At 39.4% G+C, this 124,941-nt stretch overlaps 1 protein-coding gene across 2 annotated transcripts; it reads left to right on the forward strand.

Annotated features, from left to right (window-relative positions):
• The first annotated feature begins 33,784 nt into the window (after window positions 1–33,784).
• Window positions 33,785–102,910, forward strand: GPRIN3 (GPRIN family member 3). Of its 2 annotated transcripts, none has more exons than XM_072755661.1 (2): window positions 33,785–33,981; window positions 93,057–99,755. In XM_072755661.1, exon 2 carries the CDS (start codon window positions 93,173–93,175, stop codon window positions 95,513–95,515), a length of 2,343 nt encoding a protein of 780 aa, XP_072611762.1. In that variant the 5' UTR covers window positions 33,785–33,981; window positions 93,057–93,172; the 3' UTR covers window positions 95,516–99,755. The 2 variants fall into 2 exon arrangements, with proteins under 2 accessions (XP_072611762.1, XP_072611763.1); XM_072755662.1 differs by lacking the exon at window positions 33,785–33,981 and adding an exon at window positions 34,063–34,233 and having other exon boundaries at window positions 93,057–102,910.
• The last annotated feature ends 22,031 nt before the right edge of the window (window positions 102,911–124,941 follow it).

Raw genomic sequence — 124,941 nt, forward strand, 5'->3', positions numbered from 1 at the left:
GTTCGTTTTGTCAATTTTTCCAGAAAAACCTTGAAAATATATGTGTTAACTATATTTCAGTCAAAACAAAATAAAATAAAAACCTTGAAAACATTTGTAAAGTTGTTGATTTTTCAATCTCGTTTGAATTTTCATTAGAATTATTTTTGCATTTGTAACTGAAAGAAAATATCATCATGATACTCAATCCCCTTATAATTAGAGTAAGGCATGTGTCTCCAAATATTCCAAAGGCATATTATCTATCTGTTTATTTTTAAAAAATAGTTTACTTCACATAATTCCTGCAGTTCTTGATAAGGGTATTTCTAACTTAGTTTGTATATTTTGCTAATACCATTAATGAAAATTTCTTTCATTATATTTCCAAAATGAGAATTGCTGAACATCACAGTTATTGTTAAATGTTTTTCATATGTGCCTTTTTACTGAACTTTTTAACATTTGCAATACTTTTTTGAGTCTAGCCACATACATTTTCTAGGTATATCTTCACATATGCAAACAATTATGTTCCCTTCACTTTTCCAAAATGTATGTCCAATTTATTTCTAGTTCAATCTTATTACAATAACCAGAACTTACAGAACATTGTTAGATGATAATGTGATTGTGGGCAGAATTATCTATTTTTAAGCCCTTCCATGTGGCAAAATGGAAATAATTTAAACAGTTCCTAACTCACTTATAACTTAAATTGAAAACCAGAAGACAAATAACCCTAAGGAAAGAATGGAAGGTAGGAAGGAAACAAGCATTTTCATGAATCTCCATATGGGAAACTGAGAAGGAAGGTACGGGGGGGAAGTATGGTCTGGTAATGTCCGTATGAAATGAGTATGAAACCAGATCCTGAGAGACAGAAGCGAAAAATGAATGGGAACATTAGATATAGTGTTGTGAATGAGCTACAAAGGCAAGGCGGCAGGTGCCGAGAAAGGAGAGAGCAGATTATATAAAACAAATCTTGTCTTCCTCATGATTTCACCTGAGATCAAGCTTGAAACACAAAAGGCATATTGTTTGGTGCTAATTTTATTTTCTTTAATTTTTATTTATTTATTTATGATAGTCACAGAGAGAGTGAGAGAGAGAGGCAGAGACACAGGCAGAGGGAGAAGCAGGCTCCATGCACCGGGAGCCCGATGTGGGATTCGATCCCGGGTCTCCAGGATCGCGCCCTGGGCCAAAAGCAGGCGCTAAACCGCTGCGCCACCCAGGGATCCCTGTTTGGTGTTAATTTTAAATGTTAGCCAGAGTGATGAGTTCACATATTTGATCTCTCTATTCCTACTTTGAAGTAAGAGCAAAATTTTATTGTCACCACCTTAGACATGATCCGTACAATTCATTCTGGGAATGGGATGGAGAGTTTTTCTGAGGAATTTGTCACAAGAATAAAGATGATGCTTAGAGTCCAAGTGACAAATAATTGAGGGAGATGGAATGAGGTTTTTCCACAAGGACAGCTTGAATTTTTAAAATAGAATCAATGTATTGGCAGAATTTACTGGGAGAGGTGAGTCAATTAGAATTGAATGCACAATCACACTGAGATATACTTTCATAATAGATGTCAAGTTTGCAGATAGATAGATTTCTTGAAGATGTTACCCACAATTGACAAGCATCTGCTGATGATAGAGACCTATTCTTTACATAAAAATGTTCTTTTCTAGTCATGTTTTCATTTCAGAGAATTAAATTTTAGGGAACAGGGGATGGAGCGTCAAGAGCAATGATTGGAAAGAGTACGTCTTTGGAAGCAAAATGTCAGCTAGAATCATGGTCTACCCCTTATTATACTTAATAGTTTGGGTAAGTAACTTGAAATTCTACAAACCTCAGAAATAAAACTTTTGGGAAGGGAAGGAAAGGAAAGGGAAGAAGGGAAGGGAAGGGAAGGGAAGGGATGGGAAGGGAAGGGAGAAAGGAAGGAAGGATGGATTGTAGTAGCATGCAGGGCACCTCTGCTTCCCACATCCTAAATTCCCATGCATGTCAGGTGTTCCTGAAATTCAGAAACAGGAGGCGATGCATTGAAATATACATACTCAAGGAACACTGTTCTGGAAAGAGCTGGGGTCTGGGCAAGCAGAATACAGAGTTGCAGTCCTGGGTCCCCATCATGTCGGCATACAGCATTCAATGTTTACCACTCAAGGAACATAAGGACAGTCAGATGAGATTTATAGGGAACCCTGAAGCTTGTCAGATTTAGGGGGCCTATGAGGGAAAACAATCCAAGACAATAAATACAATGCTAAGAATGAAAGCAAAGATTTTTTTAAGTTTTAGGGAAACAAAACAAGTGTATGAAAGCAAACAAATACAAGTATCATAAAATCTTGATATAACAATTTTTAAAAATTATTTGTTAATACCTCAGCAAGATATTTCACATAAATTATGTGGTGCATACTCTTTGGTCACTTCTGCATATGATAATTATTTTACAATATTTTCTATAGAGAAAATGAAAAGGGAGACAATTCAGGCTTTCATCAAGGATAGTCAATTGAATTTTTTTAATAAGTGATAGTGGGAAAGCATAAATCCTGTGGCCTCACACACAGTTGTGCCTCCTGTTTGTGCCTGTACCTTACAAACACAGGAATTCTAAGTTCTAGTTTGCATTATTTTCATAATAAAACAAAATATATATATATGTCATATTTATCATTGTATATGCTGCATTACTGAGTGTATTTCTGAACTGGAAAATTTCTATGTCGAGTTGTCAAAGAGAATTAAATCCTCCGCTTACAATTTTACCCCTTCAGTTACCAGAAGAATCTTCCATAGGCTTTTTCCCAAGTCTTTTTTTCCTCCACTCCCCATACAATTCTAGTGCTGGGTACTGCGTGATACCACCTCAGCCCTGAGTGATTTTGAGCTGGTACAGCAGATGATAGGAATATTTCTAGAAGCCGTTTCTACCCAAGATTGACCAGCATATAATTTAACTATTCATGGAAGTGACTGTAAACCACATGAATATATTACACGAAATACAAACCAAATGTACCCTCATCTCAGCTTTCCCTTGGTCAGATTCACAAAGTTCCTATAGCCACTCCAAAGCTACTTTATCAGAGGGAAAGTTTGGTGGAGTGGAAATCAAGTGGCAAGCAACAGTGGACTTAAGTGCTATTAAAACATTTTACTTCTGCAAATGTTACAAAATCGATGACCATGCAAATCTATCCCTGTATCCTCTTCCAAGGGCTCAGAAGAAGCTCTGCAAATGAGAAACCCTAAAGTTCAAGCTTCATGAACACTGTATGATAAATCCAATGCCTCAAGCAACACCAAGGGATACAGGATATCAAAGCAGGAACCAGTGGCCTTCCCTGGGGATCTAGATCCCATCTAGGGGCAGAAAAGGGAGAAGTGACACTGACTTACCCTAGGAAAGAGGAAAATTTGAAGTGAAAGAGGCTAAGAAAACAAGAAGGGACAACTTAAAGTCTCATTTCCCGACCAGACTGGGAAGCTCATGGGCAAGTAGAGTTCCATCACAGAAAATGAAATTACATTTCTGCATTTCTAAGCAGTGACTTTAAATATAAACCCTAGGATGTAAGAGAAGAAAATGACTGAAATAGAGAAAAGCCAAAGAATTTAACCCCATGTCCTAAAAGGATTGTGAGTTAATATGAAATGCTAAAATAAGCAACACATAATAGCTTGGATAGCTTTAAATAACTTTCTGTGGTAACCTCTAAGTCCCCATGGTTTTGAATAATTCTGACAGAGACATGGACCCAGAATGGGTTTATCTTGTCTTGGTTTCAGTGTGATGCTAACTGGTAGGTTGATCCTGGTTGAAAATACCACTTAGTGACTGGCAAGGCCTGTTATTTCTAAATTTACCCTTCTTTCACCCGGAAGGGTGATGGACACAGCTGGAACAAATTACACCACCAAAAAATAATGTAAAAGAATAAATTCAGTCAGTCCCTATTATGGGCCTACTTGTATTCCTCCAAAATTTATAGTTTGAGGTCCTAACCACCAGTATATCAGAAGGTCACTGTATTTGGAGATGGAGCTTTTAAATAGGTAATTAGGTTAAAATGAGGACATAGGAGTAGGTCCTAATTCAATATGGCTGGTGTTCTTATAAAAAGAGGAGATTGACAGGAAACCATAGAGGGAAGACCATGTGAGGACACAGTGATAAGTCAGCTGTCTGTGAGCCAAGGAGAGAGGCCTCAGAAAAAACTAACCCTGGGATGCCTGGGTGGCTCAGTGGTTGAGCCTCCAGCTGGATCAGGCTTAGGCTCAGATCATGATCCCAAGGTCCTGGGATAGAGTCCCACATCAGGCACCCTGCAGGGAGCCTGCTTCTCCTCTGCCTATGTCTCTGCCTCTCTCTGTGTGTCTCTCATGAATAAATAAATAAAATTTTAAAAAAAGAAAAAGAAAAAATTAACCCTACCTGTAAGAAAATAAATTTTTGTTGCTTAAGCCACCCAGTGTGGCAGCACCAGCAAACTAACACAACCCCCCACTGGGGTCTGGATAGACTAGAGGGCACCCTTTATGCTTATAGATGACCATGATATTCACGAAAGTTTTTGAAAATAGTTTCATACCTCTACCTACCATCTCTACCAAATTTTTTTCTCATATCTACCAATCCCTCTGGGCACTGGTGAGCCATTTTAAGGGAAGAAAATGTCCTAAAAACTGATGTTGCAATAGGACCTATATTGGGTGTCTGCTGCTTTTAGGTATCTTAAACACACACTGTGGATCCCAGGGACTAGTGACTATTTCTATGAAAGTATCATCCTTTTTCCTTTCTGGGAATTTAATATCTTTATCTTTGAAGTAAATTTCTGAACCTATATTTGATGTGGGTTTTCTTCAATTTGTTAAAAAAAATGTATGGTATTGTGTGTTTTATGTAAAATATCAACACTTCATTTTATAGGCAAAAAGAGTTGTCAGCATTTGAGAATGGGCACATATTTTAAACATCCTAAATCCCATATGTTGCAAGCTTTTGCATAACACAACGTCTCCTTATCTAGTAGAAAGTTATAACTTAAGCACAGTTAGTAGGACCATGGTTCTACATGGCAACAATGAAGATTGTCACTGGAAAAAAGAAACTACAAGGCCAGAGCCTGCTGTATTTCCCTTGCATGAGCTTGTCCTGCTCCACAAAGCACGGAGGAATGCCCTCCCAAAGGGGCCCACATCCTCATCCCCAGGACCTGTGAATATGTTATTGAACATGGTAAAAGGAACTTTGTAGAGGTGATTAAGAATCTTGAGAGAGGGAAATTAGCCTGGATTATCAGGTAGTATGATGTGATCACAAGTGAAAGAGGGAGGCAGGAGACTAAGAGATATGACCAGGAAAACAGAGGTCAGAGAGAGAGAGACAGAGACTTGAAAATACTACATCATGAACTTTGAAAATGGAGGGAGAAGCTACAAGCCCAAGAACACAGTTGGAAATGGCAGAGATGGATTTTCACATAACGCGCTTGAAAGGAACACAGCCCTGCAGACTTATTTTAGACTTCTGACCTCCTGAACTGTAAACTAATAAATTTATCCTGTTTTCAGCTATAAATTTGTGGCAATTTGTTACAGCAGTAATAGAAAACTAATACTCGTATGCCGCAAGATCCCCCTGCAAGCCTAACCCCTTTCCTGGTCCTGAAAACGACATATAAAGGCCAGGAAAAGTACGAAGACTCTCAGTTCCACTCTCTGCTGGAACATGAATTAAATCGTGCCCCCACTGTGACTCATTAAAAGGCTCACTGGAGAGAAACCCTGTGATTTTATAGTCTTTAGATCCACAGCACTGCCCACCCACTCCTTCTTCCTCCCCTAAGCCACATGGCCCTCTTGTAAACACTGAGCTATCTTGACCTTCATTGGTCCTACCTTGACCAAGGCCCCCAGCTTCCAGAACCACGACCGCCATAAGTTGTGTAAACCTAGCCACAAAGCACACTGCAAAGGAGGGCCCCGTACTGGCGTAAAGTAGGCTCTGAATGAAGATGAACCAAGAAGCTAAACCCTTTTAGGAAAGATTCAACATCACAAGCCACAAAGTTGAACTTCTCACGGTTTGGTCTGGAGGAAGGACATAATTAATAGCTAACATTTCTTTGAGTGCTCAATTTAAGCAAGGAACTTTACCTGTATCATCTTATTTAAATTTCACAGCAATGTCAATGAGGGGTATTTTCTTAGCCTCATTTTACAAATGAGGAAACTGAGGATTCAGGAACATAATTACTTTGCCTAACATTACACAGCTGGGACTTGAGCCAGCTCAATCTAACCCAGAACATTGGCAGAGACTTCTATCCAGCAGTGCGGTGAGGTCTTGGGCAGTTTTGTTTCAATTCTACACAAGTTAACACCGTCAGCAGTTATCACTTCCTAGGGTAAGGAAGCTTTAAAAAGCTAAATGAAGAGAAGTTGAGAGTTTTAGGGCCCCAGCTAATGGGGAAAGAGTCCAGGACAGCAAAGAACAAAGGCAAAAGAGGAAGCAGCAGGGACACCATCTACAATAGGACCTGGAGCAAGGTGAGGCTGCAGCCCTATGCTTACCTGGGAACCCAGGTAAACTCAGTTCTTCCAATGTGACCCAGGGGAGGGGGATTGAGTGGGCAGGAAACTTTGTAAGATTTCAAGTACATGAAAGAAAGAAGTTCCCCTTGAACTTTCAGTGCTGTTTTCACTGACATGGAGCTCAAGAGGGGCTGAAGCTTTTAGTGCTTGGCCAGTTCGTGCTGGTCAAAAGAAAGGGCTAGAAGAGGACTGGGTGGATAAGGAAGTATATTGTGTAGTGGTGATGAGGGCAGGCAATGGAGCCCCTCTGCCTGGCTTCAAACTCTACTATGCTGCTTACTCACTGTGAGACTTTGAGCAAGTTATTTAATCTCTCTGGCCTCAGCTTCCTGACTGCAAAATATAGGGGTATTATAGAATCTACCTGACAAAGATTTGGAAGGATTAAATGAGAAAATACATATAAAATGTTTACAACTGTGTACAACACGTAATAAGCTTGCACCAAATGTTAGCTGTTATTATTACCCGCCCCTTAAAATGTTTGCTCTTACTTACCCACCCCTCCTTATGTCCATGTGGAGTATCTCTCACCAGCAAACTCCTCCTCCTAGGTGCAGCATATAGGATCAGGTTAGTAGTTCTCTCACTCTCTACCCTCATTAGATTCTGACTCAGCGAGGCCAGGCCCAGTTTCCATCTTTTCAACACCTGTGTTCACACCGGCCACCCACACATCACATTTATTTAGGTAGCATGCTTCTCCAGCTCCTCATTAACAAGGCTAGCCCCAGACAACAGAAGTGATATGAATTCCCAAATTTAAAACCTTTGAGCTAAGGATTTGACTGGCGAAGTGCAAACTCTTGACCTCATCACATTTTTTTATTATAGCAAGTGCTAGGACATCTCAACAAGCCTTAGGGAACAATGGATTTATCTATCAATTTAGGAATCCTCTAGGAGGAGGAGGGTTGTTGGTGTGCAGGAGAATTTCCTCTGTCCTTCAAGCCTTTAAAAAAAAAAAATCTGAAAAACAATATAAATCATTTGAAGTGCATTTGCTAAGATGATTCTATGACATAAGATCCTTGCACCCTGCCCAATAACACTGGATAAATTAAAAAAGAAAAGGAAAAAAAAAGAAGAAAAGCCGTCCTGGATAGCTTATCTGCTTATGAAAATCCTCTGCCAGAAGACACGCATACAAACATATGCTTGAAATTTTGCAGAGGATGTCAGAAGGTTCAACAGCACCCCTGAATCTGGCTTTGGACTCCAAGTTGATTTCTAATTGTTAATTTAAAATTGTTTTCCTTTTTATTATCATTCTCTACTTTTTTCTTCATTTTTCTCCCACTCCAATTCAGTTATACTTACCCCAACTTTGTAATCAAACCACATACAAACACATATGTGTATATTCCACAACCTTACTTCTAAACCAGTATCCAAAAATTCTTAGCAGATAATTGTAGACTCAGCACTGGACTGCAAAACAGTGCCAAAACAGAGAATGAGAAATACCTCATGCCGTTAAAAAAACTTACAGACAATCCTATTTATCAGTAGGAAATGTCCCTCTGTAAGAAAAAAAGGGTTTGGGAAGAGAGTCATGCAGGTTCAGGATCCTATCCATCCTGGCTAATAAAATGAAACGTGATTTAATGTAGAGAAGCAGTGAAAGGAATCTTAGAAGGGTGCAAACTTCATGTTGACAAAATTGCTAGTCTGACCTAACTTTGCCTTTGGTTTATGTTAAATTAAAATTTACTTCAACTAGCATCAATATATTTTAAACTATTGGGGTTTTCCTCAGAGCTGAATCAATAAGAAGGTCTAATGGCTTCAGAACAAATTGAACAAAATTTCATTTAAAGTCTGACATTTAAAGCAGAGCATTGCAAGTAGCTGACTTGCCCTCAAGGAAGACTTAAATGTAGAAGTGCTGTAACTTAAACCGTTCTTCTGACAGTGAGAAAGGCTGAGGTTTATTAAAATGATGATGACAGTAGGGACATCTGCCATTCATTGAACATCAACAAGATGCCGGACACTGTGGTGGGTCTTTCGCATGCTGAAAGGGGGAAACTATTTCTTTATTTTACATATGAGAAAGGAGATTGAGTAATTTGTATAGAATCACACAGATGATATATGGAAGGGTGCACATAAATATGCAATATTTACATGAAAGTTAAGCTTCTGATTTATTCACATGAATATTCTATAATGTACATTGTATAAAGACCACCTACTAAAAAAAAAAAGACCACCTACTCTGTTGTTTCTTTCTCCTGCAACTTCTATTTTAATCTTTAGATTTTAAATCTCTATGTAGTATTTCCCCAAAATTCCTAGAAAAAATGGTAGACATCTGTTGTTTTTGCCTGCCCAGCATTCACATGCCCTTTGAGCGTTAGTACCTTCATCCATTCTCAGTCCATGGGATTACAGTGGGCCTGACCCCATACTTAGCCAATAAAGCACTGCATCATCCTGACTACAGTGTAACTGGTTCCAATCTTGGACTGGTCATATGACCAAATAGAGTGAATGAAAATTATCTCCCAAAGTTTTGTCGGAACTCTTGAGAACTTTCCTTTCTACTACATTGGTAGAATGATAGAGCAAAAGCTTAGAGACAAAGAAACAACTTGCCTGAATTTGTAACTAGCAGAGGAATGATGTATCACATGATGAAGAAAAGCCAATCGCTGGATCTATCTGTATCTGAAGCCATTTGGCCTACTCCATTTAATAATCTAATGAGTATCTTTCTTTCCATTTATCTCAGTTTTTTAATTCAATCAAAAAGGCTTCTCGTACAGAGCATAATATGAGTCTATAACTTTCTATGAGACACTAATCAAGGTTTTGGAAACAACAAGACAATGAGAATCACTGAGAAGATTCTGTGGTGGTCACAATAATGACCTCCCCCAAAGATGTGCACATTTTAATCCCTAGAACCTGAGAATATGTTATTTTACATGAAAGAAAGATTCTTGCAGATGTGATTAAGGATAAAGACTTTCAGATTAGAAGGCCCCATCTAATCACATAAGTCCTTAAAAGTAGAAAAGGGAGGCAAAGAGGTCATGAAATGGAATGGAAGAAGAATGAGGAAAGATTCTAAGCATGAAGAAGAGTCACATCTGTTATTAGCTTGGAACATGGATGTAATAGGCTTTGATCTAAAAAATGTGGTGCCATCTAGAAGCTAGAAATGATCCACAGCAGGAAGCAAGAAAAGATGAAACTCATCCCTCCCACTACAAGGAACTGTGTTCTGCCGACAGTCTGAATAGAAAACATGTTCTCCCTGAGAGCCTCTGAAAAGAAATTTAACCTGCTGGCACCTTGATAAATATCCATTCCAGACTCCTGACCTATGAGCTATAAGGTAATAAATTTGTGTTGTCTTAAGTCACTACATTTGTGGTAATTTGTTACAACAGCAATAGGACTAATACAGATTCGATCACTCTTATTTGCCTTGGAGAATCTGGGAATCAGACCATACCACCAAAAGTTCTATTAGCAGGATCCCCTGGACATTAGGAGAGGAAACTGTGGGCCTCATCTTCAGGGTAATTATATTAGCACACCCACACAAAGAGGGAGGATAGGAGGAGAGAAATACAGCATAAGAGAAGGCAGAGATACCAGGCTGATAAAACATGTGCCTCATTTTGTGTCACTAAACCATCATTGACATGGAGCACATTTGCTGTGCTACCCTTGGGCTCTGGCAATCATGTTCAAAATTCCTAATTCAGCATTAGTAAGGAAAAAGCAACAAGGTTGAGCCTTGGAGACCTAGGAAGCAATAATCCATGATGGAGAAACTTCTCTCCATCATTGTTAGTACACATGGCGGAGGTTCTGACAGCAAGGGAGAGTGGTGACAGGAAGGGAAAGCAATAGGAATGCTGAATGAGAACCACAGGAGCAGTAACACTGACAGGCTCTAGAATGATCTGGGATTCTGTAGCAGCAAAGTTATAGCAGCCACTAGGGAAGAACATGAAATCCTCAGAACCCTTAAGTCAGGGTGGAAAGAAAGGAGAGAGTCAGAGTTCCACTGAGAATTCTGAAGAGGAGCAGTGAAATCAAGGAATAATAACTGAAATTATTATATAAGTCCTCAGTGTCCTCCAAACCCCCCAGCCCAGCTGTATATGGGTTTACACACACACTAGTTTATATTTACAGAATCTTCTCAGAATAATCTAAATGAGCTCATGCCCTTTTTGTTTTTCAATGATACCCTTGCCTTCAGGATGACGTCTTGGAGGACCTCTCAAGGTCCATCATTCAAGGCTCTGTTAATAATGGTTTTATGCTACAAGGTCAAGACAGGCAGCTTTCCAGCTTATGACACATTTGTGCTGAGTTGACACAATGAGAAGACCTAGCCACTTCTGACAGGATGTTTCTCTGCTCTTAGTTTACCTGGCTTCAGATGTCTTCTGTAGAGAATTTATCAGGGTGTTATTTAGTTCTAAATCTCTGAAGAAAGTACTGGCAAAAAAGACACAAAGTTTTTTTTTGTTTTGTTTTTTAATTTATTTATGATAGTCACAGAGAGAGAGAGAGAGGCAGAGACACAGGCGGAGGGAGAAGCAGGCTCCATGCACCGGGAACCTGATGTGGGACTTGATCCCAGGTCTCTAGGATCACGCCCTGGGCCAAAGGCAGGCGCCAAACCGCTGCGCCACCCAGGGATCCCACACACAAAGTTTTTAAAGTGGAGACCTTAAGCAATATTTTCTTCATTCAAGAAAAATAGCTTTTAATGCTAAAGCATCCAAGTCAGCTTTCTCTCTTAGGTAAATCACGATTTTATTTTGTTCCCTTTTTGTAATGTACTCCTAAAATGAATGGTTATGTTATATGAAAACTATGCTGTATTTGAAAAAATCCTAAGAATTTTGAATAATTCATTTAATTTTTTAAAAATATTAGGACCCCACTTAAAGACACTTCTAGCTATTTGGACTTTGATGTTAATGGGCCAAGAACAAAACAACAGAGAAATTAACAATGGTAATAGCAACAAGAATTCATTAGGCCAGTGCTTGCTATATGCTGATGAATCGTAAGGAACTCATAATGAATAAATACCATATTTTAAAAGGTCATAGCCTAGAGATTTTATGCATGTATTCTTTTGTTTATTTACTCATGTATAGATATGTCTTTGTCCATTAATGACTCAGTTGAGCTGATCCCAGATAATCTATAAAATGAGGGCTAGTGACCTCTTGATACACAATTTGGAAGAAAGCATTCCAGTTCATATTTCTTACAGTAGTTTGAGCTTGGGAAATTTTAAAGAAGGCAATTGGAAAGTGGTTGTTTTTTTGTTTTGTTTTGTATAAAGCTATATTTAGTTTTATTTGTTTATCTTCCTTGCTGCTTAATTTACCAATCTGCATCTACTAAACAGAAAACAATGGCATGTCCTTTCTAACCTCTAGGATTTTCTGTGTTGGGAAGGACAGTTAATTGCACTCATACAAATGACTCCATGGTAAAGAGCAATGCACTGCTTTTCCTGAATCATTAAGATTAATTTTTCTTTGCAATTCTCAGAAATAGCAATCTGTAAAATTAATAATATACAGTAACACAATGTGCATTTTTCTGTCCTTTATTGTTCTTAATAAGTAAGGGCAAGGATTTGAAGTAATATTAACTAAGTGTTGCTCATTAAACTCACACACTCAATACAGTTGAAAAAGAAAATAATTTTGTGGCTAAATCCTGTTTTCCTATAATCCACTTTGATTCCTGGGTTTATAAGAAATCCATATTATCAGGATACTGGATTTTTAAAATATTTTTAGGAATTGTGTTCTTCTTACTAGTCAATCTTTAAAAAAAAAAAAACTAACAAAACAAAAAACAGGAGTTGAGATTCCATAAAATCCTCTCATGTTAGCTTTGCTTAAGTAATGATAGACAAAATGTCTAAGATACCTCAAAGAATTTAAGAGATGTAAAGAATCTTGACATCATCTGCTCTATACTCCCTTCCCCACACCCTTCAGCCCTGTTCTGTGGACAAGAAAGATGCCTGCTTTGCTCTCCGCTGGACTCCATTTCAGAAAAGAAAGTTGAGGCCCAGAGAGTGGTGACCATTATCACTTCACTATCGGGTAAGCAAGCAGGACTCCTAACTTCCTGTCCAGTTTTCATTTCCTGCACCCAGAGTCCCTGGAGGATGTGAAGGGTCAGAACAAAAATTCAAATAATGATGTAGATCTAATGTTAGGGCTAAAAGGAATGTAGTCATCTAGTCCAACTCCCATATTTTCTAGATGAAAAATATGAGACCCAGATATATTTTGAATTGTCTGGGGTCATATGCATTGTCAGAGGAAAAGCAGAACCCAGTGGTGTTGCTCCCTCACCCCCACTGTCATCAGAAGTCAACAGGCTGTCTGTAATAGGACATGGGGAAGTAAGGCCAACCAGGAGCTCTATGGCTCTTTTATCTCTTTGTTTCTCACAGATGAGTTCTATGTAAATAACTTTCTCCAAATGTAGTGTGTATAACTATTTCAAAATGAAGATCCTCAAGACATTCCTAAATTCCTTGAGTAAATAATAGCCAAATAATTAATTGGCCTTTTAGAGAAAACACACTAACCTAACTCTCACTTCTCCCTTCTTGTGGTACATAAGGAACAGAGCCATATTCTGCCTTAATTTGTGGTTGAATGTCATAATTACATTCTAGATACTCCTACTGAAAATAGAGATTATCAGGTGCCATTGGCACATAGCTCTAATATTTCTTTTTTTAGCTAAAAAAGAAAATATGTCCTAGGGGAGAAGCAAGCAGTGCTTAATGGATCAAGAGAAATGAACCATTGCTTTTAGTTGTACTTTTTATTTAACCTATTTGGAATGGACTGAATGTTTGTTTCCCCTAAAATTCAAATACTGAAATCACACCCCCAATATAACGGTATTAAGAGATGGTACCCTTGGAAGACAATTGGGTCATGCAGGCATCTTGCAAATGGGATTAACGCCCTTATACAAGGGACCCCTAAGAATTTTCTTGCCTTCTCCACTGTGTCAGGATACAGCAGGAAGATAGCTGTCTGGGAACCAGGAAACAAGCCCTCATCAGACATTGAATCACCTGGCATCTTGATCTTGGATTTCCCAGCCTCCAGAACTGTAAGAAACAAATGTTTGTTGTTTAAGGCACCTAGTCTCTGGTATTTATTGTAGCAACCCAAACTAAGGTACATGAACTCTACGTTTTCAATAGAAAGAACTGTGAAATCTGTATTAGTAGACTCTCAGATGTGAGGGCATTTGGAGACGTTGGTGAGAAAAGCATTGAGTGGGTGTGATGGTGATGGCTTTCCAACTGTGTGCTGAAAACAAATCTTGTCACAGCCAAACCCTTAAAACTCCCCCTCACATTCACTTGATGCTCCAGGATAAAGATGTGTTTGCCACAGCATCTCTGAAAAATTTAACTCTTTCTTAATTCATTTATAACCTGGGATCTGATTTCTTTGAAGTAAAAACAAATTAACACAAACTGCCATTAAATAAGTTTCACTTGTGTGTTAAGTACTGTGCTATGTGCCTTAAATACATTATGCCCAGTGTCATACAAGATGGATCTCATGAGCTCCCTTTACAGATGATGAGTCTGAGAAGCTCAGAAATTGCCTAACAGGTCAGTTAAATAAGTAAGTCAACAACAGGTAACTTAACAGGTAAGTTAAGGACAGAGATTGCTTCCCCTTGCCTTTCAACAGAGCCAGGTGATCTCCACAGATTCCTCTTCTACTCTGATCCTACTCCACTTTACAACCCCATCCTCTTACTATAATACATCTAAATGAGGTTTGGAAATAATGCCAAACCTCAAAGAGGCTGTACTGCCCCTGCTCTGACAGTGGAGATGGTTTGCTCACTTCCCATTGTTAGAGCCTCAATAATAAAGAAGAATTGGAGAAGGTCAAGGTGAGACTTGTTTTTAGTTTTGCTTTTTACTTAACCTATAGTCTACATTTTCAAGAAAAATAGTGAAATCCACATTACTAGACTCTCAAACTCAACAGGGCATTTGGGGACCCTGGTGAGATAAGCATTTGAGTGGGTTTAAGGAGATGTTTGAGCAAAGGAAAATTTGGAGATTGAATCTTGACACTTCTTAATCAGAATAATATTCAAATCCAAAAAGTGGAGCAAAAATAAGTACTAACTATGGGATAGAGTGGGAGAAGGAAACAATAAGATTAAAAAGATTTTAGAAATACTAAGTAAGATAGAAGGAATGTAGGAGGTGATGAGGGTGATAGTGTGGTTGGCAGGGGTGGAGTTTTGGCATAATTTTAAGTGTATACCTAATAAGATTTAAACATGAGCTGTCAGAGGAATAGTTTCTAGGTTAAAACAAGGTATAGACAGAGACTTAAAAGATCAGAGATTTGTCACTGTTTCTTAACTTCTATAAAATATTACGTAATTATGTTGACTATTTCAGCAATAAAAAGTGACCTATCCTTCATATTAACATGGAAGTTAAATCTTGTCCATGATTGTTCGACAATCTTGTAACATTGAAATATCACCCAAAAGGAATTAGGCTTTATGTTTTGGGTAAGACTATTGATTGAGTTGGTGTGTATATGAAATTTGTGTAAAAATAGTCTTCCGAATCCAGTATCTTTCTCCTATTATAGTGACAAATTAAACACTCATCTTAACCCTAGTCAGAGTGGCACATTTATACTCAAAGGCTGTAGTGGGTCATGATGGGAAAAAAAAAAAAAAGATGAGGAGTCTATAAATTGTGATCTGTAAGTAAAAAATGCAGTATTTCTGTTTTCCAGGACTCAGCTATGAAGCGACATTTAAGAGAAAATATCATTACTATTCACCCTATCTTTTACAGACATCATTATTATTGTAATTGTATGTTAAAAACTATGCATTTTTGGCAACAACTGCTCTGGCCATTTGCTATAGAACAATACATAGGTAGGTAAGTAGATGATCAATATCTAGATAGAGAATATTGATAGATGTGGGCAAACATATGCATGTGTCTTTAAGTATCTCAGTGTGATGCATGTATACTCTATCATTTTTTTCAAATTTTGGTTAACTGAAATATTTCTAGACTTCAGAATTTTAAAATACCTATTCCCAGGCTCATATATGACTATTTGTGATCTTTGGGGCAGGTGGTATTAAAACATCTTATAAGTTACAAAATTAATCTGTGTTGCTACAATCGAAGAAAAAATAACCCTTTTCCAAAAGCCCCACGAAAACTATTACCTTTGCCCCCTGTCTCCCCAACAGACCATTCCCACCTTGAGGTAACTTTTGTTGTCTTCTTACCCCTTCATGTGGTTATTAGCTCAGGTTTGGGAGCAGCTCATTTTTCTAGATGCATCTGATAGTTTTTAATGCTGTTTTTTTTGCCAGTGGGTGACAGAAATGTGTGCCAAGGTTTTTTGCCCACATAAAGTTCTAAAATTAAACATCAAGAGTTGTCTTTCCACTTCAGGAAGTCCTGTGAAAGCTTAGATTGTTTTGTCATCAGGTCAGTAGAATATCTGAGGAAATAGGTTCATCGGTTTTCTGTCTTCATCCAATGACAATATAGAAGATGAGAAGACTAACCCTTCCAGTTAGAATCTGGGGAGGCTTCAAAAAGAGAAACATGTTAAACACTTTAATCTCATTCATCTTGACCTCTGTGGTTAGTAATACACTCAATGAGTCCAGAATAAGACATGTCTTTCTTACCATTACCAAGCAAGGTTTGCTGTTCTCATCGTTATATTTGCGGTTTATACATATTTTTTATATTTTAGATACAAGATGAAACATAAGGTACCACTTTATCCACTTTATGCTACATAGATTTTCCTTTCCTTTTTTTTTTTTCTTTTTTAAGATTTTACTTGTTTGAGGGGAGAAAGAGAGAAAGCCCGTGCACATGGGCAAGAGCATGGGGGGAGGGCAGGGAGGGGCAGAGGTAGAGGGAGAAACAGAGTTCTCACTGAGCAGGGAAGCCCAACTCCCAGGACCCTGAGATCATGACCTGAGCTGAAAGCAGAGCTTAACTGACTGAGCCATTTTGATGTCCCAGCTTTCTTTTTCTTATCATTGATTATTTTGTTGTTAGGCAATACACTTTAAAATCACTAAAAGCACAATAGAAAATCAGTAAACATTTTATTCTTACCCCTTTGCATAATTTTCTCTGTTTTCCCACAATGCCATATTGGGGCTTTTTGCCCATTTGGAGGCTCTCCTTTAATGAGCCCTGAAACATCTATTTGTGCAGAAGCTACAGTAAGATGCAGGTAAGTATTGTCCAAAGAACTTCACTCTCTACATGAAATACCTATAAGAAAGCCTAGAGAAGAGATGCCTGGATGGCTCAGTGGTTTAGCTTCTGCCTTCACCTCAGATCATGGTCCTGGGATCCTGGGATCAGGTCCCGCATTGGGCTCCCCCGAGGGCGCCTGCTTCTCCCTCTGCCTGTGTGTCTGCCTCTCTCTATGTGTCTCTCATGAATAAATAAATAAAATCTTAAAAAAAAAAAAGAAAGCCAAAGAAGATCATAAACAATAAGTCAGATACTTGGAGAAGAACACACTGCACATAACCAACAGTTACTGAGTACAGCTAAGGAAGAAAGACAACTATGATTCCTGCCCTCCCAAGATCACAGCTATTACTCTTGACTTATGAGCAGGTCAACAACAAGGTGGCAGTTAGTATAAGTGAGGATTGAGGATGAGTTGGGGAAGAATCAGTGAGAAGAGGTCATACTTAAGAAAGTGATGTGGATAAAAATTTTTCCCAACCCGGGTGATAACTTGTTGTGCATTAATTATCATGAAACTCAACAGTTAGCAAACATTTTTTGTGAAGGGCACACTAGTAAATATTTTAGGCTTTGCCATCCAATAGTCTTTGTCACAACTATTCAACTCAGCAATGTTCCAATTAAACTTCAGGAACAGGCATCAACTAGACTTGGCCTAAGGGCCATAGTTTGTTGACCCCTGATATAAATTATCACGGTTTCAAACTTGGATATGTGTTTAGAGAGAGATACAATTAATAGAGAAAGAAATAGAAGGAAATGTAGGTTTCATGGAAAAAAAAAGACTTTGGCATTAATAAATATTTGATTTAATATGACAAATATTTCCCAAACACTTACTGTATAATATTAGGCATAAGGTATAAGTAAATGGATAAAATATGAGCTCTGCTCTCAAGGAACTCACCATCTATCATACAATGGATAATCATGACATGGAATCACAGCTTTAGGGAAGTATTGTGTCCTGAAATAAGCAAGCCATATATGTGGGCTCAATAAAGTGCCTCATTCAAATCACAGTTTACAAATACACTCATGGTTCAGTGAGCTGGGCTGAGAGGGGCAAGCTGGAAAAGTTGCTAGTGCACAATGACAAAGGAAATAAGTTCTTTGGTTTTAAATACTGAGAAAGTGTTGTAGTCTGAAAAGTATGCCCCCTCTCAAAGATATCCACACCCTAATCCCTAGAGCCTATGGATTCTTGCATGGCAATGGAACTTTCTGATGTGATTAAATTAATGATCTTATGATGGTGAGATAATCCTGGTAGGCCCAATAAAATAACAAGGGTCTTTCTAAGAGGGACCTGGGGAGGTCATAACTAGAATAAGGTGCTGTGATGACAGAAACAGAAGTTGGGATGATTTGGCAGCCAAACTAGGAATGCTAGCAACCTCCAGAAGCTGAAAAAGACAAGGAACAGATTCTCTCCCAGGGCTCTGAAGGAACTAGCCTTGCCAGTGCCTTGATTTTAGCCCTCTAAGTCTCATTTTAGAATTCTAAGTTCCTAAACTATAAGATTAAATTTGTGTGGTTTTAAGTTAAATTTGTGAGAATTTCTTAACATAAAAACTATAGAAACTAATTAATACAAGAAGTAAAACCAACCTAAGTTATACTGTGATCAAATTTTATTTTTTCCCCCAAACTCCAGGAGAGAAATTTTATATTCCTAGCCCCTGGAATGCCAGAAGCAGAGTATATGCTCAATTCAAAAACAGAGAAACAATAAATGTCATAGTAGTATCATGATACTTCAGAAAGATAGGAGAGTTTAAAAACTAGAGGAATGTTCCTACAGGGAGAAAAAAAAAAAAACTTAAATGCTATTGGGAACTATAAAAATAGCGATGTCTTAGCCACATGTTTACACCTGAAAGGTGAAGATGCAGAAGAACTATTATATAAATTTAAAGGTAAATTAATTATTGAGTCAAATTCCCCAATACACAGTCCTTTTCTCATATATTCTTTTGTTAGTTACAAGTGAGGGGGTCTAAACTTCAGTTTTTTTAATAAATAACTATGTTTTTCTTTGTCTATACTTCTGATCACTTCTGCTATTCCTCTTGTAACTGAACAGGGAAAAAATTCAGGAATCATTTAGGGGTTGATGTGAGAAGGCTGAACCTGATGATTCCTACAAGCCTTCAAGTTCATGTCCACATCCCTCAGCATTACTATGGCAAAGAAGGGGGCCTATCTCCCCTCTCCTAAAAACAAAAGCCTCTGGGGGCACCTGGGGGCTCACTTGGTTAAGTGTCTGCCTTTGGATCAGATCATGATCTCAGGGTCCTTGGATGGAGCCCCTTGGTGTGGGGAGGCTCCCTGCTCACTGGAGAGTTTGCTTTTCCCTCTCCCTCTGCACCTCCCCTACTCCCACCACCTGGTTTGTGCTCTCTGTCACTTTCTCTCATAGATCATAAAATCTTTTTTTTTTAAAGCCCCATCAGACTGATCTTCTATGGCCACTTTGCTTCTTTAAACTTTTCTAATTTGAGAGGTAGTGGATATAAGATAAAGAATGAAGAAAAGAAAATGAACTCAAATATCAAATTCAATAGTTGCCTTTTTCTCAAACCCCACCAGCCACAAAGCATTGTTAGTGAGAGTCAATGGCTGCTGTAACAAACTCCCAAATCTTGGTGGCTTAGCATAGTTAACTGAATTTTGTGTTAACATATAAAAAAAATCCAAAATAAGTGTTCCTAATCAGTGGTCAGTCTTCTGTGTGGTTAATCAGAGATCCAGGACTTTCCAGGGCCTTGTAGTCTTCCATGAGATCAATAGAAGAGAGAAAAGCATGCAGAACATTTACGTTAAGTCTGGAAGCAGTAGAGAGCACTTCCACCATAAGCCAGGAGTCAGAGCTCTTTCATATGGCTACATGCTTATAACTGCAAGGAATTCTGGGGTACACAGGACAGCTATGTAACTGGGAGGTGGACAAAACAGATTTGATAAAGATAGAGGCTCTATATAGGCTGGCCTCTGGCTACTGCCACCAACTCATTTCCTGTTATTCTTTCCTTTGTTTAGTGTGTTCCAACCATTTTGGCCTTCTTGCTGATCTTCAAATATACCCAGCCAAAGTCCTGCCTCAGAGCCTTTGTATCTGAAAAGCTATCTAACTATTCACTAGATATGCACACAGTGTGCTCCCTAACTTCACTCTGCTCAAAACCACGTCTCAGGAGGATTTCCCTGACCACCTCCACCCATCTAAACTAGCATCCTGTCACTCCAGTCTCTTACTGGGTTTTCCCCCTTGAGGACATTCATCACTATCATCACTATCTGACATTATAACATATATTTGTTTATTCAATTTTTATCTGTTTCCTCCACGAGCGTGTAAGCTCCTAAAAAGTCAGAGACTTTGTCTGTTTTGTTCATTGCTGTATTTGGAGCATCTAGAACATTGCCCAATGCATAATAAAACACCAAGTATGCATTTTATTGAATGAACTGTTTCTTAAAAAGAACTTCAAATACGTAAACACTGCAGGGGCTCTATCTTCTACTGGCCCTTTTTGAGCACAGGCCAGGATACCCTGTCTCTTAAATATCTCTCATACATTCCACTTTCTCATCCCACTACCTGCTCTCCATCTTGAATTTAAGACTCATTTCAGGGATCTTCTCTTTTCTCAAAACGCCAGCTGTCCCGTGTTCCATAGTGCCTCCTGTGTAGCTCATGCCTGTATGGAAATCAACTGTTTATGCATCTGTCTCCCCGCAGGACTGTGAATTTCTCCTGGCCTGGGCTGTGTATTATTCAACTGTGTGTCCTCATTGCTTAGTATAGTGTCTGGCATATGGTAGAATCAGCGAATATCTGCTTGTCAAGACTGTCCAATGATTTGGAAGACTTCTTGCTTCAGGAAAACTTACCTAGAGAAAAAGAAAATATCCACTCAAACTTCCCTAAGCAGTTTTAGTAAGAATTTGCCAAAACATTATTCCTCCCAACTCCTTCAGAACTGTAAGAACACAAATGAAATTATTCCTAGAATCGTGTATAATTATTGCAATGGTTATTAGAGCTGGATTATTTATTTTCTGTATTTTGGCTATTGTTGACAATACAGCTATAAACATCAGGGTTCATGTACCCCACATCCTATTTATGTCATTTTATAGAATTTAGAACATAATCTTATTTTAAATGATTATAGAGATTTTAGTATTTGTTAGTTTTTTACTTTGAATCATTTTGTTGTTCAATTCATGATCAGAGAAATCAGGCCTAATAGTAGCATCATTGCTATAAGGAAAAAAGATCCATTTCATACTAATATACTATCTGATATAATTTCTCGAACTGTCTTATATAGAGAGATACAGAGAGATTCCTTTTTTTTTTTTTTTTTTTTTTTTTACAGAGAGATTCCTTATAGTAAATGAATAATTAGGGAGATAAGCCATCCTGGAAATTACATAAAGAAACAATAAACCATTCAGTGATTAGAAAATCAAATATTTTTCTAAAATAGAGAAGTCCTTTTAACATTTGTCTTTTTTTTTTTTTTTAAGATTTTGTTTATTAATGAGAGACACAGAGAGAGAGAGAGAGGCAGAGACACAGGCAGGGGAGATACAGGCTCCATGCATGAAGCCGGATGTGGGACTCGATCAGGGCTCCAGGGTCACGTCCTGGGCTGAAGGCAGGTGCTAAACCGCTGAGCCACCCAGGGATCCCCTGCATTTGTCTTTCATGTGTATAAAAAGATTTCAAAATTTCTGGTAACATTTAGAAGGATGTAATCTTATCAGACATATTTTCAATCTATAAAAAATAAAACTATTTATATATCTAGGCTTTATGGAACATACATATATGTATATATTTTCTGTGATATATACATATATTCATATCTACACACATACAGTATATATAACACTGTATATATATATAAAATAACTCTGGATATGTGTATAAACTCTCTTCATATTTACTGTGGTCAATAACCATGTTTCCTAGGAAAGGGAATCATGACTTTTAGAAGTTCTGTTCCACCATATTATTTGCACTTACAGACTGATTAGATGTTGGTTCTACATTTATCCATGCCAAAAGAGCAGGTTAAAGACATAGCAAACGAACTGGATGTGAAGCTATAAAATGGATTCTATTTAGATCCTCATCAAAAAATTAGTAATGTCTAAGCTACTACATCATGATGAATACCAGCCATAGAAAATTAAGGCAACTGGGTATTACAATGTTAAACTCATTAATCAATGAATATGAGTCTATAAATTCATAAGAGCCAAGTATAGCCTATATTTCTCTGGGATCTTGAATAGGTATCAACCCAATTGCATTGTCACTAATGAGTATTGTAGTGACTTCAGGTTTCAGGAAATAAAGTGAGATACCTGTTACAATTCTACCTTTAGGTAAGGTATGCGGAAAGACAGGATATGAAGACCCATTTTTCCTTCGAGTTTCCAGGTTCCACTGCCATTCTAGAAGAGCTGTTAGGTACATCAGATTTTCCATTCTGCACAAATCCAGAAGGCATCATTTATATAGAATACAAGTTATATTCCTTGAGTTGTGCAATTTCATTACTAGATCAACTTAACATCCACAAACAATGTGATTATAACTCGAATTTATTCATTCGTTAATTCAGTCCTTGTTAACGACTGATGTAGTGGTGATGCTAAATGCCAAGTGACTGTTTATTCTTGCAAGGGCTTCATATCCAATATAGAAAACAAAATCAGGGACTATATCTTATTTTGAATTTATTTGTTTTATTTTTCTTTTGTGATGCAATACTGCACATTTCCATCAGGAATCCTTGTGGTTCTATATTGAAAAATAATATTCCATCCAATATATTGTAGGTTAGAGCTGTCAAAAAGAAAGAGCAAAAGACCAGCTGGCTGACTGATTGGCTATTTTAGACAGGGTCTCCTGGGGCTCTAGTACCTGTCTGAGGCTAATACAGGCCAGGAGTTTAGCTTTGCAGTTTGCTAAAATCAATTCTCTCTGTTCACCCCAAGTGTGATCAAACTCTGGAGAAAGTATTTGGACTAAAAAAACTCAACAAGACATGGATAGGCAAACCAAAGTATGAATTTATTTGTGTAGGTTGATATATTTGGCAGGATATGTATCAATGATCAGAATAATGCACTAAGGAAACTGAGTTAGAGATGAAAAGGTTGTGAGCTCAACCTTAGGATAAGAGAAGTTAAGAAATTTTAAAAAGTATTCTATTGGGCTAAACTAGCTATTAGAATGATATTTTAAATAGCTTTTTAAAGATATAATTCACATAGTGTACAATTCACCCTTTTAAATTGTACAATATTTTTGGTATATTCACAGTGTTATGCAATCATCACTCCTATCTAATTTTAGAACATTTTCATCACCCCAAAAAGAAAACCCATACCCATTAGCAGTCACTCCCCATTTTCTCCTTTCCCCTGCTGTACATCCCTAGGAAACCACTAATCTGCTCTCCAACTCTATAGATTTGTGTATTCTGGATAGATTGGCTATCATTGGGATCTTTTAATACGTGATTTTTGTGGCTGACTTCTTTCATTTTGCATGTTTTCAGAGCTTATCCATGCTGTAGCCTGTATTAATATTTTTTTTATTTCCAAATAATATTCTATTTTATGGATATAGGTACTATAGTTGATGGGTATTTGGGTTGTTTCTCCTTTTAAGCTGATATGAATAATACTATTATAAACATCTGAATACAAGTCTTTGTGTGAACATGTATTTTAATTTCTCTTGGATATATACTGAGGATGTAATTGCCAGGTCATATGGTAACTCTATGTTTAACCTTTTGGGAACATGCCAAACTACTTTCCAACAGAGCTGCACCATCTTTAATTCCCTTTCACAACTATGAACATTCTGATCTCTCCACATACTTGCCAGGATTTGTTATATTCTGTTGTATGACAGTAGACATCTTAATGGATATGAGGTAGTATCTCATTGTGGCTTTAATTTGCATTTCCCTTATGGCTAATGATACTGAATGTCTTCTCTTTTTAAAAGATTTTGTTTATTTATTTATCAGAGAGACACACAAAGAAAGACAGAGACATAGGCAGAGGGAGAAACAGGCTCCCTTTGGGGAGCCCAATGTGGGACTTGATCCCAGGACCCTGGGATGGCACCCTGAGTGGAAGCCAGATGCTCAACCACTGAGCCACCCAGGCATCCCTTGAACATCTTTTCATGTGCCTATTGACCATTTGTATTTCTTTGGAGAAATGTCTATTCAGATCTTTTGCCTGTTTTTTGAATGGAACACATAAAAGATTTTTATTGACAAGTAATATTACATGGTATGGATATACCACACTATATAGATCCATTCATCAGCTGATGAGTACTATTAAATAATTATGTTTTTATAGAGAATGTTGGTGATCTCAGCAGATGGAGAAGGGGGAAAAATTGGACTAGGGAAACTAACTCAATTTAAGAGCCTGACTCAGAAAAAAAGTAATAGTGTTTGAAAGAATGGGCAAATTTTATTACATAGAGCTAACATCTTTAAGATAGGAAAAGGGTAGAGTAGACTTCAAAGTGAATGAGGCAGGGAAGTCAGTCTCCAGATAGTGGTTATATCTGAAGTCACATGCTAGTTGCATTCTCTTTTCGGGAGGTTCATCCAGTTTAGAGCTGAACTCCACCAAATTACCAGAAAAGGTTATACCTAGGTACCATTAGCCCACTGCCATTGGAGAAAAATGAGCTAAGAAGGGTTAGGGTCTCAGACAAACACGTTGGAGTACCAGCAAATGAAGCTTTACTGAGGTAGCAAGCAGAATTAGGACCATATGAGCCAAGAGAATACAGTGGAGAACAGAGAGGAAAGATGGATCATCATCGCAGATATGGTGGCTTGTGGCCCATCTCAGTCGTTCCATGTCAAATATGGAAATTCAATGAGATGATTTCCATAGGCCACCAGCTGCATGCTGTGAGTCTACTGCCTGCCTTGGTCAGAGCTGGGTTTGGGACTCAAAAGCTTGAGGACAGGTAGGGAAAATCCTGAGGTAACACAGAGCAAGAGAAAGGCAAGGACATCCAAACCTCTCCAGCCAAAATATATATCTGATACTAGCTTATCTGTCCGTCTATATAACATCTGAGTTTTTTTTTGGGTTTTGTTTTGTTTTTTTTTTTTTTCATTAGAAGAAAGTTCTAACTCCTCCTTTGGACACTTTCTTCCAGCATTAGAACAGATTTGTGAGCCTTTGATCTAATACCAAATGAAACGATTCTTTTGTGATTAGGGGTCATATTGTATGAAAAAAAAAATTCCTTTAAATACCAGAATCATCCCCAGCCTGCTAAAAAGACCCCATTATGAGAGCCCCCACCCCCACCCCCGGGGAATAGCAGGTTTTTGGCTCCCAGGTCAAATGCAAAATGGTGAAATGTCATGCCAGATGCATACTCTATGCATTGTTATTTCTGTATTTCTCCCACTACCTCTCCCCAATACTATGCATTTATATTGACATTAGCTAAATGTGTGTATGAACTTTTGGCACTCTAGGGCTTTCATTGCATCAGTTATACTCTAATCTCTTTTCCTGATGCTACACTCCAGTTAGATTAAGAGAATTGACTCTGGAGACCCATTGATATTTTGGTCAATGAAATTTTTATTTTTATTTTTTTAAGATTTTGTTTATGAGAGAGAGAGAGAAAACACAAACAGGGAGGAGAAGAAGAAGCAGGCTCCCCATAAGCAGGGAGCCTGACGCGGGGCTCTATCCCAGAAACCTGAGCAGAAAGTAGATACTTAACCAACTGAGTCACCCAGGAGCCCCTGGTCAAAGAAATTTTTAACAGAGACTTAGGATATTGGCAAATATTTTATTCAGCACTTAACTAATATTGTTTTTTTGTATCTACTGTATGTTAGGCACTGTGCCAGGTGCTAAACATAAACCAGCGAAAAAATTCCTATCCACAAAGAAATTACAGTCTAAGGGTAATAGTAAAGAGGCAAATGAGTAAATAAGCAATGAAATACCCAGTGATGAACAGATAGGTGCTTTATGAACACAAAGTAGAAATACTTAACTCAATCCCACAGACTCAAATAGCCTTTGCAGAGGAAATGGCTTTACCTGAGACTTGAAAGTTAAACAGGTATGAGCCAAATGAAGTGATGAGGGGGTAGATATGGAGTGGTAAATCATGCCAGAGGGAACAACTTGCAAGAAAGCACTCAATACATTTAAGGTATATGAAGCACTCAATAGAATGTATCAAGCAGTCAATCAGATTCTCTTTCCTGGAAAGTTTGAATGCAATCTGCACAGAAAAAAAGAAAGGTTTCGGTAGTAGTATAAAGAGAGAAGCAGAAAAAAAAGTATCTAGAAGATTGTTCAGAAAAGAAGAAGCAACAGCAGATGGCTGCTTCTAAAGGAACAGTGTGACCAAGTCACCAGAGAATTTCTCACTGGACCATAAGTATCACAGTCCATCATGGGTCTGCTACTGTATCCTGAGAAATACATTAAGTTTTTCCATGCAGCTATTATAAGAGCCTATAAGAACTCTTCAGTTGTGGGAGACAAATACAATTTGAAAATGATTAACCAGTGTAAAATTCAGTGGCAGACCATAAATTCAAGGATGACTGAATGTAATGGTTTAAAATCATATCACCAGAAAAAGAACTGTTTCACTTTCACTCCATCTCCCAGCCCTGCTTTTCTTTCCTTTGTCTTCCTGTTTCCTTTACACAGCCTGTCTGCAAATGGTCCCTGTTAGCAGCTCCAGTTTTACACTTTACTAGCTAGGGGACCCCATCTTTCCCAAGAGTTCCAGCCATGGTTTGGGTCTTGCACCCATCCATGAACCAATCACTGTGGCCAGGGACAGGTGGTTCTCCTCTTGCTCTATCCTACATTATATTTTTCCCCCCTGGGTCAGGGTCAGCTCCACCTAATCACATGGACTGAGGTATGTGGCTCTTCAATGGAAAACTGAGATGCAGTGGTTGGCAAGGGGAGAATGGAAGCTGAGAGGATGGAAGCAGCAGGTGTCTTCCCTAGGCAGTTCTCAGGACACCCTTATTTCCCTTTAAACAAGTGTTCCGCAGTTGAGGGGAACTGAGCATGATTTCTGCTGCTTGTAGCCTAAAAGTACCTAGCAAAAATCATCATTTGAAAAGTGGTCCTGTATGAAATACAGGTTCACATGTATGACATGCAGTTTTTAAGTAGAAAGTGATGGTTATCTGCAAGTATAAATGGCTAAAATGCCCAAAGGTAAAAACCAAATGCTTCCACATTGCATACTCATGACAACAGTGTAGACACAACCCCGGTTTTCAGAACCTAAAGCCATGTAGGACTCCTTTGTCTTAGAGTTTAGCTAGAAACCTTTTGTTATGAAATGATTACTGTCTTCTCTCACTGTAATTAGAGTAATTGATTTAAAAATGCCTAGCACAACAGCTGGAGCAGAATCAGTTCTTTAAAAAAATTGTTTGCCTGGGATGCCTGGGTGGCTCAGCGGTTGAGTACCCGCCTTCGGCCCAGGGGTCGCAGGATCGGCTCCTGCATCCGGCTCCCTGAATGGAACCTGCTTCTCCCTCTGCCTGTGTGTGTCTCTGCCTCTCTCTCTCTCTCTCTCTCTCTCTCTCATGAGTAAATAAATAAAGTCTTTAAAAAAAATAAAAATAAAAAATGGTTTGCCTTAAATTCCACAAATGTGAACAATCAATAGGCTAAGTTTGATAATAGACAATGGCATAACGCAGGGGCGCCTTGCTGGCTCAGTCGGAGGAAAGTGCAATACTACCTCGATCTCAAGGTAGTGAGTTTGAGCTCCACATTGAGGGTAGAGATTGCTAAAAATAAATAAATAAACAAACAAACATTAAAAAAAGAAAATAGTATAATTCACGGGCTTGGTCCTCATGGAACACTGAGTTCATTAAGGAGACAGAAAAAATACAAATTAGAGTACAGTATTTTATTAACTACAACAAAGACTGATACTTGATTCAGGCATATCCCAGAGGAGGAAGTAATTAAATATGAGAATGGGTGGTTTTGGCAAGTGTTCCTGGAGGCGGTGAAAGCTAAATCGAATTTTGAAAGGCAACTAGGAATTTGGTAAGTGGCTATGAAGAAAGGGCATTTCAGGGGGAGGGGAGGGGGGGAACAAATAAAAGCAAAGTCCTCGTGTTGTAGAACAATATACTAACATGTTCTAAAAACTATCACAGGAATAGAAAATGTGAGTTAGGGAGCAGCAAGAGATGATGCCAGTGATTTGAGTTTCTCTTTATTTGATTAATTGAATAAGACTAGTTTAAGAATATTCCAGATAGAGATAATCTAAACATTAAATAGGAAATTGATTATACAATGGAAAAGTAATTATACAAAAAATGACGCTGCAGAAGGCTATTTTGTATCAGAAGAGAAGGGACAGGAAGAGGTGGTTGGGCAGGAAGGGAGGGAGGGATAGAGGAAGAGAGGAAAGAGGGAGGGGAGGAGGAAAATAAGTAGGAACCTGTCCTATATGGCTTGCTATGGTCTTTCAGAAAACCAAATGCACTCAGGTAACATCAAAACGGGCCTGGGGATCCCTGGGTGGCGCAGCGGTTTAGCGCCTGCCTTTGGCTCAGGGCGCGATCCTGGAGACCCGGGATCGAATCCCACATCGGGCTCCCGGTGCATGGAGCCTGTTTCTCCCTCTGCCTGTGTCTCTGCCTCTCTCTCTCTCTCTCTCTCTCTGTGTGACTATCATAAATAAATAAAAAAAATAAAAAAAAAAAACGGGCCTGAATGTGAATCTTCGGTGTTTCTATACTGATTCTCTGTGAAAGATGCAGCTAAGATCCCAGAAGAAGCTGACCTTCCTTCTCCCTTACTGACAGAACCTCAGTTTTGACTGGGGCACCAGGATGTCTAGCTTAAAAAAAAAATCTAGGCAAGTCCACTCCTCCTTGCTAGGTGCTCATTTTCAGAGCCTCCCTGGGTGATGTGGTGGTGACTGAATTCTGACCAAATACTTGAGACTAGGAGAGTTGGTTCTGGAAAATAATTTTTCTTGCATGAAAAAAAATTAGAGGTTTCTTTTTCCACAGGAATTCTTTTCTTCCTGTTGGAGAGGAGCACAGAAATCTTGTCCCTCTATCCTCCTAGTTTCTCCAGCTGAGGCCCTACAAATTAGACAGACAAAGATAAATTAAGGAGGGAAAAGGAAACAGAGTTGATTTACACATGCACCCTGCCTAGATGCAGTGGAAACTCAGTGGTGCATAACTCAAACCAGTGGGCTGATCTTAACAAAGAATGTTTGTAGAAAGGTGACAAGACAAAGGAAAAAGGGGTACAGGCTTTTAGGGACAGCAAACTGTGGGAAGGTAAATATATGAGGGGAACCTAATGAATGAAAGACAAGGGCTATTTTAGTAAGATCTGTTTGGAGATGGATCTTGGGATGGACTCTGTCTTCTTCATGGCCATAAAACTTCCCCAGGAAAGGGGGTTTATGGCCATCCTCATTTCTCAAAAGTTTGTTTTTTTGTCAGATAAGGAAAGCTCCAAGAAGGCTTTGTTCTGCATCTGTTGGTTCCCATTTGCCTCCAGCTCAAAATAATGCTTATTGCCAAAGCGGCATATTTTGCGGTGGCACATTCGGATCCCCTACATTGTTTTGAATGTAGTTTGTAATGATAGAATTTTTGTAGTGATGGCAGCCTTCTTGTAGCCACGCAGTGATAAGTCTGTTTAGAGGCCAGTACTGGGCTGAATGTGGGGATATAAAGGACATAGTAGTTATGGTCCCTGAGACCAAAAAGCCTATAACCCCGAGTGTCAAGACATGCCCACGTGCATTACCAGGGAACAATTACAAAGCAACTTACAGTATTCCTCAGTGCCAACTAACGTAGGAGTGATGGCAGCCCTCCAGGATCTACTGTTGGTAACTCCTCCTGCCAATGCTTCTTGCCAATCCAGCTAAGCTGAAGAAGTTTTTAGGAAAGATGTGACATTTAGAGAAGATTCCAGTCTCAAATTCTTATCTTTTTCAAATACATTGCGGTCCCTGGTTAAGCACTACTAACAGCTTTCACTCAGATAGAAAATATACTATCAGATAAGCAGGGGCTAGACATCGGGACTCCGTCTTGGGAAAGGTACTTTTAGCTGTCAGACATCATGAAGGTGAGTTCATGATGATTTGGATTCCTGGTTTGTAAACTGGAGATGATGATCCATTCAACAGATATTTCCTGAGCACTTACTAAGTGTTGGAAACTATTTTAGGTGATAAGGATATAGAAACAAACTAGAGACAAAGTCCCTGCCCTCATAGGTAATAGATATCAATAAACTCTATCAAGATGCAGTAGCAAGCCCCGTGGAAAAACATAAAGCTGGCAGGGTGAGAAGGAAAAAAGAAAAGCGGATAAGCGGGGTGGGAGCTGAATTTTTACATAGAACGGTCTAGAACACCTCTTTGATAAGAGGCTTTCATTTCCTTCTCTGTGTGTGTTTGCACGCGTGCGTCTGTGTAGGGGGAGGGAGGCACATGCATGCTCAGGCCTGCTTTTCTGGGGGCTTAGGGGTGGAAGTCAAATGACTGAAAATATGTAAGAAGTGCTTGGTAAATAATCGGGCGATATAAAGCATAAGACGTTATTATCGTTGTTCTTATTGCAGGGGAGTCTGAACTCCTTAGTTTGACATTTAAGATCGTGAGCAACGTAACCTTCCAACCTACCTTTCCAGTTTTATATCCACTCTCCTGTATAAACCTAACTTCCCAATTTATCTAATTCACTTGGTGATGAATCACGTACCATCTCCTGTTGCTTCTCCAATCATTTCTTCTGTTGAAATCCTTTATTATTCCATTTTTCGTAAATTCTGTGTGCCAATGAAATGATAAACTTCTCTATAGCAGAATGTTTCTATAAATGCCTTGAGCATAAAAGATGTTCAATAATTTTTATTGATTTCGTTTGACATGCTGGTTTAATGTTTCTCATCACTTTGAAAACCATCACTCGGTTTGGAATTTGATGTTATATTCTTTTTGCATGAGTTTTGACTTGCATTATTTATCCTGGAACAGTGTACTCTTTGAGAAGCAGAATTTTGAAACATTCTGATAGCTAAAGGCGGCCTTTAATGGTGGTTAGGACTTCCCCTAAGGTTTATCTTGGTGTCATTCAGACCAACAGGCAGCCTCTAATCCCTTATGTCCTTTTCACGACCATATTCTTACAGATCTTCATGGCCTTTTGATGTTCTTGGGGTGTTTCTTGCCACTGCACATTTGTTATAGTCTCTTGCATGACTTTCAAGTGAATTTTTCCATTGAAAGACTGTCCCAGCAGTCAGAAATCAAGCAGAAGAGAGGGATGAGTAAGGTATAGTATAAGTACCATAGGATAAGTACTAAGTGAGGTTTAGGGAGGCATAATAATGATCCTCCAAAAATATCTCTACATCTTAATCCCTGGGACCTATGAATATGTTACCAGACATGACAAAAGGGTCTTTGTAGATGTGTAAATTAAGGATCTTGAGATGGGAGAGATTATTCTGAATTATCTGGGTTGACCCAAAGTAATCACAATGATGTTTATTAAAGGGCTGCAGGAGGGACGCCTGGGTGGCCCAGTCGTTGAGCGTCTGCCTTGGGCTCAGGCTGTAACCGGGGTCCCTGGACCAATTCCCCTATCGGGCTCCCCACAGGGAGCTTGCTTCTCTATCTGCCTATGTCTCTGCCTCTCTTTCTGCTTCTCTCATGAATAAATAAGTAAAATCTTTAAAGGGGTGCAGGAATATTGGAATAAAAGGAGATAAGGCAATAGAAATCTGATCTGAGTGATGTAGTCACAAGCCAAGGAATGTAGCCTGTCACTAGAAGCTAGGTAGGAACAATAAGGAAGGAAAAGATTATCCCCTCAGAGCCTCCAAAAGGAATGCATAGCCCTGCTGATCCTTTGATTTTAGCCCTATAAGACTTATTTTCAGGCTTTAGACTTCCAGAACTGTAAGATAATACATTCGTGTTGTATTAAGCCACTACATTTGTAGTAATTTGTTACAGTGGCAGCAGGAACTAATACAGTAGTTTAGTAAAAACAACCCCTGAAATAGAAACCTGTCACAGTCTAGCCCCTACTGCCTGCGTATTGTTAGTCTCAAGAAAAATCACTCCACCTCAGTTCTTCTTTCCTGTAACATGGAATTATTGCTGTCTTACAGTGTTGTTATGAAGACAGAGAAAATCATTTATGTGAGCACTTTGTAAAGTGTTTCATTCTACACAAACTTTAGGCGTAAAACTTTGCCCGAGCTTTTCTTAATGAAGGTGAGAACTAGAAGAAAGACATCTGACGTTGGTGCACCAATGCCTTAAATGAAGAAAAAAACCAAAAACATAACCACCGTAAAAACGTAACTGCCCTTGTTGTTTTGAAAGGGGCTGACCACAGGGAGGGCCACCCAGCACATGTGTGATAACCTTCTCTCCATCAGCCAAAGTGAACATGATGAATTGATTACTGCATTGTTTGACCCAGAGCTAAGACACAGCCTTAGGGTCCTTCTTAACCCAACTTCAGAAAGTTGCCTCAATCAACTAGAGCTGGCATGAAATAGTTTACTTCAAAACCCTGGCCTACTAGTTTAGAAAGTTTGGTCCTTTGGCCAGCAGCATGGACAAAACCATGAGCCCTTTAGGAATGCAGATCCCCAGGCCCACACCAGACCTACTGAATCAGAACCAATCATTTCAACAAGATCCTTGGGTGAGTCCTTGTGCACCGGTTGAGAGGACATATTCTGGAGTGGTTTGCATCCCACTGGTGCAGGTAACTCGGGTGTGACCTCAAGCACACCTCCGGTTGTCTAAATCATGGAAACCTGTTTTCTTGCCAGTGCAGTGGAGAACAATACCCACCTCACCGAGTTGTGGGAATTAGGGAAGGCACACAGGAAGCATTTTTTGCACAGCGCCTGCCAACAATACTCACTTAATAATAGTTCTTTGCACTGTACCGTTTGCACCCTCCGCGGTCAGCCGCTGACCCTACTACATGTCCACTTAGCATCACTGGAGCCGCTCGGCAGGGACGCTTTTCAAAGCCTTCCACGCCCACGGATGGGGGCGGGGGAGTGGGGAAAGACAGGAACACTGTCCGCAGCGCCAGCTCCAAATGCGCAGGAGACCGTACGTTTTGCAACACATACTAAACGTCGGCGGTGGCGGTGGTGGCGGTGGGGGGGGGGGGGGTCCTTGCTTTCAGATCTGCACCGCGCGTGGCTCCATCAGAACCCGCCTGCTGGAGTCTAGACACAGACATGGAGGCCGGTGACCTGCGGGAGGAGCAAGGGCCGGACCGCCTGCTGAGCGCCCTCCGCCCCTCTCCTGCACCTCCGGCTCCTTCCTAACTTCCCGGTCGCCCTGCAGAGCAGCCCTCGCCCCCCTGCCCGCACCCCGCTACCACCGGCCCGGGCCCGGGGGCGCAGCCTGCCCCGCGGCGAACCCTTCCCCGGGGACCTGGCAGGCTGGGCCGGGGCGCGGCGGGGGCGGAGCTCGGCGTCCCGCCGCCCTCGCCGCCGCCGCCGCCGCCGCCCCCGCCGCGAAGCCGCAGCGCCCCCGCCGCCCGGCCGGGTGGGCGCCCCGGGCCTGACGGAGGCGCGGTCGGGCGCGTGCACTCGCGCCTCCCGCTGGCTCGGCGCCCGGCGGCGGCTGCGGCCCCGCGGTGGGGGCGGCCCCGCGGCCCCGCGGCCCCGCCCGCTGCTGCGCGCGCCTCTGCTCTCTGCACGGTGATTCCAGCTCCTGCGAGCGCCCGGCTCGCTCCCGGAACGGGTCTAAACGGGACCGCGCCCCGGAGCCCGCCGGGGCCACCCGCGAGGCGCCGAGAGCCGCGCTTGGGATATGCGACGGGGAATCCCCGCCGCAGCGCAGGCAGCGGCCCCGCGGCGCCGGGCAGAGCCGGGGAGAGCCGGGCAGAGCCGGGCAGAGCCGGGCAGAGCAGGTAGGCGAGCGGCGGCCGGGGGGGGGGGGGGACCGCCCCCCGCGCCCCTGCCCCGCGTCCCGCCCGCGCCGCCGCAGCTCTGCGGGGTGCCCGGGACTGCCGCGGGGGGATTGGGCCCCAGCTTGTGCCCGGTGACCCCTTGCCTGTTGCTCTCGTCCCCATCCCATCCTGCGCCCCAGGAGGGGCCAGTCTTTCTCGCAGGTGATGAATTTCTCTGCAAGGTCATTGCTCCCTGAGACTCTGGCTTCGAAGGTAAAGGGAAGAGATGCCTGGTGTCCTCGTTCTGGGCGGGGGTAAAATCAATCGGGTCTGCACACTGTGCAGTCCACGTAGGTGTGTGTGTGTGCGCGCGCGTGGTAATACTATACTTGCATTTTTCTCGTTTTCCCATGCTTATTCTCTTTAGAGTCGAAACACTATAGTTGTGTGTGTATATGCATTAATACACGCACACCTGTACATATATATGTATTTTTTTTCTTGAAATAGGTGGAGAGAGAAGGAGGGCCGGCAGAGGTTGATAAAGGGAAAGCATTGTAGGGACCTGTTCAGTATCTAGAGGTGAACTTTGGAACCACATTAAATCAAGGTAGAGACTAAGGGCTATAAATGGTTCTTGGGAGATGGATTTTAGAAAACATCTGAAGAACAGTGCCGGCCAATACACACAACAGATTTTCATCCTATCCAGGCAGATCTAAAGGGTTATACGCAAAATTTCAGACGCAACAATGGACAATGAAAGGGGGGGGGGTGCAGGGGAAGGGAGGTACTTGGACACTGGGAAGTGAATTTTGGGTGGTGGGAAGGCGGCAAACCACTGTCGGATTTAAAGGGCCTCCAGAAAAAGCACTGGGAGAGATCTCTGCTTGGGGTGTATGTAGGCAGTTCAAGGTTAAGATGATGTGAATGCCCAGAAAGCAGCAGAGGCTGTGGGGGAAAAGGCAAGGGAGGAGGAAGGGAGAAAGCAGCTCAGAGTCACCAAGGAGCAACTGCCTTTCATTAAGGTATCTCCTTCCTGTTAAAGCAATACCTGGGTATGACCCACCTGAATATTTTTCACGACACGTTTGTTAAAGAACCATGTTTTCATTTTATTTTTGCGAGGAATCTGGGTCATGATGGGACTGAAAGAAACTGAAGTGTTTACAACACCAGCAAGATTTGGAGAGAGAGTTGATTAAGGCTTAGCTTCATGAAATATTTACACATCTCTTGCGTGGGCTTTTGTTTGCTCTTGTTGGCACTGCTGCATATTTTACTTCGATAATGCTTTGAGTGTACTTCTCTCGAATGTGCTTATTTTCTAGTTATAAACTATTCTTTCTTTTCCATTGTGTTCACCATTGGCCTGCCCTAAGTCTGGGTATAAAGACACATGAGTCACAGCATAAAGAAGAAAATCTGCTCTGTCTCGCTATCTGTGAACGACAGAAGTTTTATTAGAGAATGTTTTTTAAATAGAATCACAAAGGGCACTTTCCAAGTTTTTATGTGTTGGTGAGGGGCAGGGGAGGAAATCGGTTGTTGATTCATAAACAGAAAAAAAAAGTAGTAATAGCCCCTGCGAGTCTAGATGTTATATCACTGGGATTTATTTTGGAAACAGAGCAGAGGAACTCATGGAAATCCGTGCAGAGTATGTTGTGTGGTAGTGAAGCTTCACCTCGTCACTAACTGGACTTTTATGGAAATGATGAGGACAAAATCATAAGCGCTGAGCTTGGTATGGGAGGTCGAGTCCTGAAGCATGACCTGAATCAGATCAATCTCAGTTGGAGGTCCGGGTGGGGTCCAACAAGGTGTTCTGAAATTTGAGTGTTTTTTTAATCGCCTCAGTACACTTGCCTTAATTATTTGACCCTGCGAAATTTTCTTGATTGTGCCTCAAATATATGTAAAGGAATATATTAGATACAGCTCTCCTTCACTAGAAGAATTTTCAGTCAGAAACTCTACAGCTTATGGGGAAGCATTAAGATAGCAGTCACAGAATCCAAAATCCTAAAAGACTGGCCTCAGAGATTCAAGACACACAATTCCAGCCCTAGCTCACACCTGAGTTTCTTCAGTGGTAACAGTTTCTGCCCTCGATGTATACATTCATTGATTCATTCATGCATTCAATATTTGTCTACCCGGAACTCACCATGGCCCTAGACTGTGGAATAGAAGAGTGAGTGAGACACAGCCTCTGCGGGCCAAACTTGGGAGTCAGGAAGTACCGGCTGGTTAAGTGCTGTGACAGGGCCTGCACAGGGAGCTGGGAATCCAGGTTGTGGAGGTAGAGAGGACAAGGAGGTGCCCAGAGACCTGGAGGACCAGAGGAACTCGTCTGGTAAAGAGAAGAGAGAGGAGCCGTCCTGGTACAAGGACCAAGGAATGAAGAGGCCCAGGAATAACAAGTAGGTCTAGGTGGGTGAAACACTGTGAGTAGACAAAGATGGAAAGAGGAGGTTGAAAGGAAGCGAATCGAGCCTCGAACTGAAATCCCATAGAGCCGCTAACTCCTCTGGTCCGGAAACTGGTTCCCTGGGTAAATTAGGGACGTCATTTATATGGAGGCACTATGTTGTTCGTGTCACCCAACTTTATAATCTTCAAATGTCTAGAAACTCTATTTATGAACCTGTAATAACCTGATTAAAACGGAGACATGCCCTTGAGAAAGTCATAATTCTCTGTGCCTCAATTTCTTCATCCACAAAATGTCTACTACCTACTTTGCGTATGGTGAAAATGAAAGGGAATGAGAAAATGGAGTTTTATAGAAGTGCAGAGAATCTTATTTGTATGATAACAGTGCTCAGGGCAAAAAGACAGAAAAGACTGTCTATGCAAGGATTTAACTGTCCCAGATGACTCCAAGAGGCGCAGGTATGATGGTCTGAAAAACAGAATGAAAAAAAAAAAAAAAGTAACTCAGAAACACATGCTAAAGAGAACCAAAAGGTCTCATACAATTTTTACATTATGTTTTAAGTGAGAGAAATATGTACAGTAGTACCATAGTAATCAGTAAATGCCCCTCTAGAATGGTCACAACCCATTGTGAAGTCCGTTTTACTGGGTCCGATGGCATTTTTATTTTTATTTTTTTAAAAAATAAAATAGAGTAAAACAGAATAAAAGGATAAGTAAGTATAGTTCATGGAACTTTTTAATCAAGTATATATTCGTAGGCATATATACACATAGGACTGTGATGTAGAATGTATATCTTACTATGCATCATGTTCCAAAAAGTCCAGAAGCTACTGTTTTAAGTGACAAAGAAGAGATGCTTCCAGTTTGCAAGATCCCAAGAGGCAGTTGGGGAGATCTGATACATAAGCATTTACACAGTATTCTGAATAGCCAAGCTGCCCTGAGAACGGCAAGACATCATGACTTGCCATTGATTCACAGCAGTATCATGTGAGGAGACCTTGCAGACTGCATTAATCTGGAAAGGCTTCAAGGAGGAGGTGGAAGGTGAGCTAGTCTATGAAAGATGAGTGGATCTGGATGGGCAGTGAGAAAGGGACAATGTTATAGAGGGAGGAAGCAAAGAATGAGGTGGGTAATGTGAGATTTTTTTAAGAATCATTTAGGAAAGAAAAAAATGAACATTGAGTTGGGGGAGAGAGTTGTAGCAGAATTTCCGTTTAGACTAAAATCCCACTCGCAAGTTGCTATTTATTTTATACCTAAGATTTCTTTTCCTAATACTACTGGTTTCTTAAACTCTAGGCAAAATGGCCATAACATCATAAATCTGTCATTTCCTGCCTTTACGAAAGTCTCTTTTGCAACAATTTACTGGCTAGGCCTTGTTTCGATCGAATTTAATAAACAATTGAAATCACATGATACACCACATTGTAGTATGAGCATTTGATTTCTCAGAACACAAGGACAATCACTGGCACAGAGGGACAGGGGTGATCAAGTGACTGTCACAAGTCCAGCAAACCTTTCTCTTCTCTAAGTCTCCTTTCCTGTGTGCCTCATGGGTAGAAAGCCCCATGCTTTCTGGAAACCCGCAGCTTCATGAGGATGAAACAGACCGCTTGGTGCTCACAACCCCAAAAGGAAGGCCAGAACCTGCCAGATTTTATTCTTCAGTTGCTCTATGACTTGTTCATCACTTTGGTTAAATATTTAAATAGGTTTGTATTCATTTTGAGACATTAACCTCTGTGTGTTTTGCTGCATCCTGATGGCTATCTTGAGGAGATAAAATCCAATGAGAAAGTCTTCACTCGTATTTTTTAAAATGTTTGGTGAGCTTCTTTCAGCTCTTGCTCTTTCCCACGGAATGAAACAGTGATCTGTTCTGTTTTATTTGAATAAAATTATACCTTTAACCAGAAGAACAGCATCAGTTGAAATACTCAGGTGCCTTGAGATGATTTGGAGTTCGGTCCAATATGGAGATCCACTTTTTTAGAAAGATGTCTTGGATTCTTTTCATCTCCTTCTTGCCACATCAGAATGTTCAGATTAGTGATCACCTCTGTACCTGTGTTTTGTTTTTTTTGTTTTTTGCCTGAGACTCAAGTCTGGAATAGTAAAAACATTTAGAGGCTGCATTTGAATTGAAAAGACATTATTGAATTTCATGGGGGGGGTGGATGTAAATGCACTTACAATTTAGATTACTTACTGTCTTGAATGCCAGTAAGAAAAATGTTCACAGCTTTTTATCTGGGCTTATTGGAGTTGGCAACACAATAACAGATTTCTAATTTTTCATGTCTGTAATTAGCTTGTTGGTTTTATTTTAAAGCTAGCAGCATAATTGGGGGGCTGAATTATTATTACTAGGCAGTAATAACTTACCCTTAACTGGAAGGTTAAATATGACCCATTGAATCTGAATCTGAATCTGGAGGCAGGGCTTAGAAACCTATTATTTTGTGATGGTCCTAAAGTGATTTCAGTAGTCAGGTTTGAACACCACTGCTTGGTCCTGCATTTAATACATACCGGGAAATAAAAAGATTCCAGGTGAGTCCCAAATGAGTGAGTAGCTTGTCCTAATCATTGTTGGAGCTGGGGCTAAAATCTAGATCTCTGCTCTCTAATTCTTTACTGATTCTCTGCTAGGGGGAGAAGGAATAGGGTCTGAAGAGAGGATTTGAATGGCTCCAGAGTGGTGGGGGGAAGGGAATTTAATTATTCCTGCAGCCCTTCCTCCCAAATTGAGTGTCAATGCAGTGAGCCTTTCTAAGTGACAGTGCAGTGATCTCTGTCCCAGGGGACTGATGTGGCAGAAAAATTGTGGGCACCAGCTGTGTGATCTGAGGCACGGTGCTTTCTTGGCCTTACACACCAGATTCAATTTAAAAATGTTAATTCTTGTGTCTTAAACCCAATGGATACCCAAGCCAGCCCTGGGAAGATTGCTTTAGTCAATAGTCACAGCTTGTGATACTTGCCGAAGAACCAAGCAACCCCTGAAAAAAACTCAAGGCTAGAGAGTAAAAAGTCCCAAAGTCACAGGCACCTCCAGGGACCTTGGAGCTCTGGCTAATTCAGTAACAGCTGGACAGAGAGCTCCAGAGCTCCTTAAAAAAAATCACATTTGCATCTACTAATTTTCTGGAGAAAAGGAGTTGCAGAGGATCCTTTTTTAAGCCTGAATTGCAAATGGTCCAGCAAAGTGGGAGATCTGGTTTAGGGGGGATAATCAAGATGTTTTATGGGAATAGACTCTTGGTGGTTTTTTTAGGATCTTGATTCCTAAATAACCTAAAATTAAAACAACCATATTATGTCTATGGGAGACTCTTCTCTTTTTTTATAATGTACAACTTTGGGTAAATTAAACGCTTGAGGGAGTTAAGCATTTGTGTTCCCTATATTCTCAGTCATCAGAGCATCTTTTTTGCTTCAATTCCTGTTGACAGTTTATCTAAAATGTGATAGTCTGTGCCTATGCATCTGCCTTAATAAGTACAATATGGCAGATATCATCAGGATTCAGAATTTTGCATCAGCTCCAGATTTTTATTCTGAATTATGGCTGTGTAGGACAGGGCCGCTGAATACAAGCTAGAAATTTTTAATTGTTTTTCTTCTCTTTTACTCTGATATGAATTTGCTTTCTCCTGATACACTTTTTAAAATCTGTTGTTCAAAAATGCAAAAGATATTTGATTCATCGTGGATTCCACTTCATTGGACTTTGGCATTGCCTTTGCCATTACATCATTTTGGAAGGCTCGGTCCCTCATCCTAAATTAGCTTCTCAAGCCCCTCAAAATAATGATTTAAAGATCAGTTATTTCAGAAAACCCTCCATGATTCTTATGCCCTGTCCCTAACTATTTTCTTCTACATAGCATGAATTTTTAATTTATACTTAGTTACTTTGTTTCCTAAGCATGGCTTTCTTTGAATCCTACAAATTATTTCTCCTTAAAAAATTCAGGTAAAAATGAAGCAACTAGAATTTTAATGCTAATAAGAATTTTAATCAGCTCAAAGGTTAATAAATGGATGTACATTTCCCCTTGCATCCTTGAATGAGTAAAAATTGCTTATGACAAATGGGTGTGGAGATTTGGTCTTGTTTTCATGTTGAGCATGTTCTGAAAGCTGTCAGAGAACAGAAATCTGTCTATGTCAGGGTCAGGGGCTGAGCTCTCATTAAGTGAATGGAAATGCCTATGCAATCTCCTTTCATGTGGGGATGATTTCATGTCTATACATATAGATTCTCAGAGCAGAAGAATCCTTGGCGGCAAGCATCTGAGACACCTGGTGCACTTCACTTGACCTGTCCCGACCTCAGGTTCGAAGATGTATGCACCAGATTAAAAATTAAAAACTGGCAGTTTCTGGGTCCAGCAGGAAGATCATGTTTTATTTGGCTTGCAGGTATTTCTTTTTTAAGTAAGCCAATATTTAAAAATCAAGAGATCTATTATACAAAATGAAACACTGATGGTTATTCTCTGGGTAGGAGCTAAATAACAGTATGTGCTGTCTCTTTATTTCACGCTAGCCCCCACTACTCCCTACTGTCTCTCTGACACTGAGGCTTCATATAAGTCGCTTGTACTCAACAACTGTGTTTAATAGGAACCGAGTCTGGGAAGTTTGGACTAGGTGTTTTCTAAGTATCATCGAGTCCTCATGAAATTGACACGACTCTACAAAGTAGAGAGATCATCCTGTGAAGGTAGCGAACTCCCAGTAAACCCTAATGAGAGTCTATAAAGTTTTCATCATGAAAATACGTAGATTCTGTGAAAAGTTAATGAGTACAAACTGAGTTGACTTTGTCTCTTAGTAAGAGAATAGTGAATTGTTTGCTTGCTTGTTTGTTTTTCACTATTCCACATTTGGCAACAAGCAAACAAAATAAACCATCTAAACAACAATGTATTTACTCTTTAACTTAACCAATAACTACAGTTTTACATCAGATGGCTTTAGGTATTTCCAAATGCCCCATATCTTTATGTTATGTACCAGTCTTTAGATATCTACCAGATTCACATAGCCTCCCGGAAGCCCAAAGCCTATCTCAGTCCTTCAAGTCGTGGTGCACTCTGTTGAGAACAAACTGTCAGAAGGAGTATGAACTCCTATCCCAGTCTGTGGCTCTGTCTGTACAGCCGAGAAATGCTCATCGGACCATGGCAGTGGCCGTGCTGTCCACCCATCGCTCAGATCCCGGCCCAGTCTGGCCACTGGCTCCTGTGGGACTGGTCCGTTCCTATGGCCAGCAGTGAGCTGACGGGTGGAGTTGATCTATTCATTTTGGAAATAAAGACTGATGCCCTTTGGAGATACTAAGAGGAAACACTCGGCAGATCTCAAAAGGAGAGAAAGCTCTTCACTAATAGCTCTCTGAAATCTCATTCTTCCTCAACTACTGCTGCTCCTTTCCTACCTCGGGCACACTTCGGTGCATACCACCCCCACATCGTGCCTCCTACCTCGCTTCTAAAAACATCCTCACTTCAAATTATTAATCCCAGAGCACCGGCACTTTGGCAGCTTCGCTCCAAGGAGACAGTGCTGGGAATAGCAGCGTAGAAGCCAACAGAGGACACAGTGCTACCTCGACTCTATGCTTTCCTCGGGCAGAGTGCGTGTCCTTGTAGGCTGATGTCCAAGTCTGTAAGTATTAGGCCTCATATCACCTCAAATCTATTGATACTATATAAAATACCATAGGTGTTACAATCCTTTAGGGTTAAAGATAATTTTTCTTAGCGATTTTTAAATAACGTAAATTTAGTCACACCAGAACGTCCATGCTCTTAGGAAGAACTCTCCTCCTATTTCCCCTGGTGGTTATTTCAATGTTTAAAATTGTAATGATGAGTTTTTAAAGATCATCCCTCTGGGGTTTGTGGCTTTTGAGTAGTGAGTCTAACTCTCGGGGAGGGATGATAAAAGTTAATAATGTGAACTTGATGGATTGGGGCTGTTTCAGTTACTTCTGCTTTGCAAATGAAATAAAAGCATTCCTCAAACTGGAAATAGGAATTTATTTAGGAGATGAAGTATAGGAGCACCTGGGTGGCTCAGTCAGTTAAGCAGCTGCCCTGGGCTCAGGTCATGATCCCAGGGTCTTGGGATGCAGCTCTGCATCAGGCTCCCTGCTCAGCGGGGAGTCTGCTTCTCCCTCTCCCTCTGCCCCTCTCGCCCCCCTCCCTGGCCCACCACTTGTGAGTGTGTGCTTTCTCTCTCTCTCAAATAAGTAAAATCTTTTTTTTTTTTTTTTTTTTAAAGAAAAGAGATGAAGTATAGGGGCTGGCCGAAGCTCTGATTTAAGGAAGATGGTGCTTGGATCACTTAATACATTTGTATCAAGTACTTGATGTATATGTTAGGCCTTGCACTATGTGCTCGGCCTTCAAAAATGAATAAAACATACTCTGAACTGTCAAATAATTCCCAGACTTCTGGCCTACAGAAACATTTTAATAAATATGGCTCAGCAGAGTTAGAGTGGGCTCTTTTCCTGGTGAGGATCCTTGGGAATTCCCTTGGCAGCCTAACAACCAGGATTCTTTTTCTGTCCCAAACAGACACCCCTGAACCCCTCTCTTTCTTCCTTTAGGCCCTGGCAGTTCACTAACTTTCCATTCCCCCTCTCAGCTCCACCACCTGCTCACCACACCTGGGTTCCTTTCTTCCCAGCCAGGCCAATGTGAAAACGAGAGGGAAGCCTTTCCCACACTATACTTCCTTAATGTCAGCAAAAATAAAAATGTCGACATGTGTATTTTCAACTTCATTCTGCTAAAAACAACTAAGAAACAGCGGGTAGCAGATGTGACCAATATGGGGCAGGTGTCAGATTAAGAAATCATCTAAGTTTCTATTAGCAGCTAGTTTATATGCTATAGGAAATCTCCATGAGTATACCAGAACCTCAATATAACTTCATTCCTTCCCTTTTTCTTCTAGTCAAGAAAACATCTACAAATGCAAGTGAGATAAATGAGAGTAACATTATTACAGAAATTATTTTATCATTGAGATTAGTGTAAATGACATTAGAGAAAACTGCTCTAAGTTAGTCTTTTAATAGATCACTTGCTTTCAGTGGTACTTTACCATAAACGATTTGTAATACACTAGTGTATTTGAAGACAAGTTAAAGGCCACTGTTTTGGATTATTGCCTAGACTCTCAAGGATCGCCTCCTTAATCCATCACTTTGGAAGATGATCTGGAATCAGACCATTATTGGGTAATGTGCCCCTTTTGAGGTACTGAAAACACTTGGGTGTTTTCATAGTTGCTCCATGAAAAACCCCATGTCCTTTGCTATGCTTTTTTCCCCTCTTCCCTAGTCGTCTTCTCCAGGGTGAAGACCCTGGAAGTTCAAGTGGTAATTTTATGTCTCTGGAATGCCTGGTGAGTGATTCCATCTCGTGTATTCACCCCTGCTGAGAAGAGACCTTTCTTGCCTTCCCCTAGAAGGTAATGACACAGGGGAAATAAGAGAAGAGGACAGTACCTAGACTTTAGAACCAATGATGATAAGTAGACGAGAATGAAAGCCCAGCCAAACACATAAGGAAAAAGAAATAAAGCAGGGTAAAGGGGGAGCAAGAGCCTAAGGGAACCACTCAGGGCACTTTTGCCATCTTGGTCCTAGGACATAAGAGAATCCTAATTCATTTCTCTTCATCCACCTACTTCCCACTATAAGGAAACAGGAGATGGAGAGACTACAGATCTGTATAGAACTGCATTCTTTAGGCTTTTCTGTTAGTGACATGCGAAACCCATTTCTCATTTAGACCAATCTATGAGGTTTGTACAATGCAAATGAAATAAAAGCATTCCTCAAACTGGAAATAGGAATTTATTTAGGAGATGAAGTATAGGAGCACCTGGGTGGCTCAGTCAGTTAAGCAGCTGCCTTGGGCTTCCCCCCATTTTAGAGATGAGGAAACAGATTAAAAACTTAAACTAGCCCATGGTCCCTCAGATAATAACTGAGCTGTGTGCACATTCAGTCATCCAGCTTCAAAGGTCACAGGCTTTGTAACTGCGCCACACTGCAGTGTGTCAACATTATTAATTATTATTACCACTGGGTCAAAATAAAAAGAATAGGTTGTATTTTATAGACTGATTTCTCCTATGTCAGGTTTCATTTTGTGTTGCTGAAAAGCCAAATTGAAAGCCTCTAAATCAGAGATAAGTCGGGTTTTAAGCAGAGTGAGTTCAAGGACAAACACTTTAGGTTAAAACTTTACAAATCATCATATAGGTGGTTTAAATTGGAAAACAAAAATTTTTATCAAAATATCCAGGTGACACATATGTTCAGCAAACAGAGCTTCTTTGCTTCTCAAAAGAAGAACCAAATACACATCAGATAGTCACGTGCATACACACGTGCGCATACACACATCTAACAAGAAAAGCAAAGCATGTGCCTGTGTTTAGCCCTACCTATGGACTTTGGACTCAGACACTATTTATAGAACTAGTGTTTCTGTGATTGATGTTTTAATCACAGATACTCATTTACTTATGAAAGTTGAGCAATTCCTCATTATAGCTTGCACTAAGTGTTCCAGTTGCAAATTAAAGGCTGAGAAAAAGGCAGTTTATGTACAGAAGGCTCATTTGAGACAAGGTCTTTCTTAGAACTATATTTCTAATAATTAATGAGAGTTGGTGGGAGGATGAATATATGTTATCTCTGTCATTTTGAAAATGAAAATCCACTAATTGTTTTTAAAGCCATGACTTCTGCCTTCATTTATTTTTAGTTCCTTAATAGGCAGTTGATTTTTTTCTAGTTAAAAAAAAAAACAGGCAGAAGTCACCTACAGGCATTGCTCTTATTACTGGATTCTTGTCATCAGTCTGGAATGTCTTTACCACTTTGTGTGGTTTCAAACTCTGAATGCTTTGTTCCAGGGGGATGGCATGGTAAAGGGCACTAATTTCAAAACGCAAGAGATTTTGACCAGTGTCCTGTAAGATGATCTTAGATGGTATACAGATTTACTTTTTATTTTAATAGTTATTGAATTTTTTAATGTAAATATATTAAGAATAAATTTAGAAGTATATTTTTAAAATATGCTATATTTTAAAAATATGTCTTATATAAATATACTATGTGCTATTTTAAAAATATATTACTAGCACATGAAACATGTGGTTTTACCACTTCTTAAGACTAGGCAAATATTTTCAACCAGTGGACCAGTTAAAGTCAATTGAATACAAATTTTTTTTAAAGATTTTATTTATTCATGAGAGACACAGAGAGAGAGAGAGAGAGAGAGAGAGGCAGAGACACAGGCAGAGGGAGAAGCAGGCCCTATGTAGGGAGCCTGACGTGGGACTCGATCCTGGTTCTCCAGGATCAGGCCCTGGCCTGAAGGCGGTGCTAAACCGCTGAGCCACCAAGGCTGCCCTTGAATACAAAATTTAAGTAAAAAATAGTTTCAATAAAAAGCACCATAGGCAAAAACCTTCAAAGTGGCACACCAATGTCACAATCTGTGAAAGTGGTACTTGAAGTCATGTCATTGCCCAAGGCACATCAGGTTCTTCCTAGAAATGAACAGTTTGGTCCAGAAATTGTTAAGAAAAATTCGAGTTTTTATGTCCAAAAAAAGAAATGATCTTTTTTTTTTTTTTTTCTATCTTGGGCCTGTTTTCTGAATTTGAGGTCTCCTTAGCCTTTTCTGGAACTTGGAGGTGCCCTTGTTATCCTCCCACTCCATCACCGCCAAGAATTTATGCATTCATTTATTTTCATGCACATTCATGGAACAAACAGCCTGTGGAGAATTTCTGTAGTTGGTGTTGTAGACATGCTAGAGAGCTCAAGGTCTGTACTCTTTGACTTCTGTGTGAAATGAGTCTACATGTCTGTGATTCCCATTAAAGTTAAAGTTGTTGAAGCCCTGGACTTCTGCCATAATCTTTTCTTTGTACTTCCTAAACGACTAAGAGATCTTCATTGGAAAGACCCTTCATTGATAAAACACATTGTCAAGGCTCATATTACAAGTTTAAAAACATGTGCAGTGCAAATCCTGAATGAGATTATGCATGAGAAAAGAAAGGGGTTTGTACATCTCATACATAAAAAGGTCTAATTCTTGGGCTATTTTGAATACAAAGGTGACAATTAGTACTGTCATGATTTTTGAGTACAAAATAATGTATCTTCGGTCAATTAGAAATTTTTACAAGATGGAGTGAAATGCAAAAGTTTAGCATTTATCAGTTTTTTTAAAAAAAATAAACTACATTGAGGGAGGAGTTGAGTTTCAGTGGCATTATTTTTCTATGTAGTTTACCCCCAAACAAGTGGTTATGGCATAAGTATCACTATGACTTTTTCTGAGGAATTTGTCCTTGAGAAACATTGTGAAAATGTAAAGCACCTGGATGTGGTGAATATAAATTGTCACAACTATCTATGTAATATCAATAGAGCTGTTTTATGCTTCCCAGCAATTCATAAGATTTTTCTATACTGGTGAAAAGGATATAGCTGTGGTTTCCTGCTGGAGTTTCTACATAATAGTGAGAAAAGCATCAGAGGATGCAGTTGGTTGTGGTTGTTTGCTCATGCACTGCTGCTCTTTTCTTTTTTGTAAAAAACAGGAAGCTGAAATTTGCTCTTTACTTAGATCAATCGATGTTTAATACAGTCTTGTCTATGTGCTAATATGTAAGGATGTAAGGATGAAGAGATGCTTCTCTATCTTTACAGACCATAAAATCTTAATATTAAGAAATATTAAAGAGATTAAAGTACCAGTGATGGTACATATGTACTCTCAATGTACATACATTGTGATAAAAATTGGTTACTTGGAATTGTTTTCAATTTTTTTTTAAAGATTTTATTTATTCATGAGAGACACAGAGAGAGAGAGGCAGAGACATAGGCAAAGGGAGAAAGAAGCGACTCCCCACAGGGAGCCCAGTGCAGAACTGGATCCCAGGACCACAGGATCACGCCTGAGCTGAAGACAGATCCTCAACCACTGAGCCACCCAGGCGTCCCTGTTTTCAAATTTTTAATGTTTATGTTTTATCGTGAGTAAAACAAGTTAATTTTGAAGAAACAGTTAGTTAGCCAGGTGGTTTTTAACTCTAGTAACTGCAACTCAAATTAGTTTGTTAGTTTTCCTCTGTTCTCTGCTCATGGACAAGACTCCCAGTTCCCCAGCCCAGTAGTTTTGAGGAGAATTGAGCAAAGAGCATATTCACAGTCTCTTAAAAACAAAGTAGAATCAAATGACATGCTTAGGCTAAATAAATCAGTACTATTGCATTTGATACTACCATACTTTTTCTTAAAAAGAAAGCCATACACAAAAAGAATATTTGTAACCAGGATGTCAGGATGCCTCATGAATAAATAAATAAAATCTTTTAAAAAAATAAATATATTTGTGGGATCCCTGGGTGGCGCAGCGGTTTGGCGCCTGCCTTTGGCCCAGGGCGTGATCCTGGAGACCCGGGATCGAATCCCACGTCAGGCTCCCGGTGCATGGAGCCTGCTTCTCCCTCTGCCTGTATCTCTGCCTCTCTCTCTCTCTCTCTCTGTGACTATCATAAATAAATAAAAATTTAAAATAAATAAATAAATAAATAAATAAATATATTTGTAACCAAGTACCTATTCGAAATAGAAACAACTTAATGGAAGCCATATCAGTAGGAAAGCAGGACCACTATAGTGGATGTGGAATCATGGATTTATTATGAATTTTAGATCTTACACAATCATGGGAGCTTATAAAAAAAAGTCTGTGGGGGGGCACCCGGATGACTTAGTTGGTTAAGCATCTGCCTTGGCTCAGATCATGATCCGAGTGGGATCGAGCCTCACGTTGGGCTTTTGCTCAGCGGGGAGCCTGCTTCTCCCTCTCCTTCTGCTACTTCCCCTGCTTGTACTCTCTTGCTCTCTCTCTCAAATAAAGAAATTCTTAAAAAAAAAAAAAAAAGTTTTTTTAATCTGTGGGAAGCGTCTGGTATTGGTTCTGAAGTCATTATAGGTTAGCAGTGCTGGGAGTGGTAAAAAAAAAAAAAAAAAAAAAAAAAGCTGGATATGAAGTGGAGCCCAGTAAGGACAAACTGGAACCTACAAAGCGCTGGGACTGGGACACATGAAAACAAAACAGAATCAGTGTTGGACTCCTCTCTCTTCCAACCTCAGCGACCTGGGGGAACCATAGAAGGAGCTGGCCCTTTTCACCGTAGGGCTGTTCATGGACCCCCGGGGCAAAGGCTAAGAAAGAGCATGTGGTGGAACGCTAGGACCTGCAGCCTGGCTGTTGCCTGATGTCACCAAGGTGAGCTGGAAGATGAGGGTGCAGCCGCCTGTTGCACCACACCGTCCTTCCAAGCATAATAATGCTGCTGCCCTACTTCCGCCTCCAAATCACACATAATTTTCCCTTGTAGCCAACTATCTTAAAGAACTATTTAGGGAAGAGAATCCTGGGAATGGATTTTCATCCCAGCTAAGTGGACACTGAGTACAAAACCACCCCAGAAACTAGCCAGTAGAAAGAGAAATGTTGGGACGCTGAGGTGGCTCAGTGGTTAAGCGTCTGCCTTCGGTTCAGGGCATGATCCCAGATCCTGGGATCGAATCCCACATTGGGCTCCCTGCGGGCAGCCTGCTTCTTCCTCTGCCTGTGTCTCTGCCTTCTTTCTGTGTCTCTCATGAATAGATAAATAAAATGTTTTTCAACAACAAAGAAAGAGAATTGTCTAAGGTTAGAAAGTCCCTTGTTTTCAAGTTCTGCAAGAATCCTTTCCACTAAAGGACTCAGAGTCCGGTCTGCTTGTCGATTATATTTAAGACATTTTCTTCTAAAAACTTATACAAATTTTCTTCTGGGTACAACTCTAAGTTGTTAGTTTACTCCCATTCAAAAACTAAAATTTCAGAAAGAGTTATCTATAAAAAAAAAAGTTCCAAGATTCATGTCATTTAAGCAACTGAGCTCATCTCCTCAAAATATGTATCATTTTACAATGTTAAAGTTAATGAAATTAACTCTGCTCGTGGCTGGATGATGCAAGGATGAACATCTTTTCTGCCACAATAGACTCCAAACTCCATTTTTAGATTTCCATAGGTGCTACAGACGGTTAATGTAATATAATGTTACAGAAAAACAGAAGCTGCCTTCCCAGTGTTTATTTTTTTGTTTTGTTTTGAAACTCTTGGCTGTAAGGATGTATGCAGTGGTGCCATATGAAGAGGTGAGCATACCAATGATGGAACTGTTCGATCAGATGCTGTAGTCAGGATTCCTGTAAATACTGAGAGATTAGCCTATGGCACTTCCAAGACACATCCATTTTTAAGATTCTTTGAGTCTCTATCAGTGACTCTCGACCTCTTTTCTTGCTCCAACTCACTAGATAAATGATATTTACAGACAGGATCCCCCCTCTAATTCTAACTTTTTCTCTCTCACCCAAAAAAAAAAAAAAACCAATCAACCCAATTTTTGAAAAATGGGCAGAGGATCTGAATAGGCATTTTTCCAAAGAAGGCATACAGATGACTAACAGGTACTCAACATCACTAATCATCAAGGAAATACAAATTCAAAACCACAACGAGATCACCTCACACCTGTTAAAATGGCTATTCTCAAGAAAGACAAGAAATAACAAACATTGGAGAGGATATAGAGAAAAGGAAACCCTTCATGCAGCATTGGTGTGAATGCAAACTGGTGCAGCCACTGTGGGAAACAGTATGGAGGTTCCTCAAAAAATTAAATTAAAAATAGAAGAATCATATGATCCAACAATTCTACTTCTGGGTGTTTATCTGAAGGAAATGAAAACACTAACTTGAAAAGATATCTGTGCTACTGTCTTCACTACAGCATTATTTGCAGTAGTCAAGCAACTTAAGTGTCATTGATGGATGGGATAAAGAAAATGTGATTACACACACACACACACACAGAGGGATATTATTCAGCCATTAAAAAAGAAATCTTGGGATCCCTGGGTGGCGCAGCGGTTTGGCGCCTGCCTTTGGCCCGGGGCGTGATCCTGGAGACCCGGGATCGAATCCCACGTCGGGCTCCCGGTGCATGGAGCCTGCTTCTCCCTCTGCCTATGTCTCTGCTTCTCTCTCTCTCACTGTGTGCCTATCATAAATAAATTAAATTAAAAAAAATTAAAAAAAAAAAAGAAAAAGAAATCTTGTCATTTGCAACAACATGGATAGACCTTGAGGGCGTTATGTTAAGTGAAATAAGTCTGACAAAGACAAATGCCACAAGATCTCACTTATATGTGGAATCTAATAAAACAAAACAAAAGAATAACAACAGCAAAAATGAGCCCATTGGTACAGAGAACAGACTGTAGTTGCCATAGGTGGGAGGAGGAGGAAAATGAGTGAAGGGGGGGCCAAAAGGCACAAACTTCCAGTTATGAAATAAATTGGTCCTAGGGATACATACAGATATCAAATCATTATGTTGTACATCTGAAATGATTATAATGACACATTATAGCCCATTTTTTGAAAAATACAAGCAAGTGATATAATTTGTAAAATAAACTGATCATAATCTCTTAAGAACTAGTAAAAAAATCTTGTTTTTTCTAATTTACACCTTAATAAAGCACGAAAACAGAAATCTATCATTTAGATAAGTATTCACAAAAGCAAATGAAAATATCTAATATCCCTGAAAAGGGAGAAAAGTGCTTAGTTTTATTAAAATTTCTGGGTTATAAAACAAGTGATAAAATTGAGCAAATGAGATTATGTTTTGGGTACATTAATCATGTCATTATGTGTTCCTCTAATCTGATCATATAGAAGCATTTATTTAAGTAGCATGTGTTATTTCCTACTATTGCAAATCTATACACTTGGGGTGGTATTGCAGCACATCCTACGTACAAAGGTGGCTAAAACTTGTTCTTTATCCACGAAGGAATCCGTAATCTAATGAGAGGGACAATACAAAGTCCAAGTAAAGGGAGGAGAAGTATTGAGTGTGGCCTCAATGTGGAAATGGAAATATCATGGTTCCAAAAAAGATGAAGTCTTAAAATTCTGTCTCACATTACAGAACCAGAAAGGCAAAAACAAAAACAAAAACAGAACAAAACAACAACAACAAAGCCTTGGCAATACCACGCACTGGCAAGGATGTGAAGTGACTAGAACTCTCACTCATACAGTATTTTGTCAGTTTCTTATAAAAGTAAACATTCACTTAACCATGCGACCTGGCAATTTCACTCCTACTTACCTAAGTGATGTGAAAACCTATCATAACTCAAAAAACATATGGTAACTTCTTCGTGATTATTCATAATCACCAAAATCAGAAGATCACCCAAATGTCCCTCAGTTAGGGAATGAATAAGCAAACGGTGGCAGATTTGTGCAATGGAATACTACTCAGCAATAAAAAGAACAGACTATTGATACTGACAACAACACGGATGAATTGCTAATATGTTATGCTAATCAAGGAAGCTAGACTGAAACAATTATGTACTTTTATATTTATATGACATTCTGTAGAAGGCAAAACTGTAGGAGTGGAGAAGAGATGAGTGGTTAAGAGAGGAGGAGCGCTGACTACAAAGGAATAGTCAAGGGGCGTTTCTCAAGGGGGTGATGGGACTGTTCTGTATCTTGATTGTGGTGGTGGTCATACAACCATGCATTTGTAAAACTTATAGAACTGTAAACCAAAAGGAGTAAATATAAGTGCACGTGATTATTTGTAATTCTTACAAATCAAATTCAGCCTAGAATCGTGGCCCAGAGTTTAGCATCCTCCTTATTCTGGAGTCAGAAAAACAGACCATATGGAGAAGATGCTAATCCTATTTCCTGCTTATTGACACAGAAAAATGTGCAGACTGAACAGATCTGTGCTCGGATGTCCAGAGATCTTGGGTTAGTTTCGGTCTCAAATCTCTCTTTAAATGGAGGACGGCAAGTATCATGGGACCCTGGATATCAGCTGACAGTTCTGTTGCCTAAAATAATGTTATGTTAACCATCTGGTGAGGGTGTGCGACAGGAGTGTGAGTTTTCTGTGTCCCCTACTGACCGTGCATGAATGCAGTGTGCTGCTCTCTCCCCCAATCTCATATTCACAGACTCTTGAAAGAAATTATTTATCCCAATATCATTTATTGAAGTTTTATTCTATTCAGAGTGCTATGAAGGCTAAATATCAAGCTACTTAGAGTCTCCATTAAAAATGGAGTTTATAACCTAGGCTGACAGATAAGACTCAGTAACTTGATTCAATCAGATTATGATAAATCCTGCATTGGGTTTTCTCACTGTACTAGGGCTGTTGGTAGGAGAAGTCATCACTTCCTGCCACAGGTTACCAGGAAGGACTTAGTTTGCAAAGAGTGTGGCATTTGTCCTGAACTTTCAGGACCTGGTATGGGGCACCTGGATGGCTCTGTAGTTTAAGCGTCTTTTTGGCTTAGGTCATGATCTCAGGGTCCTGGGGTCAAGCTCTACATCTGGCCCTCCATTCACAGGGGAATCTGCTTTTCCCTCTCTCTCTCTCATGTTCCCCCTGCTTGTGTTCTCTTTCTGTCCAATAAATAAATAAAAATCTTTTCTAAAGAAATATATAGAACTCAGTAGATTCTAAGATCCCTGAGAAATGGATCCTTCGTCTTATTCACCAGTTACCCCCATGCCTAGCAGCATCCCTGTTACACTGTTGATCCCTCAGTGTTTTCAGAATTCATGAAAGAAAGAAGAGGCAGCATTTTCAAGGCCAAGAACCCATTCCAAGACCATAGCCTGAGCAGAGGGATGCAGGCAAGACCCTGAGAGGAGTTCCACTGGGCAGGGTGTAGGGGGTTGTGGGAAGCTGTGTTCCAGAACCGTGCTGAAATCAGACCGGAGCCCTCTGTGGTGCCAGGTTAAGCAATTGGAACATTTTTCAGCAGAGGAAGGCACTGAAGGATTTTGAGCTGAGCAGGAGGTGATCAGATCTCTGTTTTTAAATGAGGTCATTTGTCAGTGATTATGAGACAGTGACTATTAGTGATTGTATAAGCTGTATCGGAGCCAAGGAGAGAGACCGTGCCTGAGGCACTGGTACCAGCTCAAGCAGGACTTGGAGAAGGCAGTTGTTGCAATATCCACCTGGAAAACAGGAGTCAGAAGCCCTGGGACCGCGTCCTGACTCCGCTTCTAAACTGTGGGGCAAATCACAGAAGTTTCTGGATATTTTCAAAAGCTCTATAATGTGAGAAGTATGTTCTTTGAGCCCCAGTTATTGGAAAGAAAGTTGCAAATATTTCTAGCAGAGATGTAATAGGAATTGGGATGCATAAACATCAGGGGTGAGGGAGTCAGAGCTATCAAAATGACTCCAGGATTCTAAGCCAGACCTGACTGGGAGAACGTTGGTGCCATTAACAGAAATAGAGATGTCAGGAGGAAAAGTTCATTTTGGCAGAGTGATCTCGAATCCTGGGTGGGACCTTGTTTGGGAACCTGGCACAACATGCATGTCAGATATCAGGCCTGCAGGTATTAAAGTGGAGGAGGATGGGAACATAGCGGAGACGGTAATGCCAGGAATTACAGCTATTAGATCAGCACCATTAGATATCCCAAGTGTGAAAAAGATTCCCAAGGGCAGGAAAAGAAAGGAGAGTGTCAGGAAAAGGGGATCAGTGGTGGAAACAAAGCCAGAGTTCAAGGGGGATGAGAAATAAAATTGAGCTTCCTCATCTTAAAATGGAGAAAATAATACCCTCTGTGCTGGTGGTGCATTGTGGAGAGTAAATAAGGGGCATTACTTCGTCTAATATCTTATCAATAGTAGGCTTAAAAATTGGAGCTATTATTAGTACTCTTATGGAAATTCATTCTCATTTTCAATATCCTTTAGGAATTTTTAAAAATGTAACCCAAACCTTGTGGGTTTTGAATGTGTGGGATGTTGCCTTTCTAAAAGATAAATCATAGGCTAAATTTGCTGCATAATAACATCTCTTGACCTTTAAAGGGTAAAACGTAGCTCCATCCCAGTTTTAGAAGAGCTCCATACCGTTCTGACAAGAGCATATTGTTTCTCAGTAACTCTCATTAGGGTGCCCTGCATGGAAAAACAAAATTCTCTGATCCAGGCCAATGTTGAATAATAGCAAGTTACACAGGGTAAGAAGAACTTGTTCATCTGCTTCTTTCTTTCCTAATGAGGAATGTATCTTTTGTATGGAATTAATGCTAAATTTCAGTCATGAACGTGGCACTGAAAACCTTGTTGGCCCAGAAAATCTTTAAGGAAGGGGGAAAAAGTATTGGTTTGATAGACACACTTTTACATTATCTTAGGAATAAGAGACCAAGACAGCATAGAACAGTTATCAACTCTGTTTGTGTTATTTTTAATTTTTTTTTATTTAAGAGGCTGAGCTTCTGTGCTTTGATTCATGTAAGAACCAGTTTGCTTTGTAAAAAAAAAAAAAAAAGATAGAGAGAGAGAGAGGAAAAAAACCCTTCCAGAATCACACCATGTGTCTCACCTCACATCAGCTCCCTTGAAAATGTATGCAGTTAGGGACACACAAGTGAGAAAGCAGGAAAGGCCAGGCACCATTGCTGTTACTCTGGGGAAACCTATCCAAGGCAACGAGCAGGATTCTGTCTTAAGGATCAGTATGGCTCTGCAATTCGATGGCATGTCATTCCACATGTTCAAATCATTAATCAAAAGTGTGTGAATTCCCAAGGAAATTGATAAAACTCCCCCCCGCCCCATCAGTTGGCATGTTTGCTGGTCCAACACTGCAACCAGAGCAGATTTTCTTCTATATTTGCAGTAATTACTAAGAAGGAAAAGTAGCAGGAATCAACCTATCAAATCTTCCTTAACTTCAGGCCTTATTATGATTTTCCTAATATTCCAAAAACACTTCTAAACACACATTTCTTTTTCCTCTTTGATTCTACATTCTAGTTAATGGAATCGTTCATTTTTCACTCATTTAGAACTTTGAATAGAACTTTGAAACAATTTCTCAAATAAAATTAAATTTCCTAACCTGGTATTGAAGTCGGTACATCATAGACTTGGGCCTAGAGCTATGTTTCCCGAAGAGTATCTCAATCCAAACCTCACTTACACCCCTTCTCAGCTTTCCTCCTCCATATGCCCATAAGCTCCAGGCATAATGATCGCGGCCCACCACGATGGACCACAGTAAGCCTATGATTTCCTGTCTCTGAATCTTTGCTTGGGCTCTTCCCCTCCACCCCGAATGCTCGTTTTTTTTTTTTTTTTAATATATTTATTTATTAGAGACATATGGGGGGGGCAGATACACAGGCAGAGGAAGAAGCAGGCTTCACGCGGGGAGCCCAATGTGGGACTCGGCCCCAGGACTCCAGGATCACACCCTGGGTGGAAGGCAGGCGCTAAACCACTGAGCCACCCAGGGATCCCAAATGCTGGGTTTTTAAGACCTAACTCAAATCTTTACCCTGGGCTAGGAAACAGTACACAGTCCAATTTGGTTGGACTTTACTGTAGTAACGACAGTAACATAATTTCTAATGACATATAAACCCCAAATTTCAATGGCTTAAGGAAATAAAAGTATATGTATATATCTTAAAAAGTCCTTACCAACACCTACAAAAATCCTTTTATGTTCACTCTGGTGTTAATTGAATCCAGCATCCCCACAGCACTTTATATTTAATACAAGTTATTCTTAAGGGGCATCTCTAAAATATTCAACTTTGAAACATATCGGGCAGCTTTTATACACTTTTATATATATATTTGCATAGCCCCCACAAAAATTAGCACAATGAAAAAAAAATTAGCACAATGCCCAGTACATGGGAATCCTCAATAAATGTTTATTGAATTCAGTTCAATTGTCCATTGGGTTCAGTATTGAATTCTTTAAGAATTTGAGGCTGGAGTAAGAGATTTCTTAAATAATTTGCTTTAAATGCATTTGTATGCTACCACCTTCCAAATCCTTGTAAAGTTAACAGTTGGATTTTTTTACTGTCTTTATTGTATCTAAGGTATTTATTAGATGTAATATAATGAGAGAAAACACATAGTTTTCCTGTCACTTCTTGGTGACTTTTCTTCTTTGAGATTTTTATTTTCAAATCATCCTGAAAGTTAAGAAGCTTCTGGAACCAATGACAAAAAATACAAGAAAGACAGGAAATTAATGTATAAGAGAAGATGTACATAGGAGATGGAAATAAATTGAAATTGGAGTCACACTTTAAAAACACACAAAAAAAGACAAAAGAACTATAGTATTTTTAAAGTAAGCTTTCTGAATATGAGGTCGATTCTCAGATGAAAACAAAGCATATCTGATGTGATAAAAACAGAATATAGGAAAGCATCTCTGAAAGGTGAATTTGGCTGAAAAGGAAATAGCAAAGCTGTTCTGAAGCAAGCTGCAGACAGAGAATAAGAAATAAAGTCGAGTACATGATTTGGGGGATTATTATTATACAGTGGTTATAATGAGCATCACCTGAGGCGCCTGGGTGGCTTAGTCTGTTGAGCGTCTGACTCCTGATTTCAGTGTCCTGGGATCAAGCCCCGAGGCTCAGCAAGGAGTCTGCTTCAGGATTCTCTCTCTCCCTCTGCCCAAGCCCCGTCCCCGCCTCGACTGTGCTCTCTTTCTGTCTCTAAAGTTAATAAATAAATCTTTAAAAAAATAATGATAATAATGAGCATAACCCACCTGACACTATCATCTGTACAACTCCAACAAGAAGCAAAGACCATAGTTTGGTTGCAGCAGGTTGGGTTTGCAAAGTGAACATTTTTATATTTTGCAAATTAGAGTTCTGCCTAACTTCTCCTTCCTCTTATTGCTCTTGTTAAAAGCTTCAGAGAATACAACTCCTCAAGCATCGTGTTCTCTCAATTTTTATGTCTATGTGCACAAGGAAAACATACTCCTTATATCTGAGAAAAGATTAGTGGGGTTGAGCAACCTCTAGGAAAAGGAAAATGTAAAAAAGGGAAAAAAATATGTTCTGCAAAAGAAAAAGGGAGAGAGGGAGGATGAGCAACTGATGAAATCAAGTTAGAAAATGAGTAAGTGAAAAACTAGTCTACTGCTTCTTTTTCCACTGAAGATAGACTAAGCAGTGGGGACAGCAGAGTTGCAGGCATAGGCAAGGAGTGGACATGCTGACAAGCTGCTTGTCTGTAACGACACCCGCCCAAACACCCAGTCCTGCATTGCTCCTCTGGGGTACACCGACGCACTTAAGCTGCCTCTTTCCCATCAGTGTCAATTTCAGTTTGCACATAGGACAATCGAGTGATTTGCTTTAGGAACATCTATGGAGAAAGGAGTAGTAAGATCTGAGAAAAATAAAAGGAATTGTATGAGAGTAGAGAATTGAGAGTTTTGCCATGCAGCCCGAGGTTTCCAACACATTTTTTTTTTAAGTTAAAATTTCAAGTTATGGGCCATGATCCTTTGGTTATTCCATGGCTATGGAATGATTTGGATGAAAAGGGTAAAGCAGGGACAGTAGACTTGCAAGGTAGACCTGGTAGTAAGTTTGTATTGGTAAGAAAACCCAAGTAATTCTGCTGCCGCTCTCACCAACACTGCTGCTGCCTGCCAGAAGACACTGAGCACAAGCTTTCTTCTGAGAGCATACGACAAGCCTAGGAAGTAGATGCTGTTTTCTGTGTTGCAAGTGTTCCAAGCCTTAGTCACTGGGGAGTTAAGGAGTTTCCCCAAGGCCACACAGCTGGTAAGTGGCAAGCTAAGTGCGAATCCAAACCATCTGATCCTAGAAGCACACTCTTAACCACCCTGTCAATACAGCCTCTCACACAGAGAATGTTTCCAGAAGGCAAGGGACATAGGACTTCAGAACTGCTGACCATCCTCTAATGAATTGTTTTATTCCATCAACTCCCTCTGCTCTTGGCTGTTTCCTTTGCCTTGGGCAGCCTCCTTTCATCAACCCTCCTTCTCATGGATTATTCTACATCCTTCAGATCTCAGATCATTTTGCTCAGTAAAGCTTTCCAGAACTCTCCTCAAGGTAGACTGGGCCCCTTCCCTCACAGACTTATGAGGGGTACTCTGTGAGTACATCTATTGCAACTGACCATAGATAGCATCCTGTTACCTTCTTGCCTCATCTTGAAGCCTTGGATATTTGCACTGTCTCCTCCTTCACGTTCAGTAACTCACAGTGCACAGGTGATTTGACCTTCTCGGTATTTCTAGATCCATCCCTTCCTCTCTATTCCTGTGATCACTGCCCTCGTTCTCCCAGTACCTCCATGCAGTAGCCTTCCCACACGTCCCTCTCCCTCTGGTCCTTATGTACCTGCCCCATCAAGCCCTTAGTGGCTGCCTGTGACCTGGGTAAAGACATACCCGCCCAGCATAGCCTCACGTGGTTGCTGCCCTTGGCCCCATCTCTTGCCAGATGGCTGCTTTATGCCATCAGCCTTGCATCTGGAGCTCTAGCAATGTTCACTTACTTATTGTTCCAACCCCACCTCACCCTCTGCCACTCCTCCCGACAGGCCGTCTCTTGCTTCTGTACATCTGCTCACACATTGCTGTTCATGTGCACCTGAAATGCCTTGTCCTTCCTGCTTGGCAGATGCCTGCTGGACTTGCAAGGCAGCTTTGCTGTCGTTTACACTCCGAGGCCCTGGGTGGCTCCTTCATCAGATGCACTAACGCTGTGCTCTCATAACACCCTTCCCCCACCCCCTTCAAGGGGCTCACTACCTTGTTTCCAATCAGTCCTTTATATTTCTGCCTCCCCCACTAGATGAGAACTTCCTGAAAGGGAAAACTGGTATAGTTAGCATTATATGCTCAGGGCCTGGGACACTGCAACTACTCAATAAATGTTTGATGAGTGAATTAGTGAGTTAGTATACGTGTTTAAGCATCACATGTATAAATACATCTAAATAACATTATTTCCACCTTTCAGGCCCAAGCCTTACTATTTCTCCCTCCTCCTCTCTCTTCATTAAGCTTGCAGCTGCTCTCAAAGTCCATCTTGCGTGTCCTGTGACAGTGGGATTATTTGCACTGTTTCGGGTGCTTTTTCCTTCTCAGTATTGGTACAGATCTCCCCAGACTCCCCTGAAAGTGTTCCGTGACTGCACAAGGTGGAAGGAGTCATTCTCTTCTTACGTTACTGTTGAGATCTCTGGCACTGAAATTGCCTTTTCCCCCAGCCGATGCCCACCCCTGAGGGCAGGGGATTGTGGCTCTCAGGTGCCTACCACACCAGCAGGCCCAACAGTCGCCTATGTTAAACAATTTGATAGAATCAAAATACGTAACATGTTTCATGGTGCTTTGGGCTCTCTGTTTAGTTGCATAACAGTTGAGTGAATAAGAATAATTATTGTGAAGGCCCTGCTTTTAATCTCATCGGATAGCCCTCAGTTAGGCAAGATCTTCTGCAATCAAAATACTAAAGTTCTTGGCAACCTTTGTTAATTTTAATAACAGGTGGTCTTCTGAGACCAGAATAGATGTGGCTGATGTTCTTATCGCTTTTAGAAAAAAATGACCTGCATTACCGCCTGAGGGAAATATAATTGTATGTATGGCAAATAATAGATTAATGAATTCTTAAAAGTAAACGATTCCAGCTTTTCATATCTTTATTAGGCAAATTTCCACATATTTGTGAGGTCTTTAACATAAATGCTGAGACTGAATTATAATTCCTGTAATAATGAACTGGCAAAAAAGCCCACTAAGCCATTTCAGGCCATGAAGAGGTCATTTGTAGTGAATAAAGTGCCGACACTTCTGATAAGTGAGTCTCAACCTAACATCCTACACACTTTGGATGGATCCTTCCCTAAAGAGCTCCTGTACCCCTATGGGTTTACCCAATAAAGACTGCCCACCACTGAAGCAAGTGAGAGATCTCACAGCTGCCCTATCGTCAGGCATAATGTAAGGTTTCCTGACTTCCAGTTATTTTATTGTTCATGAAGGATAGTTCTACTTAGACACTCAGATGCTATTTATTTACTGCTAGTCAAAACTTCTAGAAAAAAATGCAAAGCAAAACATTTTGAGATAGCAAGGACACAATTCTCATCAATACTAGTGAAGAAAATTAACTTCAGCGATACAAACAGTTCTTCTGTCAGGTTAAAGTAATTTCATCATCAATGCATTGCACATTGTTGGCCTAATGTGAGATCTTATTTTTCCCATTTACTTATATCCTCTCTCCTTGATGATTTGTAATATTCCATTGGAAGGAAATAAAATCATACTTCTTTTAAGGCATGTTAACATTCACTAGATGTTAACAGCACACCTCTTTTTTTTTCTTGCCAGTACCCTGCAGGATCCTGGGGCCACCAGGTGGGCAGCCTTTCACCTCTCTTGGAGCTTATCACCTAACAAAAAAAAAAAAAAAAAAAACCACAAAACACAAAAACCTAACGATGACAGCATTGCAATGCATTGTAACAGAGATACTCACAGATGCAATGGGAAAACCGAAGAAACGCATCCAAGGCTCGCGGGTGAGAAAGCACAAGGAAGGCTTGCCAGAGAGATGCTAAGCTGAGTTGAGGTCAGCAAAGGAGAAAGAGTAGGGCAGGTGTGTTAGTCTCCCAAGGCCACCATAGTGAAATACCACAAACAATGTGGCCTAAAACAACAGGAGTTTGTTCTCTCACTGCTTTGTAAGCTAGACGGCTGAGATCAAGATGTCAGCAAGGTTGGCTTTTCCTAATGGTTCTGAGGGAGAAACTGCTCCACATCCCTCCCTTTCCTTCTGATGGTTTTTAACAATCCTCAGTGTTCCTTGATTTGTAGATCTATCACTCCAGCCTCTGCTTGCGTTTTCATAGGACCTTATCCCCTATGTGTCTGTGTCCACATTTCCTCTTTCTTGTGACAGCAGTCACCGACCCTAACCAAGGAGGACTTCCTCTTCACTGGCTGATACAGACAAAGACTCTATTTATAGGTCAGATCACATTCACAGGTTCCAGGTGGACCTAAACTTTAGGAGACAGTATTCAACCCAGTAGAGAAGGTAGTCAAGAAAAAGGAAGCCATATGGATGAAGGTGGGGAGACTTTGACATGTTTGGGCAACCATAGATTCTTCTTAATGGTTGTATTGAAACACTCTGGATCATACCAAGTTATGAATATTAAGAGGTATTAGGAGCCTCATCACAAAGAACCTATATGCTAAACTCAGGTATTTGAACATCCTCATGGAATATGTGGCTATCATTGAACGACCTTAATACTGGAAGCTTCATAATCATATTTGCATTTTAAGAAAATCTCTCTGGCAGCAGTGTGGAAAACTGAAGAAGGTAGAGATTGGAGGCAGAGAGATTATATAGGAAGTCCTTGAAACAATTCTGGCAAGAAATGATAAGTGCCTACATTATACCAGCAGTAAGGAAACTAGAGAAGAGATGGTAGATAGAGGAGATATTTAAAAAGAAGGATCTATAATACTTGGTGATGAGTGAGATGTGAGAAAGGAGAAGAGAAAGGCAAGAGTGGTTTTGAAGTTCCTGGCTCAAGTGAGAAGATGGAGGTAACATTGGCTGAGATAATTAAGAAGGAATATGCTTAGAGAGAAGAGTGGATGAGTTTTTGGACATACCTAATTTGAGGTATCAGTAACACTTCTAAGTGGAGAGCTGCTTTTGTGGAAATTTGGTGAGGTCTCTAGTTCTGGCTGGAGATGAATTTAAGATTGATGAATATATAAGTAGCTGTGTCCCCCAGGCTGACTGTATAAAGTGAGAAGAACAGAAGATCTAGGAAATGCCAACATTAGGAAATGAACTGAGGAAAAAAGAACCAAAGAGCAGCATGAAGAAGGACTTCTGGAGAGAAAAGAGGAAAAGCAAGTGAGCATATCACAGATAAGAGAGCTTCTACAAGAACAGAGTGCTCAGAATGTCAAATGCTGTGTGCAGAGAAGTCAAGATAAGAATATTGTGTTTATTTGTTTATTTGTTCTGCCATCGAGAATGAATCATGATGATGGTAGATTGAGGAGGAACTGTCCAGGAAGGGGAATATAGGGGCTGTAGACTGTCTTTTCAAGAAGTTGGACTGTGAGGGAAGCAGAGCTATATTGGAATTGTATAGGAATCAATAACTGCCTGCAGTTAGGGAAGTGTTTCAGTGATGATAGATACTCAAGCATGTTGTGATCCAGCTCAAGTGGGAAAACATGGATCTACAGAGTGGGCTTGGAGCAGGAGTAGTAGCAGCAAAGGAGTACAGATAGCTCTTCCAAATAAAGTTGTCTTCTGAGGACATGTTCTTAAAGGAATTGAGTGAGCTCTCACACAGATGCCACTGTGAACTTTTTGTTGATATGAATAAAAATCTCCTTTCCTTCATGCCCATGTAATGGGCATTTTTTGCTGCCACTCCTCCCAAATCCCCTTCTGTTTATAACAACACTCTCATTTCCTCTTGGAGAATTGATTCTTCTCCTTTTCATACAGCCTTAGTAGAACTGACATCTAAGGTGCCCTGCTCTCTCCTATGTAAGGATGAATCAGGCCTCTCTCCCAGGACTTTTGAGCCTTTAACTGACACAGGTGTTTGGGGGGAATTAGAGTTCATTTATCCCTGATGAGGGTTATACCCTGGTTCCTAGCCTCTTCTGAACCTGCTTTTGTAGCCTTTCCTTCAGTTCTATGACTTCCTCATAGTCTTGGATAGACTGTAGTATCTTAAGAGTCTGGAGCCACACAGCTTGGATTCACATCCAGGTTTGGCCACATCCTAACTGCGTGATCTAGAACAAGTTACTTAATTTCTCTGTGTCTTAGTATCCACATCTGTAAAGTGGAGTAGTGGCTATGTATAGGGTTTTCTAGGAATTAACGAGCCCAGTGCTTAGAACAGGGGATAAGCAGAGTAAATGAGACAGGTATTTGTTATTACTATTACAACAAAGTTCTCTTCTCTAGAGTTAGCCAGGATCATTTGCTGCTATGTGCCACTAAAGAATCCTAATGGATACCTCCTTTATTCCAAATGAGTTTATACATAAAGTATATTTTATTATACCAAACTTGAAAATGTAGATCTAATAAATAATTCCATAGAGATTGGCCATTTATCAGTTTGAAGAGAGAAAGAAAATTTGAATATATTATAGTGACAAATAGATGAAAGTTCTCATTTAAGAATCAAATAAAGAAGATTAACAAGAGACACTAAAGGCATGCTTGTACGGAATTTTGGAGAACTAAAATATAGGAGAGTTTTGAGAAATTATTTTGAAATGTGATTGCTCCACAATGGCTGTTGAGAGAAATGAGGTGACTATGATGGCTCCCTTCTTTCTAAGTTCTCTTAAGACAGTAGAAAATTCAGTAATCTGGGAATCAGGTTTAGAGGCCTGTGTCACTTCTGTCCCGAAGCTAATCAAGCCTCAATTTTCTCACTCTGAAAATACTCACTGCTGTCTGACGCTGAGTTTCAGGGTAGTTTGTTACATAGCAATATTGCAGCAACAGGTAACTGATGAGGTGCATTATAAAGCTATGGGATTAGGTATGATCATCCAGGGAGGAAAGAGGGTAGTGAAAAAGGCCAAGGAATAAATGTGCCAAACTCGGGCATTCAGAGTGAAGACAAAAAGCTACCCAAGATAGACAACACAGAAAGACAGAAAAAAAAAAAAAAAAACAAATAGTGGGTTATGGAAACCATGAAAGGCATGTATTTCAAAGAAGAAAGGAGGCATATGTTGAATATGGCCAAGAAGTCAACTAAGATAAAAGCAGAATGTCTTTTGGATCCATTCACATCAAGATTACCAATGGTCACAGTGTGCAATGCTGGGAGGAATCCAGTATGAAGATTGGGTGACTCAAATAATGGGCAACTGGTGACAAAATGATATACTCAAGGGCAGGCAGTGGAAAAAAGGAATTTGGAATGACCAAGATGTCTATGTTAGGTGGCCTGGGAGTCAGTGGACTGAGCAGACATGGCAATTTTTTTGCAGATGAGAGATTGTTGACCACCTCTACAAGGTTTCATGATAAGGGGGCATAGCTAAACTATAGATCTGATTGTGGGAGTGATATTAGGTAGGCAGCCACATGGAGTGACAGCCGGGTCAGCATAAGGAAAGCATAAAAGTTTCTGAGGCAGGAAAGAGTCCAGTACTGCTTTTTCTGTGAGTCCTGGTCTCTCCCCTGGCCTTTTCAGTTTGTAGACTGTAGACTTACCCATGGTGATGGGTGTTCTGCTCTTGCATGTCTCACCTGCCTTCCCTTAGGATCATCCTAAGAGACAATCCCTCACCCAGACATAGGCCCCATAAGCACAGAATCTGCTGCTTCTCCTAGGGGGTTAGCTCACAGACACAGACACAGACACACACACACACACACACACACACACACACAAAGGGAACACTGGCCACCTTAGTCACCATTTGGGCTGGGTTCTAAAATTCCTGACCCATTCTGAGAACCCAGCTTTGGCCTGAAAAGCCACTGTAAAGGAGAAGGGACTCTTCTGAGACTGCAAAACCACACTAAGTTTAATGGTTCTAGGAGAAAAATTTTTCTTTCTTTGAGCTGAAGTCCCCTCTCCAGATATGTGAGAAGCTTATGTATCAGAATGAATTGTTGAACAACAAAAAGACCTTAAAAATGTAACAATGGAAAAAATTTATATTTTGGTTCATCTAAACAAGAATACTTGACACATATCCTTATGAGCTGTCATTTCATAAACATATTCTCCCACCCCCCACCATGGGAGGTTCTCTTTATTTGAGAGAGAGAACGCACATGTGCGTAGGTACACAGTGGGGGTGGGATGAAGAAGGGGCAGAGAGAGAGAGAGAGAGAGAAAATTCTTTTTTTTTTTTTTTTTTTTACAGACAGAGAGGCAGAGACACAGAGGGAGAAGCAGGCTCCATGCAGGGAGCCTGACATGGGATTCGATCCCGGGTCTCCAGGATCGTGCCCCGGGCCAAAGGCAGGCACCAAACCGCTGCGCCACCCAGGGATCCCGAGAGAGAAAATTCTAAGGAAGCTCCACACTCATTATGGAGGCCAACACAGGGCTCGATCCCATGGCCCCAAGACTGACCGGAGCCAAAGTCAAGAGTTAGATGCTTAACCAACTAAGCCACCCAAACACTTCCACCATGGGAATATTAGTTATGGGTTCCATCTAGAGCTGCAGGAGCCCATCTTCTCTGCTGGATTTTCAGCAAGCGGAGCTCTATCCAAACAACATACCCACTCCACAAATGAGGGTAGGAAAAATGATACCTTCATTTTTGAACTCCCATCATGAGAGCAACAGGGAAGAGGCTGGAAAACACTGCACTATGTCAATATGCTTGACAATAATAATCTATACCTTGTTTCTTCATGTCTTTACACTTGGCAGTGCATTCACATTATCTTTTAATGCATTTATGTTTCTTTACTTTTATCCTTAAAGGCTTTAGGATGGGTGAAGGGAGGATATATTTCTCGTGTTAACAGATTACTGTGATTTCTATAGAGGAACAAGAGAGAGATATCTAGCTTTTTATTTATTTTTTTATTTTTTATTTATTTATTTATGATAGTCATACAGAGAGAGAGAGGCAGAAACATAGGCAGAGGGAGAAGCAGGCTCCATGCACCGGGAGCCCGATGTGGGATTCGATCCCGGGTCTCCAGGATCGTGCCCTGGGCCAAAGGCAGGTGCCAAACTGCTGCACCACCCAGGGATCCCGATATCTAGCTTTTTAAAAGAAATTACTGCCATTTGTATTAGCACCCTAAATAAGTGAAATATTTAGCTGTAAATCTAACAAAATATGTACCAGATCTATATGTGGAAAACTAACAACTTGGTGAACAAAATCAAAGAACCAAGTAAATGGAAAGATATTCCGTACTCATGGATAGGGAGACTCAACATTGTCAAGATACAGTTCTCAATTGATCGATAGATTCAATGCCATCCCAGTCAAAATCCCAGCAAGTTATTTTATGTATATTGATAAACTGATTCCAGAGTTTATATGGAGAGGCAAGAGAACAAAGTTGGAGGACTAACTCTACTCAAATTCAAGACTTACTATAAAGCTACAGTAAGATAGTCTGATATTGGTGGGAAAAAAAATAGACAAATAGACCAATGAAATATAGTTATGTTGTCAGAGTCTAGCAATAGGCTCACATAAATGTAGTCAGCTGATCTTTGACAAAAGAACAAAGGCAATACAATGGAGCAAAAATAATCCTTTCAACAAATGGTGCTGGAACAACTGGATGTCCATGTGCAAAAATTTTAAAAAAAGAAGAAAAGAAAGGAAAATGAACCCATACACAGACCCTACACCCTTTACAAAAATTAACTCAAAATAAGTCATAGACCTAAATGCTAAATGCAAAACTACAATATTCCTAGAAGAAAACCTAGATGATCTTGGGTATAACAGTGACATTTTAGATACAATACCAAAGGCATCATCCATGAAAGAATTGATAAGCTGAAACTCATTAAAATAAAAAACTTCTGCTATGCAAAAGATAATGTCAAAGAAATTAGAAGACAAGACACAGACTGACATTTGTTAAGAGACATTATTGCAAATATTTGCAAAGATACATCTGATAAAATAGTTATTCAAAATATACCAAGAACTCTTAAAACTCAACAATAAGAAAACAAACAACCAGAAAAATGGGCCAAAGAGATTAATGGACAAAGAAGACCTAGAGATAGGTCCAGCCTATGAGAAGATGCTTCACATTGTATGCCATCAGGAAAATGCAAGTTTAAACAAAAATGAGATTCCACCATACACTAATTAGAATGGCTAAAATCCAAAACAATGACAACACTAAATACTGACAAGAATATGAAGGAATGGGAACTTATTCATTGCTGCTGGGAATGCAAAGTGATACAGCCGCTTTGAAAGACCATTTGGCAGATTTTAGCATACAATCCAGCAGTTGCACTGTTCAGTATTTACCCAAAGGAGCTGAAAATATATATTCACACAAAAACCTGCACATGGGTGTTTATAGAAGTTTTATTCATAATTACCAAAACTTGGAAGAAGCCAAGATGTCTTTCAGTAGGTAAATGAATAAACTATAGTACATCCGACAATAGAGTATTATTTGGAGCTAAGAAGAAATGAAATCCCATGAAAAGTCAGAGGAATTTTAAATACATATTACTAAGTGAAAGAAGCCAATTTGAAAAGGCTACATATTACAGGATGCTGGCTATCTGACATTTTGGGAAAAATAAAATAATGGAAGGCAGTAAAAAGATCGATTATTCTCCAGGAGTTGGTAGGCAGGGGAGAGGTGAAGAAAGGGATGAATAGGTATAGCATGGAAGATTTTTAGGGCAGTAAAGATACCCTGTATGTGCCACGATGATGGATGTATGTCGTTATATATTTGTCCAAACCCATAAAATGTACAATACCAAGAATGAACCCTAATGTTAACTATTCTCATTGAGTAATTATGATGTGTCAATTTAGGTTCATCAGTTGTAACAAATGTACCACTCTGGTGGGGAATGTTGATAGTGGGGGAGGCAGTGCATATGTAGGGCAGGCGTATATGGGAAATCTCTATACCTTCCCCTCAAAATGCTGATGGTTGTAAATAATCATATTTTTTAACTCAGTTTATAAGCTCTGCCTTATAAAGATCCCTCTTTGTTTAGTTAATTAAATAATTTCTCCTTATCCTTCTATCTCACTTCTGTCCCTTTCCTCATGGGTCCCTATGGCCCATCTTTCCATTTTTGGAAAATGGATATCATATCAAATATATTTACTTCTTTGTAAAATATGTTTAAAAAGGAACTAACTGCTGATGGCATCTTTTTTATCTAGTCTCTTTCCAAACATAAATAATAGGGAGAAGGAAAATCCAAATTCTAGGTAATAATACAAGTGGCTGGTGCAATAGTAATTTTTTTAAGATTTTGTTTTTGTTTTTTTTTTTTAGTATTTTATTATTTATTCATGAGGGACACAGAGAGAGAGAGAGAGAGAGAGGCAGAGACATAGGCAGAGCGAGAAGCAGGCTCCCTGCAAGAAGCCTGATGTGGGACTCAATTCCAGGACCCCGGGAACACGACCTTAGCCAAAGGCAGATGCTCAACCACTGAGCCACCCAGGCATCCCTAGTGCAATAGTAATTAATGAAGGAGATCTACAATTATGAAAGATTGCATTAAAATATGAATCAGATTACCATTAGCAAAAACTATAATAATGGAATTAAAATAAATATTTCAAAAGAGATCTAAAGATCAGAGTATAGACAATGCATAGAATAAATAAGAGTAAAAGTTGTATAACATATAACTATACATGATCATACCTGATTCATAATTAGGTGACCAGTAAATATTTGTGAAAGAATGATTGGTGTGTTCAAAAAATACTCTATGTATTTTCAAGTATCAAAAAATACTCTATGTTATTTTCTGTGTGGCCCAGGAAGATGATAGTTCTAGGCATCAAGACAGGTCACACTGTTTATCCCTGTTCTACTAATTTAAGCAAGAATTTCCTGGAATTCAATTCTCCTGAGGCAGGTAAGGCTCACAGAACTTTCCCTTGAAATTGTCTGCCAGGCCTAGGTTAATTGTAGACATTATTCATTATGGAACTGAGCTCTACATAGAACTGGCCCACTGTTAAGATCAGTTAGATAGATTGGGGTTGTTTTTCTTGTTTATTGGCGAAATGTATCTGCAAATATTAACCAGTCTGATTAGGATCCCAGATTGCATTACAGTGATGGTGTTACAGTTCGTCATTACTGGTGACGTGGACAAGGAGGCAAACAAAGGTCTATTTAATTAAGCAAGATATAAATAACAAGCAATGAAGGGGTCGCATAGTCATTTCTTCTGTTTGCAGAGCTGATACCAAAAGGAGTGAGGTGGAAGGAGGGCTGCCTTCTGCTCCGCCTCCAAAAATGGATGCAATTCTTATCATGTTGGCTGAGGCAGAAAACTGCTAGAGCAAATCATATCCAACTGTCAGGGAACCTGTTCTGAAGAAGGAAGAGGAAAGTTATCCTTTAGCCTTTTATCTCTGTTTTGAGTCCTTTTTTCTACTGATTCCAAGATACTCAAATACAACCAAAGGTCAAAGAATGTGCTAATTCCCTCTAGCATTAAGCAGCTGCTGGCTTTAGGCAGGATGTTATTATTTTGTTATTAATTATAATATCTTGAACAGTAAAATGTAGACATCATTGGTAAAAATGTAAAATTAGGTATTCAGCTTCTGTTCTATTACTTAAATCAGAGGACCAACCCTATCTTGTATTCAAGCTCTCTTCTTAGACAATGGCTCTTAGATTAGTTGCCTTCTACCCCTACCCCTGTAGCTCCATGTGTGGGCATGCACACACACATGCACAGGCATGTACACACACACATACAAACACACACACACACACACACACTCTACTGGGAAATGTAGAAGTCACCAGGACATAGTGCTTACCCAAGAGGCTATAGCTCCTATAGCCACATCCGTAGCTCCCATGCCTGTCCATGACCTTCTCAAGATTTAAATCTCAATTTGTGGTAACTTTCAGACTGATGCTATAATTGGGATTATCCATTAACTTGAGTGTAGGACTTGGGAACAAACTTACTAAATTTGCAGATGAAGTAAACTGAGTAAAATTACCATATAATGGATTTACCAAATCTTTTTTAAATTAAGAAAAATAAATGACCTACCCCCCAAAATTGTGATTCCCTCCCTCTTTCTTGTTTTCATCATTTCAAAAGCTCTATGTGTTAGATTCTGTGCTAGGCACCAGAGGCCCAAATGAAACACATGGCTATCTCTTATATGGAGCTCTGAGTTAAGCTCCCTGCTTTTCTGTCTGTGGCTCACTATGGATATCAGTTTGGTAGGTTTTAGTCGGCATTGTTAAATGGAATGAAATTGAATAGAAAATATCAGAAGGTAAGTACTGTTTTTAGTAACATTTTATTTTAGTAGACTAAGCATTTGGATATTAATGTGTGTACTGGGTTGTGCTATAATTTTTTATATATTGGATTGTGTCCAAAAAGTTTGAAATCCACTGGTATAGCTGATATATTTACAGAAAAAACAAAAAAGTTTGTGATATCCTAAATATTCCATTGAAGCAAAATTCCCATTAACTACAATCATTTTTAAATAATTAGAAACATGCCATCAAAAAAGTACCAAACAAAATCAGGAGAAATGGAAGTTTGAGTTAAGTACCCCAGAAACAATTGAGAATGTGAAAAGAACATTTCATGTTTGTAAATCTTAAAATTTTAATGCTATCATTATCATGACCATAATGGTACGGCTGACCATAAAAACTGAAAAAAAAAAAAAATTCCTTATGGGGCTAGTAGAGATGTATGTGGTGTGGTACAGCATGACCCATCTCAACACCCAACACCAGCAATTGCTATTTTGTGACTCTGCTGCCTTCCCCTTTCCATCCACTTCCTACAGTCTATTTAAAAACTATTTCTACAGCCTTCCCAACAATATCTAGGTCCAGACTCCAGGTCCTTGTTTTTCTCCATGATCCTCCCTAGCCAGTAAGAGTTCAACTCCTAGTAATTCTTCCTTCAGAAGATGTGCTGCATCCATGTTTTTCTCTTTACACTTCTGTTCTCAGTGTTTGCCCAGACCATTGTTTTAACCACTTGTCCATTGTCTTTACTCATACCCCCTAAAATATCCCATATTTCCCCTGTACTGCCAACTGGTCTTCATGCTGCCATTCTTAATCTGTGCATTTCATTTCTTAGCCTTCATGCTGCCATTCTTATCCTGTGTGTTTCATTTCTTATCTTTCTTATTCATTTCCATAAGCTGAGAGAATTTGAACTCTGAAGTTGGTGGTATTGCTTACTAGCTATTGACCTTGGGTAAGTTAATTAAATTTCCTGAGCTTCAACAACTATAAAATGTGCATTAAATGAGTACTACCTCATAATATTATTGTAAGTTTTAAATGAGATAATGCTTATGAAGTCTTTAGGACATGAGAAAACCTGGAGCATAGTAAGTGCTCAATAAAATATGTTTCCACATCATAACACAACACTAATCTATATAATGGAGTATACACTCTTCAAGACAATATTTCAACCTGCCTTACTCTGATATATTGTATAAATATACAATATTCTATAAGTATACAATACATATTAATAAAATCCTCTTATTCACAGACTGACCACAATACCTAACCCTGAGCATTGCACCTCTGAAATGTTTCTCCCTCCATTGCCAATGCACACATCTTTCTCAGCTGCACCTACCTCCACCTTCTGCATCATACTTCATGTTTTGTTCCATTCATTTGGCCATTAGTAATATATGTGATTAGTTATTATTTCTCCTATGTGTATCATTGTGCATGAGATTTGTAGGGGGATTGCCATGGTAAGCAAACATTTAAAATGCCAAATATGATGAGAAACATACAGGAAAAACAAAGTGTTTACAAGAATAGGAATAGATAAACCGTTTGTATTTCTTTTTTTTTTTTAAGATTTTATTCATTCATGAGAGACAGAGAGAGAGAGAGGCAGAGGGAGAAGCAGGCTCCATGCAGGGAGCCCGATATGGGACTCGATCCCAGGTCTCCAGGACCGGGCCCTGGGCCGAAGGCAGGCACTAAACCATGGAGCCACCTGGGCTGCCCAACCATTTGTATTTCTTTTCTTTTCTTTTCTTTTCTTTTCTTTTCTTTTCTTTTCTTTTCTTTTCTTTTCCTTTTCTTTTTTTAAATTTATTTATGATAGTTATACAGAGAGAGAGAGAGAGAGAGAGAGAGAGAGAGAGAGAGGCAAAGACACAGGCAGAGGGAGAAGCAGGCTCCATGCACCGGGAGCCCGACGTGAGATTCGATCCCTTGTCTCCAGGATTGCGCCCTGGGCCAAAGGCAGGCGCCAAACCGCTGCACCACCCAGGGATCCCCCATTTGTATTTCTAAAGTCAGTGAGTTACCACATTTGTCTGGTAATTTTGTTAAGTTATTTGATTTTAGTTAACTCACCCTTGTTTCCTTAGTATAAAAGCAAATCACAGGGAGGCTTATCTAGTTACCAGATTTTATATAGATCTCAAAAGTCATCAGTGTTAATACACCTTTTTCATCCCTGGGAAGCAAGCTATACTATCACCACCAGATAAAGAGAAGCCCTTTTATCCCTTTTCTCCCACTCCTTTGTCCTTTTTATGGTGAATAAATTTACCACCTACCCTCCTTCACTTCCTTTATACTTTTTAATGTCACTATCTGTTCTATTTTGGTAATTTTAAAATGATAATTAATCAGCCAATCTTGTGAAATACTTTCTCCTCAAATGAGAAATAAAGATACTCAAGATGACTAAGAGAATGAACAAATGCTCAAGATTTCCATGCTATTGATTAAATTTATCTGACAGTTCTAAAATACTATTTCAGGTGAAAGGGATGTTTTTTCCCTTGGTTCCTTAAATATTTGTTTAAAGCTTAGTGCAGTGGAACCCTACTGCTACAGAAAAATATTCCTTTATTTTCAGAAACATTTTTGAGCCCCAGTTTTGTATGAAGTCACATAGCAAGAGACTGGATTCTTTTGTAGCACCTAATAATTTCCTTGAGAATAAATGGGAATCCCTTGCACAATCTATTGTTTTTTTCAAATACTTCAGTATGGGATCCCTGGGTGGCGCTGCGGTTTGGCGCCTGCCTTTGGCCCAGGGCGCGATCCTGGAGATCCGGGATCGAATCCCACGTCAGGCTCCCGGTGCATGGAGCCTGCTTCTCCCTCTGCCTGTGTCTCTGCCTCTCTCTCACTGTGTTCCTATCATAAATAAATAAAAATTTAAAAAAAAAAAAAAAACAAATACTTCAGTATGCTTGAAGAACTGCATTTAGCCCTGTGTAGGAGAATATAGTTCTAAATAATGCGTATCTTAACCTTAATCCAACCAAAAGGTCATCCAGGCATAATCACCTCTTGTATCCCTCCTGCTCTAGTTAACAATTTCTATAATAAATTTCACAGCTGAGGGTTTAGGCCTTAGAAACGATTTGTTGTAATAAGAGTGAATACGACCTACAATAGCCTTTTGGAGGTGGGAGGAGAAGATCAAGCAAATGAGATTGTGTTGGGGTGGGGTAGACATTTTAACATAGACCTAGTTCCAGAAAGGCACCCTGAAAAAGTTTAGTGGTATACAGTATTGAGGTGATTTGCTCTTTAATAACTGTTTCACATATTCAGCATGCTTGCCTGCTGAAAAAATTCATTATTGCTCAGTTGAATTGTTAACCAAATTTGTAGAGGAAATCCAGTAAGATCATTGCAATAGGGAGCATGAGAGCAGGAACCACCCACAGTGGTCATCCTTGAAAAACATAATTTATGCCAAAGTATTAAATATGGTTTGAATAGTCAGAAGAATTTTTTTCCTCAGGGAACCATTTCTAACTTAGAAATGTTCAGAGATCCCTCTGGGTGACAGTAAATCCCACCATCCCACCTTTCATGAACCTTGATAGCCATGTATAGCAAGATGCCTATACCTGACCTCAAAATCATATGTGCTGCTCCTTCTTCTCCTTCCAACTGGTATTTTAAGGATTGCCTTATGATCATTCAAGAACTTTTATAAAATTTCACTTTTTAAAAAATTTTCAGGGACACCTGGGTGGCTCAGCGGTTGAGTGTCTGCCTTCGGCTCAGGGCGTGATCCTGGGATCCGGGATCAAGTCCAACATCGGGCTCCCCACATGGAGCCTGCTTCTCCCTCTGCCTATGCCTCTCTCTCTCTCTCTCTCTCTCTGTGTGTGTGTGTGTGTGTGTGTGTCTCATGAATAAATAAAATCTTTAAAAAAAATTTTTCATAGCTGATTGCTCAAGAGAGGTATAAATATTCAACATCAGGCCCTCTGGGAGAAAAATATCCAGATTTGCAGAGTTGGCCAACTGCTGTGGTGTAAATATTCCCGCCATGGCCAATTTCAGGCTACCTATATGATGTTCCTGATGACAGAGTAGGGAAGAGACGAATACAACTAGTTGTGTGAGCCAGCTCCAACACACTTTGGCTATAAGCCTACAATATCCATCATTCACTGCTCATGCATCTTAGTAATGGCTCCAGAATTTTTATATAAAAGGGAATTGCAGGACCAACATAACAGGAAATGGAGGCTGCATATTAAGTGAACTATCGTTATTGGATTAAATGTTTATTAGGAGTGAGTTGGAGATAGAGAATGGCTGAAGCTCCCCTTGCATGCCATTCATCCACTGTGGGCACAGCTACCCATTAGGAATGTAGTCCAGCTTTCTTTCCTATTTTAAGTCATCTTGGCAGCCTCCCTCGACATTCTCCTAATCACTCTGATTTGAAATCTTGGAATCATCCTTGATTTTTTTTTTCCCAGCCTTGCTTCATTAGACACTCCAGTGCCACCTCAGCCATAGTTTTCATATACCTTTTTTCTTTAATACCTTATTATAGCAATGTCAATGGATTCCTCCTGACCTCTTATGTAGTAATACCCTCATAATTGATCTCCCTACCTGTGGACTCTTCCCTGCTAGTCGATACAAATTAAAACCTGCTCCCTTTATAAACTTCCTAATTGCTTCACTGGCCTGTTGGAAATCACGTAGTAGTTTCCTACTGCCTACTGAAAAGCCCAAATTTGTTAACAATGCCATCAAGGCTTTCTGGTCTCAGCCAGTCTAGCATCGCAACTTTTCTGAGTAGCCACTGTTATGTAACTACGTACCAGTATCAGTTGTTTTATGAATAGCATCCAAACTGATAAGTCAGCTCATCCAGGTGTGTACTAGCTGATAAATATTTTCAGTAATACCCCTGCTTATAAGTACAGTGTTTAAACTTCCAGGACAACCCACCCTTCCCTGAATGAATGGTCTATTCTCCCCATATCTGCAACTTTCTCCTTGTGAGTTTTCCTTCCTCCTGTGCAGCTCAAATATTCCCATTCAAGGTCAAAGCATGTAGCACTTATAGACATTAAAAGCAGAAAAAGAAGATAATACTTCTTAAAGCCAGAAGTAGAAAAGAAATAACTGTGGCATCTAAATGCCTTAAACCAGATGCCAGAGACTGACTGGGGCCCGATAGGAAAGAATGTCAAGGACCAATGAGAAGCAGTGATAAGCAACTCCCAGCAAAGGCTTGTTAATGCTCTTGAATCAGAGCCATCACGTGCCTCTAGGTCAGGGTGATTGTTGACCTTCTAACGCTGGGTGAGTGAGTACTCTAAAGCAGCAACATGTAGGACTACCTCAATCGAGCAAGCTTAACTCCAGATTTCTTCCCATATACCTAGTGGAGTCTGATTATGTGCTTGGGACTCCCTTGGTTTAAGCAAAGAGCTGGTGTAATATCTGAAAACTGAGAAAGAGAGCATTGAGATAAAATAAGATCTAGAAGTGCAGCTTCAAGGAGGAACAATCTTCCCACTTTTTGCACTGTGAATATTCTTAGCAAGGGGAAGCTCAGAGATTTAATAGGATTATAAAATGGGAAACCATTTTGGCCAGGAATCTTGTTTCTCCATTCTTACTCTTTACATTTTTTGCTACATTTTACACTTGAAATAAGGCTATGTTTACAAGGTTTTAAAAATACACCTAATTAAAGAATAAAGTTTTAAGATCACCCATAATCCCACCATAAATTGACCCCATATATTTTAGTATATTTCCTTCTAATATTTTTTCTACATATGTATTTTCTACATATTATATTAGATGTATACTTCTTGCAGCCTAGAGCATCATATTTTGTTGATGCAAGTGATCAACAATTAGAGAAAATGTGGAATTATAAAAATAATACATATATTCTTAAGATTTTTATTCCAACTTACAACATTTGAATTTGCATTATTCACTAGCCTTTGGACACAGGGCAGATGTTTTCTTTGAGAATGGAACCACTGGTTGGAGTTTTGTATCCTCTTTCATAATTAAATACATGCTGGCTCCTCAATATTTCTCTGTTCAGTTTTGTTACAGTGAAGCAAAATATTCTTTCATTTTATTTTATTTTTTATTTTTTTTGAAGCAAAATATTCTTAATTAATAAGAATATTAAGTGTTTATACTTATTTTCCTCTCTTACAGCTGTCTCAGTCCTAATTCAATAACTACATTTTTTTAGGAACCTACCTTTGCCAGGTTTTTATCCAAGTATTCAACTTAGTTTCAAAGAAACAAAAACACTTTTGCACTCTAGTTTCATCTTTTTATATATAATATATTCAAATTATATGGTGACAACAAAAACAACTGGTATGAACAGTTCAAGAAGAGCCACTAACTCTTGGTTTTCATACAGCATGAGTAATAGGAGCAGAACGAAGCAGGTTCACTAGCTGCCAAGGTTCCATGAGTCATGGACTCCATCCATAAATCTTACACTGGGTGTAGAAAGCTCATCAACTAGGTGGAGGTTATTTAGAGAGCTTCTACGTACTACCCTACAATGAAACCCACTGGTCATAAACCCTTACCAGTTATTTTGTTAGCTTTTCTTAGGCTCAATTCCTGGTAGACTTATTGGTTCAAAGAGTATAGGTATTTGCAATGTTCTCCATCAATTTGTGCACCTAAACATGTCCGAAAATGTCATTCTCACCCCACGCTTGCAAATATTGAACATTATTTTTAATCTTTGCCAATTAAGCAAATATGGTGTTTTGTGTTGATATACCTGAAAATGTTATGATATAATATGGTAGTTCTTGACTCTGTAGACTTGTCAGCTTCACCTTCTTAAAAATTTTCCTATCTTGGGATGCCTGGGTGGCTCAGCCATTGCACATCTGCCTTCAGCCCAGGGCATGATCCTAGAATACCGGGATCAAGTCCCACATAGGCCTCCCTGCATGGAGGAGCCTGCTTCTCTCTCTGCCTGTGTCTCTGCCTCTCTCTCTGTGTCTCTCATGAATAAATAAACAAAATCTTAAAAAAAATTTCCTGTCTTATAATTTTGGCTACAGAGTGTATAAGATGGTTATAAAAGCATCTTATTAATTTATTTTATTTTTTTAATTTATTTTAATAAAAAGCAGCATATTAATTTATTTTATTGCTTTATAATGTACTATAAAGTATTGGCAAATAAATTATATTAGACTTATACCAAGTTAAAAAAAAAAAGTGGGAGGGGAGAAGAGGAGGGAAAAAGGGAAAGAAGGAAGGTTGGTCCAACGAGAGTATAGTAAATAAGCATCAGCTGAAATGTTACTGGAAATCAAACAACATTTTAACATTTAAATTTGTACCAAATCATAGTAATCTGGGATTCTAGTGTTAGCATATGTTTCTAGCCACTATGACCTTAGTGAATTCATCACAAAGTTTTAAAATGTTTTAAATGTTCCAAAAAAGATCTGAAGAGCAAATATAAGTATTCCCTAGGTTGGAAACAATTATGTTTAATGCTTAGTATTTTCCTATGAATTTATTTATACATTACATGCTCTCCTTGATATTTTAAGCAAAAAGAGACATTGTAATCACTTACAATCTCCCAAATAAGACATACCCCATCTAGAGATGAAATAAGAAGATGCCCATCTCCATATACAGTAGATGTCTTTGGAGGAATAGAATTTGTTGTCTAAATTAGCCAACAGGAAAAAAGAACAGAAGATATGTATATATATACATATTGTGTGTGTGTGTGTGTGTGTGTGTCCCTTTTTGTTAAGACCACATCTTAAATATGGTAAAGTATGTACTTTAAAAGTATGTAAAGTATATACATACTTGTAAAGTATGTAACGGTGGCAATAGAACTCAGTATTTTTAACTACACTCATCCCCCAAAACATCAAGAATATATGGTTACCTTGGCTGTATATGTATGTCTTCCAGTTAAAATCTATCTTCAAATGCTAGTAGAAACTAAATGAAAATCGTAGAAACTATGGCATACGATGAAGTTAGGCTAAAATGCAAAAGGCAATATTCAACTCATTCAACACATGTTTGAGAGCTTATTATGGGCCATTCATTTCACAAAGCACTTGGGGAATATAAATAAGCAACAGTAGATAAAAGTGCTATCCTCTTACAGCTTGCATTCTAGCAGGGGAAGACAGTCAATATATGATACAATAAGTGGGTAAATGTTTCAGTGTTTTAAAAAGTGATTAGTACTATGGAGAAAAAAAAAAGCGGTAAGTAAACATAGTAGAACTTTCAAAGTGAGAGAGAGTGGAAGTCAAAAGACTTGTGATTGGGGCACCTGAGTGGCTCAGGGTTGAGCGTCTGCCTTCGGCTCAGGTCATGATCCCGGGGTCCTGGGATGGGAGTCCCACATCGGGCTCCCAAGGGGAGCCTGCTTCTCCCTCTATGTCTCTCCCTCTCTCTGTGTGTCTCTCATAAATAAATAAATAAAATATTAAAAAAAAAAAAAGAAGAAGAAGAAGACTTGAGATTTAACAGTAGCCTCAGCTAGGAGGACTTTCATGAGAGAGTGACAGGTGTGGAAAGACGTAAGGAAGCCCTGTGTGATCCCTCCAACTTAGTTCTCTAACCTCCCCTCCTAACAGCTCCAGCTGTCAGGTTACACTCTTCACGCTTCCCCACAGCTTCTGTCTTTTCATGGGCTGTGCCTTCTACCTAGAGAACCAAGAATGAGGCCATGAGGTCGGTAAAACAATAAACAAGCTGCTACAGGAGATGAGAGACTGGACAGTTGCTTTTGGTTGATGTTGGCAGGGAAGGTCTGGGGGGTGGATTATCTTTCAAAAATGCTTTTCAGATGTATTCACTTGCTATCTTTTCTTTTATCTGCATATATCATGAGTTCATTTTGACCTCTTGTTCCCATTCTCTTGGAGGCAGTAGAATTTGGGAATCCGACTCACTTGGTTTTAAATTCTGACTCTTCCATTTCTTAAACATACAACTTGGGTGAGCTGGATTTTTCTGAGCCTCAGTTTTCTCCTCTGTAAAAATGAAGATAAACCTCTTTGAAGTTTGTCGTAAGCAGAGTAACATACGAGGTCTGGCAAGCAATAATGAGAGGGGACACCAGTCTTGAAAGGGAAATGAATCAGATACTGAAGGACAGTTTTTTAAACTGTGCTAAGGAGACTGTATCTTATTTATAGGTAATGGGGAACCATTAAATTGTTTTGCACTGATAAGTGTCATATCTGTTTGTTTTAGAAAGATAACATTAGCATCAAGTGGAGGGTAAGTTTTTGGAACTGATGAATCAAGAGCAGATAAAGTAGCATGTTACTGCATTATGCTGAGATACAATCCATTCAGGAAAACCTGGTAGCGTTTAAAGAGGTGGACTTGATAAGTGGCAATTAAAGTATGTATTCTAAATTTTATATCTTTCTATCTAGTCAGATCTCATTATATAGACAAAGTATTTTTAAAATATATATATAGAGAGAGACAAAATAAGTAAATTAATCATTTTCATCGATCTTTTTACCCAATTTCATAGAATTTGGCTTTAGGCCATTCTTGGATTTATTGTTTGAAGGATATGTATAATTTGAGAACCAGCTGCTAGAGCTACTAGCAATAGGAAAGAGGGAGAAAAAGAAATCAACTGATATACAGGAGTCAGAGAGTCTGGGAAAAGAAACTTAAGTAAACTTTTTTTTTCAGTGGCCGGACAGGCATCACTTTAAAAAAGCATTTTTCAGCTGTTTACTTTGAAAAATAATTACATTGCCTAGCTTGGAGCTTGTAGATAACCAGGATAGATAAGGAAATTATTGTTTCCTTTAACCAGTTTCATGGCCAGGCTAACCTGCTTGCATAGCAAAGAGCAGATGGAAAGAGCAGGGAAGGACAGACCAGTATAAATCCATCATCACTGATAGAAAAGCTTTAGCACATGTGAATGTTCAGTATTGCCTAGTTGAGGAGGACCAAATTTTAATTTTTTTTTATTATATTTGAATAGGCAATACATGTATATAGTTTAAAATTCAAAAGGTACAAAAGGCTATAGAGTGAAAAGTCTTCCATGCATCCTGTCCCCCAGGTACCCAGTTTCCCTCCTCTGACAGCAATTTCTTATTTACCCTTACAGAGATATTTGATGTATATACAAGTAAAAGATATTCTTTTTCCCCTTTTATACAAATGCATATTAAACATACTGCTCTGTATCTTAAGGTTTTTTTTTTTTTTTTTTTTTTTTAGTAATCACTAAGTTTTTGTTGTTTAATTGTTGTTTTACCTAATATATCTTGGAGATTGTTTTGTATCAGTACCCAAAGAGTTTTTCCTTATTAAATATAGGTGCTTAGTATACCATTATATGGAAGCACCATCATTTTTATAACTGACCCTCTCCCTATTAATGGACTTTTAGACTGCTTCTAATCTTTTATTTCATGCAATGAATAACCTTGTATGTATATCAATAAGTAAATTTATTTATTTTACTCCTAAGGTTAGCGCCTAATGTGGAATCGCTGAGTCAATGTGTATGTGACCTTGTCTTTTTGACAAGTATTAGCACATTGTTCTCTCTAGAAGTTGTGCTAATTTGCATTCTCACAGGTGGACTACAAAGAACACTATCTTTAACGGGAGAGAAGAAAGTTGTATCATTAATTCCTACCTAGCTGGAGTAAGTTCAGAGTCTCTTACATCAACTCACAGGTCTTTATTCTAAGGATGTTCCTTATTATCAAAGGTGAATACACTCACATTCTAAATCAGTGGCTCTCACCTGCCAACAGTTTTGCCTTCCAGTAGCCATTTGGCAATGTCTAGAGACACGTTTGATTGTCACAAATGGGAGGGTGGTGATGCTGCTGGCATCTTGTGGGTAGAGGCCAGAGATGCTGTGAAACACTTACAGCACACTAGACAGTCTATCCCTCTTTCCCTCCTCACAAAGGTACCTGGTCCAAAATGTCAGTGGTGCAGACATGAGAAACTCTGAGCTAGATAAACATCTGCCTCCTCTCCATCACATTAAATACATCTTTTCAACCTTAGGATTCTTCACTCTCTCTCTAATCTAAGATATATGCCAAATAAAATGAAGTGCTTCCATGGTACCTTTTTAAAAATTTTTTTGTTTCTGTTACAACATTTATATTGTATTGAAATTAATGATGTGTAGGAACTTTAGGCTCCTCAAAAATGTGAATATATCTTATTTATATTTGTATCCTGAATATCTGGCACAAAGAAGGCACTTGGCTTATTAAGAGAATGACTGGAGGGATCCCTGGGTGGCGCAGCGGTTTGGCGCCTGCCTTTGGCCCAGGGCGCGATCCTGGAGACCCGGGATCGAATCCCACATCGGGCTCCCGGTGCAGGGAGCCTGCTTCTCTCTCTGCCTATGTCTCTGCCTCTCTCTCTTTCTCTCTCTGTGACTATCATAAATAAAAAAAAAAAAAAAGAGAGAATGACTGGATTTAACAGTACTTCCTGTTTGTCCCCCTGTGATTTAAGGGATTATTTTCTTATTAATCAAAGACTGTTCTTTGTTACTATCACTTGCTTCACCTTTCTTTTAATTTCACCCACCCATTTTTCTGTAGACTACAGAGGCAATTTTTTCTAGCCTACGAAAACATTGTACCAGGAAATGTCAATTGAATCAAAAGTAGTGGCCTTTCCCCTGATTTGAACTACTGTCGAGTTTATTACCACAGCGTTAGTCACTTAATTATATCCCATCTTGTTCATTTATAACTTCTGACTGAATTTGTCTTATCTCCTCAGTGGATTGAGATGTCCTTAAGGGCAAAACTCAAAACTTGTACGGACCTCAGGGTGCCAAACACAACCTTTCATAGACTGGAAAGCAGGAGAGTGACAGGTTGTTTGATGATTCTTCTTCTTCCTCTTCCTCCTCTTCTTCCCTCTTCCTCTTCTTCTTCCTATTCTTTTTAATCACATCTCACAGACCAAACCCAAAGAAGATTCTGACCTCAGCAAAGAAACTGCTCATTCTCAAGAGCAGAACACTCTCACTCCACAACTCAGGTCCTTGCAAACACCAAAAAGGCAGCACCCACCGCAGAAGGTCCACCAGACTTGAATCCCCGAGGAATCTGCCCGCTTCACACGTTGCCCTCTCCCTGGTTTCTCTGTCTACAGGAGCACAGGAACCCCAGCTGACCAGCTCCGTGCCCAGCTTTTTTCACATCTATTTCCTTCACCGCAAGTAGGGCCACCAGGCATGTTCCCCATCGTTCAATATGATTAAAGACCCGAGTGTGGGAGGAGAGACTCCTGGCTGTGGTCTGACCGGAGCTAAAAGCAGAAATCACTAATAAGCTTTCGGCCCGCAGCTGGGTAAGGAGGCCCCCGCCCAGGCTCCCTCCGCGCACCGGAGTTGCCTTTGCCAGGGGGAAGCAGGGGGACCAGGCCGGGTCGGGTGAGATCCCCACGGTGTGTGTGTGGGGGGGGGGGGGGGTGCAGCAGCCAAAGAAAAAGGCAAGGTCGGGGAGGAACGAAGCAAGGACAACAATACTTGTTTGTAAGGCTGTGTGGTGCTAAATATATCCTGAGAAAATTGGGATGCAGGGCAGCTTTGATCATATCTCACGCAGGATTTTAAAATGCAAATGCAGAGCTGCTTAGTTTATTGCTAATAGCCTGTTGTTTAACCGTTAGCCCCGAGATCCTATGGCATTCTCTTTGCAATTAAAATAGGCTCGCAATTGAAGTCCTTCAAAGCTGGAGCTGCAAAAGAAGAGGGAAACAGATTTGAATATCTATCAGGCAGACCAAGTAAATGAGAAGAGCCAGCTTGATTAGAGAAGGGAGACAATAACAACACAAATATTCTAATCATTTTTCCAATGGGGAAAAAAAAAACTTATTTAGGCATTTTTAAACAGCAGCTTTGATACTTAGCTCTGACTTATCTCCACAGGTAGGAAAATGGAGCTATTGAGCTAATTTTTTAATAACTCAGGTTATTAAAACCTGAGTCTTGATTTTGTTGAGAAAGAACCCAAAAGTTCATGTCTCACACATGATCTAAAAAGAATAGACCTCGTTATTGTGTTTATTTTTGAATTAGCTAAAAGTGTCCTCTTCAAATGATAGTCTTTAGACAGGGGCTTGGGAGAATATAAAAAGTAAACATTTCCACTGGACCATTTAAAACAGACTCTATAAAATATATTGCACAGTTCCTGCCTTCTTAGGTAAATGATGCCAAGATAATAACTTTTAAAAATAATAAAAATTCACGATTATGCATCTGTTATCTTCCCAAAACTATGCTTAGTATTTATTTCCTTTAAATGCCACAACAGCAATGTGAGGCAGGTAAACTAATTTCATCAAATTTTCCTTAAATAAAAGGATATTAATGGATAGTCTGGGGAAGGTTTCCAGGGATGAACCCTTTAAAATTATCTGCAAATGTGTGTGTGTGTGCACATCTTTTTTTCTAGAGGGGTCCTATTTTCATCAGCTTCTCGAAAAGCCTGTGGCCCTTAAAATGTCCAAATTGGATTAATCATTACGAAGAGCAGGAATTTTTGTGTTGTCCAGTTTACTTCTATTTGTTTGAATTAGTAGGAGGGTTTTGAAGCAGGAGAGCAAGGTTCTTGTCTCACAGAATCGAAGAATGAACCTCTCCAACAAAGGAAAGTGAGTACCGAAGTAGAGTTTTATTAAGTGAGAATACAGAAAAAGCTCTCAGGAGTGAGAGTGATGTAGTTTTGAATGTAGGTGAGGTCCAGAGCCTAAGGCCAAGAAGGAATTCTTGAGATGTCTTTGGTGCTAAATGGTGGTTTTATTAAAACCTGGGGAAAGGACCCAGGGGCAGGAAGAGCTGCTGCCCCAGGGTTATAAGGGGTGGCTGATGATATACTTGGGAGTTGGGGGAGGTAAGGAAAAAGGGAGGTTTTCAAAGAATTTTTTTTTTTTAAGATTTTATTTATTTATTCATGAGAGACAGAGAGAGAGAGGCAGGCAGAGACATAGGCAGAGGGAGAAGCAGGTTCCATGCAGGGAGCCTGATGTGGGACTCCATCTGAGGACCATGGGATCACACGCTGAGCGGAAGGCAGATGCCCAACCGCTGAGCCACCCAGGTGTCAAAGAACTTTCTTTTGCTAAATAGGACCTACAAGATACTGGAGGCCTTGCCAATGTCAAGTTAAGGTTGTTTTTCCCTCTAGCAAAGCATATTAACATGAAGACAGTGGGAGCTTCCTGGAGGAACATTATACTCTGCTGCCTCAAGTATTTGTCAATTGGCTGCAGATTATAAGGACCTTTAATTTTATCTACATTTCCTTCTGGAAGTTAGGTCATTCTTATCAATAACCTTTTTTTCTTGTAAATCACTAAAACATTTGTAGACTGAGGGAGACTCTTGTCATGCAGGATTGTGATCTCTGTCAAGTGGCCATTTGTTTTTCCTCCCCTTAGCTTTAGGGCAGCCAGGGATGCCTGAGGAATGTCACACACATCCCACCTGGAAGGGGCGATTACAGGGCGTCAGTTTGTACTTGTCTTCAGCTTGTCTTCTGCTCCCTCATCAGTTTCAAGGCTATGTTTTCTGAATTTTCTATTGCTCCCTTTATTGTCTGATGATGCTTCCTTCCTGGCTCCTAGAGCTTGCCTCCATGAAAAGTGCCCTATTCCCTGCTGTGTGAAACTGGTTAACAACACAGACTCTGGAGGCAGAGGGTCTGGATTTAAATCTGGTCTCCAACATTTATCGCTTGTGTTGTCCTGCCTCAGTTTCCAGATCTGTGAAGTGGAAGAGCTAGGTTCTGTCTCACAGAGTGGAAGAAGGAATCTCCCGGACACACAGGAGAGCAAGTACAGTGATAGAGTTTTATTAACTGAGGATACAGAGAGAGGTCTTAGGAGTGAAGAGTCTGGACAGGGTTGCTAACCTGGGCTTCCACTGACAGTCTTTAATTTAGAACTGACTAGGGAGCTTGTGGCCTTATCACTCTTGTGATGTTTTGGCTTGAGTAAGGACTGGTGGTGATAACATCTTTAAGGGCTTCTTTCTTAGGTCTGGTTATTCTTTGTTGGTCACAGGTGAGTGTCATAAAAAAGATACCACCACCACCACCACACCCATCCCCCCATCCCCCCCCCCCCCCCCACACACACACATCTAGGGCAAGGTGATCAGGTTTGTTCCCTTCTCTCTGGTTTCTCTGGTTTCCTTATACCTCAGCATTTTGGGGATTTCCGTGAGTCTGATCACAAAGCCCCCTACCTATCTCTCCCTGCGTAGCCCTGCCTATCCCTTACTCACTTGCAAAGTGGAACTCAGAGTAGGTCCATCCTCAGAGAGTTATTCTGAGGATGAAACACCTTCTTCTAGAGAACAGTGTCAGGAATACAAATAAGAGAGCAAATAAGGAAGCACCTGCCAGGCTCTGTGATTCTGTTGTGAATTTAGAAGCCTCCTGTTCAGGTTTTGTGTTTGACAAAACAGCGGGGATATATGTGGGGTCTTCATGCTTCTTAAAGCCCTTTTTTTTCCTTCTTAGTCTTCATCTAGCCCTGCTTACAGTGGAATTCAATGAGATAATAATAAGCTATGCGTTTGTTTTCCTAGAAGAGGGTTGAACAAAAGAGCCAAACAGGGAGAGGGATGTAACTTGTTTGTCCTGTGCCTTCATTAAAGTACCCAGTAGGGCTGAGGGTCTGCCTGGCACTGTGAGAGGCACTCAGCAAAGCGACCTTCTTGTCTCTTCAGCCGTTCTGATTTGCTTTAGATGCGGTTCCAAGGGAAGAACCAGTTTTTCAGCTAGATCTTTGAAGTGCATTTGAGGCAGCTGTTAGTGTGAAGGTATGAATTTTTAAAGAAAAAACTAGCTGCTTTTCCTAGCTTGTGGGTGTTTCTTGGGATTGAATCACGTCTCCTTCAAACTGCGCACCGACAGGATCTGCTAGGCTCAGAATGCAAATATCTAGACAAAGGTTCTCAATAAAAGGGAGAAAAAAAATCGGGTTGAATAGGATGCCAGATGACATTTTTTTTATCCTTTTCTTAAGGATTAATAGTCCCTTACCTCTTAACCTCACTTGTTCTTCAAAGGTCTTTGCATATCCACATGAAGGCCAAAAGCTGCTGTCAGTTATCTGGGGATAGAGGGATCACCAAGATCCCTGTAACACTTGCCTCAAAATGTCGCTAAAGAGATGCGATGACATCCTGAAGCCCTTGTTCTAGCAATGTGGCAGTTCTGAAGCGGGCAAGGGTAACTGCTGCCCACAGGATTATCACCGTGACCTGCAGCATATCAGCATCCTGCTGGTCTGAGACTGCCAACCCTCCCTCTGGTTCTCTAATGCTCTTTCCACCAGAGCAATTTTGGAGCAAATCACAAAGGACTGAGTTTCCCTGCTGTTTGTCTTATTAAGCGTGGGTGTCTGTTATGAAAATAGGCAGCGTGGCATAGTAGTGGAACCCACTATTTTCAGGATGAATGGTGGCAGTGGCAGCCTTCAACAGAGTGGGTATTTCATAAAGTGACCAGTTAGGAATGTCATTGTAGTCTGTGTTAATGCCATCCAGGCTGCCCCTGAGTTGCAAGCCACTTGCAAAAACAGAAGTCTCTCTCTCCTCTGGAGATTATATATATATATATTTTTTTTTTTTCCTTTCTTTCCATTTTCTTTCCAGAGTTACAGATAATACGGCAGCAGTACAGGAGCTCAGGCATTTGCATCGGTAAAATTCAGTTCAATAGAAATTACAGGTATTCAGCTTTGAGTAAGTTACTTAACCTCTGGATCTCAGTTTCCCTCCCTGTATAAGGTGAATAGTACCTTGCAGGCTTACTCCGTTGTTGCAATGAGGCCTTAAATCCTTGCTCATGATTTTAAGGGCAGAAGGACCAAAGGGACATGCTGTTAGTAGTTTAGTACCCATCAAACTTAAAGACAAACTCAGAGGGGCCATTAGCTCCTGTGTGATGTGTGGCCAATTCGGAAGGAATTCATTTTGCTGCAAAGTGTCTCATAAGAAAATCTGTATTCACCAGTGCAGATGACAAAGATGACAAGGACTCCCACTTGAATAAACTGTAGTCAGCCTCCTCTGAGCCCTCTTCTTGACTAGGCCTCCATCTTGGGCTTCCATGCCTGTCCTTAAAGCACCCAGTTTTAGCAAGAATCCTGCTAAGCCAGTTTAGAGAGAATCCTAGGGATCTCTAGAGATTCTCTTTAGAGAGAATCTGTCTATTGAGGATATCTGATATCCTCAATAACAGATCAAATTTCTCATCCTCCTACCATCCCTGAGCTGATCACCTGGTCTGCATTCAGCAAGAATCTCCCTACCTTTAATGTCTCCTTTTAGTAATTTTGCATCCGCTGCCACCCTCCTTATCTGCTTCTTAGTTATAAATCCTACTTAGCTTTGCCATCGTATTTGGAGTTGAACTTGATCTGTCTCTCCTTATGCAATGATCTTGACACCTAGCCCAGTAGTCCTGAATAAAGTCCTCCTTACCATCTTCACAAGTGTCAGAATAATTTTTTTCTTTAACACAGATCAAAGCCTAAATATCGTGGTTTTCCAAAGAAGCTGATGCTCAATAGGTGTTTAATATGTGCCAAGATGCTGTTTGCTCTAAATGCCAAAATCTATTCCTCACAACGTCCCAGTCAGTACTATTATTATTATCCTTAATTTACAGATTAAAGGAGTTCCTCCAGAGGTTAACTTACTTGCCCAAACACTCAGAGCTGGAGCTAGCTAGTGGAACTGATACTCTAATCCAGGAGTTCTGGCCCCAGGGTTCATATTCTTAAACAGAATATCAAACTGCCCCCCAAGGACTAAAACTTAGGTTGGGAAGGCGACTCTGTCAGTGTTCTTAGAACAAAGTTCTCAAATTTAGCTGCCCTCACAAGTCCAGGGTAAGTACTATCAACTAGGAAAGCAAGGCCTGTGGGGAATACACCACCTGGAAGGTCCATGCTGGTCAAGGTGACCAGTCCTCATTGTCACCACCTAGTGGTTGCTGTCTAGAAATGTATACCTTCTGAGTTTTTAAAGACTAGCGAAAAGAGAATCTGACTTTTTTTAAAAAGATTTTATTTATTTATTCATGAGAGACACAAAGAGACAGAGACATAGGCAGAGGGAGAAGCAGATTACCTGCAAGGAGCCCGATGTGGGACTCCATACCAGGACCCCGGGATCATAACCTGAGCCAAAAGCAGACACTCAACACTGAGCCACCCAGGTGCCTCAAGAAATCTTTTATGAAAGATCTCTTCAATGGGGGGGGGGGGGGGGGGGAGAAAGAGAAGGGGAGAGGGGAAAAGAGACAGAAGGTGGGAAGAAAAGGGGAAACCATGCAGTATATACACCCTGCCTCCTGCCCTTGTACCATGTGCATTTGCGTTCTCTCGCGCTCTCTCTCTCACACACACACACACATACACACCTGCAGCAGAGATTCATTCAGCTGCAGGCTACCTGTTTGTAATTTCATTTTTAGAGGTTATTAAATCTTACATTAATGGACTCGGCTTGGTTTAAAAGATATGCACTCCTCACTCTAAGCCACCAAGTAATTACACTTTTAAAATGTCCTATTTGTCTAACCTATTAGAGACTATAGATTTCTGCTTTTGGTTGGAAAGGGGAGATGGTTTTTTTCTGGGTGCATGAAGATGCTGTGACAATTACTTTAGCAGACATGTTTGAGAGAAGTGTTGATTTCTTATCTCCCCATGAATCAAAAGATTTCAAATTACAGGTATTAGCCAAGCAATCTGGTATTTCTTTTTGATTCTTAAGTTGATGAATAGTTTTACCTCTATTAATAAATAAACAAAACACCCTTTCACAGTTAATCTAGTATCAGCAGCTAGCTATCTGTAAAAAATGGAAGTTAATGTAGTGAATTCTGAGAGTTTTTCTGAAATCCATCATGTTTTTCTGCGTCTTCGAACTTCAGTTGCTGAACCTTGAGCTGTTTATATTTCACAGTTCTCTTTGGCAAACCAGGTTTCTTTGCTCCCGCTATATAACATAGGCGATGTTCTGTCCTTCTGGCTTTATGAAACCTTCCAGCTTTTGTAGCAGATGTCCACTGGACTTGTTTTTAATTGTCTAACATGGAATTACAGATAAAGTTTCATAAATAAGGGGATCCCTGGGTGGCGCAGCGGTTTGGCGCCTGCCTTTGGCCCAGGGCGCGATCCTGGAGACCCGGGATCGAATCCCACATCAGGCTCCCGGTGCATGGAGCCTGCTTCTCCCTCCGCCTGTGTCTCTGCCTCTCTCTCTCTCTCTCTCTCTCTCTGTGACTATCATAAATAAATAAAAATTAAAAAAAAAAAGTTTCATAAATAAGATACAACCATTTTCTTTCAAAAATAGCACTCTTTTTTTAAATTGCGTTTTGATTAATACATCATGGGTTGAAATTTCCTATTATTTTGAAGTTTGGCAGGGCTTTAATAATGGCCATTTTGGAGGGAAATGGGATCAATTAACACCTTTTTATGCACAAGACTTGGCACTGTCTCCTGTGGAGTGAACAGAAAAAAATCAATAAGCTTGTCTTCTTCCCTCCTGGAACTTGAAGTACCTTTGGAGAAATACAACATTTATACAAGTACAACGGTACAAAAACAGTGCATAAGAAGGACCCAGATAACTATAGCTGTATGATTTTAAGAGGAGACTTTATGACTTGAAAGCATCAGAGGCCTTCAGAAAGAAAATGAGATTTAAGTGGAGCCTTGAAGAACAGGTAGGCTTTCTGAGGAGGATAGCAGAGAGCGAGAGGAAAGGCACAATAAAGGCAGGTGAGGAGAGAAGGTAAGAGGGGGTTGGGGCCCAGCCATTGCAACAGAAATCTCCAATAAGGAAGACATGGAAAGGGTTTGAGTGAGCAGAGAGTAGTCAAGACAGACCAAGGATGGGAAAATATTCAACCCATCAATATGAGTGATGAAGTTACTTGTAAGAGCTGGTTTGGAGGAGAAAATAAACTGAATATACATTAAAATTCAGATATACTTTTCAGAATCTAGTCTTTTCCCACCTTTCAGTCTCTCCATCTCTCATTTTCTGTCTTCAACTCATCACACTCCCTCCATTAAGACGTAACATGTCTCATTCTAAATATCTTTAGAATTTATGTAATCACATACAACCATGTCTGCACACACACCCACAGGGCATGATTTAGGTCAGTGTGTGTTTTAGTGTAGTGTTTGAGGTCATTGTTTCACAAAAATGAAAATGTATATATTCTTTTCCTTACCTTGCTTTTCTCTCTCAGCCATACCTTGGGGAAATCCCTCCCAAGTGAACACTTACAGCCCAATTAGCTGGTTCTTTTAATGGTTGCATAACACTCCACAGTACAGGTATATTTTGTGATCTGTTCCCGTATTCCTCCTATTCATGGAGATCAGTTGGCTTCCAGTTTTTTTGCTCCTACAAATAGTACCTCAATAAGCATACTGGTATCTCTCTCTAGATATGCTGGTATTTTATTTCTGTTGATAGAGTTGGGGTCTCTGGGTCAAGGACATGTGTGTTTTTCCTTTTAAAAACTAAACTGATGGGCAGCCTGGGTGGCTCAGCGGTTTAGCGCCGCCTACAGCCCAGGGTGTGATCCCAGAGACCTGGGATTGAGGCCCACGTTGGGCTCCCTGCATGGAGCATGCTTCTCCCTCTGCCTGTGTCTCTGCCGTGCTCTCTCTCTCTCTCTGTGTCTCTCATGAATAAATAAATAAAATCTAAAAAAAAAAAAAAAAAAAACTAAACTGCTTCCTAAAGAAAACTGTTAAGAGTACACAGTTTGTACCTACAATTAATGAAAAAACTGCCAGGTCATAATGCTCTTTTTTTTTTTTTTTTTTTTTTTAAGATTTTGCAAGTGCTATTGATGTAAAATCTCAGTTACTTTACTTGCACTTCTTTGACTACAAATGAATTTGATCTTCTTTCCACGAGCTTGTTGGGTTTCCTATCTTTTAAGTTGCATTTTTGTGTTCTGTGTCCATTTTTCCAATGAACTTTGTCTCCCTATAAATTTTTTTTTTTTGAGAGAGAAAGAGAGAGAGAGAGAGAGAGAGAGAGAGCCCATGCACCAAGCAGGGGCGGGGGAAGGGACAGAGGGAGACTGAGAGAATCTTAAGCAGATTCCACACTAGGTGTGAGCCCACATGGGGTTCAGTCTCATGACCTGGAGATCATGACCTGAGTTAAAATCAAGACACATATGCTTAACTAACTGAGCCACCCAGGTGCCTCAACTCCTATAAACTTTTAAGATCTTCTGCTATAGGGGCAGCCCGGGTGGCTCAGCAGTTTAGCGCTGCCTTCAACCCAGAGCCTGATCCTGGAGATTCAGGATCGAGTCCCACGTCAGGCTCCCTACATGGAACCTGCTTCTCCCTCTGCCTATGTTTCTGCCTCTCTCTCTCTCTCTCTCTGATGGACAAATAAATAAAATTAAAAAAAAAAAAAAGATCTGCTATAGTGTAGATATTTTTACCTGTTCTCTACAGTTTTAAACATTTGTTTTTCAAATCACTTGTATTTTTTATAGTATCTTTTGCCATACAAAACTTTTGGGTTTTATTTGATCACTTATATTTAGTTTTTCTTATAGTTTCTGTATTTTCTCCCTTGCCAAAAGAAGCCTATTCTTTCTGCCCCTGGATTATATTTATGTTTCCTAGGTTTTCTTACAGGATTTTTTTTTATTTATTTATTTTACATTTTAACCTTTAATCCATATAAATCCATCTAGGATTTATTTTTGGAGTTGGTGTAAGATAAAGATCTAATTTTCTTCCAGATGTATTAACAGTTTGCCAGCTCCATATATTAAGTAATCCATCATTTTGCCCCTAAATTGAAATGCCTCCCTTGTCACATATTAAATCTTCATTTATATCTGGATCTATTTCTAGATACTCTATTTCACATATTTGTTTAGGCCTATTTCAACTTACTGATTTGATTATAGTAGCCTTATAGGATTTTCTGATATCTGGTAAATCAGACTACACAAATGACTTTTGGGTAGTTATCATCTGTTCAGGTAAAATACATTTAAAACATATTTACTAGACAGCAGCGGGATGCAAGCAGAGGCTACTATACCAAAATAATACTTGTATAATTAAACTATTTTCTTCAAAATCTTTCTTCCTAAGATCTATTTTTATAGCAACAGATGTAGGAGAAAAAGGTTTAATGTGCTTGTAAGTTTTTTTTTTAAGATTTTATTTATTTATTCATTTATTTATTTGAGAGACAGAGAGCAAAAGAGAGCCCAAGGGGGAAGGGCCCCAGGAGAGAGAGAAGCAGGCTCCTCACTGAGCAGGGAGCCCAATGTGGGGCTGGATCTCAGGATCGTGGGGTCACGACCTGAGCTGAAGGCAGATGCTTAATTAACTGAGCCACCCAGGCGCCCTGCTCATAAGATCTACAAATGACAGTTTGGTGTATTTTCAGTCCTTAAATGCTGTAGTGTATTAATGATACCGTCTCCTTTATTCGCAGATTGACCCTTCAGAAAGGTCATCATCCCTGACTGAGTCTTCACACTGAGCTAAGACTGCTTCCCTGAGGGAGCACTGCACCAGAGAGCTCTTGAGATTTTTCTTAAGAAAAATTCCATGGGGACTGTACCTGACCCTTTGAGATCTGCTAAAACTTCCTTGATCACAGCTGCTGGAAAAGAGGAGGATCTAGGAGAAGTGCCGCCTGCCTCACCTCAGCCTCCACCAGCCCTCCTGTGTAAGAACACCAATGGCCTCTCTGGACCTCCTGAAGAGCCAGTCCTCAGCCCCAGGGCAGCTGCTGAGGCCCTGATGCAGGCCTATGAGCATGAGACCACCCAGCCGGACATGTCTTCTCCTGGTATCTTCAATGAGGTGGAAAAAGTGTCTTCCGCGTGCAACTCTCCTGGCCATACCCAGCTGCCAGGAAGCTGCGAGCCCACAGCACCAGCCCCGTGTTCTACAGCAGGAAAGGATCTAGACGAAGCATTGACCATGCCAGCCAGTCAGCATGCCTACCAGGCCATCCCAGGTGCCCAGCTCAAGGCCAGCCCCTCATCAGAACCTGAAGATACACTGCTGAAAACACAGAGAACTTCCTCAGAAGGAGAGCAAGCTGAAACGTCAAGCTGTCCGGCGGGCAGCACCCGGGGCAACAGCGAAGCTCAAGTGCCCTGTGATTTTCCTTCTCCAGAAACAATCCAGGAAATGGTACAAACTGCAAATATGGCAGCCAGGGTGTTCATTCACACCTCCTCTCCTGTAGGCGGACCTGAAGCGGAAAGGCCAGGAGCTATGTGTGACCCCTGGACAAGGTCCTGTGAACCTCCAGCAAGAGAAGATGGATGCTCTGGGAACAAACAGCCCCCTGCCACCACCTCGGACAGCCAGAGTGTGACCCCCGTGACAACTCAACTATCCCACCTCACTAGTCAAGGCTCCACGTTTCCTCCGGATCTGGGAAAGGTGCCGCTGCCAGCGCAGCACCAGGTGTTAAGGTTCAAAGAAGCAAGTACAATGACCAACCAAGCTGCGGGTGAGGTCAGGGAAGTTCCCAGCAGGGCTCAGCAAGACGCCGAGGTGCAGGCAGTGGCAAGTGTCGAGAGCAGATCCGTCTCCACCAGCCCCAGCATCCTCACAGCATTCTTAAAGGAAACGCCCGTTCCTGAGCGTTTGGAACCACAGGAGCAGCTTCGTGTCGTCTGCCATGGGGGTGGCAGTGGGAGCCACACCGTGGAGCTGTCTGACAAGCTCCTGGGCCCCCAGGAGCCAGGTCAGTGCCCAGGCATCACACCGGAGGCGCGCGGCCAGGCGCCTACTGCCGTTTCCACGGCTTTCCAAGGAGAAGGTAACTTGGTGAGGCTACCAGGGGAGGTCCTTACCGTGTCACCGACCGCGGCGGCGGCGGGTAATGCTCAGAGTATGTGTCGGGAAGCCGGGAGGTCAGCAGGAATGACCCCAACTAGGGAGGCGCCCAGCTGCGAACAGCCCTCGAGTGTGAAGTCTGGCTCCCCAAAAGCCAGCGCCACCGACCAGATTTCTGTCAGCGCGGGAAGTCACCCTGAAACAAGCCACCAGGTGGGGGGCTCTGAAACCAAGCCGGCTGAGGTCGCGGTGAAAAGCGCAGACGGTCCCCGAACAGACGCAGACTGCCGGCTCCCGGACTCGCGCGGCCCTGAGAGCTGGGGCCCGGCTGACGGAGGAGGAGCCGCGGGGGACCAGCAGGCTGCGTCTCCTCAGGCGGGAAACCGGCCAGCGCGTCGGGGCACCGAGAGCCTGGACGGCGGGGCGCGGGCGGACGCCAAAACGCTGCTGCTCAACCCGAAGTCTTGGGAAGGTGGAGGCCCCGCGCCCGCTGCCGGTGCTACGCCGTCCCCCGTGAGGCGGAGCCAGGAGGCGGCGTCGGAGGAAAGCCGCCCGCCCAAGGCCGCCGCCAGCCTGAGCCTGCCGTGCGACGCCGCCGTGGGCGACTCCAGTCCGGGTTCCGGCAAGAGGACCCCCTCTCGCTTGGCCAAAGCCAGCCCGCGCCGCGCCAGCCGCGTCAGCGAGTTCCTCAGGGAGCAAAAGCTCAACGTGACGGCGGCCGCGGCGCAGGTGGGGCTCACCCCGGGAGAGAAGAAGAAGCAGCTCGGCCCCGACTCCAAGCTGCAGCTGAAGCAGTCCAAGCGCGTCAGGGACGTGGTGTGGGATGAGCAGGGCATGACCTGGGAAGTGTACGGGGCCTCCCTGGACCCGGAGTCCCTGGGCATCGCCATCCAGAACCACCTGCAGAGACAGATCAGGGAACACGAGAAATTAATCAAGGCGCAAAGCAGCCAGGCCCGGAGATCCATTTCCTCAGATACTTCTTCAAATAAGAAGCTCAAAGGACGGCAGCACAGCGTGTTGCAGTCGGTGCTGCAGACCTTCCGCCGCCCCAACTGCTGCGTCCGCCCCGCCCCCTCTTCCGTGCTGGACTGAGGCGAGCGCGTCCGGCCTGGTCTGCGCGCGTCCGTGGTACTCCCGGGGGCTCGGGGGTCCAGGCTGACCTAGGCTTCTCTTTCGTTTTCTTTTTCCGAGAGACCAGAAAGAGGAAGCAAGTATTAACGACCGGAAGTTGCTCTTAAGAACTGTTGGGTCCTTTGATTGGGGCTCCATAAATAGAAATAGTTGAAAGAAAGAACAGGAGGAAAGGAGAAAGCTTCAATGAAGGTTAACGACCTTAATTAAGAGGAGATAATATTCACTGGGTTTATTATTATTATTATTATTGTTATTACGATGTTGCTTCTGGAACTAGCATTATTGTTACACGTAGGTCGTTCTGTATGACTGCCTCAATTTATCACCCTGTGGTATTGCCAATAAAATCCCCGCTTAATATTAAAAATAGCAAAACCACTACTAGCAAAAACGCTGTTAGGTCGTTCTAGTCGTATTGCAATGAGAATGCTATGACCACACAAAATTTAAACAGATGATAAGAACTATAATAAAAATGTGAAAACAGATTTGACTCACTCTTAGGCCAGGTGACATTAAGTAAAAGCATTTAAAAGCATAAAATACCAAACATGAATTAATATTTGTAAACATCAGCAGGCCATTGTTTCTGTAAACCTTGTTACACCGTTATCAAATATTAAGAAAGTTATGTTAGGAAAGTTAACTAAGCTATTGAATATGAATAGTGCCCACATAAAACATGAATTTATATAGATGGATTTCCCTGCACTAGAAGGGAGGAACAACACTATGCTTCTGACTAAATTCGTATTTCTTTACTCTGGAGAAAGTGCAAAAGTGGAAACAGTGATCTCCCTACAATGCAACTGAATTCTTAGAAGGAGTCATCGAATTATTAATAATACTAAGGTTTGTGTTGTACAGGTGTTCTCCAAAAACATTCAACTGAGAGTGTTAAGATTTTGGTAAGGAATTATAAATAGCCAGTTTACCAAACACTCTCTTTTCTGTGTTGAAGAAAAAGAAGTAACAAAAGCAATATATTTAATTTTGATTCCTGTAAATGCGATAGTTTATATTTTTCTTTTGACTTGCTTGTCCAGTAGCTTCCAATAGAAAATGTAGTCAACACCAAATAGAACAGAAGCTTCCTCACAGTTTTTGTATGTAGACTAATATCATCTAATTGCTTAAGTTTCTAATCTGTAGTAAAAAGGCAGCCTGTGTAGACTTACTGACTTTAAGAGAAATACCATCATATCTCATACTTCAAACCCAATAAAAGAGGCCTTTACTAAAACATGGTTTGAGCTTCGGGTGGGCTATAGTTTTTGAGAACATAGACACCTGTTTGAGCTCAGCACTCACCTGTCTCTGGAAAAGGAGTGTGTCCTTCGTACCCGTGAGTGTATTGCAGGGCACTGAGCTGGGATGATGAGCATTGGCTTGAGATTTGGGGGGAGTCTGGAAGATGGAAATGAGATAGGACACTAGAAAAGTGTCCCCCTCGCTAGATTCATTGTAGGGAGATCACTGTTTCCACTTTGCATTTAGAAAATCAGATTGTTAAACATGGTGGGTGGGGTGCTTGCTGGTTGCCTTCTCTGAGATTGTTCTCCTTGGTGAGCCAGAAAAGGGTGTCTGGCTATTATTCTCTCTCTCTCTCTCTCTCTGGAGACTCATAAATGTCATTTGTGCAGTAAGTTGACAATTTCCGTTTTGGCTTTTTTTTTTTTTTTTTTTGAATTCTCTTTTGCAGATTCTGAACATATAGGGGAAAATCATACCTAAACTTTAATACCAGATGCTAAACAAGGCACAGCCTAAATTAGTATATAGCCACTGGTTTCTTTCAAAGCAATTGGACTATATATGAAGACCTCATAAATAGACTCCAGTCATAGTACTCTCAGAGCCTGAGAATGGTAAAATTGCAGTTGTTATACTTGGAATTTGTAATGAATTTTGTAATGAGGTGCGTTTTTCTGTTTCTTACCAATTGGCCTCTATTAAGAATACTACCTGAAGTAGAAATTGCCATGAAATTAGCAATCAAATTACTATTAATGGTTAGAAATTTTGTCTAAAATTCTCTTTTGGCCTTGAATACCCATTTGTAGGAGTGTTCATGTAGCTTTTGTTGGAGATGTCTTTGCCAGGATGTAATCTCACTCCTACCCTTGCCTCACTGCCTGACTCCCTCACACATTGGCACACACGCTGTGTATACACAGAGAACACCCTGTGTACACAGTAGCAGCTGGCAACAGTATCCGCTCCAGATGGGTGGGCCCCAGGTAATCCTCTGCTGTGAAGTTACTGGAATAGGCTGTTACTGCATTAAAAGAGGGGAAGAAAGAATAATTTAGCATCTGGTAATAATATTTATCTTCATGAGTCTGGAGTAACCACATGAATGATAAAGAGCTGAAGTTAAATTACAAATTTGTAGCTATAAATTTGTAAGTTATAAAATTCATAAATAATAAGTAGTTCAAGTTAAAAATGAAGCAGAGGCCTAAGAGAGTTGTCGTCATTTGTTGCACATTAAATAAACAAATTAAGAAAATTACATTGAATTACTTAAAACTAAATTTAGTGCTGTGGTTGTGCCCTTCAATGTAAAACTTCGTGTTTGATGGAGGAACTTTAACTCGTTTTCTTTGGTACTGGAACTGGCCTTTCCTTCTTAATCTTTAATTGTTTTGTACTTCATCTTTACTCCTACCACACTCCAGAAATTGTCACAAAATAGTACAAAACCTTTCTTGTTTGGTTGTTTATTGAACCTTAAAGAAGGGACAGCTTTTCAGAACAGGTATGAAATAGATCTTCAAACAGATAAAGAAAGAGCCATTAAAGACCAGCCATGCATTTGCTTTATGATACCCTAAGTACTCCCACCATAAAAAATTGATTTGAAATTTTCCTTCCCCCCCCCCCACCATTTTTTTTAAGATTTTATTTATTTACTCATGGGAGACAGAGAGGCAGAGACATAGGCAGAGGGAGAAGCAGGCTCCCTGTGGGGAGCAGTGGGGAGCCCGATGTGGGACTCAATCCCACATCATGACCTGAGCCAAAGGCAGAGATGCTCAACCACTGAGCCACTCAGGCGTCCCTCCTTCCCTTCAATCTGTGACACAGCATTGACATTCAATACATGATTCATGACTTCTGAGGTTCATTCAACACATAAAAGTGGGCGGCAGACTCTTTGAACTTGTTTGGCAATTCCTTAGCTTCCCTGCATGACAGATACCAGGTTGAAAGTTGGTTTTGTCCTTAATTTCTTTTAGATGTTTTGTTCCTTTTAAATGCTGTTTAGTCATTGAAATATATGGAGGAAATATTTTATTGAGTAAATACACATAAAATGTTTCTTAACCCAGTAGTGTGAGAGAGATGAATTAGAACACAGTGTCTGGAAGATAATGAGACATTTAAAATGTTCAGATGCTATACAGCTTACTAAGTGAATACTAGAATTTAAATATTGATTTTTCTATTTTAATGACCACAAGAAAAATGTCATTGCTTCAGCTGTCACATGTTTATCTTCAGTGCTTTCCTAATTATCTCTTTCTAGATTTTTGGCTTTGATGCCACAGACCAACTGCTTTACATACAGTAAAATTCTTATTTACATTTGTGTTTTGGACCAAAGGCATAAGTCAAACATTTTATTAGATCAACGAAACCTTTTCGTTTGCATCCAAAATGAAGTATTTATAAAATATATTGGTATGTTTTCCTACCTTGACAAGTTCAGCTATATTGAATATAGTTTGATTTTTGATGATTTCTTAATCTTTAGAATTGTCTGATAATTGTTATTTTGGATACCAGTATTCTTCATGCTATAGCTTACATATCAAATTTTAAATAGACTGAAGTAAATAAGCATGTATAACATATACCCTAGAGGTTGAATTTTAGAACCAAATCCTCAATAGGAGCTTGCCATTTTAAAGTAGAAAACAGAAGAAGAAAATGACTTTTGGTTGCATCCCAGAGTATTGTGGTTTTATTGTTCCTAGCTTATTCTAATATTATTCCTCTCATTTCTGGGAGTTCCTATCATTCTGGGAGTACTTATATATACCACATGAAGAATATAATATAATGTGACTTTAAAATTTGTTTACAGAGGATATATATGAGTATGCTGTTAATGTAAATTGTTTGGCCTTTGCTGTATCTGCTGTTACTGTTTTGCTGCCAAAATGTGAGAAAATATCTTCTATTCTTCCTACATATTGTGCAAGTGTTAACAAAATTTGTTCATTTCTAGTACCATATAATTCACTACATCCCCTGTCTACTTTTAAGAATCATTATAAAGAAAAACAATACCTTAGGGTAAGGTTTGCATATATGTATATGTGTTTTTACTGAAAACTGGGCCCTTGTAGCCTTGTGTAGGCCTCTACCTGTCTGATTTACTCGTTGTCTACAATGCTGCCATGGAGATGACGCTGTTTACTCTCTCCTGCTTTGTCCTAAATGGTATTTGAGAAATGAGGCCTGTGAATTTCCCTTTGTGATAATAACGTGGTGAACTCAGCAGTATCTTGGATAAATGAACTGACCATCTTGTCCCCGCCCCTGTTTTGTCTACACAGTGAATCAGAAGGCTTGTCCATGTCTGCTTCAGTGTTTGCTATTTTATATTGATATCTGAGCATTTTGTTTTCTGTTAGCGATGTTCTTTGATGCCGTGTGTGGCCCTTTTGGTTGAATCTCTCCAAATGTGGGTCAGCTGCTGCCACCTGGCAAGTAACAGGTGATATGCTAAATCTCCTGTCCATTCTTGTAACAATATCCTTCATGAAATTCTGCAACTGGCTGAGTAATTATAAGCGTCATCTCTGCAGACACATGGGCTTAAGGATGTCTACAAAATTTTAGACATTTTTGCAAAAGGGGAAAAATAGTCTTGTAAATACTGAAACATTTCCATGAACTTTATCCTACTCTTGGGGGAAAAAAATCTCCTTGGCTACAGAAATCAGATAAACTTGATTTGCAATGACCAAGGACAATAATGAAGATGGATTGAGGTGGAAAAATTCTGTCTCACAAGTAATCAGTGACATCTGTCAGAGGTCATTACAGCTACTTTTAACTGTGAACACTCACCAGCTAAACTACTCACTTGCCACAACCAAATAACCTCTCTCAAAGTAGATCCAATACATCTGTATATATATATATATATGTAGATAGAAACGAGAAAAAATCCTGAAAAATTACTGTTGACTATTAGTTAAATCAAGGTGATGATAATTATAAAGAACATTTAAATAACTGTGGGCCTTGGTGAAATGACCATGGAGGCCAGAATGGTGCAACAAGATGTTATTCACAAGTTTGGTTTTTTGTTTGTTTTTTTTTAAGACCCAGATATCTCAGATACTCATCATGAGAATAAAGACTGTTGAAAATGAAATTAAAGCCAAGCAATAATGTGCCCAAAGAGGCAGTTATACCAGCAAGTGCATCTATATGGGTACACCATTATATAATATGGTTTGCTCCATGAAGACTGTAACCCACAGGATAAAATAAGCAAAGGCATATTTTTCTTGCTAGAAAAACTTGTTTAGGCGCTCTATAAAGAGGTATAGCATCGGTGAGTGTTGTTAGGGATATGGTTGACATCTCTGTCTTAATTATAGCCAAGACAAAAAAAGGAGTCAAAAGTCTTGCTAGCTTAGAATTCAAGATGGCTACAACCAGAAACTTTGTTGAAATGAAGGGGTTAAACATACTGTAATTACTCTTCCCGGACACTTGCGTGTGGAAAAGCAATTCAGTTAACTCTGCCTAGAGGATTACCAGCCTTAGCTATGAAAAATGGGTTCCAAATATAAAATAACTAAAACATGAGTACTCATTTCAAAAGGGGCCTCAAATAATGCCTTACAGAAAATTATATTCCAGATGGGTGTTTCTAAACACTGATCCTTCATCGAGTCCTTTTTCAGTTCAAGTTCAGAATCGGCTGCAAAACGGTAGGAATAAGTCACATACTTTACACTTCAAAAAAGATACTGATAACCAACCAGCATGGTGATAATTATGATGAGAAATACCCTAGTGATTTGTGTTTAGGAGTAATAATTGGGAGAGAAATGCTAACTTCTTTCCTAATGTCTTATGATGTGGAGATGTCACCCATTTATTTGCAGGGCAAAAATTATAGCTTGCTTTTTGACATTACAGCTAGCATTACTCTTTGTTTAGAAAATTAAATTGTCTATTCTTTAACAAAACTTTTAAGCAGATAAACAACTTTTTCTGATTCATATCTTTGCTTTAATATGTGAAGACTATGTATAGAGCAATCTGTTAAATAGGTAGAAGGGGCTTACCCATGTTTATCAGACTCTCTTAATGATTTGAGATTTTTTAGCATTTATTTTAGGCCACACCTTTGAGCAAATTATTTTTCATGTTTTCCATCACATCTTAAAACAATGTTGGTAAATCAGAAGATTGCAGGATTAGAGTCATGCTCCTCAATCCCTAGAGGAAGAGACTAATTTTTGTTTTAAGGACGTCTGGAGATAGCTTTTCCTGAGCTGAGAAAGGTTAACAGGGCCTGAAGCTCAAGAAAGAAATATAAAATAATAATTACTAAATTTCTAGATGTATTTATCTCTGCTGTACTAATGTGTGAACAATATGTTGTGCATAATACTGTAGCTGGTTGTGGTATGTCAATACATTTTGTAAGTGTACAGTCTGTGAGTGGTTGGTTTTCTATTTTTATGTGTAGAAAAAAAATAACATGCTGTGTCCCATTTCAAAACCAAGTTCCGTCATCAGGTAGGCACATGTACAAAATGAATAAAGCTAACAGAAGTGTGCATATGTATTCAGTAACAGAATTTGTCCTTTTAATTTTTGAAAGTCAGAAAGGGCTAGGTTTTTTGTTTTTGTTTTTGTTTTTTTTAGTCATCTATGAGAGTAGATAACTAATTATCACAAAGGCTGGATACATTGGCAGTACATTGGCATCTTACTAAATATGCCAGGTTAGTTAACCATGCCATTAGTCACAGGTAAGGTCAGTTCTTTGACCACCAGGATGATTTACATTCCTCACACATCCTCTCCGTGTTAAGTGTGTGACTAGGATGTACATACTATGGGTGTGATTGTGTACATACCTTGTATGAATTATCTAAATCCTCAGAAAGTTGTAGGAAAGCAGGAAGAAGAAACAGTTGTTCAAAAGCCTCAAAAGGGCTAATCAATGAGTATTTTCATTTTCTACACATAAAAATGTATACATGGCATAACTGTAAATAGCTTACTCACGTATATATATACACACACACAAATGCATTTTATTCATGTTAATATTTAAATAAGTCACAAATTAAAACAACTAACTGAAAACTGCATCTTTCCATGACTGTTCTGTTTCACATACATTGATATTGAGTCAAATGCTCCCCATTAAATGATGTTATTCTCCTTGGTAGCAGATTTGGTGCTTAGGAAAGCCCAGCCTCACTATGAAAATCTAGTTAGTGTCTTACTCAGGCATAGACTGGTACCTGAGCAGCTTCAGAGGTTTCATGCTGTTGTTTAAGCACCTAATTTTATATCTGGTAATGACAAACACTGGGGAAAATAAATTATGTTTTGTAGGCTTCACTTGTACATTTATTAGTGTGTTTATTTGCACAGGCTGATAAAAGCTTTAACTTTTTTAAGAGATGTATCTCTAGATTTCAAAATAGTGTATAATCAAAGTGGAAAATGATTGTAGGCATTCTCTTGAGATGTGCAAAACAATGTTTAGCAACACCAAAGAAGTCAAAGAGTAAATTAAAAAAAAAATTAACAACTGATTTTGGTAGGATAATGGGATATGAGTATTCGGGAGCTCCTTAAAATGCGCCCACGTAATTACTATTATTGATAACAAGGTAATGCTGTGTGGATAACTAGATAACAAGATGAAGACATTAGCCAGCAAATGTTGACACTGGACAACATTTGTCAATTTAACCCAATTCCAATCATTGAACTGATGTTGCTTGAGGTTCTCTCATGTTTTCTATTAGTGATCAGAAAGTCTGATCTGGTTCCTAAAATCTACTATAATTTGACCCTGGCTCCCTGACACTGCAAAGTATATTGGCTAAGTATCAGGTTGAAGATATAAATGGAAATGCGAGAGTGCCCATTAATAGAGAATTTGGTGTGGCAAAGTGAAAATATAACCACTTCTCAGTAAAAAGTTAATAATATTTAATACATATTTATGTTTTAGAGAATGAATGTGCCATCTTTATGTCTTAGATAAAAATAAAAGGTTAACCAATCATAAGAACACTACAATTATAACTATAGCTGGCTGTGTTTATTTAACTAATAAAAACATAATTGTTTCTAAGAGCAGGATACCTGGAATTATGATGTTTGTCAATATTTACTTAAGTTGCTTAAAAGATAAGTTCATGTAATTACTTTGGAAGATGTTTATTAATTTAAATGCCAGCCAGAAAAACTATAGCTGTCAATGTGAAAATCATTTATTTATGTGTGTAAATGCTCAGCTGAGAAAGACCAAAAGTGTAGTGTAATGTTAAATCTCTGAAGAAACAGTAATATTCAAAATGATTCTATTTATGAATGTACCAATATTAGAATCTAAATGTCTTTTCATGATGTCTATATATGAAAGTCATAAAATGGTTTATTCAAGAAAGCCCCATCCTCCAGAAATTGACCTACCAATTTTTTCATTTTCTAGAAAAAAGATGGAATGTTACAATTTATATTAGATCAAGATTTTGGAATTATATACAGTTCCACTCTCATTTTTGGACTTTATTTTTTAATGAAGGAAGGAAGGAAATTCAATGGATGACTTAGTTTTACCCTCAAAAAATTTTAAGTATGATTTTTTGCATTTTGTTTTCCATAATAAACCTTATATAGATTAAAATTTACTGACTTTGGGGTTTTTTATTGTTTTTGCCACTGCTGTTGAAAATATTCTTTTAGCTTTAGATGTTTAGAATAATTGATTTTCAACGTGACACACTTCTGCTAAAAATCTGCGGTGGAACTGAAAGTATTTACAATGAAAGGCTTTTTTTTTTCTTTAATTAAAATAGAATCAACAAACACATGCAAGTCATCAGAATCTGATTTTTCCTGCTGTTGACATAGCACACATGTGAGTGTGTGTGTATAGATACTTTTGTAGGTGAAAGTGATGAGAGCTCGACATTGATGGAAATACAAGAGTGGGTGGGGGTAGAGAGCACATCTGCACTTTTGGCAGCATGGAACACCTATATCCAAGCTGATATTATTTCACATCTAGGCTTAGCGGCCTCTTGCCCAGAGCCATCCAGGTATGTGCTGTGTAGGTGCAGCCCGTCTGCTTATTCCTGGGTAATTAGGTTAGGGTCCTGAAGTCCAAGTTCCTAGAAGAAGATAGCCCAGCCATGTCCTCCAATCTAGCTTAATCATTATAAAACTAAGTAATCTCTCTGTGCCTCCTTGGATCTGTCTTCATCAAGGAACTGTAGAGAGGAAGAGGTGTAGGATTTATGAACTCCAACTCTCAGAAAATGCTTTAGTGAATTTTCTATGAACTTTAAACAATGATTGTTTCAAAACCTCCAACTACTCTGTGCGTATAAATACACACTATTTGGGCCTAAAATAGAGCTGCCATTATCTAACTCTCGTATACATAGACCTTCATTCTTGGCAAAATTAAACCTCTTGCATTTCCAAAGATGTAAATAGCGCTGTGGGAAAGTTAGACCACACAAAGGTCCTCTGGGGGGGCCCCAGAGTTTGTCTTATGCCTGTAGTTGTTTCTGTCCTACCAACCGGGTGTTTTGTCTCATTAGATGCCATTTCCAGCCAAATGTTCTCACCCATCCACATCTTTAATGCTGAGTAGTGAACACAAGAGCAGCCTTCTTAGCATAATCTGGCTTCGTTGGACTGATTGTGAACTTAAGATACCTCTTGTTTCCTGGGAAGAATCTGCTTTGTAAACCACATAGGATCACATTCAGTTTACTACATTCTTAATGATTACCAACATTGTTTAATTTTCCTCAATGCCATCCTGCACTGTTAGTCAGCTAATGTATAGGGTTCTAAAATCTTTAGACCTTAAAACTATTTTAATGTTCCACAGCCAGTTTTTCTAAATATATCATAGAGGACTAACATAGTTGAAATTCAAATTGTCAGGATGGAAGCTGAAAGTGCCTGAAAGATTTCTGGTGGGAGTACTGGCATCTCGGGGATGATTATTTCCCTACATCTTTTTTGTAGAGCCACTTGACACCTCTCAATCAAACTGAACAGGCACCTTGGCCTGCCATTAAAAAAAAAAAAAATCTAAGCAGAATGTCATTGTCAAAGATATTACAGGTGTTTAGAAGCAAGATAAGATTTCTTAAAGGGCTGGAAAGTATTTGCCTGTTATCTACGTTCTTTTTGCCCGAAGTCAATACAAAGAATAATAGCTATGTGCCAAACATTCTGCTGGGCATTTCCACATATGTTTTCACTCTTGGGAGGCATTGTATATAAATGCACACTGTTTTACAGTCAAATTTTTTTCAGAGTAGATACTTGAGACATATAAATTGGATATCCAAAGGGATATAGTGGTAAATACCCAGGCTTAGAACCAGGGAAACCTGGTTTCAAATTTCAGCTTTAAACCTAAATTCCTTGGCCAAATCATTTAGTCTTTTTTGAGGCTCAGTGCACCCATCTGTAAATTGAGGATAGCAGTACATACTTTGCGAAATTGTGTGGATCAAATAACATAGGCAAAACAAATGTGAGTTCCTTTCCCTTTCTTCTTTGCTTGAACTTTATCAGTCAATTGTAAAAAGTCTGGCATTTTGCCATTTTCTTCTATTTACTAAATTTTTAAAATAGATCTAGATAATTACTAAGAATGTTTTTAAATATTACATGAAATACCTACATTGTGACTTTAAATGTATTTCCCTTTTGTTTAAAGCATGATGATAATACATTCAAACATATAGCATTGTCAGATATTTAAGAATTAGGAAAAGATTTCTGATTCACTTTAACTTTGCATATCAAATATGATTTTTAAAATATAAAGTTAAATGCTAATAAAAAATATTACCATTCCAAAAAGGAGGGAAAAGGGAAACAATTGGCAAATTTACACTAAAATTTAAAACTTAGGGGTGCCTGGGTGGCTCAGCTGGTTAATCCTCTGCCTTCCGCTCAGGTCCTGATCCCAAGGTCCTGGGATGGAGCCCTGTATCAGGCTCCCCATGCAGTGGGAAGCCTGGGGCAGGGGGCCTGCTTCTCCCTCACCCTCTGCCTGCAGTTCATCTTCCTTGTGTTCGCTCTCTCTCTCTGCCAAATAAATAAATAAAACCTTAAAATAAAAACTTAGATAACTAAGATTCCTTATGCAAATTTAAAAAGAAGTCATATACCTCATGAAATATTGGAATCTAGAAAGATAGGAAGAACATCTCCAAATCAGTTACAAAAAGATGAACAATACAACAGAGAGATCTGTCAAACTCTATAAGCAAGCATCATAAACATGAAAATATGCTCAATTGTGCTAACAAATCTCCATCGCCCACAGCTGAAAGTTGTTAGAGGAACCTTAAAAATTCACAGGGGCTGAATTAGGAGCTTTATGTCCAAGCGCTGGAAGATAGTCCTTCACCTGCACTAAGTTGAAGATCCCTGGTGAGGTGTGTATGTGAGTGAGGAAGGGAAGGAAGGAGCGTGTGTGCACGTGAACCTGCACACAAACCTATGAGCAGCCCCCATGCACATTTAAAGGAAGAGGAGAGACCGGAGGGAGAGGGTTCTCTAAAGAATCTTAGGACAGCTCATGAGCTCAGGTTAGATGTAAACACTTCCCAGGGTGTGCAACACTAAGGAAATTATGACTTTCCCAAAACCGCTGTTTCTCTTGTTCTTTCTCTCTCTCTCTCCCTCTCCCTAGTCTTCAACCAGATTTGGCAAAATTAGAATCCCTAAGGGGTGGAAAGAAACAGGAATCCCAATCACAACCCCATTCTTCATGTGGCTCTGTGGGGCTGATTAAGAGAGAACTTTAAATTATAAGCAAAATAAGGATTATTACATGGTACTGGGCATTTTAAATTTCAACTGAGACTACATTTACAATTTTGAGCGACCTGCATCTGCTGAATCTAGGGGCTCTCCCAAAACTGAAATAATGTTGCTAATAATGATGCTGCCACCTGACATGAAGCTTTGTGTGAACAGAAAATCCTAGAAATTCGTGTGAGGTATGCTGTCTTTTTGGCCTCTGAAAGCATCTGCATTGCAGCTTTTGCTACTTTGCAGATCCCCAAATCTCATACATTTTAGATCTTGTGGAGAGTGTGGCAGGAAGGTCCCAGGTGATTCCACTTTGATTTATTCAGGCCACTGTGGTAGGCAACATCCTAGGATGGTCCTCAACATTCTCAGCCCCTGATGTACATACACTTTCCCCCCAGTTATTCAATCAGTCCCTTCTGTGAGGTGATATTATGAATGTAATTCAGGTCCCAAATCACTTGACCCTAAAGTAGATAATCTGCATGTAACAGACAGAAGCACATGAGCCCTTTAAACGGAGAGTTTTCTCCAGCTGGCCCTGGAAATCAGACACACTCCAACAGGCCGGTAAGAAAACAAGCATTCTGTGTTGCAAACTGCAAATGGGTGCTACATGGCAAGCAACTGCAGACACTCTGGGAACTGAGAGACTTCTCCAGCTGATGACCAGAAGAAAAATAGCTACTTGACTCTACAACTACAAAGAAATAAATTCTGCCAACAACCAGTGAGCTTGGATAGAGAAGCCCCACACTCAGGTGAGAACCGCAGCCCCTAACCAACACCTTGATTTGTCAGGCAAGACCCACGTCTGGATTCTGGAGAATCCAGAAATGCCGCACCAGTACTTCCAAACACAGAAATTGTGAGATAACAAATATGAACTGCTGAAATTCACTGAGTTCTGGGAATTTGTTACACAACAGTAGAAAACTAACACAGGACTTAGGGATTCAAAAATTGCCAAAGATCAATTTTGCAGTCAAGATTTATTTCTACGCTACCCAAACCAGGACACACGAACTCTTTCATCCTGAAGAATCCATTTTCCTGAAATGTCAGATGGTAGTTTTAATGAGTAAGTGCTTAAGTCATTTTAATGTTGAAGCAAACATAAATGTACGTAGATGTGCTGGATATCTTCCGTTTGGTCTTGTCTCTCTGCCTTCACCCTTACCATCTTGCTCTGTGCACTTACAGCCTGACTTGTACAGATAGGCTCCACAGGCCCCCTGACCATGGCGCTACCCATCGCTTTCAGACTGTCAGAGGTGCAGGCTAGAGATGGGTGGTCCAGAGGAGTGTTTGGTGCATTTATTTCCTGGATACCCCTGTTCAGGTGTTTTGTGTTGTCTGTGTCATGTTCAGCAAAGCCAGAACCCCTACCAGGCAGACCTTTCCAGGAGGCTGGGTTCTGGTTACTCCTCCTTTTCCTGGACTCCTCAGGCTTAGGAGTGCTATAAGTGACCCCAACCTGTCGCTAGACCCGTGATACTACACTACAACTTTGTAATTATAAAACCCACCAACACCTTTATTTATACACAATCTCTTTATAAAATTCTTCTCAATTACCCAGTTTGAAAATGGCAAGTGTTTCCTACCAGAATCCGATTGACAAAGAGGTCAAAGGGCACATTCACCATTTTTAAATGATAAAACATGAGATTTCAGATAAATTTCTCTCTTTTGGCTGGCTGCTTCCAGCTATGCCCCCTTTGGCTTCTAGTATTAGTGGTTTGTTATTCTCATCTACCTTTACAGATAGTACTAATTTGAAAACCATTTCTTGGTGTAAATAATGTAGATCATATGCATATAAGATTTTCTTTACTAGAATATACAGTAAAGGAGACGCATTCTGCTATAAAAGAGGCTATAATAAGTTGTTACAAGATGTCTTCAGGTACTAGTGCTTATTTCAAGGCTTTTAGGATAAACATTTAAAGACATTATATACCTCAATTTCCCCATTCACAAAGTGGGATAATTGGAATTATTTGCCTGTTACAATTAAACTTGTATATGAATGATTATACCTCAGTATTCTAGACTGTTACTACTAATAATAATAGCTAAAGTATATTGTTTCCTATATACTAGTCATTACCCTAAGTTTCTTATATACATCATCTGTTGCTCTTTACAATAACCCTATGATGTTAGCATTATTATTATTATTTACCTTCCCATTTTACAAATGAAAGCTGAAATGCAGAGAGGTTAATTACATATAGCTAGCTAGTTGTGGCAGCATGATAGAAACCCACTCAAGCCTGGTGTCATCATCTATTTACCTAACTAGTTCACTATGGCTACTGTACATGATATGCTAATGACAGGATGTCAGATGCGACTTCAATAATATGTAATGGTTTTCTCATTATGACCTCATTCATTCTTCCATTAGCCCTTATGAAGTTTTATTAACTCTGCTACTAGAATATTTCTTGCTGCATCACTAATAAAGTAACAGATCTTCCAAATCAAGGGTAGAGTATAAAAAAAGGGAAACAATTACTTCTAGAAGAAAATGAGGGTTACTCAAAAATATTTCCTCTAAATAGTATAATAGGAGGAAGGAAGAAAAAACAAATTATGGTATCAAAATATCCATTTTTTTAAGATTTTATTTATTTATTTGAGAGAAAGAGAGAGCAAGCATGAGCTGGGGAAGAGGGGGAAGGAGAAGTAGGCTCCCCGTTGAGCAGGGAGCCTGACATTCCAGGACCGCAGGATCATGACCTGAGCCGAAGGCAGTCACTTAACCCACTAAGCCACCCAGGCACCCCAAAATAACCATATTCTATTCAAATCTCATATTCACAATAACAACAATTAGTTGTATGCCAAAGCTGCAAAAAAATAAGAATACTTACTGAAACTATAAAATTACTTACCCTTTTCAGGGGACAAGAAAAAAAGATCTCAGTGTATTAAGGCATTATTTTATGTGTCACCTAAAGTACTATTGCACAAATTGACTAAAAGCTATTTCTTATTTGGGAGGAACTGTTTGTTTTACTGGCTAATATTCTTTATTGTTGAGTTCTGCAGAATGCTCAGCAGTGCTTCATCACTTTCCACTATTTTAATAATAATATACTTATTTTACTGTTTGTTATAAAGATAGTACTTTGCAAATTAACTCATTGGATCTGTCAACATCTACAACATGTTATTAAACCATTTCACAGAGGAAAAATGTGAGGTTCATATAAAGAAGAAATGTTTACCCATAAACAGAATTATATGTCCCAGACAATTAATATTGCTTACTTTGTTATGAGCCTGTGATTTACTAGAAATTGATATTTTCAAGTTCAAAACTTATAATAATATGCTATATTATATATACTAATCTGGAAGTGAGAATTACCACTTTATTATGGAGTCCTGTGTTTCCTTATTGATCTTTGCTCTAGTTTTTCTATTCATTATTTAAAGTGGACTATTGAAGTTTCTAAATATTACTATGGAATTGTCTATCAATTTTATCATTTTTCTTCATTTTTTGGACTGCTTTATTACGTATACACTTATAATAGTTTATCTTCTTAATGAATTTTTAAATTTCTCAATATATAATGTCTTTATCACTTTAATTTTTTAAAGTATAGGTCACACAGAATTAGTTTCAGGTGCACAGCATAGTAATTCTACAAGTCTATAAGTTATGCTATGTTCACAAGTATAGCTATATTCCCTATGCTGAACTTCTCATCCCCATGACTTACACATTCCGTAACTGGAAGCCTATACCTCCCATTATCCTTTACCCATTTTGCCCATACCACTTTCTAACCTCTGGCAACCACTAGTTTGTTCTCTGTGTTTATGGGTCTGCTTTTTTTTTTTTTATTTGGTGTGTTTTGTTTTTTAGATTCCACATGTAAGTGAAATCATAGAGTATTTGCCTTTCTCTGGTTTATTTCACTTAGCATAATACCCTGTAGGTCCATTCCTGTTGTCACAAGTGACAAGATTTCACTCTTTTTTAGGGCTGAGTAATATTCTCTTGTAAATACACCACATCTTCTTTATCCTTTTACCTTGGACACTTAGGTTGCTTCCACATGTTGGCTATTGTAAATAATGCTGCAATAAACATAAAGGTGCAAATATCCCTTTGAACTGTTTTTATTTTCTTCAGATAAATACTCATAAGTGGAATTGCTGGATCATATGGTATTTCTAGTTTTAATTTTGGGGAAAACCTCCATACTGGCTGCACCAACGACATTGCCAGCAACGGTGTACAATGGTTCCCTTTCCTTAACATTCTAGCCAACACCTATTATTTTTTGTCTTTTTGTGATCAATGTGAGGTGATGTCTCATTGTGGTTTTGATTTGTATTTCCAGGATGATTAGTGAAATTTATGTGCCTAGGCCATCTGTACATGTTTTTGGGGAAAATGTCTATTAAAACCTTTGTTTTCATTATTTTGTTTTTTTTTTATTGGGTTTCAGGGATTTTTTAAAAAATTTTTTTCAATTTTTTATGAGGTTTGAATTTTTTTATTTTAAATTGTATAAGTCTTTATATATTTTTAATATTAACCCCTTATTGGATATATGATTTGCAAATATATCTTCTCCCATTCAATAGATTGTCTTTTCATTTTGTTGATGGTTTCTATTACTGTACAGAAGATTTTTACTTAGTAAACTCCATACAATCCCATTTATTTATTTTAGCTTTTGCTGCCCTTGCCTGAGGAGACTGAGCCAAAATATATATTGTTAAAGCTATATTATCAGAATTACTGCCTATTTTCTTCTAGAATTTTTATGGTTTCAGATCTCACATTCAAGTCCTTATCCATTTTGAATTTATTTTTGTGTATGGTGTCAGATAGTGATCCAGTTTTGTTCTTTTACATGTAACTGTCCAGTTTTCTCACCACAATTTATTGAATATACTATCTTTTTCCCATTATATATTCTAGCTTACTTTGTCATAGATTATTTAACCATTTATACATGGGTTTATTTCTGGGTTCTCTATTCTATTCCATTCACCCAAGTGTCTGCTTTCCTACCAGTACTATACTGGTTTGATTACTATAGCTTTGTAGTATTGTCTGAACTCAGGGACCCTGATTTGTTTTTGTTTCGTTTTTTCTCTAGATTACTTTGGCTATTTAAGGATTTTTGTGGTTCCATAGAAATTTTAGGATTTTTTTCTTTTATTTTTTTAAAGATTGATTTAAAAAAAAAAAAAAAAGATTGATTGACTTGAGAAAGAGTGCCCACAAGCAGAGGGCAGGGCAGAGGGAGAGAGAAGCATTGGGTAGTATGGACATGTTAACAATATTAATTCTTCCCATCTATGAGCATGGTGTATCTTTCCATTTATTTGAGTCATTTCATTTCTTTCATCAATGTCTTACAGTTTTCAGAGTATAGGTCTTTCACCTCCTTGGTTAAATTTATTCCTAGGTATTTTATTCTTTTTATGCAGTTGTAAATGGGATTTTTTTCTTGATTTCTCTTTATTTCTCTTCTGATAACTTATAATTAGTGTCTAGAAATGCAATTAATTCTGTTTATTAATTTTGCATCTTATAACTTTACTGAATTCATTTATTAGATTTAACACTTTCTTGGTGGAATCTTTTGATTTTCTAAATATAGTATCATGTCATCTGCAAATAGCAAGAGTTTTACTTCTTCCATTTCAATTTGGATGCATTTTATTTTTCTTGCCCAGTTTCTGTGGCTAGGACTTCCAATACTGTGTTGAATAAAAGTGGCAGGAGTGGGATCCCTGTCTTTATCCTTTGTTTGGCTAATGTGATGTATCACACTGATTGATATGCAGATGCTGAAATATCCTTGTACCCTTGGAATAAATCATACTTGATAATGGTGAATGATCCTTTTAATTTGTTTTGAATAGAGTTCACTAATATTTTGTTGAGGATTTCTCAACAACTCAGCAACTATGTTCATCAGGAATATTAGCCTATAGTGTTCCTTTTTTTTTTTTTTTTTTTGTGGTACCTCATCTGGTTTTGTAGTACCTTCATCTGGTTTTGGTATCATCTTGTTTGGCAACCTTGTGCTTCCTGGATGTGGATGTCTATTTTCTTCTCCAGATTAGGAAAGTTTTCAGTCTTTTATTTGTTCAAATAAGTTTTCTGCTTCTTTCTCCCTCTATTCTCCTTCGGGGACCTCTATAACGAGAATGTCAGTACACTTAATGGTGTTCTAAAGGTTCCTTAAACTATCCTCACTTTATTATTTTTCTCATTGCTGTTCTAATTGGGTGATTTTTACTATTCTGTCATCAAGATTATGGATTTATTCCTTTGTTCAACTAATCTTCTGTTGATTTCCTCTAGTATATTTTTCATTTATTGTGGTCTTTTTCTGGAGTTTTATCTTGTTTTCTGCTTGGAACATATTCCTTTGTCTCCTCATTGTTTTTGTCTTTCTGCATTTGTTTCTATGAGTTAGCCAGAACAGCTACCTCTACCAGTCTTGAAGGAGTGGACTTCTATAGGCTCATCCCCTGCATAGCATGCATGTGCCTGGCAGCTTTGGCAAGGCAACTGGAACTGCAGTGAGCACAGGTCAGGGGGTCCCCAGACAGGCTGCATTGGGGCTCTCTGTTGTTTTTTGTGCAGGAGCTATTGACCCAGGCTTTTGTTCTTTCTTAGGAGTAACTGCTCCATATGGAGGTATAGATTCAGTGTGTCTGTGGGAGGAGCACAGAGTCTTCCTACACCACCACCTTGAATTCACTTCCCTGAAAGTTATTTCTTATCTTTTGTAGAAATGAGATTGCTTTCCACCCTCAAAAGTACTTTAATAATTAATAAACTTTTATGAACTTAATAAATGTAACTCCTAAAATATATGACTAAGCCTTGAGCATATTTCAAGATCATTAATAAAATTATTTGGAAGTTATAAATGTTTAATTGTAGCTTCCTCCATGAAAGAATCAAAGCTTGGTTTAACTTTTTCCCCCTTTAAGGTAAAATGCTCATCTAATGATACTAATCCTTATAACATTGGCCAAATGTACGGACTGAGATATTTAAAGTCATTATGAATTTATATGTGATGTAATCATTTAATTTTGAGAAGATTTTAGATTTATCTTCCGAGGAGTTATATTGTAATAAAACAGAAACCATCAACATGTTTGTGGGTTAAAGAAGGAAAGGAAGTGCAGACACAATCTATTAATACTTCCTCTCTGAGAAAATAATAGAAATCTAGAAAAATAGCACAGACACAGATGACTTCACAGATAAATTCTCAATGTTGTAAAAGCAGAAACAGATTATATCTACTTCTGAGAACTTTACAAGGCATACCAAGTCTGCCTGTAATTGGGAGAATTTTTCTACACTAAGTTAAATGTCAAACAGAATCTTAATCTAAGAATCCAAAATAGATTTAAGCAAAATAACATCAAAAGAACCATGCCTTGGGAAGCCTGGGTGGCTCAGCAGTTGAGAGTCTCCTATGGCTCAGGGCATGATATTGGAGTCCCGGGATCGAGTCCTACATCAGGCTCCCTGCATGGAGCCTGTTTTTCCCTCTGCCTGTATCTCTGCCTCTCTCTCTCTCTCTCTCTCTCTCTCTCTCAATCTGTATCTCATAAATAAATAAATAAAATCTTTACCAAAAAAAAGGAGAGAGAGAGAACCGTGCCTTCATTCAGTAGACATAAATTAAGCATCTATTCCAAGCACATATGTGACATGCAGGTGTTAGAAACATGAATGACACATGGATCTTACCTCTCAGAGGTTCCCAGATATGTAAACCACAAAACACAACAGTATCAAAAACAACACCACCAACAACCAACACACATAAAAAAGCAATTATCAGTTACTATAGGAGCTCAGAAAATGAACTGCTAATCCCTGCTGATAGTGTTCAGTCAAGAAGATTAAAAAAAAAAAGAAACAATAAAACACAGTGCACAGAATGTTAGAGTGAATATTTGCACTACTGTGTATTTAGAGTATCATGTACTAAAATGTCACAGATTGTCACCAGATGTATAGGGTCACCATATTGGTAAATTTTAATGTACTTTTTTCTGTCACACATTAATTGGTGAGATGTAATAGTTTTAAATGATAGTAGCATAGGAAATCATTGTGTGAACACTGAAAAGGAAAACAGTATTTTATATATTGTATGAAATATGCATATATATAAAATATGAGGAAATTATATATGATGAGATATGATATAAAGAGATAGATGAACCTGCACTATGCAAAGCTCCTAGATCATGTTTGGAGCCAGTAGTCAAGGAAGACACATCTGGCCCAAAAGAATATCTAAGAGTCTCTTTTATTTCCCTATGGTTTTCTTTCACTTTTACATATTGTGCTTGAGATCTCTGGAACATAGGCATGACAAAGAATGCCTGATGTTAGTGCAGGATTACAAAAAAATGACCTACCAATGTTCAACATTTATTAATACAGAAAGAATAAATCACATGGTGTTCTTGAGTGGAGAAGCCCTGTGGGTCAGCACAAAATTGGTGTGAAACAGGAATGTTTACTTCCATTGTGCTCACCTTTAGGGTTCCTTAATATAATATTACCCCAAGGTGCTCAGTATGTCTCCTAGGAATTACAGGACTTCTTCATTTACGCCTTCTGTCCACATATAGCCATCAGAAATTTGGTATGTGAAGATTTAAAGCAAGAGCAATTTAATGACTGTGTTCATGTAGTAAAAGACACTAGTGCATGTTAGTGGCCTTTGCAGATGACAGGCTCCTGTCTGTGTCTTGCCTGTTGATGACCCTCAAGATGAGTTTTCAAGAAGCAATAGGAATAAATAAAAAATTATACCATTAATTGAAAGCTCTCTAACATGTCCTTTCAAGTCTTGAGAGAAATCACAGTTGTTTTCTAACCTTGAACTAAATGGTCAAGTGTTTTGCAAGTCTATCTTCTGATGCTTATCTCATGAGTTTCATACGTTTGAGTCACTGAGAAAGACAAGGTTATGGTGGCCTGGGTTTTCTTTCTTAGTCTTTATTTCCACTCTTGGGATATTGGAGAGGCTTCAAAATGAAAATTCTCTCAGTTTAATTTAAAAGGACAAAGGAGTAGAAAACCTCCTCTTTTCACTATTTGACTAATCTATAGATTTCAGAGAGTTTTTGCCCTCATAACATTAATAGGATTAATATCAAAGGCCTTTGAGCCCACATGCTACCTACAGTATAAATTGGCTCCTCAAAAATGTTGGAGTTTTGGGGATCCCTGGGTGGGTTCAGTGATTTAGCACTTGCCTTTGGCCCAGGGTGTGATCTTGGGGTCGCGGGATCCAGTCCTACCTTGTGTCTCTGTCTTCTCTCTGTGTGTCTCTCATGAATAAATAAATAAAATCTTTAAAAAAAATGTTGGAATTTTTAGCTATCAATATCACTTCTGTCTTGATACCCCCTATACTTGGGCACACAACTCCTATATTCCTCCAGGAGGGAAAGAGAGAGGAGGAAAGAGAAAGAGAGAGGAAGAGGAAGAAACTGCATTCTTTTTATGACTTTGCGTTAAAAATCACAAGCATCCCTTCTGAGATATTCCACTAGTTAAGGTGGTGATAAGCCTTGCCCAACTTCAGGGGACGGGGACATAAACCCCATGGGGGGGGCTGTCAATCACTTTGTAAGAAAAGCATATGAGATTCGGTATAATCTATAATCTGTCACAGCCTCCCTCCAAGGCAAGGAGAACCCATTCCATAGAAATATCATGGCCTTTCTCTTCTACTCAAGAGTAGGAAAAATAACCCTATTCATCTTCTTACAGGAATGGACAAAATGTTTCCTCTAAAAAAATTAAAATTGTATATTTATATCCATTTGGAGGTATATAAACTTGTTTTTGCCAAATGAATCCATCAATGGGCATCTTTAAACCATGTTAATGTTAGGAGTTGTCAGAGTTAGGGTATAGATGTGGACTCAGGTTTCTAATTAAATTATTGTGGTATTGTGATTTATAATAAGAGATACATACAATTCAGCTTTGAACAACATGGGTTCAAACTATTTGGATCCATTTATAGATGAATTTTTTTCAATAAATATAGGACAGTACTGTAAATGTATTTTCTCTTATGAATTTTTAAATAACATTTTTTTCCTCTAGCCTATTTCTCTACTTCATATAACATGCAAAATATGCTAAATAACTTATCAATAAACCTTCTGGTCAACAATAGGCTATCGTTAGTTAATTTTCTAGAGAGTCAAAAGTTATATGCAGATTTTTGACTGCAGGATACTGGCATCCCTAACCCCCAGGGTTATGCAAAACTCAACTGTATTTGGTCTTCATCCTATTTCTGAGACAGAGCATCTAAAACCCTCAAAATTTCCTAAGTGATGAGAGCTATAACAGTTTTTTTACGTTAGTGAGGAATTTTGGACCCAACTAGTTAAGGCAGGGTCTGGTTACCAAGGGAACCAACCAACCTTGTGAGTAGAAGTTTGAAATTTTCAGTCCCACCCCCTTACCTCTCCAGAAGGAGGAGGGTCTGGAATTTGGATCAGTTGTCCAAGGCCAATGATTTAATCAATCATGCTTAAATAATGGTGCCTTCATAAAACCCCAAAAGGACAGTTCAGAGAGCTTTCAGGTTGGTGAACACATGAAGTTCTAAGGAGATTCATACACTCAGAAAGAGAATGAAATCTCTCCCTTCTTTCCCCATACTTTTCCCTATATTTCTCTAACATCTGTTTGTTCTTGAATTATATCTTTTTATGATAAACTGATGAAGTAGTAAGAAAATGTTTCTCTGAGTTCTGTGAGCCATTCCAGCAAATTAATCAAACCCAAGGAGAGGGTATTTGGAAACTTTAATCTATAGTCAGTTGGTCAGAAGCATGGGTGACAACCTGGTCTTGTGATTTGTACCTGGAGGCAGAGTGGGAGAGGGGGCAATCTTGTAGACTGAACCCTTTAGCCTGTGGGATCTGATGCTATCTGCAGATAGTGTCAGAATTGAGTTGAATTCCAGAACACTGAGCTGGAATCCTGTTGCCTGGTGGTATGAGGAATGCTCCCCACATATACACATTGGAATTGGGTGTAGAACCTTGAGATATTTTACAACTTGGAACCAAAGAGTTGCTTTATTCTTGCAATATCAGTTAACTCGTAACTTTATATCCATCCTGAAAGCATGGCAAGAAATGAATAACATTTAAATGTACCCAATTAAAAATGCAATAGTTAAGACTTTATGATAAACTTGAAAGTTTACTGGGAGGTGAGTCTCTTGAATTAATTTCCCTTTGGAATCAGAAAAAGGGTTCGAATAATTTGGCTAAAGTACACACTGAATCCTAAATTCAAATAAGAGAAAGAAACAGCAATGAATTGAAATATTTTATGCTGTATGATGATCTAAAACCTAGTTGCAGGTAAGAGTAGCTTAATATTCCGTTTCTTATTTTTAAATACAAAGTTAATAGAGTTGTAGACTGTGGACTTAAGTAAATTATTGTAGAGCAGGAAAAGTAACATTCCTTCTCTACTTTTCTGAGTTCTTAGCTGAGACCTCTTTGATAATAGATCAACAAGAAAAAAAAAGTTATTAACATGTATATCTCATACATATGTGGGAGAAATCCAGGAGAAAATGAGTAACTCTGTGTGGTGACTTAAAATTCAGGCTTGCATGTCCTCTTAATAAGAAAAGGAAAAGGGGGAAGTAGACTTTTTAGGGGAGAGTAAATGATTTTTAGATAATATGAATAGTCCCTTAGAAGAATGAATAGGAAATCTGATAGTTTGTGTTACAGCTGGTTTGGAAGTGGTATGGACTTCCAGTCTCCTCTCATGTGATGAGGCTCCTGGGAAGAGATAATTGGGTCCCTTTCGGAGGATCTGTCTTTAGGCAAATAAAGAGAGTTCAGAGAGAGCCTTTCCCTGTATCTGCTGTTTTTCAAGCAAATAATCAACTAGAAATAATCAATATACTAAAAGTGACATATTTTGAAATAACATTCTGCTACTCTTCATTATCAAGAATCACAAGCAAAATAGTTCTTAAAATAAGTGCCTTCTAGGCATTTGAAGTCTCCAACTTCAAATGAAGTAGGGTTTTATTTTTTCCCTCAGACATGTAAAAAAAATCTGTTAAATACTTAAAAACCTCCACCTTCAAAAAAAAAAAAACTTCCACTTTCAGACATCTCTATATTTTTCTCCATTGCAAGCAAATTTTAGTTAAGCAACCATACCTTCAGTCAGCCTTTGTCTAAAATGTATTGAAGTCTGAGTGAAGACATTCCAAATAGAGAGCTGATCAAGCTTGAAGCAGGGAAGCAAAAAGAAGATCTATATGGATGGACTCTCAGTTCCATGCCCTGCTCAAGACAATATTGCTAGATTCCCACCAAGATTCTCTCTGGAATTTGAGACCCCAATAAAAATCATTTTCCCTCTCTACAGATTGGGGAAGACTCTTGCGTGAGAGGAAACTATCCTCCACCATGTCCTGAGACTCCAGAGTTAGCTCAGACTTGGTAGCGAAAGCCAAGGAGTGAATCCAAGAACTGCCTGAGAAAAAATAAGCTGTGACTGCCCTCTGCTGGAAAGGTCTGGATGACCAGCCTCTCTGAGACCCTCCGTACCCCCCAGATGCCAGGTCCCCTCCACTTTCCCTTGGCCACCTAAACCCATAAATATTTTCTCTGAGCTAGTTGCTATAGTCTCTATTCTCCCTGTTCCAACTTGCCACCATGCTGGTTCTCTCTTCTCCCAAGAGCTGAATTGTGGCTCCTTAAGCAGTGCTAGGTAAGTAAACCTTGGGTTTCTGCTTTCCCTGATTACTAATCATGGTGACATTCTGCTACAAGCCTGTCCCTTCTCTCCTTCCCCCAGATCCATCCAAAACAACAAAATACTTCATCTTTAGAGCTGAGTGAAAAGGGCCACCAGCATATCTGGCTACTGTACAACTCACTAATTGCTCTATATATTTGCTGGGTTACTTTCTTATAATACAGAGCTATGGGCTATGGATATTTAAAAGGGTTAGAAGAAATAGTACGAGACTGAAAAAAACAACAACACTGAGTTAAAAAGAGAGCTGAGTTCTAATACTAGTTTTATCATTGTCTTGTTGATCCATGTTGGAATGGAAACTATATCATGATTCCCAATTTAAGATCCTTAGAGATTCTAGAATCTAATAAAAAGATATATGAACTACAGGGGCCTATGCATGAATGACAATGCATATGCTAACTAAAACATTATAATTCTAAAGATTTTAATTATATAGTTTTTAGTAAAATATATAATTAAAATAACTTTTTCCTAGATTAACACAAGTGGTTATTTTTGTTTTAATTTGTGAATTATTATTTAAATAACTCAAAATCTTGGAACCTCACCTCTCTGTGAGTTTAAATGACTTTGTTATCATTGAAGCCAAAAATTATTTGATACATCATCTTCATCTGTATAATTTTCAGCTACTTCCTTAATCATCTCTCCCATAGTTACTTCTGAGAATCCCTGGGGAGTTCCACAAATGCCCACACACCAGTGAAATCCTATTCTTGTCCTCCTGTCAACTACATGGTGTCTGCTGTCTGCAAATCTGTCTGCAATTGCAAAAACCACCACCCTGGTTGCAGACACCTTCTAGGGATGTCTGCCAAGCTCAAGATGACGTCTTCTTGAATTGCTGACAGGCTCATATACCCTATAGATTTTACTGCACTTCGGCTAAACCAGATTCAGCACAGGAGGAAGAAGAATGGCTTCTCTGTATAAGGCTCAGGTGGAGCCATGGACCCTAGCCAAACAAAGAGCTAGAGGAGAGTCCACATGCTTACAGTAGTCTCTGAGGCCCGACCTCACTGCCTCTTCATTCTCTGGAATGGAGAAAGGGGGGAAAAATCATTCTTCTTCTCTAGACTTTGTTCACCACACAAATTAGTTAATTCCCTGGCACATCAGATCTCTTGGTGAACAGATTTGTTCAGTGAAACCAGTAGAAGACGTAATAATAAAAGAAAATCTAGGTGGTGGTAAAACTTGAGAATTATGAGCTGGATAATGCTTAAGCCCTCTTTCAGGACCTTCTTGATGGTACAGTCCTGCCATCAACTTGGACCAGGAAGAAGGAGTTTGCTTGATCTGGCTTTCCTGAATCACTTCTTTCCTATCACCATTCCTACCGCTACCACCTCCCACCATCCAAATATCAAGCACAGTCTTTATTATCTACTGTTTTTGTTTTTCCTACTCTCCAATGTCACCGAAGAGCAATTTGAGAGCTTGATATTGTTGATAAGCTTCTTTAGTCTTATAAAAAAAGATAATATCCACTGAGTGCTTATATTAGGTGTTGAGAGATACCCTCTTATTTTAGGTCATACTGTGATAAACACATCCCTATCCTCATTAGAGGATAAAGAAATTGGAGTCATTGGTTCATAGCTGATAAAATGGCAGAGCAAGGATTCAACACCAAATCCAACTTCAAACCTACCCTCTGGAATCTCTCCCCAGAAAAAGCTAAGAACAAAGAAAGAAACAAGAAGAGGCTTCAGCAACCAAAATATATTTCACATAATCTATGCATTAAAATGTGTTAACTCATCTCCAAAGGAACCCCCCCCAACTTTTAATCAGAATATAAATATTGAAGCTAATCCTAGATTATCTGTTTTTTTAATCTATGTTGGATAGGAAACAGCATGCAGAAAGAACTGAGAGGAATAAAAGATGCAATTATTAGATTCAGAGAAAAAAGAGACAAGAAAACTATAAAAATTAGTTTTGCAAACTGAAAAATTCCCAGGAGGATGGGACTATTTAGAGACAAATAGCTCTAGATCCTCATAACAAATTAGTACAGTAGTTGATGTTCATAAATTCTGGGGGCATCTGAGGGCAACTTTTGTAACTTATAATAACTGTTCAATCTTCCAAAAAGACAAGAATCCTTTGCTATATGTTCTCATTTATACTTTTTCTTTTTTTTTTTTTTTTGTACTTAAAAATAACTTCTGGGGTGTCTGGCTGGCTCAGTCAATAGAGCATGCAACTCTTGATTTCAGGATCATGAGTTCAAGCCCCACATTGGACATGGAGCCTACTTAAAAAAAAAGAAGAAAGAAAGTAAAAAAGAAAAGACCTTTTTGTGTTAAGTATTCTGGTATCACTGTTTACCCAACATGAAAATTGAACTTATAAGAACATTCAAGATTCTACTACTGAAGTCTATACACAATATAAATCCATTTTTTAAAACATAAGAAGAAGCCAAACAATGGTTTGTTTAGGATTACATGATCAAACAATTTAATACAATGCATTATGAAAACAATTTTTTAGATGCAAGGGGAGTAATAGCCCTAAAATATAAGATAGGACTTTCCTCTAGGAGGAGATAGGCAGATGGAATAAGTAAATATCCCAATGTTAACATGAACAAAGGATTTGAACAGACACAAAACCAAAGAAGCTATACCAACAAACTACTGATAAGCCAATAGGAACATGAAAGGATGCTCAGCATCATTCCTCATTAGAGAAGTGCATATCAAAATCATTATGAGATACCATTTTTCACCCACTAGGATGAGTATACCAAAAAACCAAACAATAAGAAGTGTGTCCAGAGGTGTGCAGAAACTGGAATCCTCTTACATTGCTGGTAAGAATGTAAAATGAAGTAGCCACTTTGGAAAGCAGCTTAGCAGTTTCCTAAAAAAGTTACACTTGCCATTTAATTTAGCAAATCCACTCTCAAGAGAAATAACATATATACACACAAAGAAGGTGTGCACAAATATTCATAACAACATGATGCACAATAATGAAAACTGGAAATAGCTCAAATGTCCATCAGATGGTGAGTAGATAAAATGTGGTAAATCCATAGAATGGAAAACTATTCAGCAATAAAAAGGAATGAGGCTCTGATATATGCCACAATGTGCATGAAACTAAAAAATGCTCTCTGACAGAAACCAGACACAACATCAATATGTATGACTCTATTTATGTGAAATGTCCTAGAAAGGCAAACATATAGAGAAAGTAAACTAGTAGTCTGCTAAGGGTTGGAGGTAAGGAAAAAAGGAGTGGCTAAATGGGCACAAAGTTTTTTCTTAGGGCAATGGAAATGTTCTAAATTTAGATTCTAGAAGATTGTACAACACTGTAAACATACTAATATTCATTTAAGTATCCACTTAAAATGGATGAATTCTATGATATGTAAATTATATCTCAATAAAACTCTTTAAAAGCCCATAACAGATTTCAATTTTTTCCTCTTTAACATTCTAACAGACTACCCACATTATTCAACGTCCTCATGAAACTTTTCATAATTGAAGCAACACATGACTATGCTGTTCATGTCCTTGTAGTTTGCATAACTGACAGGTGGAAAAGAGAGGCTTAATTACCCACAAATTACTCTCATTATCATTCCTTCCAATTTAAACAACCATAGTGTGGTTATGAGTAATGTCACTAAAAATGTGCCCGTTTGCAATTTCACTAACAACAGGAAATAGTGATGTCTGGTGACCTTTGAATCATTGTCCGTGATAACATGGGTACACCTAGCTTGCAGCCCTGCCTCTGCATTGGATCATGCCAGAATATGTCATACTTTTTTTTGTTTTTTTTAAAAGATTTTATTTATTCATGAGAGAACACAGAGAGAGCAAGAGGCAGAGACACAGGCAGAGGGAGAAGCAGGCCCCATGCAGGGAGCCCGACATGGGACTCAATCCCAGGTCTCCAGGATCACGCCCTGGGCCAAAGGCAGGCGCTAAACCACTGAGCCACGCAGGGATCCCCTATGTCATAGGTTCTAAAGTCAAAGAAGCAAAGTTGACAGTTGCCCTTTTTTTAAAAAAAATAAACCTTCCTCGATTCACCTTTACAGTTATATGAACTGAGGATCCATCTCCAGGGCAAGATAGAAAAGTAGGTAAAAGGAAGCTGAAATGCATCAATCTAATAAGAAAAAGAAGGAAGTGAACCTAGAGGCATATTTTCTATTTCTCTGAGAAAGTACTCTTTTGGTTCTTCACATAGAACTTGGCAAAGTTAAGAGTTCCTATCATTTATATTTTCCCAAAGACGTAGGTGAATGTTTGTGTCATAGTTGTTTTCAATGAAGACATACTTTTTAAATTTATGTCTAGTGTATTACTGCTCTATGGAGCTTATAGTTTTTTTTTAATATGGCTGTTTTGAAAGTCTTTTAAAAGACCGATGATGAACTTAATAGCTTTGTTTATCCTTTTGG

The sequence above is a fragment of the Vulpes vulpes genome, chromosome 4 (genome assembly GCF_048418805.1).
Source record: "Vulpes vulpes isolate BD-2025 chromosome 4, VulVul3, whole genome shotgun sequence".
In the NCBI taxonomy this organism is placed as follows: domain Eukaryota; kingdom Metazoa; phylum Chordata; class Mammalia; order Carnivora; family Canidae; genus Vulpes; species Vulpes vulpes.

What these genes read in the sequence shown, in the direction of transcription:
- GPRIN3 (XM_072755661.1), top strand. Translation starts at nt 93,173, where the DNA reads ATGGGGACTGTACCTGACCCTTTGAGATCTGCTAAAACTTCCTTGATC.